Source organism: Phacochoerus africanus, chromosome 5 (assembly GCF_016906955.1).
Source record: "Phacochoerus africanus isolate WHEZ1 chromosome 5, ROS_Pafr_v1, whole genome shotgun sequence".
In the NCBI taxonomy this organism is placed as follows: domain Eukaryota; kingdom Metazoa; phylum Chordata; class Mammalia; order Artiodactyla; family Suidae; genus Phacochoerus; species Phacochoerus africanus.
The window spans coordinates 64,879,538-65,023,716 of record NC_062548.1 but is presented as its reverse complement, the minus strand read 5'-3'; the positions used below and the strand labels follow the sequence as shown (position 1 = coordinate 65,023,716).

At 38.3% G+C, this 144,179-nt stretch overlaps 1 pseudogene; it reads left to right on the top strand.

Annotated features, from left to right (window-relative positions):
• The first annotated feature begins 36,975 nt into the window (after positions 1-36,975).
• On the top strand, positions 36,976-131,083 carry LOC125128449 (cytokine receptor-like factor 3; annotated as a pseudogene).
• Positions 131,084-144,179: the final 13,096 nt, after the last annotated feature.

Genomic DNA, 144,179 nt, shown 5'->3' with positions numbered 1-144,179 from the left:
ACACGATGTACTGTGCCTGTTTGTCCTTGAATTGTACTCATTAAATTTAGTTAAGTTGAAGATTTTAAAATGTGATGTATCACTAGTGTACCATGTGATCAAAAAACAAAGCCTAACAGTTGACCAACATACTTTTAACACTATAATGTAATCTGTAAAGAAAAACTGTCTATATAATCAACCACTTATGCCAATAAAATTTGAGCAGTCCAGCACCATGAAAGAAGGGACAAAGAGGCTGTCTCCACTGCAAAAGCAGACGTGCATCCTTCTCCTATCGGGAAAGTGTACACTCCCTGGATGCCGGAGCGGGCCTCTGGCACACAAACACGAAGTAGAGAGTTTTGTGGCCTATAAAATTTTTTTAATTTCCTTAAGCCTCAGATTTCTCATCTTAAAATAGGAATGATAACATTCACCTCTTTCAGCTTTTGGAAGATTCAATGGTATGGCTCAAGTAAGGACTTTCAACATCTCAGTCACACAGTAAAACCTGGTCAATACCAATGATGATACTGAAGATGATGATAATGATGATTTAGATTGTTCAACATTAGATCCCTTTAAAACGTACAAGTTTTTCTCCATTGAGGAGTTGAAATGTCTAATTCATTTTCTCTCACTAAAAAATTGAACACTAATGTTTAAATAATGATGAGCAGGGAGTTCCAGAAGAATAAGTAATTTGAGCCTTGGGTCTTCAAATGAAATTTTATTTGAATTTTAATGAAAATATGCATTGGCTCAGATTGTAAACCAAGTCCCCAACTCTAAGGCAGTGCATTGGGATTCATCTCAGGCCTCCATTTCAGTCTTAATGTTGCATTTATTTGTGTCCTATGGAATATTTTCAAGCCTCCTTGTTTTCAATATTGATTTTGTTAAAGTCTATGCAATTCTAAAAATGATCTTCATTTTTCTCCTCTATGCCCATTGTTGTATTTATAAGCTTAACCTCATACTTCCATGTCATGAGGGTAGCATAGAAAACTTTGGCAGAGAAATCTTGATGGCTGGGCTGGAAATCATTTCCTTTTCTGGCTCTTCCATGTGGTCAGCCTTCTCAGGACTCATTGGCCACACTGCTAGTACCACTTCAAATTAATTTCCCCCAATACCTTATCATGAGTAGATGCAAACATTTACAAGATACATCTGGGTGTGTAGGCATTGTAACCAACTAAGTCAGTAAACAGGAAAAAAAAAAAGTTATGTTCTTTACAGCTCAGCAGGAAGCGGGTTTAGAGGCAGCAAGATTTTCTTAATATTCACTCATTCATTTATGCACTCAATCTATCCATCTATTTACACAATAGTCATTATGGGTTCTCTACATGTTGGGCAGTTCTGAACTACATAATTACCATAGATAACACCTCTATAAAGAGAATTGATCAATTTATCTCCAGCTGGGCTTCTTGGGTAAATATTTTTATCTGCATTGATCCTCATTTTCCTTTTAGAATGCAACCCATTCTATACAAGAAGTTTTACTTTTTTTTTTCTTATTTCATTGAATTTATTCCTTCTTTGGGCAAAAATCTAGTTATTTTGGACAATTTGAAAACATGACCTCAAAAATACCTAGTTAAATGTATATGGGAATAGAAAACTATCAGTGATTTGTGGGTGTGTGTGATAAAACAATCATTTGTCAGATTCTTTTAGTACTTGTGAAGGCTCCTTGGGAATACTTATTAGATTAGCAAAGCATCCATGAGAAGGTAATGAGAATTGTGATGATGTGATTATAGGGGTGGGGGGGGGAGTATCCTTTAATAGATTCAGGGAAATTGGAAATCATATAATAAGTGAAAAATAATATCAATTTTTTTTTGCTTATTTTATGTTCCAAAAGATGTGACCACTGAAGATGAAAATATGGGTCTTAGGATACATTAATAGGAATATTGGGTTCAACAGTGTGGATTTACTTGGTGAAGTGTGACTAGAACTATGAAGGTCTGGAATTATCCTAGCAGATTATTCAAAGAATTATCAGTATACATAAATGTATATACTTTTTCACTTTCTGGTGAAAAAGCAGAAAAGTAGGAAAGTACTTGAGTATCACTCATTGAATACACTATTTTATTCTTATTTGAGGTGTTTGAACTATGTCCAGACAATCTAGGTAGGAAAGATTGAGCTACAAACAGAAGCTAAATTTCACTTATTTTATTAATAAGAAAATTAGGAAAATGAAAACTAATGTTGGGAAGCAGACCAAGCATATGATAAGATTAGGTTTTATAAGATATGCAAATCCCTAGGTTTATGCCGGATGCTTCTCTCTAGTTGCAAATAATATAATGCAATTCTATGTACATTAAAGAAAAGTATGCTCTAAAATGACAACTGATGTAAATCCTATGTCCAATATTGGTGGATCAACCAACGACTATGCAAAGATGATCACAAATCTTGATTTATTTAAAAAGTTTTGGCAGATGTCCTTGGCTAAGAAATTGAAAACCCAGATTCCATTTGTGGCACTGGATAGGCTTTATGAGTTAAATGTCTTACCCTTTGTACTGAAGAAGTCGCATCTCCATCTAAAGATTAGTTCATGATTTATTAATGGGTTAGGGTCACTTGACAGTGATGACATACACGTATGCAGCCAGAGTATTTCAAATGAACATCTGGAACCTCTTGGCTTGATATTAACATTAATCACAAAGCTGGTCTTATGCTGAAGCTCATTACATCCCTATGTGGACACTCACATATGTGCCATTGGTGACACAAAGTAAGAAAAGGCATGCAAACGATTGTCAAATAAGATTAATAGAGTTGGGGTTAGCAGATGTAAACTATTACATTTAGAATGGATAAGCCGTGAGGTCCTCCTGTACAGCACAGGGAACTATATCCAATCTCTGTGGATAGAACATGATGGAAGATAATATGAGAAAAAGAATATATATGTATGTATAACTGGGTCACTTTGCTGTACAGCAGAGATTGACACAACACTGTAAATCAACTATAATTTTTAAAATTTTAAAAAGATTAATAGAGATTTATAAACTCTATAAACAAAGAAACATGTCAGAAAATATATTCAACAATATTTATTAAGCTCCTGCTCTGTATTGGAAATAGTACTGGGGAGTTAGTACAGTCTGCTTGCTCACATCGCACTCAGTTCATCATGTAATTTCTAACTGAGCGGAAAACTTGTAAAGGGAAGAGACCCCTTATTATGGCAGGTAGAGTCAGATGGGAAAATATGTTACTCTTCCAGATTTTCTAATGATCTGCATGGTGCCCAAGACTGTTATCTTTCCCTGTCCCTTAAATCAGCATCTTCAAACCCTGCACCACCATCAAATAAATTGCTGCTGGCTTTCCCTGCAGTGTCAGTGTACCCTGGAACAAATGTCTGTTATCTGCTAAGCACCTCTAAGCTCCTGACAATTTCCCCTGGTACAGCAGGAACATCTATCATTCTGGAGGCACTCTTCATCATTTCATAAAGGCCTGGCGTGAGGAGAGCTGTCATAAGCTGCATGCTGCCTTCAAGCAAGACCACAATAGAAGTTGCTCTATCCACAAAGGAACAAGTAAAAGCCAGTCCAAACAAAGCAGCTCACCAAGCAAAGCTCTTCCCAAAGCATCTGGACCTGATTCTTCCTTTTTCCCATTATTCATAACACTTTTTTTTTCTTTAATTTCAGACTCATCCTGGATTTATCCATAGGTATCAGCCCCTTAATAAAAAAATTAAAAAATTTAAAAAACCTACATTCTATGGATTTTATCTCCTTAATATTTTCCCTCCTCTTAATTTCCATAGCTACCACTTTCCTTTGTAAGTCTCTAGTATTTCTGGCAAACTATATATCTGGGTAGGTTAAGTTAAGCTTCACATAGTACTTTCTTAAGGCCAAAGTTGAATGGAAACTAGTAAGTATTCTATAAATAACTGAGTAATAATCTTATTTTGACATTTAAATTTCAATGTTTCCTCACCCACATTTTTTTCCTGCTTTTCTAGTCAGGAAAACTTTGAAACCACCAATTAGTTTCAGCTCCTTTTAGTTCTATGTGTCATATTTTACTGTAAAAGAGTTAAATTAAACTAGGATGAAATCAGAAGGTATCATATATCCCACCCAGGTAATACTGAATGCAAAGTCATTCCCAAATTATACCTCCTCAAAAAATAATGAATGAACATATAAAGTAAAACACTTAAATGGTCAGCTATCTATCAATAATTAAGGAAGAGGTTTTAAAATTTGTTCTATTGCTCAGTGTCTCAAATCTTTTCTATTCTTCAAGTATGAGGGCAGAAAGTCAGTTCCCTTTCAATTCACTTATTCCATAAGCCTAAAGGTTTTGACATCATGAGTGCCCAAGAAAGCTTGTTGACTCAATTATCAATAGATATGAAATGTTTGTCTCTGCTTCAGGCTTAGGCATTTCTCATATCTTTCATTCCTGAAGAAGAGAACATGAGGTGAAGTCAATAAATTTAGAAATAATTTTTAAAATGTATTGACATTGCTCTAGGAAATATTCACCTTTACCAAATTCACATGTCTACATGCATATTTATAACTTCTCTGCTTCTCTGTACATCATCTTTAACATCTATGTTTGAGCCTGGATGTGTAAATAGAATTATTTTAGTCAGTGATTTCCCCTACCCAAGAACATGATTTTAAAAATACATCCCTGGAGTTCCCATTGTGGCTCAGTAGATTAAAAACTCAACATAATGCCTGTGAGGATGCAGGTCTAATCTCTCGCCTTGTTCAGCAGGTTAAGAATATTGTGTTGGAGTTCCTGTTGTGGCGCAGTGGTTAACGAATCCGACTAGGAACCATGAGGTTGCGGGTTCGGTCCCTGCCCTTGCTCAGTGGGTTATTGCCGTGAGCTGTGGTGTAGGTTGCAGACGCGGCTCGGATCCCGTGTTGCTGTGGCTCTGGTGTAGGCCGGTGGCTACAGCTCCGATTCGACCCCTAGCCTGGGAACCTCCATATGCCGCGGAAGCGGCCAAAGAAATAATAAAAAGACAAAAAAAAAAAAAGAATATTGCGTTGCCACAGGCTGAGGCATATGTTGCAGATGCTGCTCATATCCTGTGTAGCCATGGCTGTGGTGTGAGCCTACAGCTGCAGCTCCTATTCCAACTGGTACCCCATGAATGTCCATATGCTGCAGGTATGGCCATAAAGTGAAAAAAATAAATAAATAAAATAAAATAAAATAAAATAAAATAAAAACACATCCCCCAGAGTTCCCATTGTGGCTCAGCAGAAACGAATCCAACTAGTATCTATGAGGATGCAGGCTTGATCCCTGGCCTCTCTCACTGGGTCAGGGATCTGGCATTGCAGTGAGCTGTGGTGTAGGTCACAGACATGGCTCAGATCCTGCATTGCTGTGGCTGTGCTATAGGCCAGCAACTGTAGTCCAATTCGACCCCTAGGCTGGGAACCTCCATATGCTGCAGATGTGGCCCTAAAAAGCAAAAACAAACAAACAAATGTGAACCTGAAAGGGGAGAGAGGCCCAAATTGAAGAAGGTTGGGGAGAGAGGCATCTCTCCATCATTTTCCTAAGTGCTGGTCCAGGAAAAGTCCTATAATACTTGACGACTCCAAGCAAATCCGATTTTTTTCAAATATGTAAAACATCTTAACTGGCTTATGACATCACGTCTAAGACACAGAACAGCATCTGGCCAGGCTGCTGCCCAAATCATCATCTGTCTTTGCAGTTTTACAGATTTTTCAGACAAGACATTCAATTACTGCTCATTATGTTGGAAGAGATGTCTTGGCAGCTTATCTACCTCCCCTTGCTGCCTCCAAGCAGCCACAGAGATTTTTGGAAATCTTCCCTCCACAAAGTCACACAAGACATGTGTTTGTTACGGAGCTGTTACAGCCATGCTGGATAAATATAGGGGAAGAAAATATTCTGATTCCAAAAAAAACGCAAGTTACAGATGGTCCTTGGTTGTGGCCAACACATCTCTCAGGTCTTGGGAGGACAGAAAGAATAGTGGATAACTGGTTGCTAACAGCCAAAAGAGGTAATTCCCCTCCCTTAGCATTTAACCTCCTATTAGTACAAGGTTTTAGAATGAAAGAATCATAAATATAGGTACTGTATCCTTCAGATCTACACAGTGCTAGGCAATGCACTATATGCTTAATGTATTTATATAAGTGACAGATGGGAAAGCTAGCCCCATACTTTCTTAAAAACTTACTGGGGGAAGACTGAAAAAGGAAATGAAATTGAACTTGTTATGGGGAAATCTGAATTTTCCATGAGATGCTCCTCATGTGATGATATTTAAAATACATAATTTGGGGAGAATCAAAATAAAATGAATTTTTAGAAAATAGACTAAGGTCCTACTATGTAAAATTGTTGTGGCTATTGTTGGAGCAAGTGGTTCCACACAATATCCCTGAAAGTCTTCCTCCAAGGTAAATAGATACATCCATTGCCATCATTCTTGCAAAGGCCAGCCTAGTGGTAGGAAATAAAGATGGAAAACAAAGATTGAAAAATGGAGGTGTTCCACCGAATGTCCTTGGATCTCTTTGACCATTTTGGTGGCTCTGCCTCTACTTGTTTTTGCTGCAAACCATCCCCATTTGTGACTTTATTTGTACGGTTGTCCTTGACTCATAGAATTGAAAGTGCTTGCAAGGTTACCCTGGAGCAGCCATTAGCTGATGACTAATTAATGTCAGGGTATGAATGCCCAGACCCTTGCCTCAAACTGATTCAAATTCTAAGGTGCAATTTACACTTCAGGTCTCCCGATGGACCAGGCTGATGCCCGCTATTTTGCCTGTAATTGCATCCTTGCTTGACTTCCTCCCTTCCTTTTCCTTCACTGTTTTACAAATTTCTCCTGGGAGCAATTGTGTAACAAATCATTGGCACATGAAGCCTCCTCTCAAGGTCTTATTTTAGAGAACACAGATGGCAACAAGTGGCATAAGGGATAAACCTCCTCCAGTTTTCTTTGACATTATAATTTCTTTCAGATTCTGAAGTATGGAAGGGTATGTAGCTCTTCCAGAAGGTGTGGGGAGGTCAACAGTGAAGGGAAGATGAGGTAGAAAAAGGGGACAACTGCCCTTGAACCCATGTATAGGCTGAAAGGGAGAGAATTAACCCAGGGGAGATGGTGTAAATCTATATTGGCTTATACAGGAGTTTAAGGCACTCTATAGCATTTGCTTTCTATTTTACCAAATCTCTCGATAAAACCTTGTCAAATTTTATTCTAAATATGTTAAAAACCTTTTAGTGGTACCAATGCCCTTTAGACAAAGATTGTCAGAAATACACTCCTGGATGAACAAATTGGGTTTATTGTTCATTGCAGGAGGGGGTCAGGGGAGGGGGAGACACTGACACACACCATGAGAAACCATAGACTATCTCAGTAAAGAAGGTGTTGAAAGAAACCTGTTTTAGGATTTGGAATTTGGATGTATGGTTTGGGAGAGAGTCTAAGAAAGCAGGGGTTCCCTATAATTTGGAAGTTACTAGAAAGCAGGAGTTATTCTCTGATTGAATAACTCAATGAATCTTACCTATTGAAAAGTCAAAACTATAATTGGTGAAGGAGTAACATGTTTTGGCCAAGAAAAGGGATTTCTTTGTGTTTTGTGGGTGCTCCAGTGACCTTGTTTTCTCCTGTACAAAATTGTGAAGTGGCCTTGTTTGGTTTGGTGTTACCATGGTCTCTGGGTGACCTTGTGGGATGTTGGTGTTCTGTGAGATTGCCTATATTTTACAGGGGAAAAATTAGGCTTTGCTGTGAGTTTTAGGCCAGCTTTCAAATGTCAGGGGCTGCTCTATTTTATTGTAGTTGATTTGTTTGCTTGCTTGCTTGATTGCTTGTTTTTACTTAGGGACTTCTTATTACTCTTAGAATTGTTTGGGAAGAGGAAATTTCCTCCTTACCCCTACTGAGGTCTTTTGGCTGGTCTAATAATTAAATTGACATAAGGCAGATTAACAGGGGAGGGGAAAAAAGTGTGCACACAGAGAGATCTCACAGAAATAAGACCTAAAACGTGACCAAACTAGCAACTTTTATACTTTTTAGACAAAAACATAATAACAATAATCATAACCAGAATTAATTTGCAAGGAATTGATAGGACAAAGAAACTTAGGTTCTGGGTGCTCAGTTAGTGAAGAATCTAAACAGAGTTTAGACTAGTAAGTTAGTAAAAAGTAATAAGATTAGTTTATACATGCTTCCTGGTCCTGAATTCCTTGTCTTTGGCAGTAAGGATGTCCTTCTACCTCCAGATGCAGGGAGGGCCCCTTTCAGATGGGAAATTTGTTTCCTGCTTGCAAGCAGACAGAGAGGAGAGTCAGTGTGTCCCTCTTGAGTTGTCTATTTCTTAAGTGATGTTAATTCAAAAGCCTGAATGCACTACAACCTGCCCCTTAGTCCCAAGCAGAATGAATATGATCTTCCTACATGGTCTGAACCTTCTCTGGATACCTCTTCCATGGAGAGTTTTAGAAACACATTCACTTTCACTCACTCGACTCTGGCCTCATGGGGAACTGTTTTTCATTCCTCATGCATGTCATGCTTCCTTCCACTCTAGTCTTTCCTACCTGTGCTATTCAAACTCTACTTTCACATCTTAATTCCTGGAGGGTAGGAACTACCATCAAATGTCAAGACTCAGCTGGTAAATACTCAGTAAAAACTGGTCGAATAAATAAACAAGTGTTTGTCATGCAGACATTTTATATTTTTGTACTGTCAAGTCTATCCATCTTTTCATTTATTAATTGCTTATCAAGTCCTTCATTCTGTTAAATTAATCAATCATATATTTCTTTTATATAACTCATAGTTAATGATATTAATTTTTTAAAATCTTAATACTTAAATATACCTGAATTTTTTTTTTCTGGTTAATTATGTGCAGTGAGGACCCAATGCTTTTATTTCAAAATAATTAGTTGAGTATTCTTTCATTTCCTATTAACTTGTGAGATTTCTGAAATGCTACTAGGTTCTTATACAACGTGTGCCTCACCTTTAATCGTTCCTAAACCTCCCTCTCCATCCCATCCAGATATGCTAACATAACTCTTTAACTTAAAATACCCTTGACTGGAGTTCCTGTCATCGCTCAGTGATTAACGCACCCAAATAGTATCCATGAGGATGCGGGTTTGATCCCTGGCCTTGCTCAGTGGTTCAGGGATCCAGCATTGCCATGAGCTGTGGTGTAAGTCGAAGACAAGGCTCAGATCCTGTGGTTGCTGTGGCTGTAGCTCTGATTTGATCCCTAGCCTGGAACTCCGTATGCCATGGGTATGGCCCTAAAAAGACAAAAGATAAAGTAAAGTAAAATAAAATAAAATAAAATATTCTTAATTAAATGGAAGGGCATTTCCCATGCTTCTCCCCTCCACCCCAATATTTTTTATTCATATAGATTTAATACATTTACTGCTTAATGTCTTTTTGGGGGGGCACTTTTTAATTTTTTTGGTTGTTATTGTTTTCTTTTATAATGTAACTTTCAAGGGAAAGCTATTGTTTCATTATTTACATATATGTAATATTTTACTGCTAATCTATTAATTTTACTGATAATTTACTGTAAATTTAATGGTTCAGTTGAATTTCCTGGGGTTTCTATATATACAATATTATCTGTGAGTTTTCTTACCACAATAAAATTAAAACAAAAAAATGATCATTTTATCTTCAACTTTCTATGGGTTATAGCTCTTGTTTTTCATCATGTAGTATTATGTTGATCAGAAAGTCTAGAATAAGTTTAAATGTAATAAAATTAGTTGGAAACTTATTTGGGAATGAAATGTGACTATCTCTAGCATTTCACTATTCAAAATGAAAACATAAAACAGAGTAAATCCTGAAGGAAAGCAGAAATATTTTAGCATTCTTCACATCCCCTGCTCCAGTCACAAACATTTGATTGTTTTGCAAACAGAAGATACATTTGGTAACAGACTCTCTGTTTATAGACTCTGCTTTTGTTCTTTTAATCTGCTTTACTGGTTTTCAGGCTTTAGTGTGTCTAAGAATTACCATTCTGGCCAGTATTGTCAAAACCCTGAATAATAAACTTTCCATGGGCAATTTAAGAGCTAGTCAGAATTAATCATTACTATGATGATTTGCACTTTTTATACTGACTTTAGAATAGAACACAACTCTTTTTAAATTTAAACATCTCAAAGCTTATACTCTTTCATAGCACCTACTATGCTTTGCATTGATATTTACCATTAAATGATTATTTATTCTTCTACCCTGATTATTTATTCTATCAGGGTAGGATGTATGCTTTTATTCACCCACTGTCATACCTGTATTAGTATTCTACTATTGTTGTAACAAATTAACACACACATAGTGGCATAAAACAACACAGATGTTATCTTTTTTTTTTTTTAATTGTTGCACCCACGGCACATGGAAGTTCCCAGGCTGGGATTGAGTCTGAGCTGCAGCTGTGACCCCTGCCACTGTGGCAATGCCAGATCCTTTAACCCACTGTAACAAGCCAGGGATCTAATCTGCACACCCACAGCGACCCAATCCTCTGCAGTCAGATTCTTAACCCATTGTGCCACAGCAGGAACTCCAACACACATGTGTTATCTTACAATTATTCAGGTCAGGTGTCTGACATAGATCAACCTGGTCTAAAGTTGAGATGTCAGCAAGGGCTATGTTCTTTTCCGGGGGCTCTAAGGGAGAATTCATCCATTCTTACCTTTTCTACCTTCTAGAAACCTCACACATTCCATAGCTTTTGGCCTCTTCCTTTTTTTTTTTTTTTTTTTTGTCTTTTTAGGACCGCACCCATGGCCTGTGGAAGTTTCCAGGCTAGAGGTCTAATCAGCGCTACAGCAACACCAGAGCCAGATCCGAGCCATACCTGTGATATATACCGGAGCTCACGGCAACACTGCATTCTTAACCCACTGATTGAGGCCAGGAATTGAACCCATGTCCTCATGGGAACTAGTAGGTTTCATTACTGCTGAGCCACAGCAGGAACTCCCTCTTCCTTATGTTTTTAAAACCAGCAATGGTGGATGGAGTCCTTCTCACTCTGACATCTTCTGCCTCACTTATTTACTTTTAAGGACCTTTGTGATTAGAATAAACCCACTCGATTCAGGATAATTTCCCTATCTTAAAGTCAGTTGTTTAGTAACCTTAATCCTGTCTGCCCCCTTAATTTCCATTTGGGATGCAGAGTAACATATTCATAGATTCCAGAGATTAGGACAGGAACACGGAGGAAGGTAGGAGATATTATTCTGTTTATTATAACACCTACACTGGCTAGCATAATCAGCACTCAGTAAACATCTGTTGTATAAACCAACAAATGAATAAATGAAAGTGATGCAGTTGATATATCCTTTAAATAAATCAAGACATTTTCCAGTATTTCTTATTTTCTAAAAGGCTTTAACAACACTGGCCTTTGAATTTTTATTTTTAATCATTTTAAGTACCCCTTCATATTATTTTTTTTTCTTATGGAATCTAATAATGAACTAATAGATAGGCTATTAAATGACACATTCTTATTAAGTCACTGTACTGGTAAGTCTCGTTGATCATTTCTTAAAAATATTTGCACACTGATGAGACACATGCTATGCTGAATTTTAGTGTCAGAGTTTATTCACTTAACCTAATGATACTAATAACTTACGTGATGTTTATTATCTGTCTCATACTGGGATAAATTGTAAATATTTACTGACTATTCGCAGTCCTGCGGTGTTCAATTTACATAAAATTTCTTAATGCATTCTCACAACAATCCTATTTAGTGGGATTTATTTCTGTGTTCATTTTATAGAATACAAATAAATAAAATTAATTTTATTTGATAAAATTAATAGAGATTATATTTGCTTATAATTTAGAGATTATATTTGCTTATTATTGTACTTTTGATAGTGATAAATGCAAACGACTAACTCTGGTCCTTCGGGAATCATGATCCATGCTGTTAACCACAATATTCCATCAACTGCTGCATTTCCCAGGATGTCTTTTGTTCTGGAACAGGCTATATAGCATCATATCTTAGAAAATTTGGAAGAATGTACCTCTAAAGCCTGAATTTGTATATCTTTCTGGGACACAATTCTGTCATAGCTTTTTCATTGACTTTTTGCTTTTTTTTTTGGCCTCTCCTCACAGTATCCTGTTTATTGGTTCATTAAATCATTCCACAAATATTAGCAGTTACTTTTTGCCATGAAATCTATTATGTCCTATATTGTAACACTCTTTATGGAATTATGTCCTCTTATGTACATGAGCCAGAAAGTAAAATTAAAAGAACAACCAAATACATAATTTAAACAATTATAATTAATAAATCTGAATAAATTGTGAAAAGAAACAATACGAGGACTAACACAATTTATATAGAAGTCAGGAAATTTCCTTGAACTCCCTACCTGAGTTTAAGCTGAGTTTAAACGAATGTGAAGAAAAAAACCCAATGGAAAAAAGTTACCATCCTTTGTATTCTCTTAAGACTGTCGATTGTTATCAGAAATTTTCTCCTGGTTGAGGAAGTAAATTAAGTTTATAATCATGTTCTCTCTCTTAGCCATCTGTGATCAAAAAAACCCATTCCCTTCCTTTGTAATCTGTTTTCCATAGCTTCCATGTTGGTATTTATATTTGTTCTTTCAAAAATGAGCGAAAGGTTATCTAAATCCCATTTTTAACCAAGAGATGGGAAATTTGAATTTTCTCAGTCTTGCTCTCTGCTAGTTCAGGGTTAGGTCATTATACACCCTTAGTTGTAGCGATGACAGTCTATGAATTTAGGTAAACCGTTTATTCTCCAGTTTAGATATTAGAAGACCATTTTACAGAACTCATCATTATGTCCACAGTTTCAAACACACCACCTGTCATAATTTGTTGTCTAAGGTCAGACTTTAAGAAGGTGTTTCAGAGAATTGTATCGTCCTTTTTGTAGAGAGAGAAGTAAAGAGTAATTCTGCTTAACTTTACTCACATCACAGTTTGGATAATAAATCTGAGCCTCTTTTTTTCTTGTCAGTTTTTCTTTTCTTTTTTTAAATTCTCACGGAGTGACTAATAAAAGCAGTCACAGTGAAGCACTTGGCACTTAGTCTCACATGGCAGCTACTGATGTGGCCAGTTTGGTCAATCCAGGATGTGTGTTGGAAAAGTGAATGTCATTATACACCACTCCTGATAGATTAGATTGGTCTTAAACTATCAATATCAGTATACATATTATACATATTGAAGGACCACAAGTCAGTAAAAGGAGGAATGAACCATCATAATAAGCATAGCACAACATATTTACCTCAGAAATAAATTACAACTGTCAGAATATAAATTATAGATAGATATACATCTATAATCTGTTTGGGGCCAGACTCTGAGAGATTCTACCGCTATCAGTCAATGAACCATCACTCTGCTTTTGAACGCCTACCCCTAAATTTTAGAAATGCAAACTGTCAAAGAGACTAGAAGTTATTGAGGTAAATCTGATAGCAGGGAAATCACTTTAAAGAAAATTATAAGAAAGGTACTCACATCACCTTACCCTGGATCTTTATAAACAAATTGGAGGAATTTGAAGGAAACCTCATTGATTTCATGTGGAATGTTCACTTGTAGCAGTGACTAAATTATTTTTTAGAAGTAAAAGTTTCTAACTCTTAGTCATTCATGAAGTCCTAAAATGCCTCCCCACCATAAATAGACCAGTATCTTCTCAAACAAATTATGGCGGAATACTGTAACGTAATTGATTTTGCACAGTAACAGTGGAGGACAAAGAATAATACAACATACACAGGGAGCTTACTAGATCTTTAGGGCATCATTTCCTTCCTTTGTAAAAGGGGATTTGATATCCATTCCACAGAAATGTTATAAGCAGCTAAAATTCAATACTGCAGGTAAATGTTCAGCTTAAGTCTTGGCTCATTGGAAAAGTGTTCGAGAAATGTTAGCCTAGTAATAATTTCAAAACACTCAACCTGCTGCTTTAGTTCCTTTATAAAGTTTTCAAACTTTTTCTCCAAAAAAGAAAATGAAACCCAAGTCACAGACCTGGAGAAACTATTTACAAAACAAATATTGGACTAGAGTATGACTGAGGAACACAGTCAGAGAAACTATTAGACAAATGATGAGGAATATTTAACCAATCATGGCAGCAGTGCAGATGGATGTGAGATGAATTTTTAGAAAATGAAAACTACTACAAGTCCTAGAAAATAAGGTCGATAAAGACTGAACCACTATTTTTTTCTTAAGTTAAAAAAAGTAGAGGGGGTTAAATTATTTAAGATACCTTATGGCACTAAGTAGATGAGTTTTTTAACATAATGAAACACATATTGAACAGCTGAAAATGAATGTATTTTGTAGCCAGGACATAATAAGTGTTCCTCTCTATTCTACTTGCCATTGCAAAAACTATCCTAAAAGTGGCGTTGAGTATGGGAGAGAAAAAATCCCTGTGAGAATTCTCAAGCATGTTGCTTACTAAAGTCTGAAGTGTTAAAAACAAGGCTCAATTCATATAGGAAAGAAATAAAGCAATTTTCCTTCTCTGGTCTATAATACTTCAGTGAGTTTTAGAAACAAGCTATCTACAAACAAATGGCCTTTCATAAAATCATAGGACAGATGATCAGGGATATATGGCCAGAGAAAATATATAGAGAAATCATACTTAAGGGCCTACTTTCTCTCTCTCTCTGCTTTTCTAAAGGCCTGAGACATAAGTTTGGAGGTTCTTAAATCATGCTGTGCTTGACATACCCTGCTCCAAAAAAAATAAACATTTTGAGACAAACTTTGTGCTCTGAGACCCTTGAAAACCAAACAGCTTCTCCCCAGGTCTGCTCCAAGTGTACATTTCTACTACTTGTGTTGTTATTTTGAACTAAGATATTTCCCAAAGTTCTGTGCTTCATAAGATACTCTTAAAACAACAGAAAATAATGATGGGTAATTACACTGCTTTAAAGTCAAACAAGTGGACTCTCTTGTTGGTAGAATAATGGCCCCTTAAAGAAGTTCATACTTTAATCCCTGGAATCTGTGGTAAACATAGCAAGGGAGGCATCAAAGATATGATTAATGCCAAGGAACTTGAAGTGGGGAGATTATTTTGGATTATCTGGGTGAGCCCAGTTTAATCATGTGAGTTCTCATACAAGGGAATATTATTCAGTCTTTTAAAAGAGAGAAATACTACAATATGTGACAACATGGATGAACCTTGGGGACATTATTCAAAGTGAAATATGTCAGTCACAGAAGGACAAATACTGTACAGTTTAATGAAATACTTGAAATAGTCAACCTCATAGAATCATGGAGAGAAACAGCAGTCTCCAGGAGCTGAAAAAGAAAATGAAACACAAGACACAGACTGGAAGAAATAAGTTCTCATCAATAAGCATACAATTTCAGTTATACAAGATGAATAAATTCTAGGATCTGCTGCATAGCCTGGTGCCTATAGAACTGTACACAATACAATACTGTATTGTATACTTAAAATTGTGTTAAAATAGTATATCTCATGTTAAGAGTTCTTTCTACAATTTTAAAAATTGGACAAGACAGATAGGTGAGCAACAGAGATAGAAGCATGAGAAATTTCACTTTGTAGCTGATGAGGTTCTGATAATGTAGGGAGCCATGTGCAAGGACCAGAGAGGCCTAGAGCAAGTAAGGGAGTCTCCTGACAAGGCCCTTTTTCCTACTACAAAAGCAAATACTCATTTGAACTGGAAATATTTTTGCCCCAAGAGCCAGACTCCAGACTATAGGAATGCAGCACTGTTCACACCTTGATCTAAATTCAGTGTGGCCTGTGTTGAATTTCTGGCCTGCAGAGCTGTAAGATAATAATAGTGTTATTTTAAACCATTCAGTTTGTGGTAATTAATTACTGTAGCAAAATAAAGATGTGGTATGTGTGTATACACACACACACACACACACACTCTCTCTCTCTCTCAATGGAATACTACTCAGCCATAAAAACGACAAAATAATGCCATTTGCAGCAACATGGATGCAACTAGAGATTCTCATTCTAAATTAAGTCAGTCAGAAAGAGAAAGATAGACACCATATGGTATCACTTATTTGTTGAATCTAAAATATGGCACAAATGATCCTATCTACAAAACAGAAACAGATCACAGACATGGAGAGCAGACTTGTGGTTGCCAGGGTGAAGAGGGGAGGAAATGGTGTGGATGGGGAGTTTGGGGTTGGTAGATGCAAAGTATCACATTTATAATGGATAATCAATGAAGTCCTACTGCAGAGCACAGGGAACTACAGCCAATCTCTTGGGTTAGAATGTGATGGAAGACTACAAAAAAAAGAATGTATATGTATATATATTCTTGTGTGTGTGTGTGTGTGTGTGTGTGTGTGTGTGTGTGTGTGTGTGTGTGAGACTGGATCACTTTGCTGTACAGCAGAAATTGAAGGAGCATCGTAAATCAACTATAGTGAAATAAAAAATTTTTTGAAAGTAATACAAATGCTAATCTTCTACTCCTCACTCTGAATGACCTTAGGAAAATTACAGAACCTCTTCTCTCTAAGCCTTCATTTTCTCATCATTAAAATAGTGATAATAATAGTACAGATCTCTAAGGTTATGAGAATAAAATTAGAAAATATATGATACTTCATATAGTGTCTAGCATATAGTAAAATTTTAGTAAATATTAAAAATAATTATAAATTCATAGAATCAACTTTAAAAAGTGTAGTTGAAAAAGATTCAGTGTTCAATAGTGTTTGAGAAGAACTGACTAAGGTCTTTACTGCAGGCCTTCTCAGAGCACTTAGTACACACACACATGCATCTTTGAATCTCCAAGAGGACATACACTCTGCAGTGTTTTCCAAAATTTTGACTAGAAAATCTCATTTTACAAAGAATCATTTGATACCCTTGGAGTATGATTCAAGAAAATGATAGACTCAACTTTGAGGGCACGTATAAAAGGCAAACAAACTCTGGAAAGGGCAATATATTAAGCCATTATATACTATTAATGTTGTTGGTATAGAAATATCAAGATTTAGTAAGTTATTAGTATTATAAATGTATAAGTAATATTTATAGTCTATATTGACAGAAACGTTCTTTTCTAGAATTTCCTTTAGAGTTAAAGGGCTGGTAGTGGTGATTATCAAAATATTAATCACTAAACTATGTGAAAAAAATCTGCCTGGAAAGACATCATGGGTCAGGGTAGTCTAGAGATTATTTTTTGTTCAATTCAGAAATTAACGCGGAAAGAAGATTTCATCTCCCAAATTATCTAAGACTCAAGGATTCAGATGATGTCAGAAGACTTTGGAAAATGATGCCCTGCTGTAAAAAAAAAAAGTTCTCTTTCAAAGTATATTGATACTATAACACAAGTTACACAAGTCTGGAAGCCATTAAAGGAAGAAATTTTTGGAGCTTCACTGGCAAAAATTCTAGATCCACAGAATGGATGCTCGACACACACTAAATATTCTTTTCAATTTTCACTTTTTCTCTTCCTGAATTCTTCCCCAGTAAGTGCTTTAGATAATGGGCTATTATTAGCTCTAGGGTATCATGGACGCTTTAATGAGAATGAAGGTGACAAATCTTTCATTAGCAATAAAATGCACATGGTCTTTGTGAGAATCCATTTGATATGTGAACTTAACTGGACTACAGGGGTGCCTAGACATTTGGTCCAACATTATTCTGGGTGTGTTCATGAGGGTACTTGTAGATGAGATTATCATTTGAAGGAGTAGACTGAGTAAAGCAGATTGTCCTCCCTAATATGGGTGGGCTTCATTCAATCTATTGAAGACACAAGTCAAGAATAAAAGCTGAATAAGAGGGAACTCCTTCAACCTGAATTTTTGAGCAGGGACATCAATCTTTGTTGTCCTCAGACTCGAGTTGAAACAGGCTCCTCTTGTGGCATAAGCTCCCAGGTTATAAGCCTCATCAGCTCTATCTATACGTTTTAGATAGATAGATAGATAGATAGATAGATAGATAGATAGATAGATAGATAGATAGATAGATAATTTCTGAAGAGAGAATGGTTGTAGATTTTCCAGAGTAGCTGCCTGGGCAGCGGGGATTAAACGCAAGGAGGAAAGAGTTGAAGGTGGTCACACAGCTATTATGTAGCAATATTCTAAAAAGAATAACAGGGATCCATCAATTACGTAAATGCGTTGTTGAAGGTAATTTAGGGATCCAGATTCTAGGTTGTTTGAAAAATAAGGATTTCAGTAAAAGCAACATTAAAGTCAAAAGTGGAAACAGGGTAGTGCTCTGATTTCATTTTTTTTTTTCAATGGGAGATAGGAGAGCAGAAACAAGATTTTCAACTTTGCACATATTGAATCTGCGTTATATCAAGCAGTCAATATCCAACTGTCAATGATCTCAGAGCATTTGAGGCACAGGAACAAATTTAGGCCAGGTAAAAAGTATGTATATAAAAAGCATTGTCAAGAGGTAATGTACGTAATATATACATGTATGTATTTATAGCTACACATAAATACATCCAAGGACAGACATCAAGGACTAATCTATTATTATCCTTCATGGACTCTCACAGTGAGGAACACTCTGTCCTGGACATAGACTTCTCTCAGGAAGCAATGTTCTACTGATCTGCAGTATATACAGTACTATTGTGGACACAAGGAAAACACCTTCATTATCATCTATAGTTGTCTCAGAATTATTCCACTGAATTCTTTTCCTGTTGGTTGTGTCAGACCATTTTTTTTTTTTTTTGCTATTTCTTGGGCTGCTCCCGCCGCATATGGAGGTTCCCAGGCTAGGGGTTGAATCGGAGCCGCAGCCACCAGCCTACGCCAGAGCCACAGCAAAGTGGGATCCGAGCCACGTCTGCAACCTACACCACAGCTCAGGGCAACGCTGGATTGTTAACCCACTGAGCAAGGGCAGGGACCGAACCCGCAACCTCATGGTTCCTAGTCGGATTCGTTAACCACTGCGCCACGACGGGAACTCCAGACCATATTTTTTAATATGATATTCTCTCTCTAATAAAAGCCACTATTTAAGACACCAGATTTCATCATTTTTATATTAAAGTGTACCTTATAATTAGGTGTTAAGATGTGATTTAGTATCTCCATATGGACTTTTACTAAGAAAATTAAATTTAATAATCTTGGACAGTATGACTTCTAACTGGATTGAAAATTGGTTGCTAGATTTTTAGCAGAGGAATAAAAATCTGTATAAATGTTAATACCACATGTCCACAGGATTGCAGAAGGACAAGGTGCATGCTATTGTGACTTTTTTTTTCTTTTTATGGGGACACCTGGGGGGTATGGAAATTCCCAGGCTACGGGTCGAATCAGAGCTGCAAATGCAGGTCTAGACCACAGCCACAGTAACATCAGATCCAAGCCGCATCTGTGACCTAGGCCACAGCTTGCAGCAATGCCAGATCCTTAACCCATTGAGCGAGGCCAGGGATCAAACCCTCATCCTCATGGACACTACCTCAGGTCCTTCACCCTCTGAGCCACAATGGAAACTCTACGCTTGAGACATTTTTAACACAAATGTTGTTACCCAGAAAGGAAATAGATTAAGATCTGGTACAAATTTAGCCGCAACACTAAAACATAGTCAAAAAAACATTCAAACCAATAAAGGTACGGATTAGCCAATGTTCAGCTTAGCCAGATCAGAAAAATATGAACCAAGTCTCATGCTTTTAATTGATTGATACACAGCAGCTTTTAAAAATGGATGAAATAAATGCAAAAATACCTAATTCTTTATTTTCTCATCTGCTGATTTCTTTAAGAATGTTCCTTTAAGCAAATTCCGAGTTGCCAAAAAGGACTTTTTTAAATGCCTCTTTATTGGGTTAGTTAAAGGGTACTGCCTCATCTCTAGCAGGGCACCTAAGAAGATTGACTTTTCCACATGAATCACCAAGCAAGTGATAAATCTCTTTATCTGAAAATAACTCAAAACACATCCCCCACTTTCAGACAAATATGTGTGCATGCATACACATAAACACTCACACATATATACACACTATATATAGATGCTATATATATATAGACATTGTTATTGAATTCTATTAATTTGACCTTTGGTAGTAGGTACAAGAGCTGAATCAAGATGGGGTGTTTGAAAGATGATCATACACACATCTCATCTATGTCTCTCTATGCAAATAAAAAAAAGTAGAAAATGCAATTTTGGAATATTAGGCACCAGAAATCAAATGACATTCTCAGGAATAAATCTAATATAAGATCTTTGCATCAAAAAATACAGAGTATTTTTGAGTGATATTAAAGAAGATTTAACAAAGTAGAGGGTTATGCCAAGTTTTATGGATTGAAAACTCAATATTATGAAGCTGCCAGATTTGCCCCAATTGATATATAGAGTTAATGAAATCATAATAAAAATTTCAGCAAGCTTACATTAAATTGACAAACTGACTTTGAAATTTACATGGAAAAGCAAAGGGCCAAGGATAGTCAAGGCAATCCTGAAGAAGAGAAAAATTACGGAATTTAAACTACCAGATATCAAAATTTATTCTAAAAAAATATATAGTAATTAAACAAAGACATTATTTGTTAGGAATAAACAAAAGTGTAATTTTCTTATTAAACATAATAAAGAGTCCAGAAAGAGTGGGAAAGAGTGGTCTCTTCAGTAAGTGATAATGAGCCATATATGTGGAAAAAATAAGTACTAACTCCTCACACCAAATATAAAAATCAATTTCAGATGAATTAAAGATCTAAATATAAAACAGAAAACAACAATATTGTAGAAGAAAATATGAGAGACTATTATTAACATGATAATCAGGAGAGAAAATAACTAAAATAAGGTACAAAAATTAATCCAGAGATGTAACTAAATTTTAAAGATAGAATCCAGCTTTCTGGTCTTCAAGGTTTTATGAGTCTTTGATTCCTTTGAGAACTCATAGGAAATTAAACTACTGGTCCTGGAAAAAAATTACACAAACACACATATACACACCCCACACTAATGCAGAGTGTAAAACCATCCTTAGGTTAAGTTCCCATTGAATTAGAAGAGTATATGATTAAAGCACCAGAAATGAATCATGAATGTATCCAATATACCCAAATGACTGACTGAGCTAAATATCATCTTCAACCACTAAGTGATTATCTTAAATTCTGCATTAAAGATGAATATTGCACTGGAGATCCCAACCAGGGAAATTGGGCAAGAAAAAAATTAAAGGCATATACATTAGAGAGAAAAAGCAAAACTGTCTTCATTTGCAGATGACATAAACTCTTCTATGTAGAAAAGCATAGAAAATTCACTAAAAGAACCTAAATCTTTGAAGGTCAGAGGGCATAAAGTAATGGGCAGAATAATGGCCAGCCACTCAAATACATCCAGGTCCTGTGAATTTGTTACCTTACGTGGTAAAAGTGACTTTGCCACTGTGATTAAGTTAAAGATAACTAAGATGCAAAAGTTATCATGCATTTTCTAGGCTAGTCCAATGTAATCAAGGGGGTCTTTAAAGTAAGTGAGCAAGAAGATAGTAGGTGATCAGCCAATGGAAACAGAAGAAAAAACAGTTCAAGAGATATATACGTATCATGAGCCAAGGAATGAACACCACCTCTAGAAACCTGTCTTTTCCAGGCAAGGAAGAAAATTCTCCTCTAGAGCCTCCAAGAGGAAATACCTTGACTTTAGCCTAGTGTAATACTGATTTTGAACTCCTGACCTCCAAAACTCTAAGACAGTAAATTTTTTTAAGCGATTAAGTTCGTGGTAATTTGTTACAGTAGCAATGGGAAACCAGTGTATATGCTGTGTTATCTTGATTGACTTGGGGATATAGAATAAACCCTGCATTGTGTGTAAAATAAGCCTTTTGCAAGTTTCCCTTGATGGTGGGTATATTAAAAAAAAAATCTTTTTTTACAAGTTGCTGGATTCAATTTACTAGTATTTTTATTGAGGTTTTCTGTACCTATATTCACGACGAATTTTAAAAACTAGGTACTTTTATTTTGGGGGTATTTTGTACTATCTTTTCTTGGATTTTGAATTAGGGTAATGCTGATCTCAGAGAATGAGTTGAGATGTATTCTCTCATATATATTTTTTTAAAGAGTTTAAGGAGGATTGATATTAATAATTCTTTAAGTGTGTGGTAGAATTCACAAATAAAGTCATCTAGACCTGGTTTTTCTTTTTTGAAAAAAAAATGGAATTTCTAATTCAACATTTGCTTTCATAGGTCTAGATTATATATACCTTCATGAGTCAATTTCAATAGATTGTGTCTTTCTAGAAATGAGTACATTTTACCTAATTTAATTTCTTGGTATATAGTAGTTATTTCTTTTATTTTTAAAATGATTTCAAAGAACCACCTTTGGATTCAGTGATTTTCTCTGCTGTTTGTCTACTCTCACTTCTGTTTTAATCTTTATTCTTTCCTTTCTCTGCTTGCTTTGAGCTTAACTTGCTCTTCTTTCTCTAGATTCTTAAAGTGAAAGTTCAGTTTACTAAATTTACATCTGTGTTCTTTTCTAACATAGTAATTTACAGGTATAAATTTTCCCCTAAACTTCTTTTGCAGTATGCCATAAGTTCTGGCATGTTGTATTTTGCATTGTTTTGTTTTGTTTTGTTTTGTTGCATTTTAGGGCCACACCCGTGGCATATGGAGGTTCTCAAGCTAGGGGTGGAATCAGAACTACAGCTGCCAGCCTACACCACAGTCACAGCAATGTGAGATCCACGCTGTGTCTGTGACCTACACCATAGCTCACAACAATGCCAGATCCTTAACACACTGAGCTAGGCTAGGGATGGAACCTGCGTCCTCACGGATTCTAGTCAGGCTAGTTAATCGCTGAGCCATGAAGGGAATGCCTTCCTTTTAATTTTTTAACAGTATTTTCTAACTTGCTTTGTGAGTTCTTCCCTGTTACACTGCTTATTTTAGAAATTGTTTCCATATTTGTGTGAGTTAAAAGTTCTACTGTTAGTGATTTCTAACTTAATTCCATTGTTTTCAAACAATATACTTTGAAATTCAATTCTTTTATTGAAGTTTATTCCATGGCCTAATATGGGTTTATCCTGGAGAAAGTCCCCTGTGAGCAGAATGAGTATTGAGAAGACTGTGTAGTTTGCTGTTGGATGGAGTATTCTGTAGATGTTTGGCGGGATATTTGGTATATGGCATTGTTCATATCTTTGATTTCTTTATTAAATTGTTGTATTATTGTTCTATCTATTATTGAAAGTCAGGTATGAAAGTTCCCAGTTATTGTTGAATTTTCTATTTCTCCCTCTAATTGTGTCAGTTTTTGCTTCATGTGATTTGGGACTCTGTTGCTAGGTGTGTATGTGTTTATAGTTGTTAAATCTTCCTTAATGGACTGACCCTCCTACAATGATAAAGTGTGTTTCTATTTCTTTAATAATTTACTTATCTCAGAGTATATTTTGTCTGATTTTAGTATAGCTAGTTCAGCTCTCTTTTGATATCGCTTTCATGTTAATATTCCTATCCTTTTCCTGTTTAATCTAGTCATGTTTTTGAATTTAACTGTGTATCCTGTAGGCAATATATTTATTCTGTCAACATCTGTCTTTTGATTGAGATGTTTTACTCACTTGCATTTACTGTAATTTCTGATAAGACAGGATTTATATCTGTCATTTTGCTCTTTGTTTTCCTTATATCTTGTGCTTTTTTCTCTTTTCCTTATTTTTCATTTCCATTATTTTTGTTAAATATATATTTTCTAATGGTATCCTTTTAATTCCATTGGGGTTTGTTTCACTATATTTATTTAAATTATTTTTGTAGTGTTTGTTCGGGAAATTACAATTAGCACATTAATGTGAAACAATCTAGGTGATTAATGCTAATTTAATTTCAATATTGTGGAAAAACTTCTGTCTAAAATATTCCTATTTCCTCTTCCTTCTTTGTAAAAATGTACATCTGTATAAATTATAAGCCCGTTAACACAATTTTATATTTATTGTTAGGTAGTTGTCTTTGAAAAGAGATTGGAAAGGAAAGAATTAGAAACAAAAATCATAATGGCTATGCAGTTACCGTTACCAGTATTATTTTCACATTTTCCTTTAATTCTGGTTTCCTACAGTTCTTTGAATATATTTATAATAGTTTCTTTAAAATATTTGTCTACTAAATCTAAAATCTGGTCCCCCTCAGGTCCATTTTCTATTAGCTGCTTTTTTTTTCCCCAGTGGATGTGGACTTACTTTCCTCTTTCTTCCCATGCCCTGTATTTTTTCTTTGTTGTAAATAGCCTTGTTTGTAACAACTCTGATATTAGATCCTTCCACCTCCTACTGCGCTAAAAACTCTGAGTCATTCAAATAGCCACCTAAGCATCAAATTTTCCTAGGGAGCTAAAAGTTTAGACAAAATATTAACTCTTCCCTGGAGATGATGCTTTTAACAGAGCTCTGAAAGTAGTTCAATCTTTTCAGGCTCTGCAGTGCTGCTGCTCTTTGCCTACTGCACCCCTAAGCTGAGGAGGGTATAAGAGGAGAGGAAACAAACCCTGGATTCAAACATCACAGACCCGCTGTCTTACCAAAGTTCAGTAGCTTCTCTTGTATCGACAATTTTCAGTTCATGCTATGGCTTTAGTTAATTGCCAGACTTCTGAAATAATCGGTTTTAGCTGTTTTACTTGTATTTTTGTTGTTTTAAAGGGAGAGCAAGTTCACCAAGGTCCTCTCTCTGCCATTCCAGAGGTTGGTCCTCCCCTGGTTAACACTATTTTAAGGTGTATATCTCTGGGTATATTATCAGTCATGGTGCAATATCTGAAAATTGGAAAACAGATAAATCTGAGGCTGACATTTTCAGAAAGCCTATGATCATTTAGAAGAAAGAAAATCTGCACAGCTAAGTAATATAGTTAACAAGAAAAAAACAAAAATACGTGGATAGAATTTCCTCATTTTTTATTGTTATTCAGTTCAACTCCATAAAAAAAAGAAATGAAAGAGGTCTTAAAAAGGATATTACATACTAATCCCAAATAAGATTTATCAGATGGAGGAGCCAGCCACCACTTTTGTATCTTAACTCACTTTCCAATTTTACAATTCATAAAATACTCACCAAGGCATGACACAAGTTTAGAGTTCAAGCACAGTGCACTTCATGTTGCAAGATCCATTAAAAGCAATAATTTGCAAGATCCTCAATAGGAAAGTGCATGTTTTTTTAAGGAATCCTTTCCTTTTAAGAGGGAAGCAGGACTTCTTAATCCAGTTTTTATTTATTTTTTATTTATTATTTTATATGCAATTATTTTTAAAATTTTATTTTTATTATAGTTGATTCACAGTGCTGTGTCAATTTCATTACACAGCATAGTGACCCAGTTATACACATATATACTTTATTTTTCTCATACAATCTTCCATCATGTACTAGCTGAAGAGATTGGATATAATTCCCTGTGCTGTGCAGTAGGAGCTCATTGCTTATCCACTCTAAATATGATAGTTTGCATCTACCAACCCCAGACTCCCCGTCCATCCCACTACCTCCCTCCTCCACCTTAGCAACCACAAGTCTGTTCTCTATGGCCATGAGTCGGTTTCTGTTTTCTAGATAAGCTCAAGTGTGCAATATTTTAGATTCCACACATAAGTGATGTTATATGGTATTTGACTTTCTCTTTCTGACTGATTTCACTTAGTATGAGAATCTCTAGCAGTGTCCATGTTGCTGCAAATGGTTTTATTTTGTTCTATTTTATGACTGAGTAATAATCCACTATGTATATGTACCACATCTTCTTAATCCATTCATCTGGTGATGGACATTTAGGTTGTTTCCATGTCTTGGCTATTGCAAATAGTGCTGCTGTGAACATAGAGGTGCATGTATCTTTTTGAATTACAGTATCATTAACAAGTCTGCAGATGACAAATGCTGGAGAGAGCATGGAGAAAAGGGAACCCTCCTTCACTGTTGGTGGGAATGTAAATTGGTACAACCACTATGGAAAACAGTATGGAGGTTCCTCACCCTAAACAGGAACTTCCATATCATTCAACAATCCCATTCCTGGGTATATACTTTTAATCCAGTTTTATGTGAAAAGTAATCTCCTTCACATCTGTGGCTACTTCTCTCTGATTATGGTTAAGGCTGGAGGGGACTAAGGACAGAATGAACAGCATCTCTTCCTGTCAGTAGTTCTTTTCTGCAAGTATGAAATGACAATTTGGCTTTCCCGCAGGATACAGCAATGAATCTCACACTCTGGGCAGGAATGACAGAGCCCTTAATCATGAGTTCATTCTGTTCTGCATTACTTTTCTCTGCCTATTTCTTTTTCTTTGCTGCCTGAAGTCCAGAGTATGAACATGGCTGTTTGACACAATCCCCTTACTTTGAGTCATCAGCCTACTGACTTTCCTTCCTCTATGGAAAGTAGAATTCTAAGGTAAAAAAGCAATGCCAGGAGGATGGATTTGGAAATGTCTCAGCTGGTCCCTTACCAGGTCTGTGAACTTAGGCTTTATTCTTCCTCAGCCTCACTCTCCTCATCTATAAACTGGAGCCACTGTTCAGTCTCACCTTATTTTTATTAGATTATCAAATGAGGTAATGTATACTTAAAAGCCCTCAAGGAGATGTTTTGGCTGCTGATAGGATTAACCCAATTCTAATGGACAAATCTTGCAAAAGAATTCAATCTTTACATTTGTATCTAGTACACTTTATAGTATTTATTCCAGACCATAAGACTTTCAGTAAGCAATGATCAATCTTTACCCTTTTTGGCATTTTTATCTAATTTATTTAGTATTTATTTAAGATATTAAAACAAAATTACACCGAAATGCTCAACACTGCTTGGTAGGGATTCCAGTATAAGATCAACATATGAGTTTCACAAAGTCAGGCTTGTTTATTTGAGATCTGTGGAAACATGACATTTCACTAGATCCCACCTCCCCACAGTTTATTTTGGGAGAAGAGACACATTAGGAAGTTGATCTTTGACACAGATGGACTTCATTCATAGTTAATTTAGGGAAAAAAATGAAAAGATTATCTCAGTACTCTGTAAATCAATGATAAGTAGATAAAGAACTAGTCAAAACCAAAAAAGTGAAAGAAAAATATCACATCTCTACGTACTACTTTTCTCTGTGACCCCCTTCAGTTTGTGAAGATCTTAAGTCATCCATTTTGAAGAAAGATGCATAAATCATAAGATTCTTATGTCCTGGGATTTGTTTTTAAATCCTCAGGTATGTATTGCACATCTACAAAGGTCCATACACTCTTCAAGGTGGTGGTGTAATGTTAGGTAAAACAGGTGAAGTCTAGAATAGTGCCCAGGTGGGCAATAAAATGATGGGTTCTCAATGTCATGTCTATCTTTCCTTTTTGTTCTGTTGTTCCAGACAGAAAACTGCCTATGCTAAATTTGCCTAACTCGCTCTCTCTCTCTCTCTCTCTTTTTTTTTTTTTTTTCTGTCGTTTTAGGGCTGCACCAGTAGCATATGGAAGCGCCCATGCCAGGGGTCGAATTGGAGCTATAGCTCCCAACCTGTACCACAGCCACAGCAACTTGGGATCAAGCCGCATTCTGCAACCTACACCACAGCTCACAGCAAAGCTGGATCCTTAACCCACGGAGCTAGACCAGGGATGGAACCCAGGTCCTCATGAGTACTAGTCAAGTTGCTAACTGCTGAGACAATACGGAAGCTCCGCCTATCTGTTTTAATACTTAAAATGGTAGGGGTATTTGAAACAAAGCCATGTAAATTCACTTTATTTAGCATTCAGATATTGCTCCTCCATGAAAATTCCCTGCTTTTCCATGCTTCCCACTCCATCCTACCCCAGCCCTCCATCCAGAAATTATATCTTACTTTCCCTGTCTTTTCTTAGTTTTTTTATTATTACGATATTTATCCTGGTCCTTTATCTTCTGTTAAAATTATTTCCATGTCTGTTTTATCCACCTTGTAATCTCCTGGAGGGCAAGGTCCATACCTGATTCAATTTATTCAATCCCACCACATCTGATATATACATGATGCATTGTATACCTAAATAATTATTCTTTCCAAGACGCTTGGAACAGTGCCTGGAACATAATAGGTGTTCAATAAATATTAAATCTAGTGAATAATTGCATGATGTCAGGCTAAATTGAAGGACAATGCATGTATAAATGTAAGATGTAATTTTTCGTGCCCTTGACAATTTTGAAGCCTAGAATAATGATTTTTGCCTTTTAAGACATGTTGTTTTTTTCCCAGACAAAAGACAAGAAAAAAATTGGAGTTTTTTTTCAAGGCTTATTTTGGGATCCAGATGCAAAGTAATTTTAAGAAACCTATAATTAAAATAATAAGGCATTTGGGAGTTACCATTGTAGCTCACTGGGTTAGGGACCCAACATTGTCTCTGTGAGAATGCTGGTTTGATCCCTGGCCTTGCCTGGCCTGGGAACTTCCATATGCCACAGGTGCCACCATAAAAACAAACAAACAAAAATAAGGTATTTGAAAAATCAATGCCTTTATCAAGTTAGTTCTATTTGTAAAATTTAAATCTATGAACAAAATTTGATATCTTACAGCTCTTATCTAGGTTTTAAGTCAAGTAAGGAAAATTAGAGAGTTAAATAAGAACTGCTTAGGAGTTCGCATTGTGGCTCAGTGGGTTAAGGACCCCATGTTTGTCTCTTGCAGGTGCAGATTCGATCCCTGGACTCACTCAGTGAGTTAAAGATCTGGTGTTTCTGCAAGCCATGTCACAGGTTGCAGATGCGGCTCGGATCCAGTGTTGCCATGCTGTGGTATAGGCTACAGCTGCAGCTCTGATTCAACCTCTAGCCCAGGAACTTCCATATGCCACAGGTGCAGCCATATAAAGAAAATAATAATAATAATAATAGTAATAATAATAATAATAATGAGGAGGAGGAGACATTTGAAAATAAATGCCCTTCCCAGGTTAGCTCCATCTGTAAAATTTAAATCTGTGAATAAGATATGAAATTTTACAGCTCTTATCTAGGTGTTAAGTCAAGTAAGGAAAATTAGAGTGTTAAATAATAATTTCTCAGACCGCAAAGACCATCGAGAGCACAAGTCAATTGAAGGTAGTGTTCTTTCTCATGGTTGCACTCAGAAAGAATGAAAGCTCCTCAGTTCAGTACACCCTCGACACTAAATTTTACTTTCTTGATGTTGAATGTTTTACAATGACTGAGAAGTTTCATGAAATGAAATTATCATGTTTGTGCTTAAGTAGTTTGGGCTCCATGAGGCTGAGATGCTGGATACAAATTAAAGTTCTTGATGGAGACCTTCTTACTCAAATGTCTTTCCTTCTATTTGTTAAATTAGCAATTGTCTGCAATTGTCATGAGTCCTTCATTGCATCACTTCATTGTTGTTGTTGGAAATGGGAGAAGCATTTATTTATGTATGTATTTCATGGTTATTTTATTAAACAGTAGACACTGGGTTAAGTTTTATTCTTGTCTTTATTTTTTTAATTTAGGGCTCAGTTTTTTCCCAGCTTAACATGTGAATAATATATTAAAAGTGGATATTTTTAAGGTATGCAATGTGCTGTTTTGATATAAGGACACCTGGGGTGGTGATTACCATAATTAAGCTAATTAACACAGTTAATTACACCTCTCATAGTTACCATTATGTTTCCGTCTGTGTGTGCATGAACACTTAAAATCTGCTCTCTTAGCAAGTAATACAATATAGTATTATTAATTATGTCTACCAGCATCTGGTACCCCTTGACCAACATCTTCCCATTTTTACCATTCCCCAGCTCCTAGCAACCACTATTCTGTTTCTTTAGGTTCAACTTCCTTAGATTCCTCATGTAAGTGCTATCAAACAATATTTGTTTTTGACATCTGACATTTAAAATAATATCTTCGAAATTCAAATACATTATCACAAATGATTGAATTTCCTTCTATTTAAGGCTGAATTATATTGAGAAAAAAAATAGAGAGAAAGAGAGCCAAAAGATACTTAGATCATTTCCATTATCTTGGCCATTGTGAATACTGCTGTAATGAAAATAGCATCTTTTAACAAGTGTGTGACTTACTATTGCTGTCATTCTCTTTGCCTCACAGTCATCATCTTAGTGTCCATCCTTGGTCAAGATCAAATGTCTTCTATATGCAGATACCAAAAAAAAAAAGAAAGAAAGAAAGAAAAAGAAAAAAGAGTGTATACTTTTTTATAACTATATCACAGATATAACTAAATGAATAAACAACTAAATCAAAGTTTGGTGAGAAATAAGATGATTATATCATTTTAAATACCTACCTACAAAATTCTTCCTAATTATAAAAGGGGAAAAAATGTAAAGGGGGAGGAGGGAAGGAAGGAGTGGGATGGACAGGGGGTTTTGGATTAATGGATACATTTACATTTAGAATGGATAAATGAGGTCCTGCTATTCAGCACAGGGGACTCTCTCCAGTGTCTTGGGATTGTCATGAGTCTTTCAATGTCATGAGCCTCTTGGGGTAGGCCATGATGGAAGATACAACAAAAAATGTGTATATACTTATAACAGGGTCACTTTTCTATACAGCAGAAATTGGCACAATATTGTAAATCAACTATACTTTAATTTAAAAAAACTGAATGAAAGCCTAAAGAAAAATAAAAATTAAAAAAATAAAAAATTCTCCAATGGGAGCCTGGGAAGACTCCACCTTAATCAAATGATCAAAGTGAACTTCTCAGAAACAGCACAGATTAAAATGTTGCACTTCCTAATCAGATGCAACGTGATGTCACATTTATGATATCTGGGCCAAAGATGTACAAATTGAACCTAACTGTGAAGAAACACCAGACAAACCCATCTGAGAGACATTCTGTGAATTAATTGTTTCATACTCTTTGAAAGTGTCAAGGTCTTGAAAGTCAAGGAAATAGGAACTTTTCCAGATGAAGGAGAATAAAGAAACATGATAAATAAATACAATCCTTATTTCCGAAATAGGTCATTTTGCTAAAAATTGTATTATTGGGGCAGAAATTTGAGTGAGATTGGAATAGATAGCAAGAATGAACTGATGTTAATCCTGATTTGTATCATTGTACCATGGTCATGTAGGAAAATATACTTATTTGTAGGGAACATACACTAGCAAATTCAGTTCTTCTTTTTAAGTATTTAGTTATATTTTATTAATATGAGACCAGAACACTTGATAAATTGAGACTTGGCTCCCAGTAGGGGTATTATCAAGCAGTAAGCCTAGATTCACCAGTGGGAAAATAGGATAGGCCTGAGACTCATTCTCTTATGGTATACCTCACTTCACAAAGTCCACTAATGGCTTGCCATGTCACTCTTGACCCAAAGTGGCTCAGGATTTCTTCTTCCTCAAATTTTGATCCAAGAATCCTCAGACACTATCTAACGATGGATATTTGATCCCCTAAATCCTAATATAATCAATAGTTCTTCTAACTATCTGAAGGGATTAGTTGTCTATAAACCTACTGTCTCCAAGATTTTTAAGTTTTTTTCAACTATTTATTTATTCATTTTTAAATTATTTTTTAATCTAAGGAGATGCTCAAGCAAGAGTATCAGGGTATTTGTATAAATATGTACATGGTAACATTGTTTATAACATGGAACAATTGGAGATGGTCTAACCTTGAACAGCAGAGGTAGTGTAAAATTGTGGTCAGTTTTTGGCATGCAATACCTTAGAGCTGTCAGAAAAAGACTGATCTCTATGCATAGACTGGGAAATTGTTCAAGACTTACTGCTGAATAAAAAAAAAAAAAAAAAGATGCAAGACTCAGGACAAAATATACGTTATCATTTAATTTTCATTAAAAAAAAAACTCCAAAAGAACCAAAAATATATAATATTCAAAAGTTCATGATCAAATTAAGCTACATGATCCATAAGGTATATATCCATGTACACTTTAGTAATCCTGGGTCATTGTTCTGTTTTATTTATAGCCCACTTACTGCAAAAGAGGTTAAAATGGAAGGTTACTCGGCAAAACAGTCTCAGGTTTTTGACTGGCCATTTATTCATATTTTCAGATCAAAACACCTTTTTACATTAGTCCAAGCAGCAGATTCTACCTTGTCTTCAATCCAAAAACAAAAGGATTATCCTCTTTTCTACAAGATCAGAGTTTTCTTAGAACAGAACTATCTACCTCATTTCAGTCTAATGATTTTGTAACATTGGGGAAAAATGAATTCTTTGACCTCAGAGTGTCCATTTTTCTTTTCTGCCACTTTTTTTTTTTTTCCTTTTTCTGGCCACATCTGAGGCATGTGGAAGATCCCAGGCCTGGGGCCTAAGCCACTGCAACAACAATGCCAGATCCTTAATCTGCTGTGCACAAGAGAATTCCTTTTTTCCCTGTTTTGGTCATTTTGTCTTCACACAATGCCTGCCTTTTTGTCAAAAGATGCGCAGAAAAGAATTACCATTGGTATTTCTTTTTTTAACCTACAATCATAGCCTGGACACAGCCCACTGATCTATTAATGCCAAAGCTCAATACCTTAGCTAAGAATCTATAAGAATTTTAGGAGGACAAAAATGATCCTCTTAGAATTTGAGACAGAGATATTTGGTAAGCCTTTTCAAGCTCAGAAGATAATCCCTAACTCGACTGTTCTGAACCCACATCTTAAGGCAATTTCAGAAGGAGCATTCTACCAGCTACTATCTCCTAGAAGACGAGCTCTCAGAATTTTTGGAAAAGTATCAGCTGTGCTATTGGTTTTCACCAGGTTTCCAATTTGGTCTGGCTTCCCCTAGGGACTGAATGATGGTATAATTCAAACCCAGGGAAACCCCTATCATGACAATGGACCCCCTCCTGCTCAACTTATTTTACTTCCTATGATTTAGAGTTCCCTCCTTAAGAACTTACACTGACACAATGTTTAATATGCTTTGAGTGTATAATTTCATTACCACAACACTCCGTAAGGGGAGATACATCACTTGCTTTTTACTGATGAGCAGTCAGAGTCTCAAAGACAATATGTAACTTGACAAAAATTTACTCTCAACATCCCCCTATTTTTAACTGTTTTTTTTCAATTTATCATTTTGGAAGCATTCATTCCACAAATATATATTGAATATGTGCATCTTCTAAGCATGAGGAAACAGAAGTGATTTAAGGGGAATGAATGTGCTAATGTACATTCTGCCTTATTTTTCTTTACCTGAAATACTTGAGCAGAAACAGTCCAATAAATCCATCTCTATAATGTTATCACCAAAAAAGATTACATATTGAATAGTGATTATTTATTAAAACATCTCTCACCTTTACTAATCAGTTTTAAGTATCCATAAGGGCAGGGAGAATAGGAATGTCATTTGTTACTAAATTCCAAGTTCCAGCTTGTTTTCAATGAAGCCCTGAAACCCATTATGTATTTATTACATCTTGAATGAATGATTATCCGGCTTATTCCAACCAGCGAGCTTATCATCACAGTGTACTTTTTCTCTTTGACAATCAAAGTATCTGCAGCCAATTATTTTTGCATTCTGCACTGTGTCTTTTTGCCTTCAAAATCAAGGCTATATTAGAAAGCAGGGTCCAGTGCAGTGCTTAAGGGAAGGAAAAAAACCTCACATTCAAGGTCACCATTTCTGTGAAGAATACAATTTGACTCTTATGTGAGTCTTGATAAGGTGAGTTTAGGGTATACTTTGCTTGAGGAGTATTTCCCTGGAAGAATGAACCACATGATGGCCAACACAGTGGGGCCTGGAGAGAGACGACCTGGGTTAAGGGACCACTCAGCAGACATACACTGGTTCCTAGAAGAGGGGTTCCTATGAATTCCCAGAAATGAGTGAGTGGACTCTTGTACATAAACCTGGGATCCTTCATGAGCCAGCGAGGGGAGGAACAACAATCAAAGATGGGCACTAATAAGACTCCATTTATATCCATAAGCTGGAGACATCCTGAGGCATTTGGCTTATAGAGAAATTAGAGTATTGGGAAACAGGGAGCTGATACACTATCTCATTACTACACACACAGGGTAAGGAGATGAACATACAAGGAGCACACAGTACATGCCTGGCATTATCTTAGCATAATATGAGTCATATATTGTAGAGGAGGACAAGTAGGTATTAATGCTAAATATATGACAGACACTTTTCCAGGAAAATATTATCCTCACATAACAGAGAGAAAGGCGCATGTATTAAGTAACTAGTTACTGCCCAACACTATTATCATCCATCTTTTCTTATATAAAGTGGGGGAAGGAACAACAATGCATCAAATGCTTAGTGTTTACAAGGTCCTATTTTAGTATAAACTTAATAGCAAAGGGGGGAAGGAAACAAAGACTCAGGAAGCACCTAATATATGCTAGGCAGTGTTCTAGTAAAACAAAACTTGCATAGAAAAAAGAAACTTGCATGCATTAAATGAATGTGCCAAGTCTTATTCTAGTAAAACATTGCTCATACATGAAAGAAGGAAACAAAGATTGTATTAAGCATCTACTATGTACCAGGCACTAATTAGTCTAGTACAATCTTTCTTACATGTAAGAGGAAGAAATAAGCATACTCTGATCACCTACTAAATGCAAGGAACCATTCTAGCACAACATTACTCACAGATGGGGAAGGAAACAAGGCAAGATGCTATTTCTCATGCAATTGTACTCGAAGGAGAAAAAAATGAGCAGTCCTCCCACACCTGGTACTACCACTAGTCTATTAAAACAATATTACCCATTATTAAAAGAAAAGTAGTAAGCATACGTTAAGTGCCCCATTTATGTTGCCCAACACCACTGTGGTATAATACAACTCATGTTGGGAAAAGAGAGTAAATATGCATTGATTTCCTAATAGGTGCCAGATTTAATTTAGTCAAATAATACTCTAACACTGAGGAAAAGAAAAAAAAAATGCTAGCATACATGAAGTATCCAATATGAACCAGGCAATATTTTTAGTAAAATATTACACATAGTATAAAGTAAGCAGGCATCTATTGATTGCCTCATGTATGCCAGGTTCTATGCTAGCAGAGTGTTATTCCAACAAGAAATAAGCATGCATTAAGTGACAAATATATGCCAGAAAATAATACCATATCACTCAGAGATAAATGGAAGTTTTATTTTTACCACTAGGTGTGAATACATATTTGTCAGGTCATATTCTAGTCCAATCCACTTCACACGTAGAAAAAGGAAACAAGCACCTGTTACTGCCAGGCTCTATCCTAGCAGAGAATTCCTTAAACCTAAGGAGAGGAAACAGGATACACTGAGCCTCTAGCAAAGGCTGGGAACTATTCTGTTACAACTTTATTCACACAAAGAAGGAAGAGAAATAATGTCTTGAGACCTATTATGTGGCAAGCCCTTTCCAAATTCACACACAGGGAGCAGGGAGCAAGATGCATTGAGTGCCTACTGTATGCCAGGTACAATGGAAGTACAATCTTCCTCACTCAGAGCAGAAGGAAAACGATCAGGCTGAGTGCTGAACATATGCCAGGCCCTATTCCAGGACACTACTCACACAGATGCTTATTTTCTTTCTCAATTTGACAGTAAGATTGTACTAGAATAGTACCTGAAATATAGCCCAGAAGCATAGTATTCACACTCAGTATGAGCAATGCACTTGTGCATTGAGCCACTTGCATTAAGACAGGTATTATTGCAAGATAACATAAACTATACACAGAGAAAAGGAAAAATGCATTCGGTGCACTCCTAATATAATGTCAGGTCTTATTCTATCATCTCATTATTCACACATGAGTAAAAAACCCCAAAATCTGACTTGATCACATAAAATCATCCAGAGAACATTCTAGAACAATATTACGTATTGACAGAGAAAGAAAATAAGCTTTCAGAGTTTACCTAGAATGGGCCAGGAATTATTCAAGAATAGCACTGCCCACACATAGTGGAATGAAGTGAGCATGCACTAAGTCCTCTATACAGAAGGTGCTATTGGCTCCAAACTGTCTTATTCATCAAAGAATGAAATGAGGATGTAACAGGCATCTAGGAAGTGCCAGACCCTATTTTATACCACATTACAAACATATGCAAAGGAACAAGGATGTATAGGGCAATAAGTGTTACATGTGCACTACTGTAGTACAACATTATTTACATGTAGGCAGCAGAGAACAAATGTTAGTGAACAACTTGTTCATGCCAGGCACAATTCTAGTACTACATTCCCCCCATAAAGAGAAAAACAAATAAGCAGGCATGGAGCACATAATACATGCCAAATATATTGCAGCAAAATATCACTTACACATCACATAAAAGAAAAAAAAATATGTATTGAGCCACCATCACAGGCAAGATCCTTTTTTATTATGACCTTATTCATACATATGGGGAGACATATTTATGCAATTAATATCCACTATATGCTGGACGTTATTCTAATACATCATTAATATCTCATTGGGAAATGCTGTGAGCTTACACTAAGTGCATTATTGTAGGCCAGGCCGATTTATGCACAACCTTACATACACACTGGGAAAAGAGGAAAGTTTAATAAGCAAGGGGACTTACTTATGAAACTCGTCTTGAATGACTATAAGACAACTAGCTCTACACACCCACCCACAAGAATCTTAAATGTTTGTATAGAGGCTTTAATGGGGTTCAGTCACATACACCATCCGGTAGTTCCCAACTCCACCTTACTCTCTCAAGTCTGTGTCTGTGAAATGGCTCTTGCGATGGGAGCCACAAGTGAACTGTTCATTCCGAGGCGACAAAGAGCGTCCACTTGCCTGGGTCCAACTTGCATTTCAATCAGCAGTCTGGTCTCCTCAATGACCTTCTCTAACACCCTGCCCTTTGTGATTGGCTATTACAATCTCACAGTTCCCCGCTCTACCATAAGGTGCCCTGAAAGATAAGCAAGGTGTTTCATTAGCATGGAGGTGGCCAGTTTGGCCACTAACTGGCTACACTGGAAGTAGATGCTATAGCAACAAAATAAGCACATGCAAGAGAAAACACAGATTAGGATAATTATTCACCAAATAAGTAATATTTTGTTTTTCATCAAAAGGTCCATAATCTGGATCACCGATTTTTTAAGCCCCTTAGGCTAGGGGTCAGACCACTCAAGGACATTTAGTTGTGTCCTCATGTGATTTAATCAAGATGATGATACATTAGCAGACTCATCAAACAGGATTATAACATTCTGCTTAGATAACAGCACAGGTGCCTCCTTGCAAGGCAGTAATAATATCCAAGGTCATTCTGTTTTTGTAGGCCAACTCTTCTCATCAGAGACATTTCGGTGACAGGTACAGACAAGCTTTGCCAGCTCTCGCTTAAGTCTGGTTGGTGAATTCAGAAACCGTTCTGTATGCTATCACCTCCTCCAGGACAATGGAGGGAATAAAGAAGGCAACCAGTGGAAAACAGAATGTACCCATCTGGCCTTGAAGTTTCCGAAACTTGACCTGATTGGCATGCCATACCTGTTGGCCGGGAGAGGCAGCACTGCCAAGAGGGAGGAAATGGACTTAACATGGGATGTGCCAGATAAGGACTCCCCACCTCCCTGCTCTTTCAGTGATGTGTGTTCCCTTCCCTGTATAGCGCATTTCAGTAGGTCCACCTTGTAGCACGGAGAGCATGATCCCCACGGAAACTGAAACCAAATCTTATCTTCCTGCGATTCTTCTGAACAACAGTGAAAACAATTAACCTAGTAGTTTTCACAGGTACATCAACAAATTTCTAGTTTTTCTTATTTCATATGCCACAATTGCATGCTCTCCTTTATGTCTGATAGCCCTTTAGGCCATATAAATAGCCTCGGATTTTTAAATGACATTTGTGTTACTATTCTGTTACAGTCCATGGTTTAATTCTAAACCATGTTTCAGAATTACTTTTGATCCTCGACGTCTGCAATGAACTCCCTATCTCAGCTTCTCTTGCTCTCTGCTTTTCCTGCTCTGGATTTTAGCTACCCTGACTAAACTGTATTTCTATGTCTTATAAATATTCTTGAGAGATTTTTAATATAACATAATATAAAGATCATGCTTTATATAACTTTCTCTATACCCTTCATCTTGAATAATTTTTTCTTATTATCTTGGTGTTTTATTTACTTATTTATTTAATTTTAGTAGAGTATAGTTGATTTAAAAATTTGTGTTAGTTTCAGGTGAACAACGTAAATCAGTTATACACTGAATAGTGTTACTGATTTCTTCCTTCTCTGATTTCCTTATTTACTCTCTGACATATCTGTTTCCTGTGAAGCAAGACTGCCATGCCACTTTTATTTAGCAAAAGCTAGATTTTCTCAACTATTTTCTTTTGGACCATTTGCCTTTGTTTTATTTTCCGTGCATCTTTATGACCATTTTAATCCATCTTCTTTATTTTCCCCATCTATTCCTAAAAGCTATATTCCCACTTTTTTTTTAAATTGTACCTGGAGACTTAATAACAGCACTTATTTCAAAAGATCATTAGGCTGCCTTCAGGCTTTAATTCTGGCATAAACCAGGCAAATTCCTTTAAATGAATCTGATCCAGTTTGAGCAGGAAACCTAGTAGTGGCTAATTTTACTCAGTCAGAAACTATGTGATGCAAAAAGAAAGCATAACTGATCAAAAATTCTAAGTTTACCCAACCATTTCAGAAACATTTTAACCAAAGGAAACTTCTTTCTATGGATCAATTTATTCCATTAACTTTGATATATTTAAATAGGTATGGATGAGCCTGAAATAATTTAAACTAATGACAACAAATTTGGGAAAGTCAGAACTTGTTTAAATCACTCAGAACCTATGTAAACATACCAAGCCATTTTTATAAATTTCATGGTCATATGTACAAGATTCTCCCAACTATGACCAACCCAAATGACTAGAACTGATGCACACTTCTCAGAAAAGCTTAACTCTACATTAGAACAATTACTAACTGAATATATAATTTAGTGGAGTTCATTTGGATTCCAATCAATTAACCAAAACTGACTTGAACTTGGCAGAATTAAGTTTTGTCTTATTTGGCAAATCATCCCAAAGTTTTCCCTCATAAAGTTCTCCTTAATGGTCACTTCTTTGTGCCTGATATATAACCCCCAAATAAATCCAATTTCTCGATTGATCTTGAGGTCTAGGTCTCAGAAATCTGAGTTTCAGCAAACATTTCTTGGTTTCATCCCAAATGAATGCATTTGTCCTGAACTCAAAGTTGCAATTTCTAAAGTTGATCTCATTGCCTTCAAAGTGAATCTTCCTACCCTTTTAAGGGGAAGATGCTGAGGCAGGCAGCTGATGATTACTGAAGAACCAAACCACTGAAAGGAAGTGCAGAATCATCGCTTTGTATACCTTATCTTATTCCATCCACTCAAGTGTCTGCAACACTGCCTCAGTTTCCAAGAAAACAATCCTTCCTAAAAGACACACATTGGAATTATTTGTTTCTTTGGAAGCCTCTTTAGTTGGATATACATCTCTAAAAGGGATTTCTGTCATCTCATCATTCTGGGAGTACAATTCTGTAGACCTGTGGCCACAGAAATATCTTGGTAATGCAAGACTGTTTGCCTTGTCTAAGACTGTGCAGCTCCTGTGCTCCCCTTCATGTTCATCTTCACGCTGAATACTTCTATTTATGTGTCTGTACTAACCAGGATATGTGACAGAGGAAAATGCCTCACATGCACTTTTGAATAGTTTAATTTGAGTTTCAAAGTAATGCTCTTCTTGCAGGAGATCATTTGGGCTATATTTCCCTGTGTTTGTAAGGGTGCATGATTTTCCCTTCTCTACCATTCAAAGTACTGCAATGAAAGTGTTGGCTCATCCTGCCTAGTCTCTGGATGTTGCATAAATCTTTCTCTGGTTAGATTTTACTTCTCTGTGTTTTTATAAGATCAAATTCTCTTGTTAACCTATCTGTGTAGATCCTTCAAGGAGTAAGCAGCACAATATGGTCTAATGGTTAAGTATATTTGCTTTGGAATCAGGCAGATTGGATTTTTAGTTCCAGTCATATTATTTAACACCTGTATAATCTCGGCAATTTATTTAACTTCAGTTTATTCATCTTAAAGTGAGGATAATCACAACATCTTCTCTTTATGGTGGCTACAAGGGTTAAATGAAGGTCTCTGTGTAAACTGCTTGGTCTAGCCCAGAACAATAGCCCAATAAATGTTAGCTAGCTCTACAACTATACAACAAGAAATTTATAACTACTATTGTTGTTATTATGTTATGTACACATGCTTCAAGTCCCATCATCGGGGAGTGGGGAGTGTCATTATCCTCTTTTATTAATAAGAAAACAGATTCAATTAAATCTAGTACCTTACCAAAGGTCACACAACACCATGAGACATTACCAGCATCAGTTCCTACCTCTGAGCAGTCAAAAACCAATGTTATTTCCCCATGTTTAATACCACCTTCTCATTCTCTGACAGCCCCTAGGTTCTTTCATCACATCTTGTTTTCTTTCCTCTTTCACTTCTTATAGAAGGCAAACTAAGAGTTCAGTTTGCTTTTACTTCCCCTCTCCCAGTTTTTCCTAATTTCTCACTGTGTCCCTCCCTCCCTTCCTCATTTTTTTCCTAAGGCCTTTCTCCCCTATGTAGCTGATAATAACTTTCCCTACCCAAGCTATGAAAGAAGAAAGGTAAGAGTTGGGATTTTCAAATGGTCTGTTTCTCCAACTACAGAATTTCACTTTAATGCTTTCTTTTGCCCCACAGTTTCTGTGTTTCTTTAGGCTACACCAGATGCTCCTCAGCTTTTCATTTACAGGGCTACTCAGAAATGGCACTGGAAATCCTTCTTTCTTTCCTTTATTTGAGTGATCTGCTGTCTATATTCAGCATCCGCTATACATCATTTCCCTCTCACCTCACTCTGAGGAGACTATGGTAGTTATCTGATGAAGACAATGGAAGGGAAGATAAGAGATGTTGCACAGACAGAAGTAGAGGATTCTAAAGTTTGAGACCATGAATGTTTCAACTAGGTACAACCATCCTCCATTTATGTAGTCAATCAACCTATACTGACTAGTGGCTTGATTCTGGGTACACTGCTGGGAAGGGAAGTCTGATAAGGTCCAATTATTAATACATATTCCAATTTACTATCCTGGAATATGGAAGCACATGGCATAATGGCTCTCATTAGATAAGGGAGAGGAAAAAATGATTAAATAAGAGATATGCTTGGAGAGACAATAGAAATAATGTCGGTAATGACAAAGGACATAGCAACAAACTGGGATAATCTCCAAAAGACCAAGGAGTTAGCAAGCTCTGGGTGACCTTGCTGCTCTAAAATGTTACTTGTTGGATAGAGGCAGTAACATACCTTTTGAAACCAATAGTTTAGCAAGATATTTGCCTAGAAATGAGTACAGGTAAACACCACTGGTGTTGGGAGGTACCAAGATGAAAATTGTGGTTGAAGCCCAAATGAGTGTCTGCGATGGATTTACTTAGAACCATGAGATGAAAAAAGTTCATTGATATACATGACTCACAAGTTGTCTTGCTGACATGTCACATAACAGAGGTATAGCACAAGGACTTGCTTCGTACTCTTGATCTGATATTGAGATGATAGTTAAGCTCTAATTTTCAGCGGATGCTTGTAGTTGTCATGCTGAAAATATTTTCCAAAGCCAGAAGATGAACACATATCTTTTACCAGATATAAAGTACCCCTAGAAAACTGAATAGCTGAAATAGTAGTCTGAAGGGGAAAAAAAAAAATGCCTTTTTCTCTCCAGAGGAAACCCTGGGGCAGAGGAGCAATTAGAAGGAAAATATCATCCTAAGAAGCCAAAACCCTTGGATTATGCCCCATGTTGTGAATGTAGCAGCTGGTGATGAGAAGAATTTCAGGAACCTAGTAAAGGTAGGTGGTAGAGAGGAAAGGAATACATGACTATTTAGCCAAGAATCAAAGAGTTAGCCTTTAGAGGTAGCTGAATTGCCAAAGACCCAGGACCAAGCCAGCATTCTCCAAACTAGTGTTCCATGGAACAGTATTTCACAGGACCTAATGTAAGAGCTGAAATTTTATAAATGTTCTAGATTCAAATAAATCCAAGATTTATGAGTTTAAAAAAACTAAACATGTACATTTTTCCCTTTATGAAAGGCATCTGAGGCATTCCCATCATGGCTCAGTGGAAACAAATCTGACTATCATCCATGAGGACACAGGTTCGATCCCTGGCCTCACTCAGTGGGTTAAGGATCCAGCGTTGCTGTGGCTGTGGTGTAGGCCAGGAGCCACAGCTCATATTTGTCTGGGAACTTCCATATACCATGGGTGCAGCCCTAAAAAGACAAAAAAAAAAAAAGGCATCTGAAGTTTTGCTGTTTGCAACCATATGGATGGACCTTGAAGACATTATGTAAGGAAAATAAGCCAGACAAAGAAAGATATATACTTCATGGTATCACTTATATGTGGAATCTAAAAATATGTCACACTCACAGAATCAGAGAGTAGAAATACATTTGCCAGGGCCTTCTGGAGATGGGAACAATAGAGGTTGTCTGAAAGTACAATCTGTCGGTATAAGATGAACAAATTTGATGATCTAACATATAACATGACTGTTAGGGGAGTTCCCATTGTGGCTCAGCTGTAAAAACTCAACTACTATCCATGAGGATATGGGTTCAATACCTGGCTCCGCTCAGTGGGTTAAGGATTTGGTGTTGCCATGAACTGTGGTGTAGGTCAGAGATGCTGCTCAGATCACATGTTACTGGGGCTGTGATGTACGCCTGCAGCTGCAGCTTCAATTCGACCCCTGGCCTGAGATTTTGTAAATGCCACAGGTGAGGCCATGAAAATCCAAAAAAAAAAAAAAACAAAAAAGTGACTATTGGAATTGATATGCTACAATGTATTATTAAATTTCTAAAAGAGTTAAAAAAAAAAAGGCATCTGAGATCCTTTAATGTGCTAATGCATAATGTGTATCTCCAAGAGGGAGGAAAAAAAAGAATTTCCCTAACATAATACTAAAAGGGTATCTTTGAGCATCTTCCAGAACTAGTATTTTGCAAATTAATGATTGGGAGATGTTGATTTAGATAATTGTTGATATTTGATCAACATAAAACTTGCAAACAGGGAGTTCCCATTGAGGCTCAGCATTGTGACTGAGGGGTAATGAATCTGGCTAGCATCCATGGGGATGCTAGTTCAGTCCCTGACCTTACTCAGTGGGTTAAAGGATCTGACATTGTAATGAGCTGTGCAGATGTGGCTTGAATCACATGTTGCTATGGCTGTGGTGTAGGCCAGTAGCTGCAGTTCCAATTCCACTGCTAGCCTGGAAATTTCCATATGCTGCAGGTGTGGCCCAAAAAAGCAAACCAACAAAGAAACAAACAAACAAACAAATTGCAAACATAGTAGGGCAAGAGTGAGAACTTTTGGCCTGTTTGGATTCACAGAGATAAGTGAATAGCAGTGTAATCTTATGGAGTGGTCTATTCATAACTTAGTTTCAGGAGGTGGAGAGAATACAAGTTAGGGAGGGACCAAACCTCTGGAGGAACCACTCACATTCCAGCAAGGTTTCTAACCAAATGGGATTTAGGGTGGATTTCCCAATCTCTTGCGGAGACTATGAGCCAGACAAAGAATCCAGCAAAGAAGATAAGAAGTATGCAATGAACTAGAATATCAGAGTTGTATCATATCAGGTGTCCTGCCCAGCCTACATCTCTGACCCACAAATAGCAGATCTACAAATAGAAGATTAGTCACATTTTCTCCAAGAAATGGTAGAAGATAAGTACATGGCATATACCCTATTCTATTTTTAATTCAAAAAAATTCAGGAATATGTCATGTACATGACATACGCATCAGCGAAAAAGTGTGGATAGCTACACAAGGATATCCAAGGAGAAATTAGGAGAGAGCAGTCAAGGAACGTTCTTGGTGTGTCCTGGTCTTGATGAAGTTCCATAATTTTTAAAATGCCACATGATGAGTTAGAAAATGCATGCAATCCTCTCTGTTTGATCACATATTTATCCGCAAGCTATTTGGAGCCATCAGAATACTCACTGTGCTGCATTTGCCACTTTAAAATTTGAAAAGAATAATTAATGTGCTTCTACTTCCAAGCTGATAAGATCTGTCATCTGGAAATAGTAAACTATGAAGAGTCCCCTTTCAAGCAAAGCCAAGTAAAAGGCCAAAAAGGAGAAACGTCTAGGATCCCAATGATAAAGAAATGAAGGCTGGTGCCACCTGCAACTTTGTTCCAGTGTTAGTGCCAACCATCTCAAAATAATAAATTTATGAGACTGCCTTACCAAAGCAAAGGGCTTCACTTTTACAGCATCTAAAAGGAACATAAACCCTGCTGATTTTAAAGCCTTCCTCATACAATCATTGACTATAATGACCAAAGCCCCTACTGTAAAATCATGTCAGTGCTTTTCAAGCATTTTTTAATTGCACAATGAGTTCTGAGTATTGGAGGTGTAAGGTGGTACCTTAGTCTTCAAAGGATTTACAGCTAATAAATTAAAAACAACATCGTTTTGAATAAAACAAAGTTACAGTTGGAACAAGAACCAACAGTCTTGTTGCTTGAGATTTACACAGTTCTGAATTGATTCACAACTGCATTGTAGACTGTGCTATACAGAAAAACAGCTTTGGTAATTACCTACTTTAGTACCAATATAATTAGGGCACTTTTTAAAATTCTCTATTATATCGACTCGTAAATAACACTTACCTAGTATTAATTAATTGTTAATTTTCAAATAACATTTACAAATCATTTACTATGTGTCAGATTCTTCTGTGATAAGTGCTTTACCTTATAGCATTTGATGTTTTTAATCTTAAAATTTCATTGAAGTAGTTGATTTACAATGTTGTGTTAATTTCTGCTGTACAACGAAGTGATTCAGTTACACATATACATATAGTCATTCTTTTTCAGATTCTTTTCCCACATAGATTATCTCCGAATATTGAATCGAGTTTCCTGCACTGTGTAGCAGATCCCCATTGACATATACAATAATGTGCATATACAATATACAATAATATACAATAATACAATATACAAAAATATACAATAACATGCATATGCCAATCCCAAACCACTAATCCATTCCCCTTCTCCACTTCCCCCTCTGTTCCCCTTTAGTAACCATAAGTTTGTTTTCAAAGTCTGTGACTTTATTTCTGTTTTGTAAATAAGTTCATTTGTATCTTTTTTTAAGATTCCATATATAAGTGATATCATAGGATGTTCGTATTTCTCTCATTTGATTTTATTAAAAACAACATTATAACTCAAGTTCTATTATTATTTTCAGTTTCCATAGGGGAACACACAAGAAATAGTTAACTAACCTACCCAAATTCACAGAGCTAAGAGGTAAAAATGCCAGGATTTGAACCTAGACACAATGAATCTGAATTCCAAGTTATTAACAGTTTTGTGGGGGGTTATTTGCCCAGTGTACAACAAAGAAGATCAATTATCCAAACAGTAACTTTATCCGGACTCCATCTGGGTTGAGAGAATTGCTACCAGACAGAATAAAACAAATCTTCCTTTTCTTACCCAAGCCTCCAATATTCCAATGTTTTAAGAAGATGCTGGGCTCCATTCAGAGGTAGGCATAGACTACATTAATTATAATTAGCATTAGACTCAAGGTAGCACTAATTATCAAATATACCAGTGACAATGATCATACACAGCCTTGGTGAGCCAAAATGTTGTAAAATAGCCAAGTAAAGAAGTTCATATCATTCACCCCAAACTTTAATTTTTGTGCTGATCTCCACCTCCTGTTTTACCCCTTGATCCTGTGAGTCATCCTAAAGCTTGAACAAGCCCAGCACTGGGCTCATTTCTATTCCCTTTCTTTTGGCAGGGCTTTCATTCATCGCCTCAGAGAGTCTTAGCTGTGCCCTGGCGAAGCCACCGCAGGGGAAAAGCTTTTCAAGCAAACACCCTTAAAAATTAAAACACTGCCCTTTGGTGTGCCTCCATCCCTTCTCCCATAGTTCTGTAAAGAACAGAAAGCTTCATCCTTTGGAACTTCAGATGTGACAGGAATCTGCAACATGAGCTGAATGTACCAATGATCTATTTCCTACGATGTTTCAAAAATCAATTTGGTTCCAAGCCTCCCCTTTCGGTGGATGCTGCCTCCTAGAAGATGAGGGTAGTGGCATTTACTGCTTCATAAAATCATAATGAGGACACATATCAAACCTGGTTGTCTCAAGGCGAGAAATTATCAGGGAAATAAAATGGTCTCAGTTGAAGTGTTAAGGAGTGAAGGGGGTTTGCTTAGCTTCTCCATGAGCAGATGCATTGCACAACCCCAGCAGAATAATAAAAATATACACCCTGGCTTTGCTCCATTGGCTGGGCCACTGAAGCTTTCAGATACACTGCCTAGGAAAATGTCCACTATTAACATTCTCTCATCTCTGGTGTGCACTGAGTTTCAGTGTCACAGAGGACTCCATTTAGCAAAACACATCCGCAGATCTTTTGTAGTCGATTTTTGGTATTTCACGTGAAATTCGTGATTCCATCTTAATACAGCCTGAAGATAAGAGACATGAAGGGTACTGAGAATGATAAAGTGAAAGCCATAGGACTCTTGTGAGAAGGTTATTTGCTTGTGCCTTTGAAAGAAGGCAAATCTCACAGGTTGAGAACTGTCTGAGCTATGTCATAAAATTGAGTAAAGATCTATAGCAGCAGAGGTGAGGGCGGGAGGGGCAGTATTTTGCCAGATCCAGAAAAAAAATCACATATTTAAAAACTTGTACCACTTTGGTATCGCATCTATTCACCAACAGAATCTCCATCTGGCTCTCAACATTCAACATCTCAAAATCTAACTGAGTCTTCCCTTTTGAGTGACTTTTTTTCATTTTTGCCCTTACTTCTACTTATTCAGCACTTTGTTTTTTTGGTCGCACCTGTAGCATGTGGAAGTTCCTGGGCCAGGTATGGAACCTGAGCCACAGCAGTCACCTGAGCTGCTCCTGCCATGACAATACCTTAATCCACTGTGCCACAAGGGAACTCCCTACTGATTCAGCTTTGAGGCTGCATCAAGATCTATAAGCTATTCCTTGATAGCAGTAGGTTTTCAACCATGAGCCATTCAAAAGCTGTTGAATCTTTCCCACCTTTCTCAGATAATTTACCTCTTGCCAACTACTTGTCCACTTCAGGTGGCTTCCATGTTGGTTACTTTAATTCTCTCCTTCCTGTGATTTCTTCTAACTCTTAAATTTCCACCCTCTGTTTCTCTACTCCTGGTGCCAAGCCACGGAATGAGGGGTTGAACATTTCATCACAATGAAACAACAGCAGACTCCCTGGACTACAAGGTAAACCTTAGCAGAGTCAATATGACTGAACACAAGGCCCAGGGTGTGGCCCATAGCAGGAGTGGATATGCCTACGCAGTCCAAGACTTGATCATTAAATCTATAGGTCCACTGCCCCTGCCAAGCTCGGGGATAACAACCTTCAGGGAGCCTCAGACTCTCTCTTGTGTTCATCTCAAAGCTATAACTATGCAACCTGCATCTTGAGAATCTATAGGATGTTTTCTAAACAAGTTGAAAGAGTGCCAAGAATTAGCAAATTTCCAGTTAATCCAAAATGTAGGCTGAAGACAATGTCTTTATTTGAAGTCAACAGTAACTGTTTTTGAGTTATCTTAATCTAACAACAACAGCAGCAACACTTGTTCTCCCAAGGCAGGGGCTGTACAAATGAAATAAATAGACATGGAGAACCCTGGGAAAAAACATTTTGATCATTGAGGTGAATTAGATCAGGACAGCCTATTGATGAAACAAAGCCAAATAAAACAACAAAATAAGTTGTGATGATTCTAATGAGATTCTGGCATTACTCATTTTCTCCAAGGCTGATAGAGTAAGTATATTCTGTATAAAAAAAGAACCACCTTTTTTAAAAAAAATTCTGTAGAAGCTAAACAGCCTTAAGTTGATAAAGTTATCAATGATCTTTTTTTTTTTTCCTTTTGGCTTTCTGCCATTTCTTGGGCATATGGAGGTTCCCAAGCTAGGGGTCGAATAGGAGCTGTAGCCGCCGGCCTATACCACAGCCACAGCAATGCAGGATCTGAGCCGCTTCTGAGACATACACCACAGCTCATGGCAATGCTGGATCCTTAACCCACTGAGCAAGGGCAGGAATCAAATCTGCAACCTCATGATTCCTAATCAGATTTGTTAACCACTGCGCCATGATGGGAATTCCATCAATGATCTTTTGATTCACTTTTTTTTCTTCTCATTATTTGTATATATGTACAGATTGAGTGGAAGGAAGAAGAAAGATAAATGAGTTGGCTTTTTTTCCATTGTGGAATAAGTAACCAATGAATTGTCAATCTTTTTGAAAATGTTCTTTGAGTTCCCGTTGTGGCTCAGCCTGTTAAGAACCCAGCCTATTAAGTATGCATGACAATGCGAGCTCAACTCCTGGCCTCACTCAGTGGCTTAAAGATCTGGCACTGTTGCAAGCTGAGATGTAGGTCGCAGATGCAGCTTGGATCTGGCATTGTTGTGGTTGTGGTGTAGGCTGGCAGCTGAAGCTCTGATTCGACCCCTACCCTGGGAACCTCCATATACCACAGGTACAGCATCCCCCCACCACCAAAAAAAAAGAGAGAGAGAGACAAAAAAATATGCCATTGTGGAGTTTCCACTGTGGCACAATGGAATCCATTGATCAGCAGCGTCTCTGCAGCACTGGGATACAGGTTCAATCCACAGCCTGGCACAGTGAGGTTTAAAGATATGGCATTGCAGGAGTTCCCGTCATGGCTCAGTGGTTAATGAATCCGACTAGAAACCATGAGGTTGTGGGTTCGATCCCTGCCCTTGCTCAGTGGGTTAATGATCCAGCGTTGCCGTGAGCTGTGGCGTAGGTTGCAGACGCGGCTCGGATCCCACCTTGCTGTGACGCTGGCGTAGACTAGCAGCTACAGCTCCGATTCGACCCCTAGCCTGGGAACCTCCATATGCTGCGGGAGCAGCCCAAGAAATGGCAAAAAAAAAAAAAAAATAGATCTGGCATTGCAGAAGCTGCAGGGGCCTGGGAATTCCATATGCAAAAGGGCAACCAAAAAAGGAAAATTAGTTAATTAATTAGACCCCTAGCCCAAGAGCTTCTATATGCTGCAGGTGCAGCCATTAAAAAAAAAAAAAAAAAAAAAAGAGAGAGAGAAAAGAAAAGAAAATGTCCTTAAATGCAATGCAAGCAAACCTAACTTCTCCTCATAGTTTCTTGTGACTGTTCATTCTCTCTTGAGTTAATGCAATCTTTTTATCCAATATAAATGTGGTATAGTTATACTAGTGAATAATTCACATAACAAACAGGACTTTACTGTAAATATTGACAGGGCTGAGGCAAGAGCATGGTTTACGTTAAAGCTCAATGTTGGTCAATTCTCAAAAATACTATCTCAATAAGAACTGGTCTCACATCAGAGAACTGAAAAAGACACTGGAGCTGAAATTAAGCATGTATCCAAAACATAGCTACATTTCCCCAAAGACTCCCCCCCAACCCAAATATCTATTAACTCCCACTGTTTCCTACATCACTAAATTCCCATAGCAGTTACCAATTTGTAGCACTGGTTATGCTGGTTGTGCTATTTCAAGGTTAATGTGTTTATGCTTTATCAATGTCCCTAAAAGAATTTTTAATCACTTTGAGAGAAGGAGTCATATTTTATCCTAAAAACACATTTGGTTAATAAAGTGCTGAAACTCGTATTCTAACCAGTTATTAATTTCTCTTCCTACTTATTCCCTGTCCAGCACCTTAGGCCCCCATTCTGCTTATATGTGTGTGCTAACTGGGAACAGGGGGACCTGGAGCCTGATTTACCTGGTTTCAGAGGTAGCATTCATTCTTTTATTTGGGCTGTCTTGGAGTAAAGTTGCTTAAAATAAAGTGTTGATCATCTACATGGATTCTACTATAATCGTAAAACAGTTTTTTTCTGTTCTGTTTTCAAACACAGTTCTGAGCACCCTGCAGTTGCTCAGTAAACCCCTGTTCCAGGGAGCTTTTGCAGGGTTGATTGACAGGAGGGCAATTGCTCTTAGTAGCTGCTGATGGAGAAATATTCTGCCTTTCTTTTAGATACAGAATTATCTCAGAGGACATAGATTTGCAGGGCTCCAATGCTATCTTTGAACACTGCTGTCTTGAAATATAGACTCAAGGAGATTCGCCCTTATCATCCCCTTACCCTCATCGCCAGCTCAGCCCACACCTGATTTGAAACAAAATGATGTTTAGACTTCCAGGCAGGTGAGGAGTGGCCTGGTGCTCACCTTCATGCCTTCCAGAGCCTGTTCTTGAACGGAAGGTATTTCCAAAGGCAGTTGGGTGGCCTGGCCCTACTTCACTACTCAACGAGAGACTTGCACCCTTCAAGTGGTACAAGCAAAGGAGGACTGGAGAGAAGGTCCTTTGGGAGGTAGTTTCTCCTTTCCCTACAAAGGAGGTCAGTTCCCTCAATACCCAATCTGATTGGTGCCTATGATAGAACAGGAAGGGCAAAAAGACAAGAAATGGAGACCAATTTTTTAAAATTAAAAAACAAAGTTTTGATGTTTAATTTATTATTTATGACACTTAGCAAGATTTTTAATTTCTATAAATTTCTATTTTTCTGATTTGTTAAAAAGGAATAATAACATATGTTTTGTATATGTATATATAATGTATATGTATATATAATATACGTATTTGTGGATATTTTCTTTTTTGGCTACATCCTCAGCATGCAAAATATCCTGGAACCGGGAGCGAACTGATGCCACAGCAGTGACCCGACCCATGGCAGTGACAATGCTGCACCCTTAACTGTCTGCACCACAAGGAAACTCCAATACAATATATTTAAAAGTATTAAAAACGTGAGTGTGCCATGCAACCAAGGGGTATTATTCTGGTGGCATAGGGGAAGTAAGAAGGAGAATATAGGAAGAATAGACATCTTTTAGGTGAATTTGACAAGATAATTGTGATATAATTACTCTGTCAGGTTAACCTGGAAGGTTAAGTATTTCCATACAAATCAAAGGAAGAGTACATATGGCCATCATGCTGTAATTACACAACGAGGTTTAACCATGTTTTTAATTCACGTAGTATTTAATTAGATTTGTACGCTTTTTCTGTAGAGTGATGTTTGAACAAGTGTGGCAATGTTGTAGAAGAAGATACCGGGTGGACTTAAAGTACATAGTGTGTAATTAATTCAAAATTATTTCAGCAATAAAATGTTCACCTAATAGGCCGTTAAGCTACTAGTAAATATTATACTGTTTTAATTGCACTTAATACCAGTTAAAAGCAAATGGCATTTTTAATATTTTGCCTTCGAGGATCTTAGGGTGGAAAGTCTAGTACATTTAATCCTGCCCATATTACTTCTATAAGCAATAGATCGAGAAGGAAGTTCCACAGGCCCTTTGGACCCCAACTGTCAATACCATGTCCAAGGAGAGTCATTTTCAATTGTGATCCATGGGAACCCCAGGATCATTACTGCTGGAGTCAGGAAAGAGAAAAGGGAAGGGTAAAGTAGGTAAGATTAAGAACCTCCTCCCCAGGGAGTTCCCTTAGTGGTTCAGTGGTTAACAAACTCAACAAGGATCCATGAGGATGCTGATTCGATCCCTGGTCTCGCTCAGTGGGTTAAGGATCTGGTACTGCCGTGAGCTGTGGTGTAGGTCGCAGATGCAGCTCTGACCCCACATTGCTGTGGCTGTGGCGTAGGCTGGCAAATGTGGCTCCAATTAGACCCCCTAGACTGGGAACTTCCATATGCTTCGGGTGCGGCCCTAAAAAGCAAAATAATGGTAATAATGGTAATAATAACCTCCTCCCCCATGCGACTTCATCTAAAGCAGTTCTGCTATTTTATGCTTAATATACAGGGTTTCTGTGTTAAAGTACATTAGAAAAAAGAACTTGTCAGCTTCTAAAGATGGTTTTTTGTTTGTTTGTTCATTTGTTTTTTCGTCTTTTTGCCATTTCTTGGGCCACCCCCGCGGCATATGGAGGTTCCCAGGCTAGGGGGTCTAATCAGAGCTGTAGCTGCCAGCCTACGCCAAAGCCACAGCAACACGGGATCCGAGCCGCATCTGCAACCTACACCACAGCTCACGGCAACACCAGATCCTTAACCCACTGAGCAAGGGCAGGGATCGAACCTGCAACCTCATGGTTCCCAGTCAGATTCGTTAACCACTGAGCCACCACGCGAACTCCCTAAAGACGGTTTTAACCAGTTCTGTAGAGGAAAGAACCCTGGATAAGAAATTTGGGGATTTTCCTCTCACCTCTGGTTTTGTGGTTCTGGGCAAGTCGTTTATCCTCCCCGGAGCACAGAAAAACCCTATTAAAACAAGGAGGAAATCCTAGGAAATATATGTTTAATTATAAACTAATTAAAAGATTTTTTAAATAGGAGCTCTTGGGGGTAAAGACAAAGATGAAATCCTAGGAAACTAACATTTCTTTTTTTTTTTTTTTCTTTAGGGCCACCTCCAAGGCATATGAAGGTTCCCAGTCTAGGGGTCAAATAAGAGCTGGAGCTGTTGGCCTACCCCACAGCCACAGCAATACAGGATCCGAGCTGTGTCTGCAACCTACAGCACAGATCGTGGCAATGCCAGATCCCCAACCCACTGAGTGAAGCCAGGGACTGAACTCTCATCCTTGTGCTTACTAGTCGGTTCATAACCCGCTGAGCCATAATGGGAACTCCCTGACATTTCTTTTTTAATTCCAACAGTAGCTGGTCATTCTGTGGAGCTTAAGGAGATCTTCAACTACCTGGTCACAGAGAGTTATGTGGCTCACACCTTTAACTAGTAGAAAATCCTCTTCTTCTCTCACTGTAACATATTCATTTCTTCCTTCCTTTTTTTTTTTTTTTTTTAACTGCAGTTGATTTACACTGTTCTGACAATTTCTGCTGGGCAGCAAAGTAATCCGGTCATAAACATTCTCTTTCTCATATTATTTTACAGTCATTTCTTTTGGCGTTGGCATCAGTCAGGCCAGACTTACCTTAACCAGTTTATCAGCCACAAAGAAATGCCAGTCCGTCTGCTCAGCATTATAGCTAGTGCCTTTCATAGAAATGACCACAAGTAACATAATAAATGAATGTATAAATCTTAAGCTTAAGGTTGTATGTGGGATGTAAGCCATTTAAATTATCCCACCCATGAAGACAGAGAAAACAGAGTAGTTCTATTGAAGTGGCGGGGGTTCAAAGTGATAGAATATTGTCCCCAATCTTCCATCATGTCTCCCCACGCTGAGGCACCTCTGTTTGAAAAACCACCACATGATCAATCCCCTTAACTTATTACCACATATTGCGATTACTTTTTCCTTAAGTAAATAATTTAATTTTACTTTTTCAACATGTCCTCCTCATTTTTACTTCAATAATCACGGAATTCAAAACTGGTCCATTGATAGGGCATTCATAAAAATCTCCACTTTAAATTAAGACAGGCTTTAAAATTATTTATTAAGATAATCCAGGAATGTTTGCTTTGTGCATTCTTCTCTTTGTACTTGTTCCTGTGACAAGCAGGGATTAGAAGCTAGATTGACCCTTGTTCACCTACTTCCAAATAGGAAAATGATCTTGCTTTCAAAACCGAGCACTGCTGAGCACCATTAACTTTACTTGGATTCAATGCAGAGGGGGGAAAATTGCCTTTAAAACATTAGAAAAACCTTTATTGATATGTTCATTCTTTGATTCCTCAGCACTTTCCTGTGGCAAGAAGTTAAAAAAGCCCTATATAGCCTTAGCAAGAAATCTACTTAGATTTGATGCACAAAATCAAGCCTTTTCACCTTAACCGCAAGGCACACAGATTTATGGAACTAGTGCCAAGAGCACGGGAGAAGGGAATGGGATAACAGCTCTGCCAACAGACAGCTAGATTGCAAGAGAACCACTAGGAAAATGTGAGGAGTCAGGTAAGGTCACTGATGGTCAGATGGAGGTGGGAAAAGTAGGAATAATGCCCAAGAAATGAGGGGGAAATAATTTGTGGAGAATTACACAAAAGAGAGTATTACACATTACAAAATGGCATAAGAGGAGACATGAAGCATCTGGAGGTCCATTCTGGAACGTGGCGGGGGTGGGGGGGAAATACTTCTGTACGTGACTCTGAATGATACAAATTAGACACTCTCATGTTTCAGAGGAACTTTTCCCACATTCCTCAGGAGATGGCAGTATTTGAAATCTGACCGGGTGAGTTATTTTAAAGAGAATAATTAGTGTTATAATTACAGGTGAGGGGAGAAGCTTCTATCATTCTCGCTGAAGCAAGTTTGTCTTGGATGCCAGGTAAATTCCTGGGAGTGGATACCACCAACACAGCATCAGCTACCACCGCTACCCTGTAATAGGTGCAGGAAGGCCAGACACATTTCCAACTCACCATCTTTCTCCCTCTACACTAGGTAGCCCCTAGCCCCATTAAGGCTTAAATGCATCCCCCATGTCAACGCTCAAGTGGCATGTTCAAATGACATTGCCAAGATCTATCCATCATTCATCCCATTATTACGTCACCTCCTTGGTCCTCCTCTCACCCAACTTCCTAGAAGCCATTGCTATATAATTTAGGAACACGCAGCATATCCCTGCTTTCTGTATCTGACCATCTAGTCCAAGTAATGCTGGAAGAGAGAAGAGTAAGAATTTTCCAGAAGTCTTTTGGAAAAAGGAAAGATGACACTTTTCTATTTGAGGACAATAGTCTTCATCATTAAACAGTCAAGATTGTCATTTAGAGTCAAATCCTTCCAGGTGTTGAAACTAAATCCTCCTAAAACTGATTGTGATTAACCTCTCTATCCAAAACTTAATTCCCTTTGTTGTCCCACAGTTGTTCCCTCAGGATTGAAGTGTATCAGAGCAAACAGGAGATTTTATTTTTTTCTTCTTTTTTTTTTTTTTTTTTTGTCTATTTGTTATTTCTTGGGCCGCTTCCGCGGCATATGGAGGTTCTCAGGCTAGGGGTCTAATCAGAGCTGTAGCCACCGGCCTACACCAGAGCCACAGCAATGCGGGATCCGAGCCGCGTCTGCAACCTACACCACAGCTCATGGCAACGCTGGATCGTTAACCCACTGAGCAAGGGCAGGGACGGAACCCGCAACCTCATGGTTCCTAGTCGGATTCGTTAACCACTGCGCCACGACGGGAACTCCCAAACAGGAGATTTTAACTCAACAGGACCCTATGGAGCCTTCCTGGGACAGACCCCTCCTCCAATGTCCTCTGGTTGTCTCTTATAATAGTGTCTGATACACATTCTTCAGCTGTTTTACAGATATTAAAACCCTCACTAGGTGGGAGAAGCTAACTGCATGATGACCATAAATACGTAGCCCCCAGACCAGCTGGAGCCTGAGGGTTGGTGAGATTAACTGCCATGATATCACCCTGTTACCTCACCATCAACCACTCAGAGAATCATGCACAAGCTGATCACATACCCAGCAATTCTCTCCCTCACCTGGCCTTTAAAACTCTTCCCTGAAATTCATCAGAGAGTCTTTTAAGCATTAGCAACCCATACTCCTTGCATGGCCTTCCAATAAGTGCTTCACTTTCCTTCAACACAAACTTGTGTTAGATTGAGTCTGTTGCATGTGGGCAGGTGGACTAAGTTTGATTCGGTAACATTATCTCAACAGGAATCAGGGGAGAGGGTGTGGAATACCAAGATTATCTGTCAAGGATGACTTAGAAAACATTTTTATTATCTTTTAAAAATGTCCTGAAGGATCATGTATTTACCTGCTCTCTTCAAAAGCTATTTCTGACTTTAGCCTCAGATGGTCATGAATTTTCCAAGTTTCTTACCTAAACACTACTTCTCAAAGTCCCTCCTAGACCCCAATAGCTTTTTTAAATATATCACTCACCTAGGTAGACAGAATCAAATCATTGCATCAATACCCACAGATCTGAATTGCCTTTTCTGTTTAGAATTAAACATATTGAGCACGAAATCCTCAAATTCCCTTCTCCCCCTCCCAGAGTTTGTAAATCTCTATACCTGCTTTTGAGTGACATCTCAACCTTGGCTACACATTGTAATCACTTTAGAAGCCTTACAAATTACAGTGAGATTTTGATTTAATTGGTCTGGGTTGAGATTTGGGCCTTAAGACTAATTTTTTAAATTCCCCAATTAAATGTAATGTGTAGCTCAAGCTCAGAGTCTTTCTAGAGCAGTGGTTCTAAATGTACAAGTCTACTAAACCCGAAACTTGGGAAATGGGGCCCAGCTATGTGTCTTTAAAAGCCCTCTAAGGGATTTTCATGCATGTTTAAGAATAAGAACTACTGTTCTAGCGCATAGCATTAAAAACTAGGACATTAAAAATTCTCAAATACTGGTCACCAAGCAGCATCAAGATCACCTGGAAATTCAGAAGAAATGCAAATTCTTGGATTCCATCCTCAGACTTGCTGAATCAGAAACTGGGAAAGTAGACCTAGTTACACTTGTTTTAACAAGCCCCCCAAATGGTTGAGAATCACTGCTCTTTGAGAATAAGAACCAATCAAAATAAAGCTTTTAATATGCAGACATGGGAAGAAAAAGGAAAGAAAAAAAGGAAGAAAGAAAAGAAGGATGGGAAGGTAGGGAAAGCAGGCAGAAGTTTTTGTTTATTTGTTTTGCTGTCTTGTAGTAGACGGTTTTCTTCCCTATAACATAGCCCTGTGGGATAAGTGAGGACCTTCTTGCCCATAGCCAAATCAAGGCAACAGAAACAGAACTTTCACCCTTGTCCATGACTCGAAGCTGGAACATGCCCTCTACCAACGTAGGATATTAAGCGGCTATAGACTCTGTGATGGTCATTGTCTTGCCCTGTCTTTTCATAATTATTCTTGTCTTTATAAAAGTAAATCTGTAAAATGTAGACCATTTGGAACATATTAATAATACAAATGGTAGTATATAATTATTGAGTGTTTGCTCTACACCAGGCACAATTCTAAGAAGTGTTCCCATGTTAATTTGTTTGACTCTCACGACAATGCTATGCATTAACCCTTATGAACAGTCATTCTTGGCCGGGGCAATTTTTGTGTCCCAGGTAACCTTTGGCAATGTCTGGAGACACTTTGGGTTGCCACCAGTTGGGGCAGGGAGTTCACTGGTAATTAGTGAACAGAGGACAGGGATGCTACTAAACATTTTACAGTGTGCAGGATAGTCTCCCAAAGCAAAGTGTTCGCTGGTCCAAAGTGTCAACGCTGCTGAGGTTGAGAAACTGTCCTACACTATCTCATCTCTCCTAAGGACAGGAGAGGTCCCAAGAAAGGCAATTTCATAAGCAAATGATGACTATTTAAATTATTTTATGTGGGAGTGGCCGCTGTGGTGCAGTGGTTAAAGGATCTACTGCATAGGTCACAGCTGCAGCTTGGATTCAAATCCTGGCCCAGGAACTTCCATATGTGGTGGATGCAGCCATAAAAATATACATACAGTATTTGTGTCCCTTTAATCAGTTGTCACCAAAATTCCCTGATGATAATAAGAATGCCTTGTGATCCCAAGCACAGGTGTTGAGTCTCTCTGGAACCGAAAGCACCATTCCTGTCTCATGAGTTAGACGTCACCCAGATCTGGAAAGAGCAAGTAACTCTTTGTCCCAGGAATAAACACTGCATCTGGAGGTGCTATTAATGAATGAAGAGTTCAGTGAGCAGAGAGACCAAAAAAGTGCCACCATCCCAGGTAATGAAACATGTGTGTTTGTTACTCACCTAGCACTGTATCAGAATTTATACCTGGCTTTATCACTGTAATTAAGGAAACTAAATTAACCTGCAAATGCCTGCTCCTGGGTGTAATAGGAAGGCTGATCTGAGCTAATTAAAATACTATCAGACTTTTGTGCTGTAAAATTCCACTTATAAGTCTGAGTCCATGAAGGGATAATTTTCTAGGGCATAATGAAATGAAGGAGGTCTCTGTGTGAGAGATTAGCTGCTACTTGATAAATTAAATCAATAAAGATGAGAATAGGGGAGAAAGTCCATAGAGAATCTGAGTAAGAACAGGAGGGACACTGCAGATAGGTTGGAATCATCTTGGACTCACAAGAAATTTCTTTCGTTCTTTTTCTTTTTCTTTTTTTTTTTTTAAAGGGCTACACCCATGGCCTATAAAAGTTCCCAGGCTAGGGGTCAAATTGGAGCTATGGCCACTGGCCTACCCCACAGCCACAGTAATGCCAGATCCAAGCTGCATCTCCAAACTACACCACAGCTCTCAGCAATGCCAGATCCTTAACCCACTGAGCAGGGCCAGGGATCAGACTCACATCCTCATGGATACTAGCTGGGTTCTTAACCCACTGAGCCACAACAGGAACTCCCACAAGCAATTTCATTGGAAATAAACACACAACGGGCCCTTCACTCACCTCTTTTAAGATACAGTTTGTTACTCAGAAATGACCATAAACAGAGAATTGTATGCTTTTTGATTTTTTAGGGTTCAGATCAACACTGCTTTTGCTGCCTCCCACCTCTCTCTGACTCATAGCTGTCACCCTCTCCTCCCTCCCAGCTAGACCATCCCAGGACTTTAGCTGCAGCACACATAGACCCCTTGTCATTTCTACTCTATGTTTTACTTATTGACCCCTATGTCTTCTCTCCTACAGACCTGGCGGATACGGACAGGGTCCTGCCATATCTTTGCATCCCCATCCATTTGGCTAACAAATGTTTGCCAAATGGATGCTCCTCAAAATTAGATGAAAATCTCTCATTCTCATATCTGCTGCTTTCTCCTTTTATCCACCTCTGCCCCCCCTTAGTAAGTCACCCTTTTTTAAAAGGGAAAGTATCATACTTATCTGTTTTAAGTATTGACAATTTAGACTCTTACATTTAAAAGCAGTAGTCTACTGTCATAAGAGAAAAGGGGTTACAAAATGATTTAGTATTTCTTTTTGGCTACGCCTGAGACATACTAAAGTTTTGGGGCCAGGGATTGAACCCACGCCACAGCAGTGACCCAAGCGGCTACAATGACAATGCCAGATCCTTAACCTACTTTGCCACAAGGGAACTCCCCAAAATGATTCAGTTGAATCTTATATTGCCAGTGAGGAAACTGAAGCCCAGGGAGAAAATAACCCCCAACCTTCGCAAGGGGAAAGAATGGCTGAACTAGGGTTAATACTCCTTGTCCAGTTTCCAGTAGGCCAGTCTTCAAGTCTTTAGGAGCTATCATTGTGATGGGGGAGGTGGAGGACAATAGAAAGGCAGTAGCTGAGAGCATACTCACCTAGGAAGATTAACTTATTATATGAGCCAAAGAGAGAGCTCCACTAATAGATCCCCCTTACGTTTTCAGACCTTGCATGCTCTACCATGGTGCCTCCAATACTCACCACTGTTGGTTAAAGCAGGCATGTCTACAAGTTGCTTCCTATTTTGAAAGAAATGCACCCACCACGACAAGAAATGCACTGAGACACTAGATCAGTGTGACTGCTGAACATAATGTCGTAGGCTAGATGGCTTAAACAAAGGAATTTCTTTTCATAGCTCTAGAGTCTGAGAATCTGAAATCAAGATGCCAAAGCATGGTCTGGTTCTGGTGAAAACTCTTTTCCAGGCTTGGAGATGCCTGCCTTTTGTTGTGTCCCCATGCAGCAGAGAGAAAAGAAAATAGAGAAAGAGAGAGATCTAGAGCTATCCGGTAATTCTTCATATAAGGGCATTAATCTTACCATAAGGGTCCCATTCTTATGACCTCATCTAAACATAATTATCTCCTTAAAGCCCCTTCTCCATATACCATCAGATTGGGAGTCAGGGTTTCAACGTATAAATTTGGGGCAAATAACAAATGCTGGAGAGCGTGTAGAGAAAAGGGAATTACCCCTATGGAAAACAGTATAGAGTTTCCTCAGAAAAACAAAAGATGAAATTACCACATGATCTAGCAATCCCACTCCTGGGAATGTATCCAGAAAAAACTTTCATTTAAAAATATACATGCACTCCTATGTTCATTGCAGCACTATTCACAATAGCCAGGGCATGGAAACAACCAAAAAGTCCATCAATGGAAGAATGGATTAAGAAGATGTGGTACATATACACAATGGAATACTACTCAGCCATAAAAAGAAAAAAAATAATGCCATTTGCAGAAACATGGATGCAACTAGAGATTCTCATACTGGGTGAAGTAAGTCAGAAAAGGGAAGGCAAAAGCCATATGATATCCCTTATATGTGGAATCTAAAATATGGCACAAATGAACATTTCTACAAAACAGAAACAGATTCATGGACATAGAGGTGAGACTTGTGGTTGCCAAGGAGGAGAGGGGAGAAGGGAGATGGATAGGGAGTTTGGGTTGGTAGATGCAAACCATTACATTTAGAATGGATAAGAAATGAACTCCTACTGTAGAGCATAGGGAACTATATCCCATCTTTTGGGGTAGAACATGATGGAAGATGATATATAAGAAGAATGTATGTGTATGTGTATATATGTATATGTCCTATCATATATATATATACACACACACACACACACATACATATATACATATATATATATGACTTGGTCACTATGCTATACAGCAGAAATGGGCACAACACTGTAAATCAACTATACTCTAATAAAAATAAAATTAAAGTAAATAAAATTAAAAAAAATAAATATGGAGGAACACAATTCAGTGTATAACAGCCACTCTGAATCATTTGTTTAGCCCCTCACTCACTGGAAGTGCAGAGTTGAACAAGGACTTATCCAAACTCTAGGATATAAGGCATGAAGGGTGCCTTGTGGGGGCATCAGGGTCCAGGATGGTGAAGAGAGGAAGCAAGGATAGTGCCTTCAGTGGCCTCAGCATCATATCACCATTTGGCAGAATTCTCTTTGTTTGCAGAGGCTCTTGCAGCAGACTCCAGAGCTTTCATGAGTAAAACCGTAGATTCAGAAATCAGATTCTTAGTTTTGAGTTCTGACTCCATTTTTTATGTTTGTTTGTTTTCCTTAGCTTTGCTATTTTGGACAATACACTTCACTTTTCTGAGTCACTCTATATTTTCAACTGGAAACAAAGGACACTACGTATCTGCCCTATCTATTTATTTCATGGGAAAATTATGAGGATCAGGTAATATATTATATGAGAAAGAAACTGCTTAACACACTGTAAGGGATTTTAAAACTGTGGTGTGCCCCACGCAGTAATTATCAACATAGAATTTAGCAGAGGGAAAAGTAATAGACTTAGCCTCCTTTGTGACTAGGGCACTGGCTTTAAGCTTAATTCCTAATTTCTTGAAGAGTCAATGCCCAAGGAAGGTGTTAATGGGCACAGCTGCTCTCCTGTTCTTTGTCATTCACACCTAGATGCACAGCAAGAGCAGAAATTCCTTTAAAAACCAACCTAAGCAAATCAGGAGAGCAGCCAATACTGCAGTGCAGACTGTGGCTCCTTTTCTCCACATAAAAAGAACAGCAAGCCTGCTGTAAGAATTTCGGAGGGCATTTCATGCTTGGTTTGAGATCTGAGCCTTGTTCCTGGTGTTTTGTGGTTATTGTTTTCTTTCTTTCTTTTTCTTTTTTTTTCTTTTCTTTTTTTTTTATTTGAAGTGGAATCAGCTAGGCTTTGCTGAGATTTTTGATGTGACTAATGATTCACTGAACAGAACTGGGGTGTCCTGCCAGCAATTTGCAGGGGAAATAAATATGGGAGCAATCACAAGGATTATCTTCTCAGCCAGCATGATGTGATATAAATCAAAGAATTTCACCGCAAGGAGGAAGTGTCCCTCCAGAGTCGAGGAAGTGTGATCTTTGCTGTTTTCCAGATAGAAACTTTGTGGATGAGTTTCCAAAGGTCAGGTACCCTGCTCTCAGAGAACGAACTCTGACCTAAATTTTAAAGGGCAGATCTAATGACTCAGGCAGTACCTATTTTTTTTTTTTTTAACTCTGTGAAACATAAAAAGTAGTACTCATAGATAAATAATTTTAAATGCCTCTGTTCCCAAAGGTTAGGTTCTTTTTTTTTTCTTCTTTTTTTTTTTTTGGTCTTTTTAGGGCTGTACCCACGGCATATGGAGGTTCCCAGGCTAGGGGTCCAATAGGAGCTGTAGCTGCCAACCTGTGCCAGAGCCACAGCAACATGGAATCTGAGCCTCATCTGCGACCTACACCACAGCTCATGGCAACGCTGGATCCTTAACTCACTGAGTGAGGCCAGGGATCAAACCTGCAACCTCCTGGTTCCTCGTCGGATTCATTTCTGCTACGCCCCGACAGGAACTCCTAAAGCTTAGGTTCCTGTTTTGTAACAGAATGAATCCACAAATGAGAGGGTAATTGAGAAAGACCCTCAAAATATATAATCTTTAAGAGACATGTTTCTCACTTAAGTAAGAAATATATCTCTTAAAGAGAAGCAGGCAGAAATTCCAGTAGCTGCCCTGCATTTTTCTGGTATGTGGGCTATGAGGGGGCATCCAATTGCATGGGTGGAGTATTCACTGGGAAGGTGTGGTTTGGGGCTCATGTTCCTTAATTTTCATTCCAGCTCCACCTTCCCAAAGGGAGGAGGGATTTTTGTCCTTATTTAGCGTTGAGCAGAAGTGTCATGGTGCCACTGCATGATAGGTAATTCTTGTCTGCAAAGCCAATTTTATTATAATTTTATCATAATGAGGGTATAATGAGCAACAGGTTGCATTCGGAAGCTGGAGATGGTGCTCTTTTCCACCTTTCTTTGTCTCCAGGGCACTTATCTCCCCAAAATATGTGGTTTCCTATCAGTCTGGAGGTTCCTGCTTTTCTTTGACCATGAACCCCACTGTTTGCATGATGTGTGGTTTCCTGCCCTCTGGCCCCATGGCCTCTTCTCTGCTCATGCCTATCTGCCTGCTGTAACACCTCTTCCATTGTCTCTTTCTGCTTACTGAATCACTTTTCTACATTTTTTTTTCTTTTAAGGGCCACACCCACAGCATATGAAAGTTCCCAGGGTAGGGGTCGAATCGGAGCTATAGCCACTGGCCTACACCACAGCCACAGCAACACAGGATCCAAGCCACATCTGCGACCTACAGGACAGCTCACGGCAATGCCTGATACTTAACCCACTGAGTAAGGCCAGGGATCAAACCACATCCTCATGGATCTTAGTTGGGTTTGTTAACTGCTGAGCCATGAAGGGAACTCTCTCTTTTCTACATCTTTTTTCAGCAAGATTAGGTCAGCACAAATCAAACTATTAATATATTTGAGGTGTATGTGGCCACTATATGGGAGCGGGGGATGCATTGGCATTTCTTCACTTAATGCCACAGAGAAAGTATTAAAAATGAAGAAATGTATTAACGGCTCTCTGGATGTGTTAACTGCTCCAAAAAAAAACCCTTATTTTACATAATTCTCACATCAACCCCAGAAAATAAATACTTTCTAAATTTAGACCAAAGATGGTCTTAGAAATGCTAGGGGTTCAGGAGGCAAGTGTTTTAATGGTCCAGATGCCACCTCCTCCTCCCACCCCTGAACCATGATGGGGTAGAATATTGAATACCTGACAGATGGACCACCTAGCCTCCCTCTTACCCCATTTCATGATGTATTTTCCTTTATCAAACTTGGTCTTTGGCAATGGTGTCTATCAACTCCTTTAGGCCAATAGTCACTGGACTCACTTGTCCCAAGTAGTTGTATTTCCAGACTCATCTTTCTTAACAGTAGGTGCCCAATTCATAAACCAGATTTAATGTAGCTGATGTGGTTGGAACAAGGATGGAAGCCAAGGTGATGGGTGAGCAAAATGAAAGGGGTTCTTTAACTGTAGAGCAGAGTTAAAATCCAGTGTTGTGGACTACCCCTCTCCCCACTGCACAGCTGGAAAAGCTGAGAACCACAGGGAGAAAGCAACCTGTGGTTGAAGAAATTTGTTATAAAAGGACTAAGGTTGGAGTTCAGTTATCCTACAAAACCAATGCTCTTTTCTATGTGTGGGGAGCCAAGAAGATACAAGCATCCAAGGAAGGGAGCTTGCTTGAACGGTGCAAAACAGGGCAGGCACCTGATCAGAAAAAAGGAACTTGCCTGATGGCAGAAAAACCTGAAGGCAGGTTCCTAACCAAGGAAGGGAGCTCACCTGAATGGTACAAAACCGAGGGCAGGCTCCTAATCAGAAAAAGGGGCCTGCCTGAATGGTACATGCCAAGGTGGGCCTCTGGACAGGATAAAAGCCTGCCTGAATGGTGCATGCCAAAGGTGGTCTTCTGGTCAGGATGAAAGCCTACCTGTATGGTACAAGCCGAGGGCAGGCCTCAGGTTACACAGCTCTCATGTTAATGTTGATGGGGAAGAATTGGGGCTTTCCTGGGAAAACAATTTCCATGTTTACGCCGGAGAACATGGATTGTTTCTCGGGTAACCTAGTCTTTCCTATGGTTTTATTTGTTATTCAGGTTTCCTCAGTCTGTCCTGATTATTTACTTATTATTCTTATTTCCCATTCTCATTTTCCTGTGGTGATTTGTGATTTAACAAAGGTACAATAATAATATAATAAGAATTTCATCCTGAAGGACTTTCCCCGATTTAAATCCAACTTAATTAGAACATAGTGTTTATCTACTAACTAGTTATACAGTAAACTTTAGAGTTAGGATTTTAATGAGGTTTATAGAGTTAGACATATATTATTCTTGATCAAAAGAAACCCAGCTGTGAGTCTTGTCCTTGATTTTAGAAACTTTTAGTGGTAGCTGGCTAAGTTGATTTGTATTTTCTCATACTGTTTCCCTGCCAAGGACACTTTGAAGATAGACACTAGTCTGAAGACAGGATTTTTCGTGTCTGTAACTTCTTCAGCTTGTGGGAATTGGCTGGCCATGAGATGGTTTGTGCTGGGTCTCCTCTTTCCCACACGATGTACTGTGCCTGTTTGTCCTTGAATTGTACTCATTAAATTTAGTTAAGTTGAAGATTTTAAAATGTGATGTCTCACTAGTGTACCATGTGATCAAAAAGCAAAGCCTAACAGTTGACCAATGTACTTTTAACACTGTGATATAATATGTAGTGAAAAACTGTCTATATAATCAATCACTTATGCCAATAATATTTGAACCGTCCAGCACCATGAAAGAAGGGACAAAGAGGCTGTCTCCGTTGCAAAAGCTGAAGCCGTTCATCTCCTGTCGGGACGTATACGCCCTGGCTGCCGGATCTGGTTGTTGGAGCTGGCCTCCGGCATCTATGAATTATAAAGTTGCATAAGGAGTTGGCAAAGGAAAGAGGGGAAGTGATAAGGAAGCAGAAAAGTTCCAGGAGATTGTATTTTTAGGGAAACCAATGAGGGAATAAATATTAGGTAGGGAATTTTTAAAATAGGCTATAATGTTGCAGGAAACTCAAGGAAGCTAGAAAGTAAAAAAAGGAATCACTATTTATTTGTTTGTTTGGATAGAAGTTACTGGAAACTGTTGAGAGGGCAATTTTAGAAAAAAAAAAAAACAGTTATGGGACATACACTAAACTCGGGAGAGGGGAAAGAAATGTAGGCCACATTAATAATAGACTTCCAGTCATTACAGAAAGAAGAGAAGGAAGTGTTACTGGTGCACTAGGATGGATTTGAGGATGGGAGCGTCCTAGGAACGTTTATGAGTGAAGAGGGATAACTGGATGTTTGAAGAGACCATTAAAGAAGAAAATCCATGGAAACATTGAGAGCTTTGACTCAGGCCAAAGCAATGAAGAGCAAAGATACAGGAAGAGTCAGAAGTGGAAAATAAATAGGAGGAAACTGCTTGGATCTGACCATCTTTTCAGTGAAGTTATAGCTAAGGTCACCACTGCACAGAGCAGGTAGCAGTGAGGGTGGTGGAAAGCCTTCACTGTCTACTGTGGGGATGTGAAAAAGAGAGGGTTGTTTTTTATTTTTTTGTTTTTATTGAAGGGTAGTTAATTTACAGTGCCATGGTAGTTTCAGGTGTGTGGCAAAGTCATTCATATACCTATATATATTCTTTTTCAGATTCTTTAACACTGTAGGTTATTATAAAATATTGAATATACTTCCCTGTGCTATACAATGGGTCCTTGTTGTTTATTTATTCTATATATATAGTGTGTGTGTACACACACACACAAACACACCTATATATTTTTTTTAATTGATATAGCAATGGGTATCTGTTAATCTCATACTCCTGATTTGTTCCTCTCAAGGAGAGAATTCTTTTGTTTTTTTGGCCGCCATCCCCACAGCATTTAGAAGTTCCCAGGGCAGGGACTGAATCTGAGCCACAGCAGTGACCTACAACCTACACTGCATCTGCAGCAACACCAGATCCTTAACCCACGGTGACTGGCAGGGGATTGAACTGGAGCACCTACAGAGATAACACTGGATCCTTAAATGTGCCACAGTGGGAACTCCAAAGAGAGAGTTCTTAATGACAATTCTCTTTAATCACTTAAAGAAATGAAGATGAAACGAGGTAGGACATTTGCGATGTTATCTAAGTTATCAAAATAAGGTTTTATTTGACTAAGGGATCTTGATAGTGTTTTGGTTTTTGTTTTTGTTTTTGTCTTTTTAGGGCCGCACCTGCGACATATGGGAGTTCCCAAGCTAGGGGTTGAATCAGAGCTACAGCTGCCAGCCTACGCCGCAGGCACAGCAACTCCATATCCAAGCCGCATCTGTGATCTATACCACAGCTCACTGCAACGCCAGATCCTTAACCCACTGAGCAAGGCTAGGAATCGAACCCCCATCCCCATGGATGCTAGTCGGGTTCGTTACTGCTGAGAACATGACTCCAGTTGTCATGTTCTTTATCAACATTTTGTGACAAAATAATCACATGTAGTGAAAATCCAGTCTGGCTTGTACATTGCAGAATGCCACGGGCAAGTATTAAAATATTTCCAGCAATACTCTGGTGTAAGCCTGTCAGTTTTTCCTGGCAAAGGGCAGGGTATGAGCTTACATGCACACGAACACACACACACACACACACACACACGCAATAATTACTGCTTTAAGTAAATGGTGTAGGAATGGGGAAAAGACAGTAAAAATGGAAGGCATGATTTCTATTTCTGATAGAGGCCTCTAGGGCAGGCGAAGTTGGCCCTCACTGGGAAATAACGTGAGCATTCAGGGTAAGCAATATGTCAGCCATGGTGCCAAAGAAAATAGAAGGAAGCAAATATCTAAGAGCCAAGCATTGTAATTTAGCTATCATGGGCTAGCTGTAATCACAGAGGCTTCCCAGACTTTGGATATGAACAAAGAAGTATTTACATTTCCACAATTAAATGCTAATGCTCTTTTCGGCTAGAACAAATAAATAATTTTTCCAATTCTCTGAAGAAATGTAGATAAGAAAGTCTGAAATCTCATACCTGAGGAGTCATTTGATGTTAATTTATTATAGATGAAAGACTTATTTTTTTAAGCAAAAATGTACGTGTTTATTATATTTACCTTGATAAATCAGGCATTGGTCTATTTCTTAAAATTATGGGTCCTTTCCTGTGCGTCGTTAACTGGCCTATACCTCAGTAATTATTGCAGATTTTCTTTCTCTATTTAACTAGGTGATTTGATTTGTAATTTCTATAATTACAGTATTTGTCTTCTCCTTTGTTTGAGGAAAAATTGTAATCATTAGTTCTACTACCTGAGGCTGCTAAATGAATATTTACTAAAATAAAGAAATAAGCCACCGAGAAGGGTGTAATTGTATCTGAACCAGAAAATTTCCATTTCACAGCCGTCATCTTAACTTCATTGTGGCTGCTGAACTCAAAATGAAAAGGTACAAAAGCACCAGGTGTACAGAGAACAGGGACGTTATTACATCTTTACAGAAAATAAGTTCCCAGGAATTCAGTGCAAATAGCCTCCCCCTCCTCCCAAATAGGCTACAACTCCCTGTTTGGTCACAGTCAAGATCAGACAGTAGGGAAGAATGACAGTCAATTGAACAAACCGAAAAAAAAAAAAAAAAAAAGAGGAGTAGGAACAGGAGAGAGGAGGCTGTGGTATGAGGTCACAATGAGATAGATATATCCTATTGAAAGTACAAAAATTCTAAAAGATAGTTCAATTTTGAAATTTTGATTAACTTTCTTACCGGGGGGATGGTTAACTTTTTGTGTAAAACTGACTGCACCATGGTCCCCATCTTTTTTATTCTGGATATGTCTCTGAAGTTTGTTTGTTTTGGGGTTTTTTTCAGATGAGATTAATATTAAAAGTTGTGTGTGTGTTGAGTAAAGCAGATTACCCTCGCCATGAGAGAGGGCCTCAGGCAATTAGTTGAAGGTGTTGAACAGAACAAAGGTTGACCTTTCCAGAGCAAGAAGGAATTCAGCCAGCAGGCAGCCTTTGGATTCAAGACCATAACTTTTTCCTGGGTGTCCTGCCTGCCAACTTACCTTACCAAGTCTCCATAATTGCATGAGATGACCTCTTAAAATAAATTGTCTAGATATCTAAATATACAGATACACCCACATCTCATTAGTTCTGTTTATATAGGTGGATAGATACACAGATAAACACACATATCCTGTTAGTCCTGCTTCTCTGAAGAACCCTGACTAATATGCCAGATTAAAATTTTTTATTATTATCATTATAATTTTTATTTTGTTTATTTATTTATTTATTCATTTATTGCTTTTTCGAGCTGCACGTGCGGCATTTGGAAGTTCCCAGGTTAGCGGTGGAATCAGAGCTGCCAGCCTACACCACAGCTCCCAGCAAACATGGATCCTTAAGCCACAGAGCGAGGCCAGGGATTAAACATACGTCCTCATGGATACTAGTCAGGCTCATTGCTACTGAGCCGCAAAGGGAACTCCTATTGTTATTTTAATCAGAAAATATTTCTATTTGAACTGCTTTAAGCAAGAGAGTGAGCATGGTATATTGGCCGAGACTTGGAATCTGAATATCTGATCATCGTCTGTGTCATGTGGACCAGAGTCTCTATGTCTCTCTGGAACCTCAGTTTCTTCTTCTGTCTGTAAGAGGTTGGGGGTTCACTGGAACTGAGTTTCCTTGCCAATGTGGTAGTGAATATGTGCCACTCATTTATTTCTTAACACTCCCAGATACATTAGGCTTTTTTAAGTGATATATCACTTTCCTTTTCATTAGCAATAGTAAATTATCACACACCACCCCACCCTGGTCAAAGTAAGATATAGGCTTTGTTACCATTCATTATACCCTGTGGGGGGAAAAAAAAAAGTGAGTACTACCCAGATCTCTTTGTAGCATTGCAAACTGCCATCACTCCTTCTTTGTTGAAGGGCTCTTCTCCTCCCTTGGTTTCATCAACAAATTTACTTCTGTTTCTGGTCCAAGCAGAGGTAACAACTGGAAAATATATTTACAATAAAGACGGCAAAATTTGAATTTCCCAGTAAGTAAGAAACACAGACAAAGCAGTAAAATCTCACCGGGACGAAAAACAGGAACTGAAAATTGTCAAATAAGCAGATTCAGTGGCTAGTAAGTATTGGAAAAATATCTCACCTCCTAATTAAACAAATACAAATTATAAAAATGTGATAGAGTTTTTCACATATGCAATTAGTGAAGATTTCTCTTATTTTAATTCTATGCCTGACATGAGCCTGATGGGGATGATACAAAATGGTATAGAACTTTTAGAAGGCAGTTTGGGAGTTCCTGCTGTCTCAATGGGATTGGCAGCAACTGTGGAGCACTGGGACAGGGGTTCAGTCCCTGGCTAAGCACAGTGGGTTAAAGATCCACTATTTCTACAGCTGTGGTATAGGTCACAACTGCAGCTTGGATCTGATCTCTGGCCTAGGAACTCCATATGCAGTAGGGCAGCCAAAAAAAAAAAAAAAAGAAGGCAAATTTGGCAATGTGCATCAAAAGACTTAAAATATCCAAGCCCAATATTCATGTCTAGGTACCTTCCTCATGCTTTAGACATAAACCTGGGGTGTGGGGAAGAGTCTGTGTAAAGAGGTACTTATTACAGGATTATGTAAAATAACAGAAAAAGGAAAGGATAGTCAACAATAAAGAAATGGATAATTAAATCGATGCTTTCACTTTAGTAAGCCAGGCAGAGAATTACAAATAAATGATATCACTTATCAGTGGAATTTAACAAAAAATGATACAAAGAACTTATTTACAAAACAGAAACAAACTCAAAGATTTTGAAATTAAATTTAGGATTTAACTGTAGTGTGGGGGCATAAATTGGGAGGATGAGATTAACATACACTACTATATATAAAATAGATAACTAAGAAGGACTTACTGTATAGTGCAGGGAGTTTTACCCAATGTTCTGTAATAACCTATGGTGGGAGGAAGAATGGATATATGTATACATATAAATGATCCACTTTGCTATAAACATGACTCCAGTACAGTATTGTAAATCAACTATAACCCAATAAGATTTTTTTTAAAAACTAAATTACCATTGGAAAATATGCTTATTAAGAGTTTTTAAAACATCAGAAAATATTTATATTATAATGTTCATTGAAAAATAAACCAGGATACAAAGCTATCCTTAGAATAAATTTCCCTAGAAGATATTTTCTCCATTGCCCTAAAAGCTATAGAAGCCACAGATTTGGTGACAGCTCCATGGCTTCTTTGCCCATGAAAAGGTTCAAAGGAGTTGCTCCAAGGGAGGCTGGTTGGGAGAGGATGAAGTTTTGCCAGTATTGCAGTATTATTGGTGCACTGGTGAGCCAAGTATTGTACCAATGGGCTAAGCATTCGGTCCTGACTGCAAAGCCAGACCCTGCCATTTTTCTCTCATCTTAGGTTTTCCTCTTAAACATTCTTAGCTTCAGCTGTTCCATCTATGAAATGAAGATATTAATAATATATACCCCACATAAGCTAATTCTCAGGATTAAATAAAATAATTCTGTAAATCACATCATAGTGCCTGGCACACTGTCAGTGCTCAATAAATGCTGATTAATTTTATGCTGGGATGAAATAAGATATATGTTCAAATCTTTCCCATGAAGTAATGAAGGCTAAGTTAATTAATACCTAATGGAGTTAATATGCAATGTAGCAGCCGAACTACCTCTTAACATATTGCATTGTGTTCCCTTTCTGGTGAATTGGCTATAGGAATGGACACTACCTCATGGGATTGTGGAATCATGAGGGAACTGAATGAGATAATGCATTGCATGTGCTTACCAGAGTGCTTGGCATATAGTGAAAAAATCAATGCAATGTTAGCTTTAAAAAATAAAGAGCATGATCTCCATCTATAATTTCAGTTGAATGAGAGCTTTCTTCATTAATCAGTTTACCAACCAATTTATATTGATTGATTACTATGATCTAGAAGTTGTGTCAGTGCAACACGGATTCACACATTCACAACTACAAGAACCTACAAAGCACAAGTGTGTGCCAAGGGCTAAGGGAAGTAGTTCTCTTTGTGCCACATGGAAATTTTTTTTTTCTCTTAATATATTGATTGTGCTTCAGTTTTCTCTCCACCGTTGCTCCAAAAGGGGCAAAATTTCTGTCTAAGGGGCTAGAAATAGAGTTTGGCAGAATAATGACAACAACCAAGGGAGTTTAAAAAGGATAAATGTGACTTGGGTAATTTGATAGTGATTTCTTTTCAAATTTGGGAGAAAAGAATAACTAAGAACAGCAGAGTTTTCTAATTTGTATTTCACTTAAAACGCTACGGTGTATTTCCTGAAATGTTAATGACAAAATTAGCTCTGTGTGGTGAGAAAAAGAAACCATGCGAAGGCTTGAACAGGAAGGCACCACGAACGAAATAGTCCCCAGTGTGTGTTCCAGATTGGATCAGAGATGCGGCAATCTGGAAAGGAGAGTAAAAATGCAGAGAATTATAACTGCAAACCGTAGTGCTTGGGAAACATTATCAACCATGTGGTAGAATGGGAAAGATCAATGTGAAGATGTACGAAGTGGGAATAAACAATAGCATGCTGCTACTACCAAGCCAGTTAATAACACTTTGAGCTTCAATATCTCACTTTCCTCATGTGGCGAGAGCTCTTTAGGAAGGGAAGATCATGAAAATCATTGGCAATCTACGAACAGCTGTAGAGCAGAGTAAAAGGAAATGGTCTGTGGTTTTTAAAATAACTACCAAAATTTACAGTCTTCAAAAGCACCTTCATCAACATCATTACACTGATTCTCCCCAAGCCATGCATGTTAGAGTGAGGAAACTTTCATATTCCCATTAAAGTATGAAACAGAAGCACAAAGCAGGCAGAAAACAGAGCTGAAACACAGAACTTGGTCTTCAGGGTACAAAGGCCAGTCTTCCCTTTCTTACTGCTGTAAAATGAGAGACAGGGCAAAACACTGCTTTTTGTGATGGCAGATGTCAACATAGTGTTATTATAGAACTTTTTTTTTTTTTTTTTCTTTTTAGGGCCGCACCTGGGGCATATGGAAGTTCCCAGGCTACAAGTCAAATGGACCTGCAGCTGCAGGTCTACACCACAGCCACAGCAACACAAGATCCGAGCCTCGTCTGTGACTTTATACCACAGCTCACGGCAATGCTGGATCCTTAACCCACTGAGGGAGGCCAGGGATTGAACCTGCATCCTCATGGATACTAGTCAGGTTTGTTACCACTGAGTCATGATGGGAACTCTGGAACTTTTTTTTTTAATTAGTCCTGTTGATGCAGTTATTTTATTACATTAATAGCCTCACTTTTGTTTTTTGTTTTGTTTTGTTTTTTTCTTTTTGCCTTTTCTAGGGCTGCTCCTGTGGCATATGGAGGTTCCCAGGCTAGAGGTCTAACAGGAGCTGTAGCCGCCAGCCTACACCAGAGCCAGAGCAATGCAGGATCTGAGCTGCGTCTGCAACTTACACCACAGCTCATGGCAACGCCAGATCCTTAACCCACTGAGCAAGGCCAGGGATCGAACCTGCAACCTCATGGTTCCTAGTCAGATTCGTTAACCACTGTGCCATGACGGGAACTCCTCACTTTTGTATTCTTATCTGACAGAAAAGCAATATGCTTACCTGCTGTTGACCACAAGCTCTTTCCATCAAAATGTAGACAATGATAGCAGCTTTGTCATTTCTTCCTCCAAGAATGTCCCTAGCTCATCAGTTTCTGGCTCCCTCCTGCTTGTTCCCCAGTGCTTCTTGAACATGAACGTGCATGAGGATCACTGGCGATCTTGTTAAATCACAGATTGTTGTTAGTTTATGACTTTTCCTATATTGGAACTATATTAAATGAAAGTTAATATAGTTTACTTAAATGATATAATATAGTAATATAATATTATTATGGTAATATAATATAATATACTAGTATTATTATAGTAATATAATATAACTATAATATAGTAATATAATATAATATAGATATAATATAGTTATATTGAATGAAGTTTAATATAGTTCCTATTGGAACTATATTAAATGAAAGTAAGTAACAGTAAATACTAACTTAATTAAACATGTTCTCATAACATGACACAAGATTATGTTGTTAGAATATGGTCTTGGCAAAATCCTTCCACCGGATCACAGATTTCTGGCCATATGAATGCTCAAGAAAATACTCACCTGGGGACTGAAACCTTTGCCAGAGCCATGCAACATGTATTCCTTCATAGACGATCTTAGAATTACCCTAATTTCTACCCCTCATAGGTTAACTTAGCTGAGTGTCCTCCAGGGCTTTCTGGAACGTGCAAAGGAACTGCCTGGGGATCCTGTTAAAAGGCAGATCCTGACTCAGCACTTCTGGAGTGGGGACCTGGGACTGTGCATTTCTATCTCACTCCCGGTGCTGCTGCTGCTGCTGCTCTAAGGAACATACGTTTAGCAGCAAGGATGTAGACCATTCAGGTCTATTCTCTGTGCATACTCCCCCACCCCGCAGCCCTTGGAGACTTGATTGTTCATGGCAGCAGGTTTTCTTTTTAGAGCCATGGATAGAGTGGTGTACATCCCCACTCTGTCATTATACACAAATTAGCTTTTCTTTTCTCCTTTTCTATCTTTTGTTTTTTTTTTCCATTGTTAAACAGCTTTGTGGAGACACAATTCACATGCCACTTAAAGCAGACAATTGAATCGTTTTTAGTATATTTACAGATACATACAGCTATCGCCACAATCAGTTTTAGAACATTTTCATCACCTCTAATGGAAACCACAGATGCTTAACATCGCCAGCCGTTAGGGAAATCAAATCAAAACAACAATGAGATACAAATTTGCACCCATTGTGATGGCTATTGTTTCAAAAAATGGAAAATAGCAGGTGTTGGCAACGTTGTAAAGACACTGAACACTTGTGCGTTACTGGTAGGATTATAAAATGGTGACGCCACTGTGGAAAACAGTTTGGCAACCTTTCAAAAGGTTAAACATAGAATTACCATATGACACTCTTCTATGAGTAATTGACAGGTCCAGCAGGCAGAAAATCAGTAAAGATATAGTTGAATTCAGCAGTATTATCAATCACTGGATCTAATTGACATCTACAAAATGCTTCATCCAAAGAAAGAAAATACACATTCTTTGCAAGCTTACATGGAACATTCGCTAACACAGATACATCCTGGGCCATTTGCAGATCACACAAAACACAGTTTAGGAAACTAAAAATAATAAAAATTTTACAAATTATGCCCTCAGACCTCACCAGAATTAAACTAGAAGTCAATTACAGAAAGAAAGATTGCTGAAAAACCCCCAAATACTTGGAGATTAAACAGTACATTTTTATTTTTATTTTTTATTTTTTTTTGTCTTTTTAGGGCCACATCTGTGGCATATAGAAGTTTCCAGGCCAGGGGAACTCAAATGAGCTGCAGTTGCTGGCCTACACCACAGCCACAGCAATGCCAGACTCAAGCTGCATCTGCAACTTACAACACAGCTCATGGCAATGCTGGATCCTTACCCACTGAGCAAGGCCAGGAATCAAACCTGTGTCCTCATGAATACTAGTCAGATTCACTTCCACTGAGCCACCATGGGAACTCCTAAACAGCATGTTTCTAAACCACACATGGGTAAAAGAAAAAGTTTCAAGAGAAATTTTTAAATGTTTCAAACTAAAGGAAAATTAAAATAAAGTCTATTAAAATTTGTGAGATGCAATGAAAACAGGACTTGAGGTAAGATTATAGGGTTGACTGCAAATGTTAGGATAGAAGAAATATATGAAGTTAATAATCTAAGCTCCCACCTTGGGGGGAAAAAAAGCAATGTAAACCCAAAATAAGCAGAAGAAAAGACATTTTAAAAATTAGAGCAGAAATCAATAAAATTGAAAACAAAGTTCAATAGAGAAAAATCAACAAACCCAAAAGTTAGTTTCTTGAAAAGATCAGTAACATTGATAAACCTCTAGCCAGCCTAAGAAAAAGGAGAAAAGACACAAATTACTAATATCAGAAATAAAAGAGGGGAAATCTCTCCTGAATTCATGAACATTAAAAGGATAAAAAAAGGAATATTACAAGCAACTCTGTGCACACAGATTTGATAAGTGGCATGAAATAGACCGACTCCTTGAGATATAATCTACCAAGTTTAGATGGGGCTGGGTCTTGGGGCTGCTGGAGACTCAGGGGGTCCTAAGGCAGACATCCTGCTGGCAGGTGGGATATGTCTCTACCTGGCTAGTTGCTTGGCCTGAGGCATTGAAGTCCTGATGCTGACAGGCTGGTGTGTGGGGCTGGGTCTCAGTGCTAGAAAAGTAGACCAAGGATTCCAAACTGGCACTTACCAGGGTCTTCATTGTGGAATGAGCTCCCCAGATTGGCTGCCACCAGCATCAGTGTGGCCTCTTGCTTTTCTGAGAGGCTTTCCAAGATTAGCATGGGTGTCTGACCCAGGCTCCTTTCAAATTACTGCTTCTGCCCTGGATCTTAGAGCATGTGAGATTTTTGTGCTTTAAGACTGAAGTCTCTATTGGCTCTTCCCAAAGTAAGCCACATTAGCCTTCTAAGCCAAAAGTGCTGGAGGCTTGTCTTCCTGATGCAGGATTCCAGGCTGAGGAGCCCAGTGTGAGGCTTGGGAACCTCACTCCTTGGGGAGCACTTATGCAATTATAATTATCCTCCCATTTGGGGGCCACCCACCTGGGAGTATGGCTCTTGACTTGACCCTGTATCATTTCCTACCTGTCTTGTGATTCTTCATACTATCTTTTGTTGTAGAAGATCTTCTGGCTTTCCCCATCAATCATTTCTCTGTAAAGTTTTAATTTGGGTGTGCTCACAAAAATAGGTGTGCTCAGATGTTTCTACTCCAGCATCTTGGCCACACCCCTCTTTTTTCACATTCTTGATGGTGCCTTTGGAAGCATCAACACTTTTGGCTTTGATGAAGTCCCACTTATCAATTATATTCTTGTTTCTTCTCTTTTTTTTTTTTTTTAGGGCCACACCTGCAATATATGGAAGTTCCCAAGCCAGGGGTCAAATCAGGGGTGCAGCTGTGACCCATGCCACAACCACAGCAATACAGGATCTGAGCCGCATCCGTGACCTACACCACAGCTTATGTCAATACTGGGTCCTTAACACACTCACTGAGCAAGGCCAGGGATCAAACTCACATCCTCACAGACACAACATCAGGTCCCCAACCTGCTGAGCCACAATGGGAACTCCTCAATTATTTTCTTTTATCACTATGCCCCTCTGATTATCCTTTTTTTAAATTCAATGTCAAGTAAATTCAACCTTTTTTTTCTAAGAGTTTTATAGTTTCATTTTTCATATTTAGGTCTTCCATTCATTTTGAGCTAATTTTTGTATGTGGTTTGAGGTAAGAATCCAACTTCACTCTTTTTGCAGGTGGCTTTCCAGTTGTCCCAGAAAACATTTAATGTTTTTATTGATATACAACCAATCCTTATTATCCAAAGATACCATGCATGGGAATTAATTTGCTCATTAAACTTTATTTGTAACCATAAATAAATACTTGCAGTGTTTGGGGTCACTTGCAGACATGTGTAGAGCAGTGAAAAGTTTGAATCACCTGGCATGCACATTTCTAGCCGAGTTCAAACAAGGTAACGCATTGCCTTGTTTTGGCTTTAATATTGTAAACGAGTGTTCTTTTCATGGTCTGTTTAGTGCCATATTGTTTGCATTTTTCTGCTTTTCATTAGTGATTTCTCTATTTATAATGACCCCCACACAGTGCTGAAGTGATATCTACCATTCCTAGATACAAGAAGGCTGTGATGTGCCTTATGGAAAAAAATTATATCTTAGATCAGCTTTGTTCAGGAATGAGTTATAGAGCTGTTGACCATGAGTTCACTGTAAATGAATCAGCCATGCATATTCAGTAAGGCATCCTGAACAGAAACACCCAGAAAATGTGGTTCTGTATTGATCGTTTGGTATAATGTTGTGAGCAGAGGTTCACAGGGCCCAGTTCTGTATTTCTCCTAGAAGAGATGATTCAGTCATCACTAAGCCAGTGTCTGTGCTGAATTTATTAGGGTATAACTTCCACAAATAGTGAGAATCAAATGTAGTTTGATTTATGTCTGCAATTTTACCTTTGTGTTCCATTATGTCTTCATGTTTCTTTATGCTTTTTCTCCTTTATTGCTTTTGTTTACATTAAGTAAATGCTTTTCAATGTGGCATTTTCATTTCTTTAATTTTTTTCACTGTATTTTGAGTTAGTTTATAGTGATAGTTGTACAGTGTACCCTATGTACCTTAACTGATCTGAATCAGCTTAGGAAATATATTCAGAAGGCAACCTACATCTCTCAATCACACTCACCTAGGACCTAGGCTTAGCTTGTAGGATGAAAAAGCCTGGCCTCCTACTCATCCTTGTCCTGACTGCGTGCTGTTGTGAGTGGGAGCCTGTGCTCTTGGTTACAGTCATCTGGATTGGAGTATTTGCCTTGCTGAGCTTGGAGGAAGTGGTCCTGATTCAAATACAACAGGTTCTCACCTTTCTTACAGCTTTTTTACAGATGCTTTTGAGTTGATGTTTCTTGATTTGAGTTTTGCCCCTAAGACCATTTTACAGAGGTTTTTAAATAGTTAGATTTTTATAGCTGAAAAGCGTTCATTATTCATATACATGATAATAATATAAAAGTAATAAGGTCTAATATTTATTGAATGCCTACTATAGTACACTAACTAATCCAGTTCACTTATTCACATTACTATCATCAAAATAATTCTACCTAGTATTATATATATGCACAAATATACACGTATAGGTATCTGCATGCATGCATATGTTTATATATAATTACATTATATATTATTATGATTTCCATGGTACAATGCTCACGAAAATTCAATTTTTTCCAGCTTATTAAGATATAATTGACAAATAACAGTATGCAGATTTTTAAAGATGAAAAACAATATAAAATTGGGGATAGTCACCCAAGGAAATGAATCTCTCCTCTTTCCCTATTTTGCTAGAAAACGTCCTAACAGTTACTGTGTTCAGTTACTTGAAAGATGGCCTTTTTCTTACATTATTAATCTTCATGAAATCCTTATGGATGTGACAGTTGCAACCAAGCATTTAAAAATCCTGAAAATGCCAGCCAAAATTGTGCTCAATTCAATCTCCCATCTCTGCCATTAGGATTGTTTTGCCAGCTGCTTATTGCAATCTTTCTTGACTTCTAAGTGAATGCCTAAGTTTTAAGATCAGAAAACACTTGGGAAAAATTCAAATGAAACTCAATTTTTCTCCAGGGGCTGAACAATGGTATTCTCATCACAAATTCATAGGTGGACTCAGTGAGCACAAATACACAAACTATTTTTTATGAAACGAGTGCTTATCTTTAAGCAATGAAGCCTTACAAATCTCAGCTGGGAGGAAACATTTATCCTGAATATGTTATGTGATCAGAGGGAGGCACTCATCTGGCTTAGTCACTCCAAGCACTTTCCACCTGGAAGCCACTGAACCCTGCAGAGTTGAAAGGGTGTATGATGATTTGCAAATATCAGTTGGCTCAGGAAGGGAGCCAGAACAGTGGAAGCTGGGAATGGCAGCCTACTCAACCTTAGATATAGAAGACAGGAAGGCATTGCCAGTCATAGGCTGAGATTAGATAGGAGAAAATCAACCTAGAGTTGTAGAGCTGAAGATATGTTAAAGAAGAAGCAAAAGAGAGAACAAAAGAGAGAAAGCCAGACCCTAGTCAGTTTGAGATCTTGGCTCTAGACAAGCCAGTGGTTGGCCAATGCTTGGAGTTAGCACTGGGGAATTGGAGAGCCCAGTCTGAAATAAAGAGAGATGGGCTACATTTCAGCCTTGGTTTGCAGTTTTGTTTATTTATTCTGTGAATAATTTTTTAGTACCTCCTGAGTGCCAACAGTCTTATTAAAGATACTAAAGTCAGTAATGACCAACAGGGAAAGACCTTTCTTTTCATTCTAGGTGGGAATTGGGAGGAAAGAAGAGCATAATTAAACAAAGGAAAAAAAAATATAGATGGTATTAAGTCCAACTTTACCAAAAAAAAAAGAAAGAAAGAAATCAGAATAAAGAGATGAAAAATAATTAAAGATAAGAAAATGCTTCGTTAAAAATATTTACTTAATGTAAACAAAAGGAATTAAGGAGAAAAAGAAATTAAAAAGACATAAGACATACAGAACACAAAGGTAAAACTGCAGGCATAGATCAAATGACAGTTGATTCTCATTATTTGTGGAAGTTACGTTCTTAGGGTGGACTTGTAGTCAGAAGAATAACATAATCTGATTTGCACTATTAAAAGTCCTTTCACAATTGTGTAGAGAATGGCTTATAAAGGTGCCAAGGGAGACTAATTAAGAATTTATTGCAAAGACCAAGTGAGAAGTAGTTCTGACTTGAGTTTCAGGTATAGTGTGTCCCATGTTGGAATAGTGCGTATTGTAAGTAAAGCTATGGAAATGGAGAGCAGAAGTCATCTGAGGTCTATCTGGGGAAAGGAGACACAGAGCTTAGTTGGTTGGTTGGCTATAGAGGTAAAGGAAAGAGAGGGAACAAAAAGAATCCTCAGGTTTTTTAAATCATCAGTGGGAAATATGGTGGTATGATTAATTGGGAAAGAAATTACCAGCTCAATTTATTTTGGGAACAGAGGTACCTTCTCAAAGTGTAGTATTCCTCCACTGGCAGCATTATAGATTTAGGGACATTTAAATCATCTCAATCAAGTCCTTTTATTTTATCCTCCAGGAATGAAGAAACAATGTTGGTAGAATAATTCAGGTGGTGAGCATAACATTGGAAATCGTCGATCTTAGCCTGGGCTTTCTAGAAAGCCACTCTGGGTCAGAGTTGTCACTAGACAACAAAGACAATAACTACACAGTTTTACTTGGCCCAGACAGCCCACAAGGCTAAGAGGTCCGTCTGTGGTGTGTGCAGAAGTAATGCCAATGTTGAGGCTGATGTCACTATCAACCCTGCCACATTAAGATGGTCATTATAACCTTGTTACATTATACTCTCCATTTCCCTTCCCCTGACTAATATAATTGCAAATGAAGCTACATTTTCATAGCATTGCTTTGGATTTCTTTTGGTCAAATAAGGCAAGTCTCAGCAGCTTAAGATAGTTTAACTTCCCTTCGCAAGTTAGATGAGCACTTAATGAAAAAAAAATGAAGATTTCTCTCCAATTACTGGAACATCCTTAATGATCTGGAGATTAGCTATAGATTAGAATCATAATGGGGGGGGGAGTGAGACTGCATTGGAATTCTCTCAAAATTAACCTGAGATTACTTTTTTAAAAAGGCAAGCTCAAGCTAAATCACTCAGGGTAGGGAAATAAGCTTCAATTATTAGATAAGAAAGGACTAGGCAATTATGGGGATATGACCTGAGGGGCAAATAGAGGGAATTCTAGACTAAAGATGAGTCAGCAATACACAGCATCAAGTTGAAGCATGATGCTTAAAGTGAACGAAAAGGAGAACTAGAGGACCCTGGGAATTTAATAAGATTAGAGTGTCCAACCTGAACCCTGGGAAGCTGGAATATAGAGTTATTCCAGGAGAAGGGAAGGAGGGCTTTACCCAAAAGATGCTGAAGTCAAGAGATGTAGTACCAGCCCAGCCTTGTTACTAATGAGCTGCAAAAACCTGGCAACGCGCCTAATTTCCTTAAGCCCTAGGTTGTTCATCTATAACATGAGGATAATTATAATATTGAACTTATCTTCATTGCTCCAAGGAAAACTCTCTGAGATAAGTAAAAAGGACTATAAAACATAATACACTTTAATGGCCTTTATAGGAAGCATTATTAAAGAATATAAGGTTTTTTTAATAAAAAATAGAGTATTAGCAAAAGTATTACAACCAGAAAGTCAGCACTGGCTATTTAATTTGTGGGACCCAGTGCAAAATGAAATGTGGGGCCCGTTGCTCAAAACATGTTAAGAATTTGAAGATAGCAACAGCAGAATATCAGACCAAGCAAGGGGATCATTGAGTCACGAGACCAGTGAAACATGCAGAGGTTGTATGCCCATGAAGCTGGTGCTGAGGAGAGGGAAGAGATGTATGCTGTTCTGTATGTCCCAGTAGGGTAGAGCCTATACATTATTGCTTCCACTGTTGTGTTACAGGATGAAGTGTAATCCCTCCCCTGGTAGGCTATTGTGACTCTTAATTACATAGTAATCTTCAGGGTCAGATCTTCAAAAGACATGGCAGGATCCAATAAAGCACTGGAAGTCCTGATTCCAACTACTAGAAAAGAAAAATCTTTGGGTGTTTGTGGCAATTGACTTAGATATTTGAAAGGCTGCCATAAGGAAAGAGACCTGATGTTCTATTCTAAAGGACATAACTATGAACAAATGTACCAAGAACAATTTTGTCAAGCTCAACCTATGAAAATACTTTCTAGCGAAGAGAAATATCCAAAAATGTGATGCAACCAAGTCTTAGATCTTGGAAATTTTCAAGCAGAAAGTAAAAGGCCCTTTGCCTGAGATGACGCAGAAAAAATTTTTGCAAGTGATGGAGGTTGGAATACCTGAATTCCAACTTTAGTATCCCATGTTGCTAAACTAGCTTGGGAAGGAACCAGTAGAGAGCTAAAGAATAAGAAAGAAGGAGTTCCCTTTGTGGGTCAGTGGTTAACAAACCCGACTAGGATCCAAGAGGACGTGAGTTCAATCCCTGGCCTCGATCAGTGGGTTAAGGATCCAGCGTTGCTGTGACCTGTGGTATAGGTCGCAGACGGGGCTCAAATCTGGTGTTGCTATGGCTGTGATGTAGACCAGTGGCTACAGCTCAGATTAGACCCCTAGACTGGGACCTCTATATGCCTCAGGTGCAGTCCTAAAATAGCAAGGAAAAAAAAAAAGAATACAAAGGTTTGGAGAGGAAGAGAATCAAAGGAGAGAAAGTTCCACTGGTGTTTCCTACAAGGGTAAGGGGGCAGGAAACACATTTTTAAATAATATTTTTAAATTTGAGATAACCATGTAAACTTACTCAATGTACTTCTCCATTGGAATGAGAAATTTAGAACCAGAGAGAGAAGTGTGCAGCTCTGAGAGAAAGTTTGATTGTAGAAGCAGGAGTATGTAGCAATAATTGCAATAATTAATAATATTTACTATGCATGTACTGAACATCAGATGCATTCATTTTCTTTTTCTTTTTGTCTTTTTTCTTTTTTAAGACCAATCCCATGGCATATGGAAGTTCCCAGGCTAGGGGTCGAATCAGAGCTGTACTGTCGGCCTAGGCCACAGCCACAGCAATGTCAGATCCGTCTGATCCATATCTGAGGCATACACCACAGCTCACGGCAACACCAGATCCTTAACCCACTGAGCGCGGCAGGGATCGAACCTGCATCCTCATGGATACTAGCCGCATTTGTTACCACTGAGCCACAATGAGAACTCCAATGCATTCATTTTCTCATTTGATTCTGTCAATAATTCAATGAACTGGGAAATGTTATTATCTCATATTTGGCATATGAGGAAACTAATGAAAAGTTAAGAGGATGAATATCATGTCCAGGTCACAGACAGTAAGTGGCAAACTTATATTTTGAATATAATCTGTTTGAATCCAACTGCTATATTATAATAAGGAGAAAGAAAAAAAGATGCCACAGACTGTGATACTGAGTAACAGTTAACTGGTGTTATCATTAAAAGATGTAGGTCATACTGACGAAAGAAGAGATTTGATGGCAAATAAGATGAGTTCAAATCTATTCATTTTAACTTTGAGGGTCATTAATTTCTAATATCCTCCTATATTAGTATGTGTTCCAACATTACTGAACAAAGGAGAAAGGAGCAAAGCAGTGCTTTAGTAGCATTGATATTTGGAAACCAGCTTTCATAATGCTTTTGCAAATATCTGGGCTTATTCGAATGTATCTAGCTACAAAATTCTGCTAAGATGCCTTCTACGAAGAAGTTATAAGTATTAGCACAGGCTTCCATTCCTTTTTCACATTTCACATCCATGTTCACCTCAGAAGGACCTGCCAAACTGCTTATATTTGGAGCACAGGCTTGAGTATGTGTTGATAGCAATTCAATATACCCGACCAAGATTAGGAAGCTCTTACGGTGTTGAGGGCTGAATCGCATGCCTCCAGAAATTCTTATGTTGAAGTTCTAACTCTCAGTACCTTAGAAAGTGATTATATTTGGAGATACCATCTTTAAAGAGTTAAAATGAGGGCCCTACGGTGGATCTTTATCCAATATGACTGCTGTCCTTATGATAAAAATAAATTAGGACATGGACAGAGAGTAGACCGTGTGAAAACACAAGAAGATGGCCAGCTGCAAGCCCAGGAGAGAGGTCCCGGAAAAAAAAAACAACCCTGCTGACACCTTGATCTCAGATTTCTGGCCTCTAGGACCCTAAGAAAAGTATTTCAGTTGTTTAACCAACCCAGTCTATAATACTTTGCCTTGGCAGCCCAAGCAAATGAATGTGGTGTATAGTCACATTATAGACTCATCACCAATATTTACATTACCATCTAGGACCTATAATTACAGTTGGCTAATACTCTAAGTGATTTGTGTGGCATTGCTGTGAAATGGCTGGTTTGCATGAACAGACCTTGGCCAAATTATGCTCTTACCTATTGAATTAACCAGGTACTAATCCACCATCGCTGTGTTCCTATTGTCTCCATCTAAGTGGCTGCTTGTACAGAATGAGCACAGTAGTGAGTCGGGGGAGAACCATGCATACTTTGGCCTTGCATTCATACTCTGGTCCTGAGATAGGGTTCTGCTGTTGCATGGCTTCAATTTACCTGTCCCATGAAAACGGCAAGGGTATTCTGTATCCTTCCTTGCTGGCTTCCTTTGATCTCCTTTATGTAAATTATCAAGCTGGAAAAAAGCCTAGGGATTTTAGCCTCATCCTCAAAAAGCAGGGTTGAGCAATGTCATATGTGGAACTGAAAAAATCAATCGGAACCTTGGAAAGCACCTGATCCCATGACTTGGCCAAGAAAATACCAGAATCATTCTGGATTTATCATCTTATTGCCAGAAAACAAAAATGCTTTCTAAAATATCAAGGACAATGCCCAAAGCACAAAGTTTAATGAATTTAGCATTCATCAAAGTAGAAATAGATTCCTTCTCCATACATTCAGACTCTCATACAGCAATGGGGAAAAATCAGCACACACTAATAAACACATGATGATTTATAAGCCAGTCTTTGGGGAAAGAAAAGTCATTTTCCCCACCATAATGTTCACAAAATTGTAGAGGGATGAAACACTGAAGAAACAGCCAGGCTAATAATGTAAAATCGGCAGATAAGAGCTTTCCTTGAGTTTATACCAGCACCTCCAATGAGATTTTTATTGCTAAAATCAGAATGCTATATCACAGAGTTCTCCATTGGAACGTAGCTGCTGTAAAAAGCATTTACTGTCCATTTACTTGAAGCCTAATATATGCTGTTATATATTTTTATTATGTTCCATTAAAAATAAATTTAGTATTTAATTCAGAGTTTGGGAAGCAGCTATATTAGAACCAAAATACAATCTTTTGCACTGCAATGATCACTTTATTTTTTTATTCAATGGTATAAGTTTTAACTTTTTAATTAAAATATAATTTAAGTATAAAAAAGCACAAATCAAAAGCTTGGTGAATAACGCACAGTAAACCCACTTGCAACCACCATGCAGATCAAGAAATATAATATATGCAGCACCAAGGAAGTTCCTCTTAACATCAAAACTTCCCTACACTTCAGGAGTTCCCATTGTGGCTCAGCAGTAATGAATCCAACTAGTACCCATGAGGATGCAAGTTTGATCCCTGGCCCCACTCAGTGGGTTAGGGATCCAGCATTGTCATGAGCTGTGGTGTAAATTACAGACTCAAATTCAAATTCCACCTTGCTGTGGCCCTGGGGTCAGCCAGCAGTTGCAGCTCACATTCAACCCCTAGCCTGGAAACTTCCATATGCCTCAGGTGTGGCACTAAAAAGAAAAACAAACACCAAAAAAAAAAAAAAAACAAACAAACAAAAAAAAAACTTTCCCTATACTTCAAATGTAATTTTCTATGGCTAGAATTTCCTGTGCAATGTTACATAGCAGTGGTTAAAGTGGCAGTCCTTGTCTAGTTCCTGTTCTTGGGTGGAAAGCTTTCAGTCTTTCACCATTAAGTATGTTAGCTGTGGATTTTTCACAAATGCCCAAGTCATCCATTTGATTAATAACATTTCCATGGTCAGCCAGGCACTACTCAAGGGTGCTCATGCAGCTGTTTGGATTCCAATACACTGAGACATAGACATACAAAAACTATATTCCTTTTCATGTGTAATCACTGAAAGTTTTATTCCTTTAACTTGTGTTCAGTTCGTGTCTTGAAAGAGATTTCCCTAAAAACTGGACTCCTAGGAGTCCCCCTGTGGCCCAGTGGGTTAAGGATCTAGCATTGTCAGCTGTGGCTCTGGTTACCGCAATGGGCATGTTCATCTCTGGCCCAGGAATTTTTGCATGCTGTGGGTGCAGCCAAAAAAAAATCTCCCAGTGTTTGCAGATTCTCTGTCCTGAGACATTCCTTCAACTCTGCTTAGGCAGGCCTTTTACAACTCTGCCTTACACTTAATTTCCTGCTTGCACTGAGTCTAGAGATCAGTCAAAGATGATAGCTTAGGGTTTTCTCAGATATTTTCTGAGCACGCATCCAGTCCTACGCATGTGTGTAGCTTTATAAATGTTCAAGTATTCATGGGAGCATTTAAATGCCCCAATTTCCAAAAGAAACTGTCTCCCCATATTTAACTCCCGGGCTTTAGGCTGTTCATGTATGCCTCAGCTATATTCTATTGGCCCAGGATGGCTGCAGGCTTTCCATTTGCCTTTAGTGTTTTGGGGCAATGTCCAGGGCCTTTCTGCCCTGAGTTCCACGTTAGACAAAACAAAAATGAATCCTTTGGGCCAGATCCTTCAGGAGGCTCCCCAACAGTTTAAAACAAATAAACACGATTATTTGCATCACTCTAAGTTATGTTAAAGAAGCCATAGAAACCTGCATGCACACTATTGTATATGGAATGGCTGGTCAATAGGGGCCTGTTGTATAGCACAGGGAATATATGATACTCAATATTCTGCGATAACCTATATGGGGAAGAATCTGAAAAAGAATGGATGTGTGTATATGTATAACTGAATCACTTTGCTGTGCAGCAGAAATGATCACAGCATTGTAAATCAATGCTATTTCAATAATACTTTAAAAATGGGGGGGGGAGAATATCAGTCAATACTGGTAGCTGATCCCTCTCCCCTAATATGATAGCAGTAATCATTCATTACAAAGCTAAAACATAACTTTATTTGGCTTTAATGTTTTTATACTCAAAAGTCCACTCCACTTCATGTACCAATGTCTCCAATGATGTGCCCTAAACTATTTTCTGCAACTGTACTTATTCAGTTCTCAGTTGTAGTTTCTTTTCTCAAAAGACAGCATAAGAATTCAGTGCATCTTGTCTTTTTTTCTTTCAGCTTTATTGAGATATAGTTACATCTCACTGTATAAATTTACAGTGTACAGCATAAAGACTTAATTTATACACATCATGATATGATTATCAAATTACTTTAGTGACTATGTCCATCATCTCCTATAGATACAAAATTTAAAAAATAGAAAAAATATTTTTCCTCGCAATGAGAACTCTTAGGATTTATTCCCTTAACAATGTTCACATATAACATATAGCAGTGTTAATTATATTTATCATGTTGTACGTTATTTATCTTATAAATGGAAATTTGTACCTTTTGACTACCTTCATATAGTTTCCCCTCTTCCGGGCCCCCCACCTCTGGTCACCACAAATATGATCTCCATTTCTGTTTGTTTTCTTCTTCTTTTTTTTGGCTTTTTAGGTCCACACCCGTGACATGAAAGATGGAAGTTCCCAGGCTAAGGGTCAAATCGGAGCTGCAGCTGCCAGCCTGAATCACAGCCATAGCAAGGAGAGATCTGAACTGCGTCTGTGACCTACACCACAGCATGGCAATGCTGGATCCTTAATCCACTGTTGAGGCCAGGGATCGAACCCACAACCTCATGGATACCAGTCAGGTAGTTTGTAACTTTTGACTACCTTCATCTAATTCCCCCTCTTCCAGCCCCGACTTTTGATCACCACAAATATGACCTCAATTTCTAGGAGTTTGTTGGGTTTTGTTTTTTGGGAATTTTTTGGATTTGCTTTGTTTTTTCTTTTTTGTTTGGTGGTTTGGGTTTTGTTGGTTTTTTTTTTTTTTAATAATATATTGAATATAGTTCTGTGCTGTATAGTAAACCCGTGTTTATTTTATGCACAGGAGTTGCATCTGTTAATCCCTTACTCCCAATTCATCTCTCCCCCCTTCCCCTTTGGTAACCATAAGTGGTTTTTTTGTGTGTGTGTCTGTGTATCTATTTCTGTTTTGTAAATAAGTTCATTGGTATTATTTTTTAGATTGCAAATAAAAGCAATTCATACGATGTTTGTCTTTCATGGTCTAACTTCACTTAGCGTTTGATAATCTTTAAGTCCATCCACATTGCTGCAAATGGCATTATTTCATTCTTTTTATGGCTGATTAATATTCCATTGTGTATAGACCACATCTTCTTTATCCATTCATGTGTCAATGAACGTTTAGGTTGGTTCCATGTCTCACCTATGGTAAATACTACTGCAATGAATATTGGGGTTCATGTATCTTTTCGAATTAGAGCTTTAGTCTTTTCTGGGTATGTGCTCAGAAGTGAGATTACTAAATCATATGGTAACTCTATTTTTAGTGTTTTAAGTAACTTCCTTGCTGTATTCCACAGTGGCTCCACCAATTTACATCCCACCAACAGTGCAGAAGGGTTCCCAATACATCTTATTCTTAATGAAATATAATCATGACCTCATTTTCATTTTATCCTATTGTGTTTTATGGGTCTTTATAGAAAGGGCAATTCTTATTTTCAAGACAAATAAATAGGTGTATCTCTTAAAAGAAAACAAAGTTTCCATCTGTGCTGCTCTTCTTCTAAGCATTTTTTTTTCCAGTGTGATGGGGAGAAATACATCCACAGAGCAAGATGGATCTATATTTCTCATCTTGGTCCCCAACCTCCATTTGTGATTCTCTACTTTGGCACCTTTCCAAGGATCACACTGAGACCTTTTACCTGGTTTATGATGTGCTTATGGCTTTAGTTTTTAATGAGCTTAGCCATAGGGGCCTCCCAGAGAATGAAGATCTCATTGAGGGGATAAATTGCTTCCCATTTTAAGGCTGAAGAAAAAACCTCCCTTCTGCCAGTTTTCTCCTCACTTCACTTCACCTAATTTGCTCAGCAAAAGTTTCTGTGCAAACACTATGTCCAAATCACCATAGGGGAGGGTCAATACACTTGCTTGGAATAAAAGAGAATGAATCTAATTGTTGAAGTATAAAAGTGATGATCATCACCACCTAGAATGAGAGAATCTCCAGTAACTCCCATAACTAGAGATCAAGTGGAAAACAACCTCATTTTTAAAAAAAGTAGCATCAGTTTATTTTTTTCTGCTTCAGTGCAACAAAAAGTAATATCATAGAATGGGATAGCTATAACTCACAGGTTAGTTTGGTACTGCTGAGATGAGCATATAGTTAGTCTGAACCCCAATAAGAAATTTGGAGGGGAGTTCCGTCGTGGCTCAGTGGTTAATGAATCCAACTAGGTTCGATCTCCGACCTTGCTCAGTGGGTTAAAGATCCTGCGTTGCCCTGAGCTGTGGTGTAGGTTGCAGACACGGCTCAGATCTCACGTTGCTGTGACTCTGGCGTAGGCCGGCAGCTATAGCTCCGATTGGACCCCTAGCCTGGGAACCTTCATATGCCGCAGAAGCGGCCCAAAATGGCAAAAAGACCAAAAAAAAAAAAAAAAAGAAAGAAAGAAAGAAAGAAAGAAAGAAATTTGGAGGGACTGGAGCTTCTGTTTCTAGTGAGTTCTGGAGTCAAAGCTTAATGTCATTCAATTTATTTACTGCTAACCTCTCTTTGATGATACCTATCCATGCAGATGTGACAGAGAAGATTGGTTAACAAAAGTGGAAATTACTTTGGTACAATTTCCACTCATTGTCTTCAATTGTACTTGTAGAGCGTCCACATAGAAAAATATAATTCCAAGATGAAGCATCAACCCCTAAAATATTTGTGTGTGTGTGTGTGTGTGTGTGTGTGTGTGTGTTTTGCATTTCATTTTTTTTAATTGTTGTTTCCCCAAAACAATTTTTTTTTCTACTGTACAGCATGGTGATCCAGTTACACACACATGTACATATTCTATTTTAAATTCAGTTCTGCTTGTCTCAGGGTCCTCTATTATTTTTTCCTCTCATTAAAATAAAGCAAGTTTGAGGGGGTTCCAAAGATGGCAGAAGAGTAGGGGGATGCACTCACCCTCTCCCACAAACACAACAAAAAACACATCTACATGTAAAACGACTCACACAGAACAGCAACCAAATGCTGGCAAAAGAACTTAAACCTCCAAAAAAGGCAAGAATCTCTTGATATAACTGGGTAAAATAAGAGAAAAGAAGAGAGAGAGAGAGAAGGGGAATCAGGACTGGACTGGCACTCCCAAGAGGGAACTGTGAAGGAGAAAGGGAACCTACACCCTGGAAAGATCAACCAAGTCGGAGGGATCTCCAGACTCTGAGAAAAATGGAACAGCAGGTCTGAGATCTAAAAAGCAAAGTGAGAGTCACACAGATCATCTGAACCACTGGCACAGACACCAAAAACCGAGATGCTTGGCTGGGGGCTGGGCACCAAGACCTAGGCCCTGGAAGTTAGTCCCTGGGAGCAGGCTGGGGTTGACAGCATGGAGACAGCCTGAGGGACTAGGAAGCAGTGCATCATGGGTGGAGGGAGCAATACACTAGGGGCTGGGGAGTGGAAAGCCACAACAGAGGGAACCCAGGAGAAGGTTTAGACCCGCAGGAGAGACAAGGCATCAGTGTTGGGGAAGGGAGAGATGGACGGGTGGGCTGCCATAGACTACTCCTTATGCCCCAGGGTGCATGCTTGCCTGCCAGAGAGCAGAGATTCTCAGCGCACCCCCCTTCCCCACTCTGTGCATGCCTGACCATAAGATGCCTACCATCCTGGTGGACTGGCCTCACCACACTTGGGAAGCCATCCAACACTGTGGCTTTCCCCAGCTGGTCTGCCCGCACACAGGAAGCGCCCCACTCCTGCAGAGCAAGCTGTGCAGCACCACTCTCCCTCTGGTAGAGCTCCGAGGCCCAGGACCACCAGGGCAAGGCCACAGAAAGTGTGGGCCTACACCACAGTGCACACCTGCCAGTCCTTCCAGCCCTTGGGAAGTGTTCCTTTGCCTCAGAGCCAGGCACTTAGCCCTACCAGCCCTCAGGAAGTGCTGCACGCTGTTGGAGCAAGCTGCCCAGCACCATCAGCCCTTGGGAAGCACTCCTTTGCCTTGGAGCCAGCCAGTTAGCCCTGCTGGCCCTTGGGAAGTGCCACACTTCCACTGAGAAAGTCTCCCAGCACTGTCTGACCTTGGGAAAAGCTCCATGACCCAGGAGTGCCAGGGCAAAGCCCTGCCCGGCCATGGGGGGATGCAACTCCACCACAAAAAAAGAAAAACACAAGCAAGATGAAAAAGCTCAGAAACTATTCCCAGTTAAAGCAACAGGAGAACTCATCTAAAGCAGTCAACAATGAAACAGACCTCTGCAGTCTCACAGACTTGGAGTTCAAAAGGGAGATAGTGCAAATACTGAAGGAATTAAGAGAAGATATGAACAGTAATGCAGACTCCCTCAGGAAGGAAATAGAAAATATAAGGAGGAGCCAAGAAAAACTAGAAAATTCATTTGCAGAGGTACAAATAGAGCTAAAGGCAGTAAAAACCAGAATGAATAATGCAGAAGAACGAATTAGTGACATGGAAGATAGAATAATGGAAATCACCCAACCAGGACAGCAGACAGAAAACCAAATGAAAAAACATGAAAGCAATATAAGAGACCTATGGGATAATATAAAGTGGGCCAATCTACACATGATAGGAAGTCCAGAAGGAGAAGGAAAAGAAAAGGGGATTGAAAATATATTTGAAGAAATTATTGCTGGAAACTTTCCAAATTTAAAGGATACTGATTTCAAGATACAGGAAGCACATAGAGCCCCAAACAAGTTGAACTCAAATAGACCCACACCAAGGCATATTATAATAAAAATGGCAAAAGTTAATGATAAAGAGAGGATCCTAAAGGCAGCAAGAGAAAAGCAAAGCGTCACTTATAAAGGAACCCCCACAAGGCTATCAGCTGATTTCTCTACAGAAACTCTATAGGCCAGGAGGGAATGACAAGAGATATTTAAAGCACTGAAAGGAAAAAATATGCAACTTAGAATACTCTATCCAGCAAGAATATCATTTAGAATAGAAGGGGAAATAAAAAATTTCTCCAACAAAAAAAGCTAAAAGAATACAGCAATACAAAACCCATTCTAAAAGAAATACTGAAAGGGCTTCTCTAAATTAAAAAAAAAAAAAAAAGGAAGAACTAGGATGGAGGAAACCACAATCAGAGAGCAGTCACTTAAATAAGCCAGCATACAGATCTAATCATGAAGATGTTTAAAATAAAATTTTAAAAAAAGACATCAAAATCATAAAATGTGGGCAAGGGAAGTAAGGAAATACATAGATTCCTTTTTTTTTTCTTTTCTCTTTTTAAAAATTTTTTTTATGGTAATGAGGTGTTTGAACCTACAGGACTATCAGGCTAAAACAACAGTAATAGGAAGGGGTTAACATACTTAAAAAACAGGGCGAGCACAGATCAAAACTGAACATTACATTCACAAAAAATGAAAAGAAAAATACTCAAGCAGAAAATAATTGGAGACCATCCAACCAAAAAAAAAAAAAGGAAGAATGGAGAATCATAGAATCAACTGAAAAATGAGGTTTAAAATGGTAATAAATAAACATCTATCAATTATCACCTTAAATGCCAATGGACTGAATGCTCCAATCAAAAAACACAGAGTGGCTGATTGGATAAAAAAACAAAAACCTTCAATCTGCTGCCTACAAGAAACTCACCTTAGGACAAATGACACTTATAGATTGAAAGTGAGGGGGTAGGGAAAGATATTTCATGCCAACGGAAAAGACAGGAAAGCAGGAGTTGTCATATCAGACAAAATAGACTTTAAAATGAAGCCCATAAAGAAAGACAAAGAAGGACACTATTTAATGGTTAAAGGATCCATTCAAGAAGAGGATATTACAATCATCAATATATATGCCCCTAATATAGGAGCACCCAGATACATACAACAACTATTAACAAACATAAAAGGAGAAATTGATGGGAATATAATCATAGTAGGAGACTTTAACACCCTACTCACACCAATGGACAGATCCTCTAGACAGAAAACCAGTAAAGCAGCAGAGATCCCAAAGGAAACAATAGAAAATTCATACTTAATTGACGATTTCAGGACATTACATCCAAAAAAATCAGACATCCTTCTTAAGTGTGCATGGGACATTCTCAAGAATTGACCACATATTGGGGCACAAAGCTAACCTCAACAAATTTAAGAATATAGAAATTATTTTAAGTATCTTCTCTGACCACAATGGCATGAAACTAGAAATCAACCACAGGAAAAGAAATGAGAAAAAAACCTATTACATGGAGACAAAAAAACATGCTACTAAAAAACCAATGGGTCAATGAGGAAATCAAGAAGGAAATTAAAAAATACCTCGAGAAAAACAATAATGAAGGAACAACCTCTCAAAATCTATGGGATGCCGCAAAAGCAGTTCTCAGAGGGAAGTTCATAGCCATACAAGCTTTCCTCAAAAAAGAAGATCCCAAATTGACAACTACCCACCACCTAAATTAATTAGAAAAAGAAGAACAAACAAAACCCTAAAGTCAGCAGAAGGAAGGAAATCATAAAGATCAAAGAGGAAATCAATAAAATAGAGATTCAAAAAAACAATAGAAAAAAATCAATAAAACCAAGAGCTGGTTTTTTGAAAAGGTAAACAAAATTGACAAACCTCTGGTTAGACTCACTAAGAGGAGATGAAGAACCCAAATAAACAAAATAAGAAAGGAAAAAGGAGAAATCACAACAGATACTGCAGAAATACAAAAAAAAAATGTGTGAATACTATGAACAACTATATGCCAACAAATTTGACAATCTGGAAGAAATGGACAATTTTCTAGAGACTTAAAGTTGGCCAAAACTGAATCAGGAAGAAACAGATCAACTGAACAGAACAATCACTAGAAATGAAATTGAATATGTCATAAAAACACTCCCTACAAATAAAAGTCCAGGGCCAGATGGCTTCACAGGTGAATTCTACCAAACATATAGAGAAGAACTGGTGCCCATTCTCCTTAAACTTTTTCAAAAGGTTGAAGAAGAAGGAACATTCCCAAAGACATTCTATGATGCCACCATCACCCTAATTCCAAAACGAGACAAAGACACCAACTTTTTTCAAAAAAGAAAACTACTGGCCAACATCTTTGCTGAATATAGATGCAAAAATTCTCAACAAAATTTTAGCCATCTGAATCTAACAACACATCAAAAAGATCATACACCATGACCAGGTGGGATTCATCCCAGGTTCACAAGGATGGTTCAACATACGCAAATCAATCAGCGTCAGACACCACATTAACAAAAGAAAAGTCAAAAATCATATGATCATCTCAACAGATGCAGAAAAAGCATTTGACAAAGTCCAACATCCATTCACGATCAAGACCCTCGCCAAAGTGGGCATAGAGGGAACATTCCTGAACATAATCAAAGCCATTTATGGCAAACCCACAGCAAATATAATACTCAATGGAGAAAAATTAAAAGCCTTTGCATTAAAATCTAGAACAAGACAGGGAGGCTCGCTCTCACCACCGCTATTCACCATAGTATTCAATTCTTAGCCACAGCAATCAGACAAACAAAGGAAATAAAAGGCATCCAGACAGGAAGAGAAGATATAAAACTGTCACTGTACGCAAACAACATGACACTATACATAGAAAACCCTAAGGACTCAACCCAAAAACTACCTGAACTAATCAACAAATTCAGCAAAGTAGCAGGATATAAGATTAACATTCAGATATCAGTTGCATTTCTGTATACTAACAATGAAATATTAGAAAAGGAATACAGAAATATAATACCCTTTTAAATTTTACCACAAAAAAATCAAATACCTGTGAATAAATACACCTGACCAAGGAGGTAAAGGACTTATATGCCAAGAACTATAAAATATTAATCAAGGAAATTAAAGAAGATGTAAAGAAATGGAAAGATATTCCATGTTCCTGGATTAGAAAAGTTAATATTGTAAAAATGGCCATACTACCCAGAGTAATCTACAGATTCAACGCAATCCCTATCAAATTACCTGGGACATTTTTCACAGAACTAGAACAAACAATCCAAAAATTTATATGGAACCACAAAAAAACCAGAATTGCCAAAGCAATCCTGAAAAACAAAAACCAAGCAAGTACCATAACTCTCCCAGACTTCAAGCAATGTTACAAACCCACAGTCATCAAAACAGTGTTGTACTGGTATCAAAACAGACAGACAGACCAATGGAACAGAATAGAGAACCCAGAAATAAACCCTGACACCTATTGTCAATTAATCTTTAACAAAGGAAGCAAGAAGATAAAATGGGAATAAAACAATCTTTTCAGCAAGTATTGCTGGGAAATCTGGACAGCTGCATGCAAATCCATGAAACTAGAGCACACCCGCACACCATGCACGAAAATGAACTCAAAATGGCTGAAAGACTTAAATATAAGACAAGACACCATCAAACTCCAGAAAGAGAACATAGGCAAAACACTCTCTGACATCAACATCATGAATATTTTCTAAGGTCAGTCTCCCAAAGCAACAGAAATAAAAGCAAAAATAAACCAATGGGACCTAATCAAACTGACAAGCTGTTACACAGCAAAGGAAACCAAAAAGAAAACAAAAAGACAACTTATAGAATGGGAGAAAATAGTTTCAAATGATGCAACTGACAAGGGCTTAATCTCTAGAATATACAAACAACTTATACAACACAACAGCAAAAAAGCCAAAACCCAATGGAAAAATGGGCAAAGGACCTGGATAGACATTTTTCCAAGGAAACAGATGGCCAACAAGCACATGAAAAAATACTCAACATCCCTCATTATTAGAGAAATGCAAATCAAAACTACCATGAGATTCCACCTCACACCAGTCAGAATGGCCATCATTAATAAGTCCACAAACAACAAATGCTGGAGTGGGTGTGGAGAAAAGGGAACCCTCCTGCACTCTTGGTGGGAATGGAAGCTGGTACAGCCACTATAGAGAACAGCATGGAGGTACTTTAGAAATCAATACATAGAACTACCATATGACCCAGCAATCCCACTCTTGGACATATATCCGGACAAAGCTTTCCTTAAAAAAAACACATGTACCCACATGCTCATTGCAGCACTATTCACAATAGCCAAGACATAGAAAGAACCAAAATGTCCATAGACCGATGACTGGATTAGGAAGATGTGGTATATATACACAATGGAATACTACCCAGCCATCAAAAATAATGAAATAATGCCATTTGCAGCAACATGGATGGAACTAGAGACTCTCATACTGAGTGAAGTAAGTCAGAAAGATAAAGACAAATACCATATGATATCACTTCTATCTGGAATCACAAATGAACCTTTCCACAGAAAATAAAATCATGGACTTGGAGAATAGACTTGTGGTTGCTGAGGGGGAGGGAGCGGGAGGGATTGGGAGCTTGGGGTCAACATATGCAAACTATTGCTTGTGGAATGGATTAACCATGAGATTCTGCTGTGTAGCACTGAAAACTATGTCTTGATACTTATAACGCAGCTCGACAATGGGAGGAAAAATTATGTATACATGTATATGTAACTGGGTCCCCATGCTGTACAGTGGGAAAAAAAAAAGTGTGTTGGGGGAAATTACAATAAAAAATAAATTTAAAAAAATAAAGTAAGTTTGGGGTTGGTGAATGCAAACTGTTACATTTGGAATGGATGAACAATGGAGCCCTACTGTACAGCACAGGGAACTGTGTATGAATGGGTCACTTTGCTGTACAACAGAAATTGAAGAAATACTGTAAATCAACCATACTTCAGTAAAAATAAATAAATAAAGTCTGCTGTGTTATAAAAGAAATGATCTGGAGGCTCAGAGATCAAAGGTAGTCTGAGTTCTTGTCGGATACATCACATCATAGATGCAAAACAGCAGGATGCTACATAGTTGCCCCAGAAATGGACCTCAGAGTTTGCCCCTGAAAAGGGTGAAATGCCCCAAAGGTGGGTTCACTCCTAACCTTTGAGGGGGAAAGTGTAGAAAGCATAGAAAAGAAACCACTTTCCACTTACACCAGCAGCCTGAACTTCTTCTCACACCCTCCCTCTTCCCTGCCTTGGTGACCCTGTAATGGATGTGGTTTGTAATAGGCATAATGCCTTAGGTAATTGTCATTTTGATTAAGCTATAAACCTACCCACTGTGAGAAAGAAGTAGTTAGGCTTTCAAATCCTGTGGAAAGAACAGACCACAGGGCAGACCAATTTAGTTTAAATAATTTAGAGAAGCCCAGTGAGAAGATTACCCCCACCCCGAAATATTTAAGACCCTGAAGGAACAAGTCATTCCCAGTGGTTCAATGTTTTCTCTCCAGGAAAATTGCTATCAGGGTAATTGCTGACTCATCAGAGGTTCTGTTGGAAGCCCTTTTAGTTTCAGAAATTAAAGTCTGGGCACAGTCAGAGGATTGGAAAGCAAGATCACCAGGATTTTTCTTGTCTCTTGTGTCTGCAGAGATGGCTCTCTTGTCTGGATGTATCTGTGCACCTCAGGACAGGTAGAATTCTGGGATGTAAGGTGTGTGGGTATTTAGCAGGACCCTCTGAATGAGATTGTGAAAAATGCCAAATGTAGCATGTTATTAATTGGTTAATTAAAACTATAGTCAAGGAAGGTTGTATTATTTCCAGTGTAGTGAGGTACAAAGAATTCTAAGATATTGTCACCACTTTCAAATCATGCTATCGGGTCAGGGTATCAGACTGATAAATAACTTGAAATTCCGGCTAAGAAAAGTGATGCGTAGCTAGTACAAATAAGTGAGGATTTACGTGGATCTGTGGGTGAGGTTGAGAGTTGGAAAAAAAATGAAAGAAGACTTTCCATGGTGGGAAGTATCAGGGCTAAGAACTGGTCCACAAACCTCCTCCTTTCAGGAGGAGGAACACATGGAGTACAGTCACAGGACAAGAGCCTAACATGGAACAATACCATTGACAAGTAGCCTGCCCCTTCAAACGCAGACTTTGGGGTCAAACATGCTCAATACTGGTGCCAAGGTGGGCTCCCTACCTCTCAACTTAGAGACAAAGAAGATTCAGGACAGACTTGTCCTCACTTTGTATTCAGTCAGAATGGAGAGTCAGGGATTCTTGTGGCAACCACCACCAAGGGCATTTCCTGGGAGAAGAACACACACTACCTCTGGTTTAAGAAATAAAAGAGGAGTTCCCGTCGTGGCGCAGTGGTTAACGAATCCGACTAGGAACCATGAGGTTGCGGGTTCCGTCCCTGCCCTTGCTCAGTGGGTTAACTATCCGGTGTTGCCGTGAGCTGTGGTGTAGGTTGCAGACACAGCTCGGATCCCGCGTTGCTGTGGCTCTGGCACAGGCCGGTGGCTACAGCTCTGATTCGACCCCTAGGCTGGGAACCTCCATATGCCGTGGGAGCGGCCCAAGAAATGGCAAAAAGACAAAAAAAAAAGAAAGAAAGAAAGAAAAGAGAAGGCACAACGCCAGGCTCCTGACTACAGGCTGAGTAGTAAACACCCAGTAATAAAATACTGTTCCTCCTCCTATAGAGAGAAGGCAGCAAAGATGTGTTGGAATCAGAATTCAATAAACAGGAGTTCCCATTGTGGCTCATCAAGGACACAATCTTGTCTCTATAAGGATGCAGTTTGGATCCCTGACCTAGCTCAGTAGGTTAAAGATCCAGCCACGTAGGTCGCAGATGCAGCTCAGATCCAGCATTGTCTTGGCTGTGGCATAGACTGCAGTTGCAGATCTGATTCAACCCCTAGCCTGGGAACTTTCATATGCCACAGGTGCAGCCCTAAAAAGAAAAAAATAAATAAATTCTAAAAATTAAAAAAAAAAGTATTCAGTGAACATCATGAACTCACATCATATTTGAATATATTAAAGTGCTGAGAGGAGTTCCCCTCATGGCACAGCAGAAATGAATCTGACTAGGAACCATGAGATTGTGGCTTTGATCCCTGGCCTCGCTCAGTGGGTTAATGATCCGGCGTTGCTGTGGTGTAGGTTGCAGACGCGGCTCGGATCTGGCATTGCTGTGGCTCTGGTGTAGGCCAGCATCAGCAGCTCCCATTAGACCCCTAGCCTGGGAACCTCCATATACCTCGGACGCAGCCCTAAAAAGACAAAAAGATGAAAGACAAAAATAAAAATAAAAAAATGAATAAAGTGCTGAGAACTTGTTCCCCCCCTTGTCTTCTGCTTACTTTCTCACCATTAAATCATGAAGTTCCCTATGCCAGAGAAGGAGAAGTTTGTTCGGAGAGGTCAGTAGACGGATTTGAATCTCAAAGCTGATACCTTGCAACTGAAACCTTAAAAAAACCCAAGCATTAAACATCTAAATCTTAAAAACCCAAACCTGATAACTCAGCCACATGAAAGAGGAAAGAGTTGAATCGAGGCAGCAGACATAAACACCACCGCTGTGGGATGGGCTACCCTCAGGCAGATAGCTTGGACCTAAGGTGAGAGTGTATGCCAGCCTAAGAATAATTCATGGAACAATCTGAGGAACCGGAAGCGCCATCCTTTTTCTAGTGAGTTCTGACTCAAAGCTTAAGTTTCACTTGCTGCTCATCTCATATCCCTTTGCTTGTACCTGTGGAGAGAAGAAATAAAGTAGTTGTTTGTTTTTTCCATTCTTCCTACACTCTCTCAAAGGGATAACTCAGAAGGTAAGCAAGGTGACCTTCCAAAAGGAAATAGAAATAGGAGCCCTTTGGCACGGAAAATAACAATCAGGGGAGAGGAGACAGAAAAGGGAAGAACAGAGAAGGAAGAGTTGGGTCCCACTAAGCACTAAGTTGAAACCCCAGGGAGAGGGATGCTGGTGGTGGTTTTAGAAACCAACTGGCAGTTCAGAGGTCCCCAGAGCACTGGCACTGACTTCAGATGTCTGGTGAAGACCAGGGGTTTTTCTAATTCCCTTTGACAATCTTTGTGACTAATATGACCCCTCTGTATGGTGGAAAGGAAATAAACAAAGGAAGAGGCCATGCAGAGAGAAGGTCACAGATATTTCCCAAAGAACTCTGCCTCCACTCCCTAAGTTCCAGCTTGCAACTGGTTAGTACTTGCAAGAGGGCTGACTTGGGAAGGGCAGGCCCACAGTGGAAGAGCATTTGTGGGGGGCCCAGCATGAGCCAAGAACCAAGTGGACCACGTGGCTGAGACCCAGAGATTGTAGCCCCAGCAAGAGCTGAGGGGAGCCAAGTCAGATGATGGGGGAGGGGCACTGGGCCTCGAAAGTGCCAAGGGTGCAGACTGTGTAAGTCCCCACCTTGACTTCAGGAGCTGCTCACAGGACACTGAATACTGCACAGGATAAAGGCTATCCAGCCAGACACCAGCCATTACCTGGAGCAAAAAAAATTTGACAAGTAGACTAGCCACCCCTCCACCCACTGCAAAAGGACATGTAGAGTTCCCCTTACAGCCAGACCTCATTGCGGTTGGTGAAATGGGAACCGGAAGATGTCCCAGAGATGTATCCAATTAGCTTAAGTAAGCTCAGGGGGGCCAACTGTGCGTGGCACTTTCAAATTCCACTTTCAAGTGCTGCCATATTGGTGGCTTGAAGTCAGCAAGAATTAAATTATTTATACCATGGCAGTTTACAAATGCTAAACGTTCCTTAAAGAGAGCTGATTGTTAACCTTTAATAAGCATAGCACCGCCTGGTCCTCACCCCTTCTCCTCCCTACCTCAAGATAGAAACATGAGAACAAGCGAGAAGTTTCCTTCCTCAGAATTGGAATATCAACAAGGATATGGAAGGATGGCTGCTCAGATGGTGCTTGGTAACAGGGAAGAGCCAAACTTGGTCTACCTAGGATGCTTGAGAATTATCCTGGAAGATAAGGAGATAAGCAGGTTTCAGAGAACTTTAAAAGCTGCATCAAAAGACTGGCCTTTTTTCCCCTTCATCATTAAGAAAATTTGAAGGTTTTTGTGAAGAGGAATGGCATTACGAAATGGGTATGGAAAAGTTGCCTTTGGGAACATAACATATGGGATAGGGTAGTGGATAAAAGAGATGTTTTTAGGAACCCCAGTAATAAAGTGTCAAATGGTCTAAGAGTGGATTGAAAAAGGATTGGACAATAATATGGAGACTAAGCAGAGAGAAAAAAAATGGATGAAAAAAATATACAGAGTTATACTATTCAAACTTTAATAATTAGCTTTATTCACATGTCTGTCACATGTCCCTATTTTCCCGCTGTGATCACTTTTCCTAGGTCAGAGTTCTGGTCAGAGAGGCTTCAAACCAATACTTCAAGCAGATAGTCAGTCTCCATCAGAGTCATCTGGAAGGTTGTTATAACGCAGATTCCTGGGTTCCACTCCAGACCTTGTGAATTAGAATCCTTCGAAATGTGGTCTAAGAATCTGTTTTCTTTTTTTTTAAAGCCACACCTGCAGCACATAAGTTCCTGGGCCAGGGACTGAACCCAAGCTGCAGCTCCAACCCTACACCAGGTCCTTTAACCCACTGCACCAGGCTGGGATCAAACCCACACCTCCTCAGTGACAGGAGCCGCTTCAGTCAGATTCTTAACCTACCACACCACAGCAGGAGCTCCAAGAGTCTGTGTTTTAATGGTCACTCCTGGGTGATTTTCATGCACAGTACATTTGAGATCAGCTTTCTCAATTTAGTCATTGTGTGGTCCAGTACTTTAAATATAGTCTGATGCTCCACTGGGATTTGCTGGAGTGGGAAGGAGCTATGACTCTAAGTGCATAATACATATGGCTAATGTAAGTTTAAAATATGAGGTTTCACATTATTAACTTCATTGGCCACAGATGGCAAGCTTAAAACTGTCTCTTCCAGGGAGTTCCTCAGTTTTTCCTGTTTCCAATTCATAGACCTCTTCCTTCAGGCTTTGGATGTATGAATCAGTTTTTCATAATTGTTTGAATTATTGCCATTCCGAGCATAACGCTGACTGCTTTCTGCTTATCCCTTCACCCATGATGAGATGAGAAAGTGACCCTTTCTAGATGTGGACTAAGAATACTGCCTGCCATATCAGTAAACAAGGGAAGTTGTGGCCATGGAGCCATCAGCCACAGCAGCCACCCCCAACGCTGATGGGAAAGAACAGGATACTGGCCCTTGAGAGTTGAGGTGCTTATCAAAGGAATGATTTCAGTGATTCCACACTGCATCTTCCCATACATAGAAAAGCACAAATTTTATTAACTTGATGTCTTTTTTTAATCTTTCTAATTAATTAATCTTTTGATGTTTCCACTACTTGTTTTTTATTGCAAAATTGCTAATATCCAGGCTCCTCCCCTCTTTCTTCAGAGCAGCCCCTCAGAGTTGCCTCCTGAGCTTGAAGTCCTCAGAAAGTCTGATGAATAAAACATAAATCTTAACTCTCAGGGTGTGTTTTTTATTTATTTATTTATTTTCAGTTGATATGGGTCTTAGGAGGGAGATGCCGGATATAGCTGTCTCCAAATTCAGAGCAAAATGATTTTGAGACAGGCTCTGATACTTACTAGTTTTGTGACCCTGCGCTAGCCAGTTCTGAACCTCATTTCCTCGTGTATGAAATGAAGGAAAACAATTTAACTTTTTAAGAGGATTAAAATGAGACCTCCTCTGTTTACATGCCTGACATGTATCTGTGTAAGAAACTCTAGCTCGCGTTTCTCTCATTTTCTTTGGATCCACATCAAGACTGCTGTCCTGAAGTGCATCCTTAACAGAAAGCAGAGAGTCCACTTGTCACTTTGCAGGGGACATAACGAGTGCCCAGAGCTCAGGCAGCCATCTCTTCAGCATGCCCTCAGCTCCCCTCTTGTTATGCTCTGGTATTTGGGAGAAGGCCATTCTCACAGGGCTTCTTCTCTCCTTAGCTCACCTCCATTTATTCTAAGGGCCTCTTCCTCGGTTGTCAGCTCTCCTACTCTTTGCAAACTGTGGCTTCAGAAGCACATCTGACCTGGTCCAGATGCCTCTTATCTCCAGAAGGAATGTTTATGTTCTGACAGCCACCATCTGGACTCAGAGAGGCTGTAACTTTGACATCTCCCCAAATATAAATTTAACTTACACCTTCCAGTCCCACCTTCTCACTCCTGCTTGAAAACATGGGCACTTCCTGGGGAACAGATTTTATTTTGTTGGATTTTTGCTTCTCCAAGGCAGTCTTCTTGAGAGCAGTGACCTTTTCCCCAGAACCCTTTGTCTCCAGCCTTTCCCTAAGCCCCTGGGACATCCTCTTGCAGTGATTCACAAGGGATTTCCCCTGAGAAAGTGGCCCACATCCTGATCCTCTGTTTCTCTGATTAGAAGAAATTAGCAGCCCAGGGCTTTGCTTTTGGCCCCATTCATTTCTCTCAAGTGTGAACATTCATATTAGCTACACAGCATCCTCCATCTGGGGTACTCAGAATACCCTTGGAAATACCTGAGAGAAGGCAATGGAGGAACATGTTACATTTCTGGGAACACTGAGTGTATCTGAAGATTCGGGCAATAGGAGAATATAGGAAGAAAGAAGTAAAGCAATGTAACAAGAAAATAGTTTAAACAGCATTTTAAAGTACTTGATTATATTTTGACTTATATGTCAGTCAAGACAGGGAGGAAACAAATGGGATGACCAAAAGGTGAACCTGGGCAGTTTAATAAAGGACTATCTACAGATGTGTGGGCGAGTGAAGGAAAACCAGCAAAGATCATGAATTACCTTAACAGCAGGGGTTTTTTCCACCCCTGGGAAAGCTTAGTGATTATATTTCTAGTTTGTAGATTCATAAAGTACATCAGACTGCTAAAGGTTCTTAGAACTTCCAGAAGGGTCAAAAAACTATTTTAGGTTCTGAAGACAGATCACCTGAGTTTCAACCTAATCGCCACTTCACTAGCTGTGTGGCCTTAATTTCTTATAGCTTAGTTTCTCCAGACCAAAAAAAAAAAAAAAAATAGAGACACTTATTGTACTAGCCTCAAAGAATCATGACAAAAAAAAAAAAAAAAAAAAGAGAAGATTTCTCAAGTCTATTTTGTTAGCACAAGTTCATGTGCCTGACTCACAGGGAGGCCGAACAAACCAAAACGTCAGGGTTGGGAGCAGAAAAAAATTTATTACAGGGATATGCAAGGAGACAGGTGGCTCATGCCCTAGAAAAAAGCCTGAATTCCTCAATCCAAAATTGTAAAGCATTTTTTAAAGCCAGGTTGGTGTGGAGGTGTAGAGTAAGTGATGCGGCAAGTGTGCAATTCTGATTGGATGATGGTGCAGTAACAGGGTGGTGTCACCAAGGTTAATGATATCAATCCGCAGGCTCTCGGAGGCCTAGGGGCCATGTCCTCACGGCCACCAAGTAGTTAACCGAGTAGTTAACATCTTCCATCTGGTTTGGGGAGATTTTCACATTTGTGAAATGGCTCAGGAAATGTGCATCAGATCCTGTTATCTAAGTACGTCCAAGAGGAACTAAAGCAGAGGGTGTAGGGGAAGGGCCCGCCCTAGGAAGGCACCCTAGGTTTCTGCTTGGTTACATTTTGGCATAACTCCAAACACGGCAGCTGATTACAGTAGCAGCAATGGTAGTATTCTCACCAATATCATTGAATCTGTTTGATTTAATTTAACACGAGGATTTTCAAAAGAACCTGAGCAAACAGACCTCAGACTCTATAACCCAGGTTGAGATCATATGGGATGGGTGTGCTGTGTTCAGACCTGTACAGAGGACATTCTGACCTGGATCCTCTCTTCTGTGGAAGGAAGCAGGTCTGCAGAGCAGAGCTTCTCCATCCTTTATCACCTAAGAATCTTGTTAAAATACAGATTCTGATTCAGTTGATCTAAAGCAGAGCCCAAACTTCTGCAATTTTAACAAATTCACAGGTAGTGCTTATGCTGTGGGTGCCTAGACTCTGCCTAAGTAGCAAAGGCTGAGATAAGCTTGCTCTACTTGAAGTTAGGGAAACAGATTTTTTTTTTTTTAAACTACTCTTGTGCCTACAAAATTGAACTTCTGGCTCTGGGAATTGGATTCCAAGGATAGTGTTTGATATATGGGTTAAACCCAGGGCAGGCCACTGGAATTGTTTCATAAAGGGGTAAGATTCCAGGAGGTAGGGAGGAGAGGCTCTCAAAAAGGAGAGAAAAAGAGGTGCCTCAGAGACAAAGGTCGCCTAATGTATCACTTTGCCTAAGGCCAGATTACAATTAAAGAAAGGACCCCTCCTACCCCTGAACTCACCAGGCACTCCCCACACACCGCCCTTCCCTATGTACGGTTTTACTACTATATTTTTGTAAACAGTATCCACCTTGCAAAAGTTTCAAAAGCAGTAAAAAACACTCTCTGGGTCATGCTGAAAATCATACCAAGGAAGTAATAGGTGGTTTCACAGAAACCGTAACCATTTCCCTCAACTTTCAAAAGATCAAGTCTTCTCACACTTTCCTTACATCACATCATGATGGCTTTTTCCAGAAACAAATGGAAAATGTTGGTCTGGACGTGCATGTGCACAGAAATATTCACCCTGGCTGATGCAATGGCCGCATAAATGAAGAAAGGAAAAAGGAAATGGATGCCAGAGTCGTTTTATTCTGCCCAACCTGTTGAAAAAAAAGGAAACAATTATTTCTGAATCAAGCACCCAGGCTAAGGTACACTTTGCCCTTCTAAGCCTGGAGTCAGTGACATTCCCAAAGTGCTCCAGGAGCTACCAGTTGTTAGTAGATCCTTTTGCTCCACATGTGCCAAGTTGTCTAATGGTTGTCCCTTCATAACCCACTAAGGCTTTCAGCTTGTCATTTCTGGAAGCCAGTGGAATGCCTTTCACACAGGCTTTCTGCCAAACCACCTGCTCGGCCTCACTTTCTTCAAGATCTGGAGAGGTCGTGGTGAACAGTGACAAGGAGTAACGTCTCTGGGGTTGAATAGAATAGAATCTGAGGGCTCCCCCCTCATTGTGTGACTTCGGAGTGGTGCTTCACTTCAGTAAACCTTAGTCCCTTCATTTCTAAAATGGCAATAATAATGTAGCTCCCATCGTGGTATTTCTCTAAGTATGACAAGTTCACTATGAAAATGTACTCACTGCCTGAGGACAAAATCATTCATTCATCAAGATAAAACTATATTGATTGCAATGTCACCGTAATGAGAGGATATGGAAAAAAGGAGATGCTCTCAGTGGAAACTTCCCAGTGATATTTATAAGGATTTTTATTAGCACTTATGTACAGTTCCTGACCATGGCTTCACAATCCAATGTATGTCAAATATGCGTCGTCTTGTTTGTTTGTTAGTTTTTCGTCTTTTTGCTTTTTCTAGGGCTGCTCCCGTGGCATATGGAGGTTCCCAGGCTAGGGGTCTAATAGGAACTGTAGCTGCTGGCCTACGCCACAGCCACAGCCACAGCAAGTCGGGATCTGAGCCTCGTCTGCGACCTACACCACAGCTCACGCAACACTGGATCCTTAACCCACTGACCAAGGCCAGGGATCGAACCCACAACCTTGTGGTTCCTAGTCAGATTCTTTAACCACTGAGCCATGATGGGAACTCCAAATAAGTTTCATCTTATCTAAGTTGTATTCATCCTTAAAGAAAAGAACAATATCTTTATTTTTTAAATAATCTTCAGCCAGCATATCTATATAGATTATTTATTTAACAAATGCTATTAAACTCCAAAATTAAGTCAAAAAGGGAGGAGAGGAAAAGAGGGAGAAAAACATTTACTAAGTGCCTATTCTGTTGCCCAAACTGCTCCATTTTGATTTATTCTCAAAACATTTTGGTGAAAAAATTACTAATCTTCTTCCTTCATTCATTCCTGTTCCCTTTACCCCTCCCTCCCTCTTTTTCTTCCTTCCTCTATGTTCTTCTTTCTTTCCCTTTTCCCTCCCTCTCTGTCTTTCTTCACCTTCTTTTTTACCAAATAGAACTCTGAGATTAAGAGAAGAAAATGACTATATTGGTTATAAAGTTAAGAAAACTGAGAGCTAGCAAGTTCATGCAATTAAACCTGCAAAGATCATGCTCTATCACCTCACATTGAATACTAAACAAAGACCCAATTATGTATTTCATATGAATGGTTCAGTGTTACCTAAGGGGAAGTCATTTCTGCCTCATCTATAAATGTGCTAAACTACCAGGCTCCTGGAGACTTTGATGTCCAAAGGTAATAGGACATTCTCACTAAACCATGATTCATGCAAAGAGTATTTTTGAGGCTAAGAAGTAAACTAATAGTAAGTATATAGGAGTTCCTGTCGTGGCTCAGTGGTTAACGAATCCGACTAGGAACCATGAGATTGAGGGTTCGATCCCTGGCCTTGCTCACCGGGTTAAGGATCTGGCATTGCCATGAGCTGTACTGTAGGTTTCAGACGTGGCTCGGATCTGGTGTTTCTGTGGCTCTGGCGTAGGCCAGTGGCTGCAGCTCCGATTCGACCCCTAGCCTGGGAACCTCCATACTCTATGGGAGCCGCCCAAGCAATGGCAAAAAGACCAAAAAAAATTAAAATAAAAAATTTAAAAAAATAAGAGAATGCTCACCACATTTTAGAAATACTACTCTAGGTAAATCTGACCCACATCAGGAATAAATCACAATCCTTAATTCATTTGTATCTCATTTTAATGGAATTACTCAGCTGGCATATTTCAGTATTTTAGAATGTGCCATTTTTTGATTTTGCTGGTGGCTCAGTAGGTTAAAGATTTGCTCTTGTCACTGACGTGGCTAGGGTTTGATTCCTGGCCCTGGAATTTATGCATACCACAGGCACAGTCAAAAAAAAAAAAAGTGCCATTCATCTTAAATCAAATCCTGGCATCCTAGGTCATGATGAAGATTTATCTTTCTCTTTTTCTCTTTTTGCAGTAGCTTTGATAAAATGCAATTTACATGCTATGGTATTTTTTTTTTTTTTTTTGGTCATACCTGCAGCATACAGAAGTTCCCTGGGATTGAACCTAAGACAAAGCAGTGACAATGAGCCACAGCAGTGACAACCAAATCCTTAACCACTAGGCCACCAGGGAACTCCAAAATTGACTCATTTAAAGAGTACAGTTTAAAGGCATATTCACACCAATCCTAAAAGAAACCCCATACCCTTTATTTGTCACCCCTCTACTCCATCACCCCAATTATAGGCAACCAGGAATCTACCCTCTGACTCTAGAATATGCCTATTTTGGATATTCCATATAAATGGAATCATACAGTATGTGATCTTTTGTTTCTGGCTTATCTTACACTTAACATAGTATTTTAAAACTCATCCATAGTGTAGAATATATCATTTCTTCACTACTTTTTTTAAAGGTTATACTCAATTTATAGCTATTATAAAATACTGACGATATTCCCCACATTGTACAATATCTCCTTACAGTTTATTATATGTTTAATAATTTGTACTTTTTAATCCCTTACCCTTATACTTCCCCTCCTCCCACCTTCTTCTTACTGGCAACCACTAGTTTGTTCTCTATATCTTTGTCTTCTTTTTTGTATATTCACTCATTTGTTGTTATTTTTTTGATTCCACATATAAGTGATATCATACAGTATTTGCCTTTCTCTGTCTGACTTGTTTCACTTAGCATAAAGCCCTCCAAGTTCATTCATGTTTTTGTAAATGGCATTTTTACTTTTTATGGCTGAGTAGTATTCCATTACATATATATACCTCATCCTCTTTATCCATTAATCTGCTGATGTATGCTGATGTTGCTTATATATCTTGGCAACTACAAATAATGCTGATATGAACATTGGGGTACATGTGTGTTTCCAATTAGCGTTTTCAATTTTTTTTTTCAGATATGTATACTCAGGAGTAGGGTTGCTGGGTCCTACAGTAGTTCTATTTTCAGTTTTTTGAGAGATATCCATGCTGTTTTCCACTGTGACTACACCACCAATTTACATTACTACAATGTGCAAGTTCTCCCTTTTCACCACATCCTCACCAACATTTTTTATTTGTGTTCTTTTTGATGACAGCCATTCTGACTGCTGTGAGATGATATCTCCTTGTGGTTTTCATGTGCATTTCCCTGATGATTAGTGATGTTGAGTATCTTTTCATATGCCTGTTGACTATCTGCATTTTCTCTTTGGAAAAATGTCTACTCATTCTGCCCATTTTTCAATTGGGTAGTTTTTTTCTGACATTGAGTTATATGAGATATTAAATAACTCAAAATTGATTAAAGACCTAATGTAAGATTGGATACTATAAAAATCCTAGAGGAAAATATAGGCAAAACACTCTGATATAAATTGTAGCATTATTTTTTGGATCTGTCTCCTAAAACAAGGGACATAAAAGCAAAAATAAACAAATGGGACCTAATTAAATTTAAATGCTTTTTCACAGCAAAGGAAACCACTGACAAAATGAAAAAAGAAACCTACTGAATGGGAGAAAATATTTGTAAATGATATGACCAATAAGGGATTAATATCCAACATTACTGCAATACTTTTTATTGCTGAATAATATTCCACTGGATGGAAGAAACAGTTTGTTTATTCATTCAGCAGTTGGTGGGCATTTAAGTTGTTTACACTTTGCTATTATGAATAATGTCATCAACATTTATGTGCAAATTTTTATGCAGATGTACATCTTCATTTCTTTTGCACTGAGGGCTAGGAGTGGATTTGCCAGGATGATAAAGGGTTTTAACAGTGCTTGGAGTTGTTTTAAATTATATTTTGAGTTTAAATCATTTAAAGGTAATTATGTTCTGCCTTAATTTATTCACTTTAAAACTAGACGAACCAGAGAATGATATAATGATAAGTAGACAGATACAGAAAAATCTGGGTTCTGCCACAAATTAGCCTAATGTCCATGAGCAAATCACTTTACCTGCTAACTTCCATTGTCCCTGTTTGGAAAACAAAGAGATTAACATATGTGAGAGCATTTTGACAAGTTAAAGGCAGCTTCATATGTATCTATCATTATCACATATTGCCTCCTTGCTGAGAAATAGCTGTGTCCTATAGTGAATACATTAGCATTCCATTTTTAGGAACAGTATGCCCAAAATAGACCATTTCCTCAAAACCAAGACCATATTCTCATGCAATTTTCAGGTGCTTATGGCATCTCTCAAAGGATGGGAAAATGTATTTCTTTTTCATTATGTACTCCTATTTTCTTAAATAAAGAAAATACTGGAATTCCCTGGTGGCACAGCAAGTTAAGCATCCAGTGTTGTCTTTGCTGTGGCCAGAGTGCAACTGTGGTGTAGGTTCAATCCCTGGCCTGAGAATTTCCAAAATAAAATTAAAATTAAATAAAATAAATAAATTTGACATTTAAGAAAAAAGAAAATATTGTAAGGGGAACCCATGTGTCTTCTCTATGCAATATATTGCAGCACTTCCCTGGTAATATAAATGACTTTGGAAAAGAACATTGAGTTATATTCTCTTGGGTCGCTGAAGTCACAGTGAAGTTGTTCCACAGAGACTTGAGTTGGAAGTTTGGAGAAAATAAGCACTCTAGCACATAAAAATGTAAAATTTATAGTTAACTGTGTGACTGGAACAAAAGATTTGCTTTTAGCCAAACATTTGGGGATGATTAGCCTCAGAAATCTTCAGGTGGTCTGTTACTAAGTAGCCCTTCCCCTCAATTTAAAACAACTTATTATTGTCTCTCATGGTTCTGTAAGTTGCTGGATTCAGTAGGGTGGTTCCTACTAGGAGTCCTCCATGAAGTTTCACTCTGATATCTGGGGATGGAGTTATCAGAATGTCAGGCATCCAAGAAGGCCAGTAGTTTCTCTTTTAATACTTGAATTCAGGAGAATTTATCTCAGATTCGTTTGGCATTTAAATATTTTCAAATTTATGTCCATCAATACTTGTTGTTGTTGTTGTTGTTGTTGTTGTTGTTGTTGCTATTTCTTGGGCCACACCCGCGGCATATGGAGGTTCCCAGGCTAGGGGTTGAATCGGAGCTGTAGCCACCAGCCTACGCCAGAGCCACAGCAACGCGGGATCCGAGCCGCTTCTGCAACCTACACCACAGCTCACGGCAACGCCGGATCCTTAGCCCACTGAGCAAGGGCAGGGACCGAACCCGCAACCTCATGGTTCCTAGTCGGATTCATTAACCACTGAGCCACGACGGGAACTCCCATCAATACTTTTATATGATTGATGTTCGAGAGTCCTATTAGGTAGATAGATTAAGGATGAAAAAACAAAGATGAAAATGATTGTCCAAAACAATAAGGCAATGGGTGATGAAAAAAAAAAAAATCCCAGAATTGTCCTATTCCTGGTCCAGCATTCTTTTCATTACACCACATTTCTTCTCTGCTTCTAGGAGACCGTGGTCCATTACTGAAAACTGAGTAAAAAACAAAACAAAACAAAACAAAACACTTTCCCTTTTGAACAAAAATCTGTTTCTCAGTAATGTGCAGCAACTGACCTTTATACAGCCCTCTGTAATCTAGATTGAAATTATATTAAATCTATCTTCTACCTGGTAGCTCTTAAATACTTGAAAACTCAGTTATCTTCTAAAATATTCCCCTTTCCTTCCACGTTCTCAATCATCTGTATGAGTTCTTTTCCTCTTGTTTTGGCTTACATGTATTCATCAATGTTTTTCATATCTACATTTATTTATTTTGTCCTGAAATCAAGCAGTAGGTTTTTGGATCAAAGGCACAGTACTGTTATTTTACAGCAACAGTCGTGTTGATTCCCCATACCCCATTGTCTCCCTTCAAGGTGATACCATGGGAGCCAGGTGTAACCCTGCATGCACCGATGATTTTTTATTTGGCACCACAGAAGAATCCTGAAATTATGAATCCAGAAGTTTCTGCCACTCTCCACTCCAGAAAGACTGAGATAAAACTTGGCTCCCCATTGTTTTACAATCTTTTGAATTATAAACAGATGGCTCGCAGGATTTTGATCCCTGAAATATAAAAACGTAGCTCTTGGAGTTAAAGCGCTCTCGAGGTCTCTATTCAATCACTCTGCTACATCCAGTGGTTATCCTTACACTAAGTTTCCTTTTCTCAGAAGGTCATCATTACGTAAAAATGCTTTCTTTAAGTCCCACATGAGTGTGCCCAAGGGCTCAGTCTTCAGCCCACTGGTCATTTCATGCTACAAAACCTGCCCTAGCGTTTTTCATGCACCAAATACTACATAGATGTTATTGAGTCCTTTCTCTCTCCTTCATCACAGCTCTGTCCCTTTGCCTTTATATTTTCAATCTCAATTTCCAGTTGACATCTCCAGGAAGATGTCTTTGGGGCACCTCAAACTGAATATATTCCAAAAGAAATCATCTACCTTCCTTTCCTAAATCAGTCATACATACTAGGGCTATAGAGTCAACGAAGTGAAGAGCTTGATAATAACCTTTGTCCTCTCTAATTTACAGTTATGTCCTGCCTTCCTACTCTTTCCTACTACATCACCAGGTACGATTATGTACTCCTAAATGTCTACTGAGCACTAACTGTATGTCAGGCACTAAGAATCCAGCAGTGAACAAAGTAATCAAGTCCCCTGCTCACAAGGAGCTTATCCCAGTGGAGAAAGACAATAGGCAAATAAGCCAAAGATAACATAATATTACAGGTGGAAATAAATGTTATAAAGAAAGATAAAAAGATCCAGACATTTCTATTAACTAAATCACCAGACAGGATCATATTGGAAAACATCATCTATGACCTCTGCAACAGAACAGAAAAAAAAAAAAAAAAATTAAACCTCTTCAACCTAGCAACATTCCTGAAAAAAATGGTTCTTGCCCAAAATATAAATATGACAGAAATTGTGTTTTAAGGCAGCCACTACCTTCTTCCATGAAAAGATAACTTCCTATCTTCATGAAAAGATAGCACCATCTAGATGTACTCCTGTTAAAAGGGATTTCAAGCATTAACAAAAAAATGTGAACTTTTTTCCTCCTTACTCACATAGACCCCGAATATTGTCTTTATCCACGTTTTGTTCTAAGTATGTGCTACTTATACACAATCCTAGGAGAAGCCATTTGATCCGGAAGTAATTCAGGCAGGAGTGTATATGATTTGTGCAAGTCTTTTGAAGTGGAACTAGTTAATACCATATATTAAAAATATAGCAGAAGAAGGTTGATGAGGGGAATTGCTTCCAGAGAAACAAGACATGAACCAAAGGATAGGAAAGCTGAGAAATTCTCAGTAATAGCTCTTTTTTTCCCTCTCTTCTACACAGCAAACTGTCTCTCTTAAAAACAAACAAACAAAACAGCAGAAGTAGCTAGAGAAATAAAGGAGAATAATAATCAGAAAATACTTGTAAGTGGCCAAAGTTGGACTCTAAAAGGAGAATGTAAACCCCTTGTTCTATATTCCTCTTCAGTTTTCCTTGACAGGTTTTTATAAGCTGCAGCACAGTAGCCATTTTCCATTTCTCTACCACTGATTTTTGCAAGCTAAATCCTAGATAAATTCCTTTTGATGACATGGCAGAACTGGATATTACCTCCAATATTCAGATAGATGCTATAACTCTAAAAAACCAAATTGCAAAGTGACCACAATTAAGTCTCAACAGATTTGAAAGAAAAATTTGTGCCTCAAATAGACAGTCTCACACTTTGTCATATTTCTTCATCAAAAATAAGCCATTTTTTCATATACTTACTTTTGTAGTTCTTTCAAATCCTTCATGCTTGGATCTGTTTTTCTGGATTGAGATTTCTTTCTCCCTGAATCTGAACATCAATAAATTCTGACATCTCCCTTAAAACACTGGTACATCTTACAAGCTAATCTCCTTTGCGGCCTCATGAATTTGGGTCTGCATACAGTGAGAACTGTATATGAGATAAGGGGAGTTGGAGGCCAGAAATTCTCTCTATAAGTAATTTCCATAAACAACATCAATCTATGAACTTAACTGACATCAAGCAGAAGAAATGTAAAAGAAATTTATAATTTATAAAAAAAAAATTAGACATATTGGCAAGATACAGTGAAGACCTGAATTTCCTTACAATTTTTTTTGCTTTAAGAACAATAAATCAGGAGTTTTCTGCAGCAGAGATTTCTGACCTGGGAAAATTAGTAGAATAGAATTTTCCCAGAGATGTACTCACCTGCATAAAATTGTCTCCTAAAGAAGTGGAATGCAGGGAGAGAACAGCATGCAGATAAACATGTTGCAAAAGCAATTTCTTTCAGAGGGATCAAAATGTTTCTGTGAAGCTGCTACAACAGAAGTATACACACACACACACACACACACACACACACACACACAGAGCACATAACAGAGGAAATAGGGAAAAGCAAAATAAATAAGCATATTAGGTAAGCATTGACAGGAAAGATAAACTTTCCAAAATAAAGTCATAAGGTATAGTTCCCCTTTTATTTTTCTCTAAATTTGATTTCTCAAAGATTTCCAATGTCTCCTCTCATTTGGAGAATTCAACTTTCTTATTTAGAGGCAGTATTACCATAGTAAACATTTTAGGAACCTGGACTCAACAATCACTGGTGTTCATCCCTAGTAGGGTCCAAGTGGGAAATCTACTCTACCATCTCCCCAACACACAATAATGACGTTCCACGTTCACCTCCCCGCTAGGATGGAGTCAGAAAGGACCAGTGGAAAGACAAGACTTTTTAAAAGTCGCTCCATAGTAATGGGGATACCTCCACTGCATTGCCAATAGAGACCACATGGGATGTTGAAACTCCCACCCCTGTCAAGCAATAATAAGACTCCTACCCAACTGTCAATAAAGTCTAAAGAACCTGAGTTTTGACAACCACCTGACCTACAGGAAGCAATGCCCTCCCCTTTGCTGCTGAAATGGAATGATGGAAAACTAGCTAACACAGAAGGTTTAAATAAAAGCTAGCCATAATATAAAAAGCTCCAGGGTTCAATTTTAAAAAGATTTATTATACCAAGAACCGGAGGACTCAAAACAAAATGAAAAGAGTCGATCAATCAGTGCCAATACCAAGATGAGAGAGTTGTTAGAATTACCTTACAAAGAGTACCAAAAAAAAAAAATGCTTCAATAAGTGATTATAAACACTTGAATCAACTGGAAAAAAAAAACACAAGGAAAAATAAAATTTCAACGAAAAATAGAAGGTGTAAAGAAGAACCAAGTAGCAATTTTAGAACTGAAAAATATAATAACCAGCTCAGTAGATGGGTCTAACAGCAAAATGGAGTGGATGGAGGAAAGAAAGATTGAATTTAAAGACTGAGCAATATAAAGCAGTCATGTAAACAACCCAGAGAAAAGAGGTTGGAAAGAAATATCATAACTTTACAGACATTTAGGACTCTAACAAAAGAGCTGATATTCCTGTCATCGGAGTCCTAGAGAGTAGAAAGAGAAAAAAGAACCCCCCCCAAATAAATGGATGAAAACTTCACATATTTGGCAAGAGACATAAACCAACAGATTCAAGGTGACTGAATCCCAAGCATACTTTTCAATTCAACCATAAAATATTCTTTAGAAAACTTAAGAAAAGGCTGTTGTATTTGTCCATATTTTTGCTTACTGTATTCTTTCTTCTTGATGTTACAAATTCCTTCTAGCATTGTCTTTCTGTTTAGAGAACTTCCTTTAGCCTCTCATTCTTTAAGGTAGGTCTGCTTCTGACTAATTATTTTAGCTTTCCTTCCTCTGAGAATATCTTGAATTACTCTTCATTTCTAAAGAACATATCCACGGTCTATAGAATTCTGGGTAGATTTTTTTTTTCTTTCAGCAGATTTAAAAATGGGATGTTTGCTTCTTGCTTCTATAATTTCTGATGAGATCCCTTTTATCATTCTAATTTGTTTTCTTTATAAGTAAGACATTTTTTTCTCTGACTCCATTTAAAACATTACCTTTGCTTTAAGTTTTTTGAGGTTTAATTTTGATATGTTTAGGCAATGGATTTCTTTAAGTTTATCCTAAATCTGTCAGAGTGGATCAAAAAGCAAGAACCAACTAAATGTTCATTATTAAGAAACCCACTTTAAATTAAGGTCCATATAGATTGAAAGTAAAGGAATGGATAAGGGTGCATCATGCTAATGAGAAAAAAAGAAAGTAAAAGAACAGAAAGACAATGTAAGTAGAGAGATGGAAATCCTAAAAAAGAACAAAAAAATAATGCTAGAGATCAGAGCCATTGTAATGAAAATGTAGAACTCTTCCTCTTCACTATAATGTGAGGAATGACTTTTATGGAGTTAGTAGAGTAGACAAAATTGAGGAAGAAAATCTCTGCTAGAGGATTTATCAATAGAAACTTTCAAACCTGGAAAAAAAAGAGACCAATGGCTAAGAAAATCAGAACAAAATATCCAAGGGGACCATGGGAAAACTACAAAAGATATAAAAATGTATAATGGGATGACCAGAAAGAAAGAGCAAAAGGAAAAGAAAAAAATATTTGTGGAAACAACAAATGAGAATTTTCCTAATTTAATATCAAACAACAAACTACAGGTTGAAGAAGCTCAGAAGACATTAGTAGGACAAACGAAAAAAAATAAAAACCAAGAAAAACTATAACTAGGAATATCATTTTCAAAATACAAGAAATAAAAGGTAAAGAAGAAAAATCCTAAAAGAAGGTAGAAGGAGGAGTTCCCATTGTAGCTCATCATGTTAAGAACCCAACTTGTCAGGATGGAAGTTATATGAGGCTTCACTCAGTAAGTTAAGGATCCTGCATTGCCACAAGCTGCAGAATAGGTCACAGATGTGGCTTGGATCCAGTGTTGCTGTGGCTGTGGCATAGGCTGGCAACTGAAGCTCCAATTCAACTCCTAGCCTGAGAACTTCCATATGTCACAGGTGTGGCCTGAAAAGAAATAAGGAAGGAGGGAAGGAAGGAAGGAAGGGAGGGAGGGAGGGAGGAGGAAGAAAAGGAAAAGAGAAAGAAAGAAAGAAGAAGAAAGAAAGAAGAAGAAAGAAAGAAAGAAAGAAGAGAAGAAAGAACGACCATCACTACAAGAAAGACCTCCAGACTCACGCAGACTTACTTAAGTGCACGGCAGGCCTGCCGTCCTTCAGTAATGCAGGAAATTACGTAGCACTCCCTCACTCCCCCCAGCACGCGTCGCTCCCGAGCTATGGGAGTAAGAAAGAAAGCAAGAAAGAAGGATAGAAGGAAGGAAGGAAGGAAAGAAAGAACGCATGCATGGAGGGAGGAAGAAAGAAAGAGAAAGAAAGGAGGAAAAAGATATCTTACCTGTATTGGAACAAAGACAAGAATTATATTCAACTTCTCAAAATCATGCAGCAAGAGAGTGGAGTATAATATTTAAAGTGTTGAGAGGATGCCAACCTATTATTCTGTACCCTGTAAAATTATCCTCCAAAAGGGAGTGATAAAGTCTTTTTCAAACAAAAATTGAACAAAGAGTTCTCATTGTGGTATAGTGGAAATGAATCTGACTAGTATCTTAGTATCCGTGAGGATGCGGGTTTGATCCTTGGCCTTGCTCAGTGGGTTAAGGATCTGGCATTGCTGTGAACTGCAGTGTAGATCACAGATGTGGCTCAGATCTGGCGTTGCTGTGGCTGTGGCTGTGGCACAGGCTGCTGGCTGTCGCTCTGGTTCGACCCCTAGCCTGGGAAATTTCAGTGTAGCCTTAAAGATACAAAAATAATAATAATAATAATAATTGAAGAAAGCTGTTGCCAGTAGACCAGTTCTGCAAAAAATGTTAAAAGAAGTTCTTTAAAGAGAAAAAAATAACATAAGTCAGAAACTAAGATCTGTATAAAGAAAGAAAAGCATCAAAGGAGGAATAAGTACAGGTAAAATTAAATTTCTTTTTGATTGCTCTAACATACAATAGTCAGTTCAAAATAATAATAGAATAATAGTAACAATGTATTCAAACATGATTTTACATGTATATGTACATACATGTATATATATGCAAAGATACAAGGGATAAGAAGGAAGAATTAGGATTATTTTATTATAAAATATCATACTACCCATAAAGTGTCAAAGTGCCGTAGTGTTATTACAAAGTGAACTTGAATTAGTTGTAAATGTACGTTGCAAACTCTAGGGCAACCACTAAATAAAAGTTTTCAAAAAAGAGAACTACAGATTCCCTGGTGGCTAGCAGTTAAGGACCCATTGCTGTCATTGTTGTAGCTAGGGTTTGATCCCTGGTCTGGGAACTTCTGCATGCCATGAAAGGAGAGAAACTAGAATTATATAAAATGCTCAATTAAAAACACAAAACACAGAAAAAGAGTGGATGATAAAGAACAAGGGTGACAAACAGATATTAGTAACAAATTTGGGAAATATTGATCCAACTCTATCAATAATTACCTTTAATATCAGTAGTCTGAATATATCAATTAAAAGACAGAAACTGTCAGAATCCATCAAAAAACATGACCCAACTATACGTTGCCTACAAGAAACCCACTTTAAATATAAAAGCACATATAGATTAAAATAAGTGGAAGTTTGTACCCTTTGACCAACATCTCTCCATTTCCTCTAACCCCCACCCCCGGCCCCTGAAACCACCAATACACTCAATTTCTATGAATTCAGCTTTTTGACATTTTACACATCACGCTGTAGATCTTAAACTTACATAATAGTGTATGTCACTTATATCTCAATAAAGCTGGTGGCAGTGGGGGAAATAGAAATTTCTCATCCATTTTTCCAAGAGCTACTGTTATCCCTTTTGTCTTCAGAAGACCTTTGTAATTCTTACCCTGATACCTGATCTCCTGATTTGTCTTCAGGAGGCCCTTTGTAGTTCCTACCCTTTAGCCCCCTAAAGGTGATCTGCCTTCCCAAGAGTAGCCAAGGTAACATTTCTGTCAACTCTCTGGCTGGAGCAGGGAAGAAAAAGAAATATGTGTTGAATTAGTAGTATGGCATCCTACTCAAAATGTTTAAAACAGACCATTTGATGGCTCTGTCTAGCAGATCCTTTGCCATTTAAGTAACAATAGTTTTCTTTCTCAGCTCCTTCTATAGGTGACCATGAACACTGTGGATAGACTGAAATCCAGTGAGCCATTTTGCAAAATAAACACATTCTGAGCTTCAGGAAATAGACTCTAAGATAGTGAAAAGGCCATAGGTGAGGCTTTATTATGCTGATTTAGAATGGAGGTTAAATATGTCTAAAGAAACAGAGTTGATTTTTCACCTGAGAATGACAAAGTAGGAGAATATTGCAGAAATATCTATGAAGCACACGAGGTTATCTGTGCCATCTGCTGGCAATTAATGTGATTCCTTGAAGAGGTATAACAATCCAGGACCATGTTCTATTTGCAGAAATGAATGTACAGTCCCACAAGTGGCATTCAGACAGAGTATTATTAGTGGTAGTCTAAATCTAGCCCAGATGGAAGGCTTGCTTGGAATACAAAATAGTCTCAGTCTTGAGACTACCTGTAAGCCAATAGCACCACTAGAAAAATGAAAAGAAACTGTATGGTTGTATAGCTTCCAAATCTCTATTGTCAACTGTCTCAAACCAGTTTAGTTTTTTCTCATCATAAGATCTTTTCTGGTAAATGTCCAAGATCCCAATAATTATTGGGTTTATTACCAAGTGGCATATTATAGTGTAATCTTGTAAGAAGTTTCAGCCATGCAGACGTTTAAACAAATACAAACATTTGCTATCAACCAAGCACCAAAACAATCATGAGATGTCCTCATTCTCTGTCTTTGCAGACAATGCCAAGTGCCTTTCATGCAACTCTCATTCCAGAGTAAATGTGACAACATTCTTACAGCAGTTTCAGCTATCTTTGTAGTCAGATCAGATACCAGAATCTTCTGTTAAGTGAAGGGACACAAGACGGAATGAGTTCTAGATTTATTCTAGGGTGCCTCTCCAAAAGTTCCTGGGCTGCCCAGATTCTTATATCTAATTGCTGAAAAGGCAGATGTACTTGTATAATATTTCTAATAAACTACATGTTTGTTCATTACTCATTTCACCAATGCAAAAGTTATTTCTCACATCTCTTATGCTAATTAACAAACTACCTAGTGCAGTGATTCTCACATTAAATGTTCACAGAATCCACTGGGAGTCTTGTTAAAAGGTAGCTCTGATCCATAATGTCTGGATTGAGGGCCTGAGACTGTACGTTCTAACAAGCTCATAGGTGATGCTTGCACTACTGGTCTCTGGACCACACTTTGAATAGCAAGAGGCTAGTTCAGATTTAGATGGCTATGTTAAAGTGCCTGCTTGAGCCTGCTCTGAAGTATGAACTTCTGATAAGAATCTTTAAAATGTTCACTAGCCACCTTTTGGATTTGAATAGAATATATCAAGTGTTTTTAGTTAGTTTTGTTCTGTTTTAATTAAAGTATAGTTGATTTAGAATTAAGAAACACAGAGTAGGATTCCCCCAATAGAAAAATGCAAAATAGCAACATGACACTTAGTCTTATAGCACAACATCCAGGCTAGGGATTGTAGAAGTGAACAAGCTGTGTGCCAAGCCACTTACCAACAGAGGGTGAGATCTGGGATTCTAAATATTTACTGGGTGAAAATGCTGGAAATCAAAATCTTCTGTAATATGAACAAATGATCTACTAATCACCCCTCATAATGGGCTAGTAATTGCCTCACTATTGGTCTGAAAATTGCTTTGAATTAAACTAACCAACTGCAAAGATGGGTTACAAGGTTAAAACTATAAAAATTAAACTACCTGCCTCCCATTATAGATGAGTTGACTGAAAGTGTTACACAGATACTCTGAGATTTCACCCGGGTTGATGTTTTTGGGACTTAAAAGAATGCATTAGAAAAACTCTGTGCTTGTTAAATTCCATTTAAAATGGCTTTGCTGTCTAATTTTATTGGCCTTCTGAGAAATTGTCAGATAATATTTTATTAACCCAGGATACGCACCTAAAAGCACTTAACATTTTCTCCACATATGAACAAGATGCATGTTTTCTGCTTCTAGCTTCTCAGGAGTTGATAAAATAAAAAGTAAAATTGTACACATAAAAAGATGGAGTTGTCAACATTATAGACATCAAAATGTGTATAGATGTAATACAGATGTTAAATATATATATTAGATATAAAATTAGAGAGATGGCATTTGCAGTCTAGAGAATCCTAGACTCAGAGAAAACTATGTTCAAATTTCTGAGGTATTTTCTCCCTGTGTTACATTGTATAATGTACTGCCTATTTCTAAAATCCAGTTTCCTGGTGTATGAAATGTAGATCTATTTTTTTTTCCTAGTGCTAAATGATTTAGTGGGAAAATCAAGCAAATGTGCTTGCTTATCATAGTGCCTGATAAACAGCCATTTCTTGATAATTATTTGTCTGATATGAAACAAAATAAATATAAATGTTGGGGAAAGAGCCTAAAACAAAGCCATCCTGACTAGTTTTTTTCCATTTGGGGGTAGGAAACTCCTACCTGTGAGATTTGATGGGTCATGAAAAACCTTCTGTCTGGAAGTATTTCCACTCCTGGCTCTGTTGTCTTAGGTGTCCCTATGTCATACTTACATTTGAATTAAGACAATCAAACCACATTTTAAAATTCATATGTTCAGTATCTGTAACAGGCAGAATATTAACCTCCAAAGTGGTCCACGCCCTAACTTATAAATATGTTACCTTAATTGGCAAAATGAAATGTGCAAATGTGATAAAATTAAGGACCCTGAGATGGAGAGATTAGATTATCTTGCCAGGACCAATTTAATCACATAGTCCTTAATCAGAGAATTTTTCCAGGTTAGGTCAGAGATGAAACAGAAGGAGGAGGAAAGATGCAAAGCATTCCTAAATTCAATGATTTATTGCTACTTTTGAAGACAAACGAAGGTGGTCAAATGCAGAGAGCATTACAAACTAGTAATGAGCTTCCAATGACAGACAACAAGAAAACAGGGATCTCAGTCCTATACCCACAAGGAACTGAATTCTGCTAGCAATAGGAATGAAAAGGAAACAGATAATCCCCCTAGAGTCTCCCAAAGGAAACACAGCCCTGCCAATACCTTGGTTTTAACTCAGTGAAACCTTTATCAGGCTCATGAACTTTGGAACTTTAAGATAATAAATTTGTGTTGTTTAAGCTTTAGGTAAAAGAGTCTGGCCTCACCCAAAGAGAAGTCTCCACTTTAACCCCATCTTTTAGGTGGTGATCTCTAGGCCCCTGGAATATCTGCCTGATAAAGGGGTCTTTGTCTGCCTCTGGGATTTGGTCACTAGGCAGTCTAACCATATTACTTACAATGGAGGCTTTGGATCACACAGTATGAGAACAAATCTAGTACCAAGAAACTAGAGATTAAACATGTCAGCCTGAAGTCAGGGAGAAGTTGAAACAGCCTCCTGGGGAATCTGTGATTGAGCCTTAATAAAAATTCTGGACACCAAAGTTTGTGGGTGAGCTTCCCTGGCTGACAATACTTCGCGTGTATTGTCACACCTAGTGGCCTGGAGGAGGTAACACCCTCCATGACTCCAGTAAGAGAGGAAAGCCAAAAGCTCTGTATTTGGACCCTCCCTCCTCTCCCCCCAGGCTTTGCTCTATGTGTCTCTTTCTTTGGTTAATTTAAACCTGTATCTTTTCCCTATAATGTCATCCAGTGAGTAGTGAGTTCTTTCAGTGAGTTCCATGAGCCATTCTAAAGAATCATCAAACCTGAGTGACTCTGAGGACCCCCAAATTTGCAGCCAGCTGGTCTGCACTAAGTGATCTTGGGAAATTCCAAACTTGTGGCTGGTATTTTAAGTGATGGTGTTGCTTAAACTCAGCCTCTGTCCAGCAGTGCCAAAAAGAGAGGAGTCAGAGTTTGGGGTGAAGTAGAAAAGTAGTTTTTATTGCTTTGCCAGGCAAAGAAGACCACAGCAGGCTAAAAATTTTTCCCTCCCTTGAAAGAGAACAGGGTCTTATAGCTTAAGAGTGGAAAATAGGGCCACAGATAAGGATCAGGGTAGATGCAACCTTGTATTCTTCTTCAAAGTTGCTGTCAGGCAGTCCTGGGACAGGTTCTGGTGGTCCATGAGGCTATTGCACCGGTGACCTTCTTCCTGGAGTGAAGAATGCTTCATCAAGTAGTTAACATATTCAGTTTGTTCAGGGTTTTTGTCCTGTAGCAGAGGTCAAAGATATTGTAATGTGTATTCCTTAAGGGGAACCAGGACTCTGCCCCAAGGCTGCATTATTGTTTCTTGACTGCTCCTCCCTTATATCTGCATCCCTTCCCTTCCCTCATCAGCAACAATTTGAACCTGCCCTTTGGAACTTAGTGAAAGCCATAGAGGCTGAACCATGCCTATTTCCCACAAACAAGAAATGGGGAATACAGAAAGGCTTTTTGTGCCCAGGAGCCACACAGGGTCCTGCTCAGCATCAAGGGTAGTCTTGTGGAGATTGCCCTCTCAGACTTTGCCGTTTAGCCAGCTCTATGCAAGTTACTAAATTTGGTAGTAAGTTGTTTTGGCAGCAACAGAAAACTGATACAAAAACTAACAATAATAAAAAGTTTAAAAAATAAGTATCTTACTGGGAATACCTCACTGTCTAAAGGATGAAGTTGGAATAGTAGGGACCACTTGGGAGATGGGACAAGAGAAGAAGAGAGTAAAGCTGAGGCAGCAAATTTCCAGCCTGGGTGTGGAACTACAGCAGAGAAATCCACACTGAGTAGGGGAGAGTGTGGCGGGAGGAATCATCCTAAGAATATTTAGTCAGGAAACAGAAAGGCTTAAGGGATTCAACCCAATTATATTAGCCATAAGGGAGTTTCTGTCAGCCAGCACAGAGAGTTTCTTTCTCAGACCCTGCTTTCAAGTAGAGGTTTAAGAAATCTCTCCTGGGTGCAATTACTGGTGAATAAGCCTCGATCTCAATACAGCAAGCGTAACCAGTACAGCCTCTTTCTAGGAACTCATTTTTAAATGAGTTGGTGGTAGGTAAGGGGTTTGTTTTCTGATATACTGTCTCTTCTATTATCCTCTGCTCAATTTATTATGCGGTCATCATACGCACCAAAATGCTTGCCTGTGGGGCTCAGTTGAAGCCTTGGATAACTTCCAGTATCAATCAGGCAAAATGGCTCCTCTGAGTTGCTGTGGTTTGAGACCCTCTAAGGAGTCACATTCCCATCTTATTGGTTCTTATGAAGATATTTCAAACAATCACAAATGAAAATGTTCCTTCTAAATTCCTCATTGGCTGAGTTGAATATTCACACAGTGTACAAAGGTAAACTTAAGAGATGTTAGGAACCGGTTCCTTTCCAAGTAACTCAGTCAAGGAAAAAGGATTTCTAGGTTCACTGAGGAGTGGCCCAGTGCTAATCACCTCTAGCATTGCAGATCCAGCAGACTTGCTTCTACCATCTCTTACCTGTGCCACATCTGGTGATTTCCTAGCTAGAAACCCTTGAGTCTAGCCCTTGAATGAAGAATCCTCCCATATCAATGTCAAGTTTTGTTTAATGCCCCCATTGCTGAAGCAATTGACGTCTACTCACACGATCAGGCGTTGATTATGAAAATCAGGATAAATACAATGCTGGCTGTTACCTGAATCATACTAGACGAATTTAGAGATAGCAACTTAATCCAGCTGTATTCCAACAACCCCTAAAAGAAAAAAATGATATGTTTTAGGATTGCTGAGACCAATCAAGTAAGACTGGGTATTAGGCAGTCACGTCAGCCTCTTTTATGAAGTTTTACGGTTCTTATGGAGACTATACCTTGTGTATTATTTAAGACTTTGGCTTTTATCTGAATAAAAGGGATAACCATTGGGTAAGCAGCACACTGTCAGCATATCAAGTAGAAGGTGATAACACTACATAAAAGAAGAAGCATTTGGATATTCCTATATGCAGTTGCTAATAGGACAGTGGATCAAATTTCTGCTTGGGCCACAAATCAAGGCTTGGTAAATTTAAGGAAATTGAGATTATATCAAGCATCTTTTCCAACCACATTGCTATGAGGTCAGAAATCAACTACAAGAAGGAAAAAAAAAACCTACAAAAAAACAACTACTTGAGGTCTAAACAATATATTACTAAACAACCAAAGGATTGCTGAAGAAATCAAAAATATCTAGACACAAGTGAAAATGGAAACATGACAATCCAAAACCTATGGGATGCAGCAAAAGCAGTTCTAAGAGAGAAGTTTATAGCAACGTAACTTACCTCAGGAAACACGAAAAATCTCAAATAAACAATCCAACCTTATACCTACATCAACTAGAGAAAGAAGAACAAACAAAACCCAGGGTTAGTAGAAGGAAAGAAATCATAAAGATCAGAGCATAAATAAATGATATAGAGACAAAGGAAACAATAGGGAATATCAGTGAAACTAAAAGCTAGTTCTTTTAAAAGATCAACAAAATTGATAAAGCTTTAACCAAACTCACCAAGAAAAAATACGGGAGGGGAGGGTTCAAATCAGAAATGAAAGAGAAGTTACAGCTTACACAACAGAAATAAAAAGGGTCATAAGAGACTACTGCAGGAAACTATATGCCAATAAAATGTACAAACTAGAAGAAATAGACAAATTCTTAGAAAGGCACAATCTCCCAAAACTGAACCAGGAAGAAATAAGAATGGTCCAGGCATGCTTTGGGAACAATTCTATGTCTCTGGAATTGCCATCCACTATTACATGGCTGTGACAGAAGAGTCTAGGCTCAACAGAGGGTAGTGTATAGTTGTGCTTGTCTCTAAGATGACACCTAATCAAATTCTGCTTGGTATGATACGGAACTGACACGGACGAGTGTCTATGACACTTGTGGGAAATTTGTGAGTTTCCATTTAGAAATCACATTAATTCATTCTTAAAAAGAGTCAGGAGGAACTCCCAAAGTAGTTTAGATAGCCTTAACTCAAACAGAAAATGATATGTCGTCTATAGCCATACCACCCTGAACATGTCTGATCTCAGAAACTAAGCAGCGTTGGGTCTGGTTAGTACTTGGATAGGAGAAAATGATGTGTCAATTTCTCTCTCACACCTTTATTTTGGTCAGGGATCTCAGGAGAGGGAAAAAAGGTAGAGTAGTATTTTGAGAAGGGCTCTGATAGCAGGTACAGTCTAATGTTGGGTGAAGTGTTCTAAGAAGCCAGGTAAAGGAAGAGCTACTTACCTATGGGTGAGGACCTGAGCACTCTGATTCTCAATGTCTCTCACAGACCATTCTTTCTCATCTCTAATATGTGGTACACTGGAGTTTTTATTCCTCCTTCCAAAATGGCTCTCAAATTCATCCTTCCATTGTCCACTGCCTAGTAACCCCTCTAACTAAGAGAATGTGCCAATCTCTTATTTGGTCCCTCCTGTCTCCAATTTCTATCATACTCTGTTGCCCAGCCAACCATCTTGAAGCACCTGTTCATTTGTATGCAAACTCCTTAACCCAGCATATATGTTTTTTTTTAAATTCAGGCTTTTATCTCTGAGCTCTATTTTATGCTTTCGTTCTAGTTTTTATCCAAAGTTATTTACTGCCCCTGTAAACATTGTGCCCTTGAGAATTTCCCTCTGGTATTACTTTTCCTGAAGTAGCTCCCTCTGTGTTCCTTCCTAACATCCAAATACCACACTTGCATCCAGATCAAACTCTGGCTTGACCATGAAGAGTTCCCTGATCCTCTGTCCTGGGACACCTCACTCCTGTGCTCTTTTAGCAAATCAGGCTGCATTTTTTCGTCATCTTAATTCATATGCTCCTTTTATTTTATCGTTCATTAGACTGTAAACTCAGAAAATATAAAATTATTATCTGGTATAACTTAAGGTCTGTCATTGTGTGCACAAAAGCCTGGCATGTGATCCAAATATAATAAATATTACATGATTCAACCACAACTCTGACTTTTCCATTTTACTACCTAGGCATTTATTTACAGAAGCCTTACGGTGTGGTGATGAAGAATTTTGCCTTTGAGAGCCAAACTATCTAGATTTGAATCTTGGCTCTGTCCCTTAATATCCGTGTAACCTTAGGCAAGTTACTTTTCATCAAGATAATAAAGACCTCACAGGGTCATCCCAAGAATTAAATGAGCCTATATGAGTAAAGCATTTAAAACAGTGCCTAGTACACAGTAAATATTGAATAAAGGTTAGCAAATTCATTTAGCTAAACTCTCCCTCAAGGCTCTGATCATTGAATAACAAAGGACAGGGTGGTGGGTTGTGCAGAGTTTTGTTCAGAATGAGAAAGCGTCTGGAGAAGAAAGGGGCTGGCAGATTCTTCAGTCCAGGAAAAGTGAGCCGGGATGAAGAAATCCACCAAGACAGACAGGACTAAGGTCTGGAGTCCGAGCTGGGCAGAAACTAGTGACCAGGATGTCAGTCTGCAAGGGCAGCTCTGTGAAAAGCACATCTAGTCCCAGGGTAGTGGCAGTTTCCTGTTTCCTCCATGTTTCCTTTCCCTTCTAAGAGCAGGCAGTGCTGGAAACCCAGGAGAAAATACAGCCACAGGAAGTCAAAGGCCTTCATTTGGGCCCAGCGCTGAAGAAGCAATAACAAAGATCCATCCCACCTCACACAAACATAACCAGAGCATATGTGTTACCATCCAGAGTTCTTGGCCTCCTTAATTGATAGAAATTGATAAGAAAACAGACATGAAAATTCAGGCAAGATTTTGATAGGTCCCCTGCTGCAGTAAGGGAAAGAGAAAACAAACAACAGTTTCCTTTCCTTACTTGCTCACTGAGAGAGGGTATGGGCACGAGCTGGTTCCTTATATGGGGCAACAGTAGGGGCAGGTCCAGGGGTCCGGCCAAATGGATGGCTTAGGTGGTCTGCCCACCCCTTAGGTGGTGGTGTGTGCAGGGGCATGTGCAGTACCCTGCTTTTGCTTCTGGCTCTTGGCTCTTCAGAAATGGCAGCTAGGATTTTAGTTTTTGTATCTTCCTGCCCATAATATGCCCCAGCTCTGCATGTATGCAGTTATTTTTAATCCATTATAATTTCTTTGTATTTTGTTGCTTGAAATGTTTGTCTAGGTGCAAATATTACAGCCACTGCAGCAAAGGGTCCCAGATTCCAGCCTGTCTTATATGCAGCTCACCCATCCCCTGTACTAATCCTACAGACAGATCAGTGACCATCTCAAAATTCCACATCAAGTCGTACCATTTTTTTTTTAACCTCCAAAATTGTAGGTCATGTGCTGCAAGGAATGCAATGCAAAATAGCAATACATGCACCCTTCCTTTAGTACCTAACTCATTTTCTCCTCATAAAACATTCAAAGAATTTTAAAATTATTACTTCATGCCTGAGTCATAATGTTGTTAAAGCTTATAAAAATCATTTCAGTGTTAATTCCCCTGACTCAACTTTCTTAAATAATCTTCCTCAGAGGTTGTATATAATTTAACCAGAAAAAGTCTTAAAAAAAAAAAAAAGAAAGAAAGTAATCAGAAAATGTACAAAGAAAAATAAAATAACTTCTAGGTGGATAAAGGGGTTGGAGTTGGGAGCTGTGAGTTTCACTCATTCACTCCTTTGCTATAAAACGATCAGGTGACCCCGTCCTTTGCCCATCAGGTATCCCTACCACCCACAATGCATTCAGTGGTGCCAGATGCAGCCAAATGAAATTATTGGGTTTTGTTAAGTTTTTTAATTCTTTCTCACCACAACCTGGCCAACCAATCCAGAATGAGTCAAAGTCATGCTGAAAGCAACTCAGGCATAATGTATAAGAGCAAAAGCATTTTGGCTTTCTCTGGAATCCCACAAAGGAGCTGTTCATGTGCTGGGTGGCTCATTGTGATATGGAAGAGTCAGGAACCCACACCCACAATCATCAGTCATAGAACTGTCAAAGGGGAGCCGGAGCCTGAGCTGCTACTGCAGGAGGACCATGAGGACATGGAACCAGAGGGAGCATAACCAGAACTGCAGGGCTGGCAGAAGATGCAGAGGCAGCATGGATTATCACTTTTCTAACAATACAGTCCATAAAACTCTCATTGACATTCTCAAAAAAGACCATGACTTGAAAAGGATTAAGTCATTTTCCCAAAGATCAAAGAGACATCCTCCCAGAGGAGGTCCTGAAACAGCATTTTAATGAGTTAAAGGGAGCCCTTAGAAAGCTCTGGGCTGAGCAGTTGGTCTCTTATACAAGAGGTGGACCCTACTGCATAGGAGAGTATTAAGCCACTAGATGACTCCAGAAGTCAAAGAGCATGGAGCTAATTCTGTAAAATGACAGTCCAAGAAAGGGAAGTTGCCATTTGCATGAGAGCAGAGTGAGAAACTGTAGAGCTTTACCAAAAAGCACACATTCAGTTGGACAGGCTACCACAAGTGCCTTTACTGGTTGATGGGCCATGTTTATCTGCCTAGTTGAATGACTAAATGCTTAACATAGTGAAAGACTACATTTTTTTCCTTTTTTTAAAATTTTTTTATTATAGTTGATTTACAATGTTCTGTCCATTTCTGCTGTCCAGCAAACTGACCCACTTTTATATTTATTTACATTCTTTTTTTCACATGATCCTCCGTCATATCCCATCACAAATTTTTATATGTAGTTCCCTGCACTATATAATAGGAGTTCATTGCTTAGCAACTCCAAATGAAAGACTACATTGTAAACCATGGCACAACAGCATCTGAGTCTCCAGTACAAATACAAAAAAAAAAAGAAGAAGAAGAAGAAGAAGAAAGGAAGGAAGGAAGAAGGAAGGGAGGGAGGGAAGGAGTAAGGAAAAAAAGAAAGAAAGAAAAGGAAATAAAGAACACAATGATAGAAAACCCTGGAGGCATCACGGTACAATTTTGTAAGGTGAATGATGAATTTAGTGCCCAAGATGACAGGTTCCAGTCTTATGAACGCACTTTAAATCATTCTGAGGACATACACATAGCTCTGAAATGAACTTCATCACATGGCACATAGAGCTCAGTGTTGATTATCACTTCTGGTGGAGGAGATGGCTGATGGGAATGGACGCCTTAAAGCATCCCCCAAATAGGTCATCACACTTTGATGCCTTATGAAACCTGGACTTGAAGGGTAATGTCTTAGTAATAGAAGAAATAGAACACTTCAAAAAGATTCTCTGGGCAGACATGAACATTCAGAGTTGAAATTGAGAGACAACTGGACAGAAGAGAAGTTATAGGAGTGTGAGCAGAGCACAGAATGAATATGACTCTCTGCAGAAGGATCAAGCAGGGTGTGTGAGTCCAAACAATGCCAGTTTAGTAAATGGAAATGAAATGACTAATCAGTTTCCTGCAGTTACTCCAGGGCAAGAGGCTGAGAGAGGTGTCACATTAGATGCTGAAAATGTGACTCTATGAACCACCAATAATAACAAAGGCAGAAACTTCATCTTTCAAATAACCATTAGCTTGAATAACAGAGAAGTGGTTGCTGACAACTGGTTACTTGAACAATCATGTGGTTCTTTTGGATACTCATTGCTTCACCTTGGATGGAAAGTGTTAGTGTTTTAGATTTTTGGATGACTGGCTTTGGTCTGCAGGGTTTTAGGATAGCTGTTCTCAACCCAGTTTAATTGCGATTGATAAAAATAGTCATGTTCGTCTCTCAGGCTATTGGAAATGGAAAATACCTACAGGATTCACTTTAGAACATTTTAGCAATGAGATACTTAAATGTTGTGGACAAAACCATAATGCAGTCAATTTTATTTTTTAGTATAGTGTTCATTAAAATACCATATCACAATAAAAATTGAATTGGCTTTAAAAGTACCTAATTATATAAAGGCTTACACCCTTCCACTGAACTTCTTTTTAAAGTTGGTTATTAGAAAAGAAAAAGTTAATATATTATTTGATTAACTCTCCATCTTTTAAAGATCCAAGACTGTGTATAACTTAGAATAAAACAGGAATGGACTTAAAGAAGCCAGAGTTCTATAATATACACTCACCAAGTGCATCCCACATAAGTGTGCTGAATGGGCTGTTCACGTTTGGGTATTTTGTAAGTAGTGTTGACTTTTGTTTTACGTTCAATAATCTTGAAGTCCAAAAAGCACTGCAATTTTTGCATGTTTTTAAATGCCTGACCAAACACCTGCAATAATCAAAGTATTTTCTTTTGCTGTTTCTTTCTGATGTGACTCAAGATAGTCTAAAGGATTTTTATAGGGCAAAACTGTCTATGGACATAGTAGGGACAGCAATGTTAGTGGTTTCACATATATGTTATATGCATGTGTGTATATCCAGCTTCAGTGGCTGGCTGACACTATTTGTAGGTCACGATTTACAGTTCAGTTTAAATGTCAGTTTGATAAATGGTATTTTAGTTGACCAAACAAGCACTGTGAGGGAAGGAGAGAAATACTGGCTCTTAATTGCCTAGTTCAGAAGATAAACCTACCACCTCTGTTCAAGGTAGCTTCATATTTCCAATTCAGAGTCCACTGGCCAGACTAATCACATACTTCTAACCTACCTATTTTTTTGAAAATTTAAATGTGTATAAAATATGTGAAGCCTTCATTTCATGTATAAAAGTGGTACAGATTTTTCTCTCCAATGTGAATTTTTTTCTTTTCATTTTTACTAGTGAGAAAATGTCTTGAAAAGCAAGTTTAATTTTTTGTAAGAATTTATTTGGGGATTCAAATTCCCTGTTAGAGAATCATGAACTTTCTCTCTTGCATTACTACATATAAGTAAGTATTCTTTCATTTGGTTAGTGAAGACATTTCAGGAGGTTTCATTAGGTTAAGAAGATATGCTGGAATATAGCTGCCTTGTCCAGCTGTCTGAAACAAAATAAAAAACTAAAGGTAATTTAAAAATAAAAAAAAAAACTGCTTGAGGCATTTTAATTGTAGCTCAGCAATAACAAACCCAACTGGTATCCATGAGGATGGGAGTTTGATTCCTGGCCCAGCTCAGTGGGCTAAGGATCTGAGATGCTGAGTGCTGAGTTGCAGTATAGGTCAAAGATGCAGCTCAGATCTGGCTTTGCTGTGGCTGTGGTGTAGGCCAGCAGCTGCAGTTCTGATTTGACTCCTGGCCTGGGAACTTTCATATGTCTCGAGTGCGGACCTAAAAAAAAAAAAAAAAAAACCTGCTTGACCCATAGCTCTCCCAGCTGCCAGCCACCCTATCCTGTCCCTCTGGCTTCTCTCTTATATACTTTGGAACCCATTTGCTTACTTTCTTTGCTTCTACCGTACAGGGGCTGCTTGCAAGCTGTGACCCCAGCTACTCATACTAAAGGGCATTACCAATTATATTTGTGCTGGAGGAGGGCTAGATTGGTCCAGGCTTAGGCACTAGCGGTCTGAGTGAGACAAGAAAATTTGTCAAACAATACTGAAGAAAAGTGCAGAGCACTTTGACAAGTACAAAAGTGGCATGAGTCCAGAAGTGGCCCAGCCCCATTCTGCTTGGAAAGAGTGCTAAGGACTTGGAATAGGACTTTACTACTAAATAGAGAGTAATATATGTAAAGACAACTTGTCACTGTAAACCTGCTATAATGGGAAAAAAATCATTAAATATAAAAATAAAAGTAAATAAGTAAATAAAGGCAACTTGTGTGTTCTGAGCTATAAATGCTTCAAGTACACAAACAAAAGTGATTTAGTAATGACTGCAGTTATCAAGGAAGGTTGCCTAGTATGGGTAATACAAGGTTTGAAGGCTGGGTAGCTCTGTATTGGAGAGAGCTCTGAAGAGCAAAAAAGAAGAATTGACATATTTAGGGTGGAACATAAGAAACCATTGTGTGGGATTTTTGTTTGTTATTGTTTTTAGAGCAGATGTGTGATATAATAAAGTTAGTTCTTTTATAATATTCTGAACCAGTGTATGAACATCTGCCCAATAAATATAGTGCTTTTTCCTTAGATTATGCAGTCATAGCATACCAGAACTGAAAAAGACTTAAAGATCACTCTTTTATTAATTGCAAAGAAGTAAGTCATGTATAGAATATAACCCACAGACTTTTTGTGTGGACCAAATAGTGACTAACAATTTGACCCAATATTTAAAAACTAGGAGATTTCACATGAAAATCTAGATTCATGGATTCACCTAAAAAAAAATTAAAATATACTAGTGACTATAACTAGAAATAAACTCACAAATTTGAAAAATAAACTAGTGGTTACCAGTGGGGAGAGGAAAAAGAGGAGGGTCAATAAAGGGGTAGGGAATTAAGAGACATAAAATATATGTGTAAAATAAGCTATAAGAATATATCATTCAACATAGGGACAATAGCTAATATTTTATGATAACTATAAAAGGAGTACAACCTTTAAAATTGTAAATCACTATATTGTGTACTTTTAACTTACACAATACTGTACATCAACTATATTCCAATTTTTAAAAAGAGCAAATTTAAAAAATAAAACAGATGAGGTATATAATAGTCACATCTCTGCATGTAAATAATATGCTATGGCAAAGTGCCTGCCTTCTTTGGATTGTAAATGACTGCTCCAGATTGAGACATTGCTCAGCTAGGAAACCTTTGTAGTCATAGTAGGCACTTTAAATCTTGGTAACAAGTAAATATGAAAATTTCATGACATAAGTCTACAAAGGATTATTTCACATTCCAGTAAGTTCCAGTGTGAGGCAGACACTCTCCTTCTTCTTAATCATTGTACCATCTGGAACATTTGGATTCTAAGGCACTGTGGGGGGAAAAGAAATGGAAGAAAGATAGTGGTTCTTAATGGCTTATGGTTCAGAAAATACACCTACTACTTCTGCTCACAGCCCATTGGATAAAGGAGTCACATGGCTCCAACCCTTCTGCAAGGGAGACTGGGAAAAGTAGGTGGAGCAAATGGATTACCAGGAATAAGCCAGCCATAAACATGGATGAATGTTTGCATTGAAGAAAGCGGAAATTTATTTAACATGTGGAATTGGAATTGATGACAGGACAGCCACCTGAATTGTCCATTTGGTAGTTGGAAATATGAAGCTGCCCTTAGGAGTAAAGCCAAAATATTTGAGAGGAATTAATTTAAAGGGGGTAAGTGAAACATGTAAATAAGTGAGAGCTATGGACAGAATAAAGCCTTATTTAAAAGTTGAATTTTAGATGCAAACCACTACATTTAGAATGGATAAGCAATGAGGTTCTACTCTATAGCACCAGGAACTATATCAGTCTCTTGGGATAGAACATGATGGAAGATAATATGAGAAAAAGAATCTATATATATGTATGACTGGGTCACTTTGTTTGAATAGCAGAAATTTGCACAACATTGTAAATCAACTATAATTTTTTTTAACTTAAGAAATAAATAAAATTTAGGCATTCCAAATTCATAATTATAGACACAGATAATACTTAGGGACACATGGTGGAGAGGGAATTTAGGGGTGTGGGTGACAAAAGGATTGCAGAAATACCGAGGAAATTATCATTGAAATAAGATGCCAATAGTTGATACCTGTGTGATTCCAGATATGGACATCCTAGAACCGACTGGGCCCTTGTTTAATTTTCTTTTCTATGACCTCAAGTGCAGTATATGGAAGTTCTGGGAGGTAGGCATCAAATTGGAACTACAGCTGCCAGCCTACACTACAACCAAATCAATACTGGATCTGAGCTGAATCTGCAACCTACACTGCAACTTGCAGAAATGCCAGCTCCTTAACCCACTGAGCGAGGCCAGGGATCAAACCCATATCATCATGGACACTATGTGTCAGATGCTTAACCCTCTCAGCAAGGAACTCCCTAAAAATTCTTGCCTTAAAATTAAAAAATTTAACCATGAAGTGAGTCATGGAAAAGGGCCACTTCCTTTTAGCCATGTGTACTAGTCATCTCTTCCTCTCCCTATGGGTGAGGGATGGATTTTTGCCTTTAGGTTATGGGGTAGCCAAATACACAACTAACACTGAGCAGATGAAAGTGACAGCAATTTATTAGCCACATATACTTACATCCTGGGAGAGAAGAGAGAGAAGGACTCTGTGTACCATTCAGGACCACAGGAGGCTATAATCAGAAACAGAGGGAACAACCAGATGCTGTGGGAGCCAGGCACGGTAATATCAAGAGGCTGGGGTGACTCCTGGTTCCCACAGGCAGATGTGATTGGTTCATTTGAATAATTCCACAGACTAGCCTGCTACTCAGGAATAAACAGGAACTATGCATTATCCATGTTAAGGAGGGTTACTTGGCCAGGAAATCTTTTTCTCAGATGCAAAGTAGGGAGGTAAACAGTTGATTAGGTCAGCTGAGGTAAATTCAGCATTGCCCCTGATGTCAAAAAAAAACACATAATATTAGGACTTAATATTAGTCCTTATTCCACATGAAGAAACCAGAACATCAATGGGGAGATTTAGAAAAACAAATTTAAAAACAAATAGATGACAATGGACTAACAGTGATATCTGGAAAGGAAAAAAACTGTGGCCAACCCAAAATGGCTATTTAGGATGCTTAGTGGTTAAAGGAAGAAAAGGAAGGTCATGGCAAAAAGAAAACAGTGTGCAAAAAAAAAACAAAAAAAAAAACACTACATTTGAACAATATATGAAGGTTTAGGGTGAGGAGTTGCCCAGTCTGTTCTAAAGAAGTAATTCAACCACGTTTCTCTTTGCTCTGCCTTACCATCAATCTAAATAAGGCAGGAAAAAAATCCTATCTCACCCTTAGCCTTTCTCAGGTAAAAATGAGAAAGTGTTTTCTATTTCAGAATTTCCAATGCCAACTTAAAAAGCATCAGAACAATCTCATCAACTAGAGTTTGGGGAAACGGAAACTTTTTTGAACAAAGCAATCTCCTGAGGCTAATTACCTTAATGCTCTGTACTCTCAGATAGCTTCACCTTTAGTACTTCCCCACCATCCACTTTTGCAGATTGTGTAACAAAGGGACAGAAAATTCAGCTGGCTTTTCAAGATCAGGAAAACAGATCAAAGGGTTAGAGTCACAAGTTTCTTATTTCCAGAAACTGAGCTTCTACTGCTGGGCCGGCTCTGTCCTGGATACTCCGTTTACATTCAAAGGCTGTTGTAATGTCTCCTTTGTATATAAGAACTATTTCAGTACTGCATAATCATTGTTTGTCTATCAAGTTTCTCTGTATATGTATAATGGCAGCTTAATTTACATCAGTTTCTCAATTCTAGTTGTTGAGTTCATTCATCCCTGGGTTGTTAAGGGTACTGATAAATGTAAAATAGATAACCAACAAGGACGTACTGTAGATATAGCACGTGGAACGATATGAGAAAAGAATCTGAAAAAAAAAAAAAGGATATACACATATGTATAATTGATTCATTTGGTGGTCCACCTGAATTGATACAACATTGTAAATCAACCATACTCCAATAAAATTTTTAAAATAATTATAAGTAAATAAATAGATAAATAAATAAAATGGAGATAATAACACTTAAAAAAAAAAAAGGCGCTGGTAAATTTTTTGTCCCCAACCAACAGAACTGAAGGCCAGATGCTAGTGTCTGGTGAATTTTCCAAAGACAACACTCCTGGGCAAATGTCTTGTCAGCTAACCTCCTGGTGTAGCACATGAAACTATCCAAAGCTATGAGTCACCAAGACATTAAATCACAAGTCTTGGTTAAATGGGCTGTATGGCAGTAATATGTTGGTTGAGACTTCCTTAAACCAGCCTAGGAAGAAACAAAGTCCCAATAAAAGACCGGAAGCTATGGCTCTAATTTATCTAAAATTATGAAACTGATTATCTGCTAACTCAGTTCAAATTAATTGCAATCATGAGAGTTCATTACCTAACAATACCCTCCTTTTGTAACAAGGTGATAAATCTTTGATGAAATTCACTTCACTATCAGGCAGTCCACAATATAATTGACACCCCCCATCAAACACCCTGAAACCTCACACGGCTCTTGAATTCTACAAGCAACCTTCACAGTTTGCCCTGCACTTTATATACTTTCACCACTTCTCCAGTGCAAAAAAAAAAAAAAAAAAAGACAAATAATTGTCATTTATTGAATTATTTAACCTGAAAATATACTGTCTTTTCTGCTTCTTTTTGTGCTCCCACTTTATCAGGTAAGAATGTTTTCTATCCCCACTTCGGGGTAGAAGCAAGTTGATCATGTTTTCAAGAATTAACACCTTATACAAAGATTCTTAAGATGTTTCCTTGATGAAGAACAACTTCAGAGTGTTCTATGAAATCTTGACGGGGGGACGGAGGGGGGATTTGAAGTAGGCATTGTGCATTGCCTGTATTGGGGCTAGATCTTGGTTAAGTGATAAGTCCTCAATGTTCATTGACATTCCCAAAATAGCCCAGTACCAAATGCTGACTTGAAAATTTTCAACTCTAAGCTATGCCTGCCTTTTGCTAGCTAAGGGTACATGTTTTCATCTCCTTGAGAGTGTTTTTATTTAAGAACAAATCTAGAAAAGCTGTCAATTTTTCTTTGGCTAAGGTTGAAATGTCTATCCAAAACCCAGAGGGGAGTTTTCTTGAAAGAGTCTTACGTAAGATCTTGGGTGTCACACATAGTGAGAGTTATGAATCCACCTGCTATGTACCCTGATGGATGAAAAGGAAGGTGGGAGGGAAGTTGGAGCTCCCCTCATAGGTTGAAAAGACAAGAAAACCCCTTTTGCCACTGAAAGGATGAGAGCCATGGCTTTGCAGCAAAGGAGCAGCAAATGGCTCGGGAACTTTACAGCAGAGAGTGGTCCAGCAGAGTGACCTTAGCCTTATGTAAATCCTTCCACAGAGGATTTTTGTTGATTTGTATTTTGTTCAAGATGGCGGTCAGAAAATTTTCAATAGTATCTTGTTTGGATTCTGTAGGAAGAAGATGCCAAGACAAGATTTGGGTGCAAGGAATTGAGTTGGTGAATGATCCTAGAAAGTATCAGCAGATGAGTGAAGAGGTAAGACAGGGAAGAGAAGAAAGCCAATAAAAAAGTCAGTTGCTTTCATTTGTGAGCAACTGAAGCTTAATTTCACTGTGGAACTCTGAGACCCAGTGTAGACATGTGAAGGAAAAGAAGTATTTCGACAGGCATTAACCTAGTCACAGGTATACAAAGTTGTAGGCATGTATATGTCTTTCATATCTATGTCAGTCAAGCTTGACTTCAAATTATCCAGATCTGGGTGGGCTCCGCTACCACGAAGTACCAGCAGAGGAAGAGCCAGGTGCAGCCAAGGGAAGGTGAAGTGGCCAGAGTGCATCCTACATCGTGCCACTCTCTTCCTCACCTTCCATGTGTGTCTTTTGGTTTCATTTCATTTCGTTTTTGCTTACCTTAGTCAGTCTATAAGATAAATACAGCAGCAAAAAGTTCCCCCATTTAGTACGTGGAGAAAACAGAACCTCAGAGAAGTTCATTTTTGCCCAACGTGTCGGAAGCTAGCTCCGTTTTTTCCATCACCCAGTGTCTCTCTGGAGGCTTCTGATTACTTTTCCTTTTCTTTCCCATGCCTGCCCTAGACATTTATATTCAGTATGAAGAATGGCCCATTTACTGGGAAAATCATGCATATAATTATTTAATAATTATAAGTCCTTAAGCCTTACCTAAATGTTAAGATCTATGCAAGAAGACTTGCAAATTTGGCCTTTGTTTTTTTCTGTTGTGGATTGACTTTATTATTCCTCACTGTTGTTTACAAAATGCCTATTTAAAATGTTGAAATGTTTTAACCTCTTTGTATTTCTGATTAAATCTGCTTTATATCAAAAGGCAATTGATTTGTATTTTCTTTCGAAAAATATGAAAGAAGTAACGTGCAGCAGTGTCCCATTTTTATACATTATCCAGGTTAACAATTCGAAAATATTTTTTCTATGTTCTCTGCCTTAAATAATGTTCTAAATCATTTCTAGGAGTCTTTGAGAGACTTTAAAATGGGAAATAATTCTATTTTGTTGTAGTTGTTGTTGAGTACAGAGTTCACCTCAACTGTTGAGGAGAAAAAAGAACAATAGATGAATATCTCCATCTAGAGCCTGTTTAGGAAAAATGTAATTGCTCAAAAGAAGTCACTCTGTATTCCAATGATGTGCTGCAATGCAACAGCTCATCAGTATGTCAGGAGAAAACAGCAAGGATGTGACTAACCTCGGTTTGGGATGGACACTGTGTAGTCGGGTTTATATTCCCCAGGATGCTGGTTTAGTTTCTATTCATGTGTCCTAAGATATCTGGGCACAAAGTAATTCAATGGTTTATAGCTCGAATGAACCACATGGAGCTCTAACTTCTCTCTGTGTCTGATACCATCCCTGCATAAGCAGCAAATAAATAATTTGGAGTCTGTGCATACATTACATCATAAAAATAAGCAAAGGGTGCACTGGAAAAAAAGGAAGTGGCACTTAAGCCAGACTTGCTAGTTCAAGGAGAATCTTCTGAATAAATTGATTTATGAATTAATCATAAAAGGGTATTTTTATTTTTAATGATAATTTTAATTTGTCTTTGTGTGTGTCTTGAATTTTAGCTATGAATATTCACACAAACCCTATTCCATCTCCTGCGTCTTACTCTACCAGTTATTCATTCTCTATCCACTTTTATTTATCTTTAATTTTTCCATTTCTGTGAGCACCTTCCCCTTAGCTTATGGCTCATTTTGAGTTTTTCTTTTACTTTTTCATCCGTCTTTTGATGTTGTTTACTATGTCCTCCTCCCAGAAAATCTCCCCCTGCTCCTCATGGCACTAAACTGTAGCAGGTGTTAAGAAGCACTTACCATTTCCATGGCTGGCAGCCCAGACTTACAATCACTGGCACTAGACACTCTTGCCTGACCACCAGAATTCACTCTTAAGGCACATGTGATAGGCCAGCAGTGCCAGAGAATTAATCCCTGAGGACTGCTCCTAACCAACGACTAACAACATTTGGTGTAAAAATACTTCTTTTCCTTCACACCTCAGGCAAGACAGTTCTGTCACACATGTCTACACTGGGTCTCAGAGTTCCACAGTGAAATTAAGCTTCAGTTGCTCACAAATGAAAGCAACTGACTTTTTTATTGGCTTTCTTCTCTTCCCTGTCTTACCTCTTCACTCATCTGCTGATACTTTCTAGGATCATTCACCAACTCAATTCCTTGCACCCAAATCTTGTCTTGGCATCTTCTTCCTACAGAATCCAAACAAAGACAATATTTTCATTTATCATTACCTATATGAATTTTCCTTTTCAGTATTTTATTTTCCCCTCATTGAAATTCTCTAAGTATTGGGGATCTCAAGTTTTCATTCTCTGGTAGAGCTAATCCACATTCTTGTGTTCATTTACCATCTCTGGGTTGACAGCTCACAAATTCATTTATTTTGTTGTATAGCTTTCAAAGATTTACTTTCACCAGGATTTTTTTTGTTCCCAAAAGTACTATGAATTCTTTGAAGACTGGTCTATCTCTTTTTATTTCCTTATTTCCAGACTTTGAAATAGTACCTGACATACTATAGATATCATGTGATGTTTCAATTGATTAGAAAATGAAAGTGCAGGACAAAAGTCAATTTATTGCATACAGGCAATACTAGAATCATTCTGTGCCTACATAGTAACAAAATTGTTTATTTGGTCAGTTAATACAAAAATATATTCAGAGAGGGTCCATCGTGACTCAGCAGTAATGAACGCAACTAGTATCCATGGGGACGCAGGTTCGACCCCTGCCCTTGCTCATTGGGTTAAGGATCTGGTGGTGCCATGAACTGTGGTGTAGGTTGCAGATGCAGTTCGGATCCTGCATTGCTCTGGCTATAGTATAGGCAAATTTATGGTAGTGCTACATCAATTGTGAAGATATTCTGAGCCAATTCAGATAAATTGACTTATATATAGCTCCATGTTAATACATTTGTACCTGATTTCTAAACTACATATCCATCTCCCTCTCTGAACCTGCACCTTGTTATTAAAAAAAAAAAAATCATAAAACTGTTTCCTTTCCTTCCCCATCATCAAAACTTCCATAATGCTGAGTATCAAGTCATATCATTCTGTCCTTATTGACATTAGCTCACACCTCAAGGTCTGGCTCAAAGCTACGAATATTTTGAAATTCACATGGGTTTCGCTCCTTCCTCGTTCATGTTAATGAGATCACTTTTTAGAAGGGAGTTCATCTTGTCTTGAAATATATTTACTTAAATTTTATCCATTTATCTTCCCATCAGTCAAGTGATTTTCAATCTGAATAAAGGGTGAGCTCTTCCAGAAAGGCATGGAAAACCATGTTTGTGGTTCTCTGCTTCCCCCTTCCTGCAATTCTGATTCAGTAGATGGTCACTGAGAATGAGCTCCCCACGTAGCTCTGATATTCGCCTCCCTTCTCATTCACTTAACTTCAACTTTATCTGCCTGGCATCTGAACATTTTTCCTGAATAAAAATAGGCATTCGATGGATGTCTGTTGTATTGAATTAATCCACTCTGGTGAATTTTGTACTGAACACTAATTTGTGTAAGAGCAAACACCAAGGAAGGAAAATACAAGGCCTGTGACCTAAGAGAATTTATATTTTAAAGTATTTTTGAGGTTATAGATCCTTTTGGAAAGCTTACCAAAGCTATGGATTCATATCCTTAGATAAATACACCACAAAAAAAAAAAATGTATATAAATTCAGGGATTCCACAACCTTTTGAAAGTCATTCTCGTAGCCTGTAAAAATCCAGGGGCCTCTAGTTAAAGCATAATAGAAAAGATTGTATTTCCTGGAGGACACTCAAAAAATATCCATTTAGTTAATCTGTTAATTAATTAACTATTTGATGAATGCTACATAAACATGCACACTAATCTGAGTTTCCTGTGGCTATGCTTAGACTTTGAGTTGAAATCATGAAGCATACATAGGTGTACTTTCCTATAATCACTGCTTAGGTGTCCCTGCTTCTGATAAATTATAGAGTGAATATATTTATAAAAATAACACAACATAAAAAAGAAAAAGACACAAGAAACAAGTCAGAACTGAACCAATGTCTTTTCTTTTGGAAAAAAAAACACATAACGGCCTTATCATCATGAAAACATAAGTCCTCATTTAGTCTCTTGTCTCTGCCCCAAATTCCCAAGGAAAATAAAAAGACGGTTGTCCAGGCAAAATTATTTTATTTATTTAAATTAGATATGTTCATCAAACACTATTAGACTCTCCTGGTTCGTTATACAAGACTCTTTAAGCTAGAAAGAAGACTTTGGTCCAAAATGAATGAGCTTAGAAGTGTAATCAAAAGACAGCACATTGGCTTCATCAGCTCCTTCCCCTCAGACCGCACTGAATTCTCATCCCTTCATCTGACTTAGCATCCTAATGGTGCATAAAAATTCCAAGGTTAAGAATGGAGGAAAAAGGAAGTCTCACCTAAAGAAGGTAAGACAGGGCGTTCCCATTATGGCTCATCAGAAACAAACTCAACTAGTATCCATAAGGACACAAGTTCAATCTCCATCTGTGGCCTCACTCAGTGGGTTAAGGATCTGGTGTTGCGGTGAGCTGTGGTGTAGGTCGCAGACGTGGCTCAGATCTGGTATTGCTGTGGCTGTGGCATAGGCTGGCAGCTGCAGATCTGGTTTAACCCCTAGCCTGGGAACTTCAGTATGCCAGAAGTGTGGCCCTAAAAAGACGAAAGTAAAATAAAGAATGTAAGACAAAGTTACTTTTCATATCTCTTTTCCTCAGGAGGAGCTATGATTTTTTTTTTAATTTTTTATTATAGTTGATTTACAATGATTCTCTTTGTCTCTCTAAGCCCATCTTTCTAAGCTAAAAGACACCCAGAAGGCTTTTACTACTTACTCATAGGGAAGAAAAAGACATCATGGAGGTGAATTCCAAAAAGAGACACTCGGCCTAAGGGCTCAGAACATTAATGCTTTCCTTCAACACAAGACTAACTTCAGCAGAGCCCAATGGTCTAGTAATGGTCCTTAGACTTGTACTCAAGAAAGGAAAGGAACCTTGAATTTAATGACTACCAATCATCTAACAACACAATTGACTCAGAAAAGAGTTGGAACTGATCCAGGTATTTGGCTAACCGGCCAGTGCTATTTCTATCCCACTATAAAATTTAGACTTACTGTAAATGAGATGAGATATGTTATCATTGTGGGAAAACATATGTTTTCCCCTGGAATTATAATCACCATCCCAAGGAAAAACAGCTTTATCTTCAGTTGGATATTCCTTAGCACTGTAACTCATTCCTTCGTACCCCCACAGATCTTTGCTTATCATCTTGAAGTAGCACTTACTTAACCCTGTATTTTTCCACAATTAGAAGTAAAATCCTACAGGGCAGCCTTTATATCTGATTCATCTTAGAATAACTTATACAGTATCTGCACATACTAGGAACTGAATAAAATGTTGGTAAATTGGAATGAGCAAACAGAACTAGGAAATCTCAACCAAGGTAAAATATTTTCCCCAGTATTTCACAAGCCCAATTAATTGGTTGAACCAATTTTTCAAAAGAGTAGTACAACAATGTATTTATGTATCTTATGCCACACAGAGATTGAAAAACTGCATTCCAAAGCAGTTAAAATGTTATAGATTCTA